Source organism: Ursus arctos, unplaced genomic scaffold, assembly GCF_023065955.2.
Source record: "Ursus arctos isolate Adak ecotype North America unplaced genomic scaffold, UrsArc2.0 scaffold_33, whole genome shotgun sequence".
Lineage (NCBI taxonomy): Eukaryota > Metazoa > Chordata > Mammalia > Carnivora > Ursidae > Ursus > Ursus arctos.
In genome coordinates this window covers 2,855,551-2,981,528 of record NW_026623019.1, presented here as the reverse complement: position 1 = coordinate 2,981,528, position 125,978 = coordinate 2,855,551, and the positions used below count along the sequence as shown (strand labels likewise).

At 52.2% G+C, this 125,978-nt stretch overlaps 1 protein-coding gene and 1 long non-coding RNA gene across 3 annotated transcripts; one reads left to right on the top strand and one right to left on the bottom strand.

The window, feature by feature from the left end:
• Positions 1 to 7,463: 7,463 nt before the first annotated feature.
• On the bottom strand, positions 7,464 to 82,992 carry SYK (spleen associated tyrosine kinase). 2 transcript variants are annotated; one of them, XM_026519200.4, is made up of 14 exons: positions 82,887 to 82,992; positions 49,472 to 49,929; positions 47,644 to 47,804; positions 35,114 to 35,252; positions 32,808 to 32,889; positions 32,413 to 32,462; positions 30,769 to 30,837; positions 23,911 to 23,998; positions 22,468 to 22,645; positions 19,802 to 20,011; positions 18,684 to 18,873; positions 15,223 to 15,363; positions 14,455 to 14,567; positions 7,464 to 9,664 (listed from the first exon to the last, which is right to left on the bottom strand). In XM_026519200.4, the coding sequence occupies exons 2-14, from the start codon at positions 49,883 to 49,885 to the stop codon at positions 9,592 to 9,594; spliced, it is 1,908 nt and encodes a 635-aa protein (XP_026374985.1). In that variant the 5' UTR covers positions 49,886 to 49,929; positions 82,887 to 82,992; the 3' UTR covers positions 7,464 to 9,591. The 2 variants fall into 2 exon arrangements, with proteins under 2 accessions (XP_026374985.1, XP_044247159.1); XM_044391224.3 differs by lacking the exon at positions 30,769 to 30,837 and having other exon boundaries at positions 82,887 to 82,979.
• Positions 18,858 to 20,273, top strand: LOC130542359 (uncharacterized). The gene is made up of 2 exons (XR_008956855.1): positions 18,858 to 18,946; positions 19,510 to 20,273. It is a non-coding gene; the product is annotated as an uncharacterized LOC130542359 (long non-coding RNA).
• Positions 82,993 to 125,978: the final 42,986 nt, after the last annotated feature.

The window sequence follows — 125,978 nt, the reverse complement described above, 5'->3', positions numbered from 1 at the left end:
AGGAAGGTGTGAGGAAGGTCCCCGGGGGCCACTGGGCCTCGTCTCCTGCGTCTCCCTGACCCCTCACCGCCACTGCCACAGAGAGGGGAGCATGCGGCCGAGGTGCAGGGCTGCCTGAGTCCCCGGCTTCCCCTCTGACATTTGTGTTGCTTTCCTGGCGCACAGACTGGGCGGGGAGGCAATGAAATGCACCATGTCCTGGTCCTGGGGCCGGAGGTCGGAGAGTCTGGTGCGAGCAGCGCTGGGGCCATTCCGGCTGTGCGGGAGGCTCTGGGTCTGTGAATGTCCGTCCGCCTGTGTGCCTGCCTCTATGTCCAAATTTCCCCTTTTATAGGGGCAAAGGCATGCTGGATGAGGGCCCCCTCCGACCTCTGCAGAGACCCTCTGTGCGCGTGAGGTCACGCTCTGGGTGCCGGGCCAGGCCTCCGACACCGTGCGGGGGTGCAGGTCAACAGCGCATTGCTCAGAGTGTTTCGGGGGGAGGCGGGTGCTGTAGCCACCCACTGCCAGGGACCATGCGGCGAGTCCCCCAGCGGGCTGTGGCCCGGCTCCCGCTGTGCCCCCCGGCCTCTGGAAGGCGTCCTTCCAACTCGGGGCCCAGCCTCAACCATCCGGCCTTGGGGGAGCCAGCGGCTAGAACCTGTCTGAGCTGGGTGCAAGGCTCCAGTTAGACCCTAGTGGGTGCCCAGCCGTTTCTGGGCACTGGAGATGAGCCAGTGAACGGAGTGATCAAGAGTCCATCTGTCCTTCTGCACCGTGTTATGGGCTGGGTCGTGTCCCCAAATCTGTATGTCGAAGTCCTAACCCCCAGCCCCGAGGGAGGAGGCCTTAGTTAGAAAGAAGGTCACTACGGGTGTAATTCGTCATAGGGGAGTAGTGTGGCCCCTTATAAAAAAAGGGACATTTGGGCTCAGAGACAGACACAGAAGGTTGAGCACGTGAGGACACAGCGAGAGGATGGCGGTCTGCACACCAGGGAGAGAGGCCTCAGGGGAAGCCAGCCCTGCCCATGCCTGGATCCCAGACTTCTGCCTCCAGGACCGAGAGACCACAGATGTGTGCTGTTTAAGCCGCCAGTGATGTTGACTCCAGCAGGCCTGGGGCAATACCACACACGGGGCTGCTGACTGGGAGGGGCCTGGGTGCTCCTGAGCTCAGGGCACGGCTGGCGGGGTCTCAGGGCCGCACCGGACTACCACAGCCGGTGCCAGACACACACACGGGCTTGTGTGGCAGACGCACTCTGAAGGACCTGACGTGGGCAGGCCTGTGTGTCGCGGCTGGTGGCCGTGGCCTCCGTGTGGACTCCGGGGCAGGCTGTACCCCACAGCCCGTCAGCATCTCTGGCCTTGGGGGACAGGAAGCCTGTTGGAGCCACACGTGAGACCAGGGGACACTCAGAAGCAGGCCAGGGCGTCTCTAGATGACGAGGAGCCAGGGACATTTCCATCCTCTGGAATGTGAATCTGTGTGAATCTGTCCCTGGTTCCATGCACAGGCGAGGGGCCTGGAGGGAAGGAGGGTGGAGAATGTGTGCAGCTGGAGAGACCTTCTCAGACCCTGACCACGATGTACTGACCAGGGCCCAGCCCCAGGGAGCGGACGGAGTGGGCAGGACACAGGCAAAACTCACACCAGAGTGTGGCCCCAGCAGGTGACTTCTTTTTTTTTTTTTAAGATTTTATTTATTTATTTGACAGAGAGACAGCCAGAGAGAGAGGAACACAAGCAGGGGGAGTGGGAGAGGAAGAAGCAGGCTCATAGCGGAGGAGCCCGATGTGGGGCTCGATCCCAGAACTCCGGGATCACGCCCTGAGCCGAAGGCAGACACTTAACGACTGCGCCACCCAGGTGCCCCCAGCAGGTGACTTCTGTTCCTCTTTGGGCACCACCCATCTGCCTCTGCCCACACCACCTGCACCTAATTCCACCCTTCTCCTCCTCCCCTCCTCAGCCCTCCTGCTCCCCTCCTCACCCCTCCTTCTCCCTTGCCTGCCTGCCTCTCTCTCTGTCAATACTCAGGTCCTCACTATCCCGTTGGCCGTTGGCAGAGACGATTCACCAGGAAGCTAATACAGTACGGTCCTCAGTGCCCAGGGTTTGAGTGACCTCCTCCAAGGTCTGGGGAGAGGACCTAACAATGTAGTCACGCCGCTAAAGAAAATTTCCCAGAGGAAGAAATTGTATTTACAATCTCTCAAGACAGCTGCCTCCTTCCCCTCCATGTTCGCCGGGCAGCCCTGCTAAAATTTGGGGAAGGAAAGACGTGCTGGGGGTGAGGACCCCCTCGGTCCTGGGGACGCGTGTACCCGGCCTCCTGTGTCTCCCAAGCTGGGCCACCGCCTACTTTCCTGAGCACCTGGCTTGAGATGGGAAGGTGGCAGGAGGTGATAGACAGAAGGTGGCGTGTCCCCCTGTGGACGTGCAGGAGGAACGTGGTTGCTATGTGCAGAGCTGGAAGTGTGATTATGGCTGCTCCTCCCTCACGGTGGGAGCAGGGACGGTTCTTGCATGGAAGCGAGACCCCCGGCGGCCACACACTTGGCCCAGCAAAAGTTATACACTCGTAGGTGCACGGTGCTCTCTTTTTCCATGGAAGTCACCTAGAGTGGAATTTACCAGCATTTGCATTCTCGTGAGCCAAACCCGTAGCCGTCGCACACTCAGGACGGTGTGTCGGTGCAGGCACACGGTCTGAACCTCCCAGAGGGCAGACCCAGTGCTGGGCCCAGCCCCAGCACCGTGCACACCCGGAGCCTGCTCTGGGGTGTCCAGAAGTGCGCTTTCTCCGAGCTACCCTACGTGTGAGTGAGTTCAGACCCCGCAGCTGACTCTGCCCTGGGAAAGCCTTCAAAGCTACTTAGCGCCCTGCTCAGGGCTCACTCATTCGAGGCTTCTCCATCAGCCAGATGATGTTCGTAACGCATGGCTTCAGGTACAAATTACCTTGGGCTTTGTTCCCTGCCGGGCATCCCCCCACCGTCCGGGGCCACAGGTGCTGGTGTGGCACTCGAGGCTGGGGTCTCCCGGATTCCTCTCCCGAGCAAAGCCTGGGTCGCACAGGTTCCTCTGTGTCATTCTGGGCTGAGCACGGCTCCTGACGCCTACTCCGCACCCCCGAGAACTCAGCCCCTCTTTGTCAGACTCTGCAGACAGAATGGGATTGAAGGATGCGGTCCGTTTCCAGTCTGTTCCCTCCCCTGCCGAGCCAGCATGGACAGGCTGGTCATGACATGGCGCTTTCCATGCTGTAGGTTTCCTTGTTCTTCCATGAAGTGTTGGAACCCTAATCAGACTGTGATGAGGTTTAGCCGTGAAAGCTGGCACGTCAGATTCCCATCCGCCAGGAGAGCACACGACCCTGCCTCATCACTGAGCCGTCGTGGAACGGCTGGGGCCCTCACTCGACCACCCAGCATTAAAACCTTGCGTCAATGCTACTCGGCCTCCAGCAGAGAAACCCAACCTGCTGGAACTCAGGTCTGGCCGGGGCCCTCACCTTCCTGTCCCAGATCCCCAGCGGCTCCGCGCGCCCCAGGTCAGAGCCCCGAGGAGCAGGGTGGCGAGTCGTAAACCTGCCTCCTGGCGCCCCTGGGGAGACTGAATGCTCCCCCCAACCGCCCCCGGGACCAGTGAGGCTGTGCTCCGGGAACAGAGCCCGGGCCCCTGCAGTTTGGAGGCTCCTTTTAAGATTCTACTCTTCAGGCCTAAGAGCCAGGGGTGTGAGATAAGAAATGGGGCTCAGCCTCTTGTTTGGTGCTCTTTTCTGAATCACAGCCTTTCATTTATAAAATGAGGAATTAATAATGACAGCTGTCTCAGAAGTTGGTTGTTCTTAGACTTAAAACAGTGTCTTACACCTGAAAACACTTTGCGAGCTCTGAAACGTATAAATGCAAGATCTGTGACCGTGCCCTCAACGCCACGTCCCATGGGTCTGGTGTCCAAGCCAGCTCACCGTTTGCATGTGTGGGCAACGCTCTGGCGTCCACACCTTGTCCGCTGGTTGAAGCATGAAGCCCTCTGCACGCAGGTCTGCCTGGGGAAATGGTGACCACGTGGGTTAATGACAGAATGTGATTTTCACGTTGAAAGGAGTATATTAGGACCACACAAGGCTCAGGAACAAAAATCAGATTCCTGTTTAACATGGTCACACGCACGTGTGCACACACACACACACACACACGGGCCTCTGGGGGCTCACTGCAGGACAGGGGCCCCACTGGCCAACTTTGCAGGCAGTGATATGCAGCCGTAGGACTTGGAACAGAGCGAGCAGGCGGGTGCTCAGAGGCCACGCAGGGAAGCAGCCGGGGGAGACCAGCACTCGTGCCCAAGACAACCTGCAGGAAAGAGCTCACGGCCGCACATGAAGGAACGCGTACCGTCTTCACTTTTAGCCGAGGAGCGTTCCAGAGTGAACAAATGTGTACGTGTTTGGGGGACAGAAATAAGTTGGCTAAAACGGCTACGTGTTCACTGCCTGCCTTTAGCTGGGCCGTGCTTCCCTCTGGAGGAGTCTCCCCGGCGTAATCCTGCCCACCCCGGAGGCCGGCCTGGATGCTGGTGGGCTGCTAGCCCGAGTGTGTGCGTGTGTGTGTGTGTGTGCGTGTGTGCAAGCTCAGTGTTGTTTGGACCCTCCTGCCGTGTGCATTGTTGCATACGTACAGAGTTGAAGAGCGAGCATCTCGTTTCTTCCTTCGACGGGGTGGAGGTGGTCGACTTTGTTTACGGGGTGGCGCGTGTTCCGCGGCTGTGACAGCGAGCGGGGACGGTGTGCTGCTGTGCGAGCCTGTGCACCCGGCAGCTCCGGGAACACTCCTGCTGTGCAGCAGTGGGCCCCCCCCGGGCCACTGTGGAGCCCCAGGTGCACATATGCCGGGAAGCTCACGCCCTGCGGTCTGGGTGCCCGCGGCTCGCCGCCTCTGAAAATCTGGCACAGCCATGTGGTGAGGGCCTGAACGTAGCAAAACGGTTCTCCTCCCGTCCCCGCGTGCGTGGCCTCCGCTGCACCACGGGTCAGGAGGGAAGGCTCGGGCAGGGACGGGTCACAGCCCCAGAGCCCAGCACACTCGGGCATCCCCAGCGGCTCATGGGAATTCACGACGGCACCTGCTAGCAGCCGTGGACGGTACCCAGTACCAGATGCTGGCACGTTATTTTTATGAACGAGCAAGAGCTGTTGATGAACAGTACGCATTTCTCACTCATCGTTCCACACTTTCATGACACGCATGGAAAACTGAGTCATCCCAATACCACAAGGACGGTGGGGCACAGCGTCCTGTGACTCACAGCTTTGGTCAAATAACGCCTCGCTAAACAAATAGCTCCTGGAACGTCCCCGGCCGAGCAGCGTGTGGGCAGAGCATGTCACTCGGTCAGCTGACACCCTGCAAGGGGGCTGTGACCGGCAGCCCCCGGCCAGAGAGACGGACGGACGGACGGCCAACAAGCACGGACGCGTGCGATCACTCAGGCTGTGCTGGGTGTCCAGGCGGATGTCACCGGATTGCACGGCGGCTGCTCCAGAGAAGTGCACATTTTTCCTTCTAGGCTAATTCTGCAAAACTCCAAAATCATCAGTGGCTTTCAAAAGAGCTCTAGGTGGCGAATCACTGAGTTATGTGCCCTGGACAGCCCAGGGGTAGCAAGATGCTACCATTTCTTTTTTTCTTTGAAGGAGTGATTGCTTGTATGTGTCCTGTGTGTGTGCGTGTGTGCATGTGTGTCTGAGGGAGAGAGAGACAGAGAACATGGTGTGTAAGCACCTGACATTTGAGATCAGGACAGAGCTGGTTCTTCCATAACAGCACAGCCAACGGCCTCCCGGCTGATGTCAGGGACAGAGCTCCCCACATGCGCCCCGTGTCCCCAGTAGAGCCGCCACCCCCGTGTGCCGTTTCCCTGCCCATGTGAGGACCACCAGGTCCATCTTGCTAACAGGCACTGAGCACAATCGTGGGTCTTTGGCCAGAGAAGTCGGAGAAACGTTGAGTTGGCAAGAAGACGTGAGAAGGTCCTTGTTGCCAAACTCTGAAAACTCCAAGTGGGCTGCCAGGCACCGGGGCCCATCCCGGGCAGGGCTGAGCTGAGCTGCCCCGGCCGATTCGTTGGGGAATGTGCCAGCTGTGCCGCTCAGACTCACAGGTGTGGGAAGCCCCCAGAGGTGCCATCTCGGCTTCTCGGGGTGCATGCAGGGGGAAGGAACAGAAGCAGCACTGGGGCTCCGCCTCTGCCTGGCTCCCATCACCCGAGAAAATGCAGGGACTCAGAAGGACCCGCTGTCCCTGGCCACCATTCCCGAGGCCACGAGCAGTGTCCAGGACGTGTCCAGACACCAGCACTGTCTATCCCTACCCTAACATAGCATGCAGAAAAGCAAACTCGTTCTGGCTCTTGGAAAAAAGGCTTCCTCCTTCCCTGAACCGAGGTGTTTATCCACTAGTTCTGAAGTCCGTCCACACCCTGGAATGACAAACACGGATCTCAAACCCCTCTGCCTGAGCTCACTTCGTGACAGAGCTGTCTCACGTCCCTGCCTCTGTGGCACTGTGGTTCCTGTGCCTTCCCGGGGTTGAAGGCTCGGAGTCAAGGTCCCTGCCTTCCTGGGTCACCACCCAGCTGGCCCGCGGGTCCCCATGAGGTGGGGCTCCCCTGACATTTTCAGAGCCAGGGCCCACAGGCATCAGCACAGGTCGGTGGGCGAGCCTCCCCCAGGTGTAGGGGACCCACCACGGTTGGCGCTGGGGACCAGCTCACCGTATTATTACCACTGCCACTTGACGCGCCCGTACCTTGTCTGGAGCCACAGGCCTGCTCTGTGTCGTCCCCATCTCGTGCTGTCCGGATCTCAGGGCCACCGGGGGAGCGGCCCACGCAGGCCTCCGAACGTCTGCCTGCCAGCAGCCGCTGACCCTCCAGTGGGACCCCCAGGGAGGCTGGTGGCCAGGAGAGGCACTGACGCTCAGCCCTGGGCCCGAGGAGGCGGCAGAGACGAAAACAGTCCTCAGCACATCCCGGTGGCAGGACGACTGCCCCGCCCTGGGGTCGCTGGGAATAAGGTTCAGTGTGGTGTGCGCGTGTACCTGTGAGTGATACGTAGGCATGTGTGTGCACACGTGGATGGCAGCGCGTGAGTGTGCGTGCGCGACCCCCTTTAAAACAGGTGGTGATGGGGCTCTGGAATGCCTCCGGGCCCCAATGCCCCATAAGCTGTCTTCACGCTGAAAGGGAAAGCCCACAACCCCCAGCCGGGCTCTGGCACCTGGGGAGTTCTGGGACCATCACCCCCCCTTCCCTGAGGGTACGAGGCGGGCTGTCAGGCCCTCCGTGGGCAGACCCCAGCAGGCCTTTGCCCAACAGAAGCTCCCGGACCTGCTCCCAGGGATCTGCGTGCACCCATCTTTTTAGGACTCAGCTGGGCACTTAGCATTTAAAAAAAACAACCACATTTCACATTTAACGATGCTGTTTAACACTGTTTATTTGACGGTGCGACCTACAACATTCCAATAATATCCATGAACATCATCACAAAGCTAATTTAAAATTTTTATTAAAAAGTCACATTAAAAAAAAAAAGTCCAGTGACAAGAAGTCATTCTTCTGAAATGGTGGCATGTGCTGTGTGGGGGGTGCCTGCAGGACCCGGCAGTCACCTCTGCGCGTGGACATCCAGGCGGGGCGGCGGTCACTGGGCTGGGGGAACCGTGAGGCCGCCATCCAGCAGGAAGACCACGGCCGGCCACAGCCCGCATGGGGACACGCTCCCATGAGACCCACAAGCAGTCCCTGTCACTACAGAATGGATTACTGTGTGTGATGGGAACGTCCATTCCCACAGTGGGGACACGGTGTGCATGGCACTGGCAGTGACTGGTGCTGGCCAGAGCAGGGTGTCTGTCCGGGAGGCCGTCTTGTTCGTGCTGAGCAAGGAGCAGAGGGGAAGGCCCGGGGAGAGAGCGCGGTCAGGAGGGCGGCGTGCCCGTGAGTCCAGCCCTGGCCGGTGCTCGGGGAGGGTCCTCACCTCCCAGACTGCTCGCGTTCGCATCACCGAGCCTTCCCCGTGCGGCCCTGCCAGAGACGCAGACTCTCGCTCAGAGGTCCCTGGCGCTCCGTCCAGCCCTTGCAGGCACGACTCCAAATCTACGGACGGCCCCACCGCAGAGATCCTGTCGCTCAGCTTTCTAATTTCAGGGACTCTGATGTGTGTGGCCACGGTTTTGCGTATCCACTCAGGACGCCGGGACCCTCTCTTTAACAACATGATCAATCCACCAGCTAGCGCGATTCCAAAAAAGCACGGGTGGGTTCTACACGCTTCTTCCCAGCAGTTCCATGAGTGAATCATGTCTCCTTCTGGCTGAGCAAGGGTGCCCGCTGCGGCCTCTCTCCGTGCCTGGCTCCCCTGTTACGAGAAGGGACAACTCCCAACAACAGGCCGGACGTACGCTTTGAAATGTCTCAGGTAGGACCTAAGACGGCCCGAGTTTACGGGGCTCAGCTGACCTAAGAATGACAGCTCACTCCCTCTGACTTTCAAACTGGCCCAGGTGGGCTGATGACTGGTGTAGCTCACACATGACTCAGGGGTTCATGAGACTAGGGAGCAGGGAATCCCCGGTCTCGTATCTTCACCCCAAAGTCACACTCAGCCATACTTGTGGCGAGGCTCAGGGTCTGTGGCTTTATTATGGGTTAACACAAACTTCAAAAAACTCATTGTAGATGACCTTGGCCTCCAGGTTGTCGTCCCCCCCCCCCCCCCCACCGTGACCACAGGAAAAGTCAGGGATTCTGGCCACACCGTCTCTTTAGGGGAGGGGAGCTCGGACCTCCCTGAGGAGAGGACAGCCTGCTGCACCCACTGTCTGTCCTCGCTCAGGCCCGAGGGGACAGACACCCTCCCCCTCCACACCTCCATGCAAGGACTGTCCCAGGAGGGTGTGTGGGCTCTCGGGGGGGAAGGCACGCCAAGCCAGTTCATGCCCACAGCCCCGTCGTTCCCGTGGATCTGTGTCTCAGAATGCACAGAGCAAATGCAGTATCCAGACATTTCCCCCCTTAACTGGGCACACGCTTAGAAACTGTACTGGTCCAGCTTGATTTTTTTTTTTTTTTTTCTTTTTCGAAGCCTCAAAGCACTTTCATTGCCAGGAAAGCTTTCGGTGGCAGAGCTCAGTCTTTGGACCGGTCGGAACCAACATCCGGAGGCAGCCAAACCCCCTCCGCTCACCATCCCTGCACGGCAGGCGGGGCAGGGGCCCCCGGGACGCCTCCGGGCTGCTGGATATTCAGATGCCGACGCGGATCCTGAACGGAACCTGCCATGCAAACTGCACAGATGAGAAACACAAAGGAATCACGGTCGGATCCTGTTGTCGTTCTTCCCAGGCCCCTCGGGGACGGTGCGCTCTGCGGAGGGCGTGTTCCGGGACAGGCTCTGGGGACCACAGTCACGGGCATGACCCGCACGGGGCTGGCTCTCCTGATGGCACAGAGAGGTGGCCACGCTCAAAATCCTGGCGCTGGCCGGGCTTTGCTCTGAGGGCTCCCAGCCCCGGGGCAGCCGCGGGAGGGCGGCCGTTAGTTCACCACGTCATAGTAGTAATTGCGCAGACGCAGCTCCACGTTTTCGAAGCCGGGCCTCTTCTCCACCCTGGAAAGGGAAGACCCGCGTTACTGTCTGTCCCCGCTGTGATCCAGCCCCCGCGACAGGTGCTGTGGCCACGGCCCCTGGGGGCCCCTGCAGAGCCCTGCTCCCTGCACCGGGCCACCAGAAGCCCCAGAGCCCGCCCGACCCGCAGCGCCCCACCCCGCGTGACTCATGTCCACCCTTAAGGTGGACACGTTCTGCTCTCAGAGCCGGGATCTTGGAGCCCCGGGTCGGAGACCGCCCTTGTGACCTAGCAAAACAGAACGTGCCTGAAAATACTTAGTGGGTCGATGGGTCCCCGGCCTGTATTTCAAGTTGGACTCCGAATCTTGTTAAAAATAGATGGACACAATTGAACCCCCCTCCCCCCCCAATCAGATAGCTCTGGATTTTCCGAAAACGTGCTGTCGATTCAGGTTCGCATTAAACTCAAAACGTGGCGTGACGAGGCGGAGACGCAGGCCCTAGTACAAACCCCGGCACGGCAACGCCATCCTTTGTGTCGCTGGTGGGGGTGAGTGAGGACGTGAGTAACGATGGGGGCACGTCTCTAACAGTGTGTAACTTGCGCATGAACTTCTATAGACGTCTCTGCTTTCTCCCACACGATGGCATCCACTGGAAGTGTTTCTTGAAACTGGGGGAGCCTGCCCCGGCGTGGAAGTTATTTTGCTTATGTGGCGGGATCTGGAGTGATACTGCCCACGGGTAAAGTTGTCCAGAAAGTGAAAGAGAACTTGAGGTTACATTGGGAGAAGACTGGAATTTCTAGAGGTTCCGTGCGGGTCTGTTAGGGCACCAGGGGGCAGGCTCACCGGGACCCAGAATCACTCACCACTGCAGGGGAGAGTGGTTTCCACAGAACCCACATGGGTTTTGTCAAATGGCATCAAAATAAATGGTCTCACCTACAGCTTCCAAGAGAAGGAAAAGCCATAATGGACTGCTGTAATTTATCAGCCGTCTGCGGTCATGGCTGGGGACACAGGCCACCTCGGGCATCGTGGTGGGGGCCATGCCTCTGGCCACCAAGCTGTGGTCAAGGAGGGCTGGTGGCCAAGCCCGGGTGCAGGAGCGTGGGTGGAACCCGTGTCTACACAGATGGACAGCCTCCCTCCTTCTACAGTCAAAGAACGTCATCATCTTTGCAAAACCGGACGTTCCCCTCCAGCTCTGGGGACCCAAGTGCACGGAGCTCCTGAGTCTCCATCCACCCGGCAGCCAGGGACCAAGCAAAAAAACCGATGTAGGGGTACAGAGAGGCCCTCGGCAAGGACACCGGGTCCGGCTTCCTAGGGGATCTCTCCTCCACACTTGAGCGCAATGCTGACCTTCAGCCGGTGTGGCCAAGCGTCCTACACGTGTGCGAGCTTCTTGCCTGTCCCCACCTGCCTGCATCGGCCTCCCCAGGCCTTGGGGGGCTTCCTGCACTCCACTCCAGTGGCCCCTCTTTCCTCGTTGCCTGTACCCCTGCCCCTCATCCTGCAGTCCTCAGGTGGAACTCCACTCCCCAACGGAGGCCGATGTGAACCGCTAAGGAAAAGATGGCGCCCGTGATGCCCTACACCCATCCAGCACGTCATCACGGCTTACGTGGGGCTGATTTGTGGCGTGTTCGCCCCAACACCCAGTCCTCCAGCCAGCCCGGGGTCGTGACCTCCACCAGAAAAGTGTCCGCCGCTGCACGCGTGGGGGGCGGCCGGTAGCGTGTGTCAGTGACCAATCTCGAAGTGTGTCTATGTCTAACCATCTGCCTGCCTACCTACCTGTCCATCATCTGTCTGTCCATCTATCACGTATCTAGCTGGCTGCTTAGAACGGAGGAAACAACAACAACAGAAGCCTCAGAGCTTGCTGAACACACAGGGCTCGTTTGTATTCACTTCGTTGAACCCGCCAGGTTCTGGAAACTCCATGTGCTTCTGCGCCCCGGGAAGGTGCTACGTCTCCTTGAGTGAGAAAGCACTTGCACCCCGGAGGTATTCTAAGACCCCCTCACATGTGCGACCCCCTCCTGGGCCGTGTCCTCAGCACTGAAAGGCCATCGGACTCATCACCTTGGAGCACACGGACTCTTAGCTTGTCTACTGCCTGGCGGCCCCTCCCTTCGACTGTAGGCTCCAGCAGGGCGGGGCCTGGGCCTTCGGTGAGGCTGGCTGACCCCGCCCCGGGTGATGGGACAGGGCTTGCACACAGCACCTGCAGTGGTCAGCGCGGGCCACGTGAACGCTGGGGCGCTCAGGGGATGGGGCGCTCGGGGATGGGGCGCTCACGGGGAACAGACTTGGCGCTGAGCAGGGCAGGGAGCCAGGGGCAGGCCTTGAGATGGTCCAGGCAATGTCACCCCGTTGCTCGGGTTTACTGATCTTTAAGCAGCACTTTGAGCTCCCTCTAGGTCATTCCCGACCTCAGAGATCCTCAAGGTCCCGAAATTTTCTCCATCGAGCAGAAGCCCATTTTTCAGGGAGAAGAGACCCAACTTCTCCCGATTTGCAAGGGCTTTTCCCACTGGCATCCCTAATTACAGGCATGCACTGACTCTGCAAAACACAACTGAAGCCCCCAGCCCCACTGCTCCCTATTTTCCTTGGGGCGCATCTCCCCTTCCGGGCCCTGACATGCCCCCCTGCCCTCAGCGTGACCTCTGCAGGTGCTGCTCGGAATGCCCTGTTCCCCTCTGCAAAGCGAGAGTGCCAGGAGGGACGTCAGCCTGCACGGGGTTCCGGCCCCCACCCTGGAAAATCCTCGGAACGTCGCTCCGGGACACACTGTGGGACTGCAGAGATGGCTGAGTGAACGCAGCCGCCACGGCCACCCTGGCCAGGAATCACCGAGGGCCCTGGGCACGGACCCGGCTGCCAGACAATCTCCTGGTGCCTGAGCGCTCCTTGGTGGCCGTGTCCAAGAAAACGGTGCTTTGCCATTTAAGGGCACATCGTCTAACTACTTACACTGAGACTGAGTCTCAGAACCCCTCTTCCTGCCCCCCCCCCCCCATGTCGGGTCACTACCGGAGCCGAGCGGGAGCTGCGGCAGGAGGTGGCATCCCTCGCACCCGCCCCCTCCCTGGGCCCCCTCCCGCCCACCCTTGCCCTCCTCATTGGCAAACACAAAGGAGAGCAGACAGAAGTAAATGTGTCAGTCTTAGCATTAAATGCCAAAACACTAATTTTAACTATCTCCCTGAGAGATGATTTTAATTTCAGGTTTTTAAAACGTGTTTCAGGGGGCGTCTGGGTGGCACAGCGGTTAAGCGTCTGCCTTCGGCTCAGGGCGTGATCCCGGCGTTCTGGGATCGAGCCCCACATCAGGCTCCTCCGCTATGAGCCTGCTTCTTCCTCTCCCACTCCCCCTGCTTCTGTTCCCTCTCTCGCTGGCCGTCTCTCTCTCTGTCGAATAAATAAAATCTTTTAAAAAAAATTTGTTTCAGAATGATTTCAAGTGTATTCTTCCCCAAGGAAGTGAAACCTTCCACAGGAAAAGGTTACTTCTTCTAGAAGTTTACTTACTTCTAGTAAGTGCCCTCCCCAGGGCTGCGCCTGACCCGTGGCCTCGCCCTGCTGCTGGGTTCACCTGACCCAGTGTCCTTGGGAAGGAGAGGTCATTTAGGCCAGAGGCTGGGACCCAAGTGCATGGCGGGAAGGCTTTGTGAGCTCATTTCCAACCTGAGCGTTAGCTCCCAGCGAATCCTCAAGTCTGCAGGGTCTCCAAAGCCGCGTAGGGTGCACGGTGCCTGCTGGATGCCCGGACAAGCCTGCGCTGTCCCCAGCGGCTCTCTCAGACCCCCGCCAAGGGCCCTCTCCCTGGACCATGTCCACAGCATCAGCCAGGGAAACATCTGCTCTCTCCCCTGGGGGCTGACCCCGGGTCCCTTCTAGATAATGACGGCATTCCTTACTTCCTCTCCTAACTGTGGTGGATGATGGTCCTCGGGGAGTTACAGAATCCCGGGCGGCATCTGAAAGCACCTGGAATATTCCTCCCCCTCCAGACGCTCCTGCTCCATCAGCCCAAGTCTCCGACAGCAAACCTGACCTGATGTATTAAAGCCACGGGAGGGCAAGAACACGGCTCTTCCAGATCACAGACCCGCAGCCCCTCAGAGCTCCGAGGGTGCAGAGGCACACACCGGGGTCAGAGACACGGACACCAGGCTCGGGGGTTCCCCACGGCCCACTCACAGGCTGCCGATCCGGCCAAGGTCAAAGGCCACGCCCCCGACTGTCGGCTCTGATGCGTGTCTTTGGCTGAGCTGCCCCGAACACCACCTGCCTACAACATCACGTGTGTTCCCCCAGGCAGGACGCAGGACGGCGCTGGGCAGACGCTGAGGGCCACCGCCCGTCTGAGTCACTTCTGGTGAAGTGCTCCCCTGGCCGATCCCCCCGCGACCGGGACAACACCCAGGTTCTTGCGTGGAAAGGTGGTCAGGAATCAGGCAAGTGTAAGGCTCATTCCCCTGCTGAGTACCTTCTCCACCCGCTACTGCCCAAAGCGGACACGGCACCCGCCCAGACTCCCCGCAACGTCTTTCTACGTTGGCCGCCCTCACCCCCAGCTCGTACCACCTACACTTAAATTTTGACACCCTGGATTAGAGTTCATTGTCTAAACTTATTCTGTAGACCGAAGGATAGGAGTGCCTGGTCTGGGAAGCAAGGCACCCCATCCCTCTTTGTTTAGCAGGGAGCACAGCCCTGGCTCATGAAAAGGCAGAGGTGGTGCTTCTTTCCAGGGCCTTCCCATCTGCCCCAGGGCCTTTGCATACACTGCAGGGCATGCTGGGTACTCACTCATATGTCCAGCACAGCTTCATCAGCTCGTACATCTCCCTCGGACATCCCGCGGGGCACCCCATCCTCTCCCCTTTCTCCAGCATAGCCGAAACTTCACTTCCTTTCATGCCCTAAAATGCAAAACATCCCCGAGCTTGTTAAAGGCAGCATTCAGCAAAACAACCCTACACAACTTAACAACAGATGAGTCCTACCCCCGCCCCAAAGAGGCAAAAGTACACACTGCACGATTTTACTTATAAAAATACACAAGCAGGAGCCCCTAACGCATGATCTAGGAGTCAGACGCGGTTACCCTTGGGGGACAGCTTGTGAGTGCAGGGGGCATGGGGGCCTCTGTCTCATTATCTGGGGGCTGGTTTCCCGGGCACACCCGCTTGTGGAAATTCACAAGCTGTATTCTAGCACATGCGCACTGTTTGGTATGCATGTTTTGATTTAAAAAATCTAAAATATTTAACTGAACTGCCAGTTCAATCCTGGAAGTAGCCAGGATTAAATATCTCTATCTCCACTCTAATTATAATGCCGACTTGGGTGCCTTTTATGCCTATTTATATGGGTAATAACAACGAAACTAAGTACGCTGTTCAGCTAACATCATGTATTTTTTTCAGTTTAGAGTAAACTGAGGTCATAACCACTCACTGTCAAAAGACAGTGAAAGAGTCAGGGAGCCCGGGCTTTATGACTTTGTGACTTTCAGCGTCCTGTAACAATCATCGGAGCTTCCCTGCTGCTCGAACCGAAAGAGCAGGGGCTCACCCGGTAGGGCTTCTGGCCGTAGGAGAACGCCTCCCACATCAGCACGCCAAAGCTCCAGACGTCGCTCTTGCTGGAGAACTTGTAGTAGTTAATGCACTCCGGAGCGTACCACTTCACCGGCCACTTCCCGTGGGTCTGGGCCTGAAAGCAGAGCGGACAGACACTCTCGTGACAACAGGACTGTGGACGCCAGGTTCACAGCAGCAAAAGGTGCGCGCCACCCCCGCAGCGTCCGTGGCCGGAGGACGGGATGAACGACAGGTCGCTATCCACACAATGGAGTATCACCGGGCCTCAAATGAAGGGGACGCTGACGCACGGACGGCACGGACGCAGCCCGAGGACCTCAGGCTCGGTGACAGAAGCCGGCCAAGTCCCTACAGGACCAGCACTGCATGAAAGCACTCGCCTGATGCCCCTGGCGGGTCCAAGTCACAGAGACGACGACTGCCAGGGACCGGGGCTCGAGGGGGGCAGGGGGAGGAGCTGTCTAATGAGGACAGAGTGACAGAGAATTCTGGAAGGTGGTTGTAACATGACTGAACTGCACACTTAAAAACAGTGCAAATGGTAGAATTTATGTCAACAAATTAACAACAAATAAAATTAATGTTTGTTAACCACAATAATTAAAAAAAAAAACAAACCAGGAATTAAATGGCTCACAAAATGCCCTGTGCACGTGTGCATGTGGGTGTTTGGTCCGAATCTTAAAAATAGGTATTTAAATCTTAAAAAATGTAAAATTTTAAGATTTAATCATATTTTTAGAATTCAGGCTGTATTTCCTGTGTGTTTTTGTCTTTTTCTACTCACGGCTTCATGGAGCTTGTTGTGACAATGCAAGAGTCCGGCGTGAATGTTACCTTCATGGTTGTGCTCCAAGAAATACTAGGCTGTTCCCAAGAAGGGTTAACTATCACGAGGTGCTTGTCTACGGTCTTAAACCAATGTTAATTAGTTTGTCGCAGACTGCTAGTATCGCTGTAAAAATGTTTTAAACTTTTCTTTTTTTACAAAGATTTTATTTTTTAGTGATCTCTACACCCAGTGTGAGGCTCGAACTCACAACCCTGAGATCAAGGGTCACATGCGCCACCAACTGAGACAGCCAAGAGCTCCAAACATGTTTTAAACTTTCTAATTTAAAAAAGCAAGGGGTAGTAAAGAGATCTAAATTGTGCCCAGCAGAAACCCCTTCCTCGGGGCCTTGGAGCTCAGTGCGTAAGTCAGTCCTGTTGCCCCCTGTGCAGGTCAGGCTGACAAGCACCCTCGGGGGGAGGGAGGGAGGGAGGTGGGCTGCCCTACGGTAGGTCAGCAGGGGGCCAGCCAGGGACATTGCTCTGAGACCGCAGGCACCATGGGTGTCTCTAAATGACACTCTGATTACACTTCTGTTTCAGTCACGCGATGCATTATTTTTAGATTCTGATTTGCAAACTTGCGAACAATATAGTCACAGGTGTTATTTCAATTTTAATTTGAATTTTGAGGTGATACAAAGATAATCCTTTGACAATCCCAAGTATGTCAAAAAGCGAAGTCTCTCTCCAGCAACTTCAAATCTTCACCCATAGAGATGGGCATGTTTGATCGTTTTTTCTGAATCTTTCCAGAAAAATCTATATCCAAGTACAGATAGGTAATGTATACCTTTTGGGAGTTAGGAAAGCTCGGGACATGTGTTTCGTACTTTACTTTTTAATGCTTCCTCTTAACCACATGTTATGGACATTGCTGCTGTAAACACTGGGTGCAGGTGCCCCTTTGAATCATTATGTTTGTACCCTTCGGATAAATACCTACTAGTGCAATTGCTGGGTCGTCGGGTAGCTCTTTTAACTTTCCGAGGAACCTCCATACTGTAGGCGTGGTATGAGTGGACATCCTTCCCTTGTTCCTGATCTTAGAGGAAGAGCTTTCAGTCTTCCTCTGCTGAGTCTGATGTGAGCAGCGGGCTTGTCATATATGCCTTTATTGACGCATGTTCCTTCTAGTCCCACTTTGTTCAAAGTATTCATCATGAAAGGACACTGAATTTTGTCAAATGCTTTTCGTGCATCTATTGAGATGAGCGTAATATTTTTATCTTCCCTTCTGTTAAGGTGGGGTACCACATTTATTGTCTCGCAGATGCTGAACCATCCTTGCATCCCAGGACAAATCCCACTGGATCGTGGCGTATGATCCTTTTAACGTGTTGTTGAATGCAGCTGGCCGGTATTTTATGGAGAAATTTTGCATCTATGTCATCAGGGATTTTGGCCTGTAGTTTTCTTTTGTGGTGCTGTCCTTATCTGGCCTTGGGATCCGGGTAATGCTGGCTTTATAAAATGAGTTCACGCCCTGCCCACACTGCAGAACTGTGAGTAAATTAACACTTGGTGTTGTGTTAATGCACTAAGTTTGGGGACGATTTGTTATCTCAACTTCTCTTTGTCCTCTTTGAGTCACTGATTCAGTCTAGATTTTCTTCTCTCTTTAATTATCGCGATGAAGCGTGTGTTCTCAGGCGCCTCCAGACGGAACGCCTACTTTTCTCCGGCGTGTGCGGTGGCTGTCCCTCTAGGCTGCCGTTTCCTCTGTGTCACTTCCCAGCAGTGTCTCTAAAGGGCTCGCTCGGTGCTTTTCTAATGGTGGCTCATCTCTGAAGGGGCTCTGCTCTGGGGCCAGCTTCTCCATGGGGAGTGGAGTACTCCTGCACAGCTCCGCTCCTGGTGTTCATCCTCGATGCCAACCCCTGCTGACCAAGACCGCCGCCCCCATCTGCCACACGCATGGCGGCCGTCTCAGAGAGAAGCGAGCGGGTGGTGAGTGGGGGACCAGGCACTCCAGGCGGTGGAGCTCAGGGCAATCCCACGGCCCTATCCTGCCATCCACGGGTGAGAGCTTCAGGGTTTGCTGTCTATTTCGGAGAATGCTGGATACTCCCAGGGACCTGGAGAGTTGGAAATCTGTTCTTGGCCCCCTCTTTCACTATCTGGGCTCCATTCCCATTACATTTTCCAGTTGATCAACACAGACTCTACATACACCCTGTGACTGAGCTCCTATGAGGTTTCTTACGTTTTTCCCTTCTTTCAGTTGCTATCAGTTCATCTGGGGGTCAGGGAGGGGCTCTGAGAAATCCTGCAAGAATCAACCTGTTCAACACATTTTTCCAAAGTAATTTAAGGAAGGAATTCTCTTCTTCTTCTTCTTCTTTTTTTTAAATGAGTTATCAATTAATATCTTGATTCCTTTTTGTTCCCAGGAATATAGTTTGGAAGATACTATTCGGAGGAAACCCAAGTTGTGATATATTAGAGTATTTTCATTTTTTAAAACAATATAATCAAAGAACATTATTTGACAGGTAAATTGCTTCCTGAAAACCTATCACAATCAAATAAAGAACACAAACACTTGCATTTCAGACTCTCGCCACCTGCTGCTCTGCGTGCCGGCGAAGTGATCCCTACCTTATAGTAGCTTTCGTCAGCACGGAGTGCTTTGGAAAGTCCGAAATCACTAATCTTGGCATAATGTTGAGTAACCAGCAATACGTTTCTTGCAGCCAGATCTCTGTGCACAAAATTGCACTCCTCCAGATATTTCATTCCCATAGAAACCTGATGAACCAGCTCTATGATGTTCTTATCCTTGACGTGCCTGGAAGTTACAGATGTGTCATTAGTGATGGTGGACAGCAGTCCATTTGGGACCAACCAACCATGCTCTTCATGTAAGTGGAGGGATCCCCTCATTTTCTATTCTTCTTAAGAGTAACAAGTGGTGAGAAACAACTTTGCTACCTTACAGCTGCTCAAAACTGAGCACCATTGTCTTGGCATTCAACTGGTACGATTTTCAAGGTGTGCTTTGAATTGAAAAGCACATGAAAAGCAGTATAACGGGGTGGACAGACCTGACTCATGGAGAGCCAGGCTTTGGTTGGAATCCTTGTTCCAACATTGGACAGGTAACAAAATCAACTCTGAGTCTCAGTTTCTTACCTGTGAAGTGGGGCTAATGGCACCTCCCTCCTGTGCTGATTAGAGACACAATCTAAGTAGAGTACAACGTAATCAGTGGCTATTATTAAGACTTATTCCATGTGAGTTCCTCCATCTCAACAATGGCTGTAGATGATTCACAGCGTGAATCGCCCACCAATGGTTGTAACCCATTAACAGCCACAGATATTTTCAGATTTACTCCTGGGAACGTAGAGGTCAGACAGACACGTAAGACCTCAATCGCTGTTACCCTCTTTAAAAATGTTTATTCTAATATTTCTCTCACTAGGTAAGGCATGTTCTGCCTCGTGAGGAGAGACTGACGGCCAAGATATTCTAAGGCTGATTCTATCACTGGGCAATACAGAGTGAGCGAAGGAGACTAAGACCAAATTGTTGGATTGGAGTTTTTCTGAGCACAGTAGGAGCTAAAAGAGCATTTGATCCAAAGACTAGAACTCTCTTCCCTCCTCCCTCAAGGTCCCTGAGTGTGGGCCAACATAGCCATCAGGCGAGGACATACCCCGGGCAGGGGGGCCCTGTATTATCACAGCATCGGCTTCTGCGGGACCTAAGCACACCTGTTCTGCTGTAAGTATTTATTGAGTGGCCCCAGTTCCGCCATCTCCATGACCAGCATCCAGGACTCGGCTTCACATATCCCGATCATGCGCACGATGTAAGGGTTATCGAGCTGCTGCATGACGTTCGCCTCTGCTAATAACTCGTCTTTAAGAGCAGGGTCATTGGCCTCGTTCTTCAGAATCTTCACAGCCACTGTCTTCACGACTCTGCGTAAGAAATCATAACACGTCAGAAACTTTTCAGAGTGGCTAAGTTCTAGGGAATTACCTTCCGTGACGCATAATGGCTGCGCTAGCAATGGTGTTATGGAGATAGCTTGGCCGTGCGCTCTCGTTTCATAGACAAAGAGAGGAACGCGGCATTAGTTACAAATAATGAGGACGTGCTGAAAAATGCTCCAAGCAAGCAGAGCCTAAATAGTACGATATGTAAATAATTTTCGAATAAACCTCCCAAATTGTGACATCACAGATTCCTGCAACATCTTCAGCTTTGCCGTCTCAGATTATCTGTAATGTGTGTGAATATAGCGTTCCTTTGATATATGTTACAAGTGAACGTCTGGATGCAGAATTAAAAAGCGTACGCTGCTAAAGCTCGCAGTTTACAAAACACTTTTTAAAACTGAGCGTTGACAATTTTAAGCAAGCTTCCACAAGTTTGCAAAAATTTGTTTTTCACTTTCTCATAAAAACATCCCAGAGGTCATGTTTGACCTCCTGAAAATATTCCGATATAGTGGGACTTAAATAGATGAATGGACCTTAACTCTGTATGATTTGAAAAAAGTGCATTTCTCTGCGATAGGATTCCCACACGCGCAGGAAGTACATCTCCTTTGTTGAACTCCGAGATGGGAGAATAAAAGCACAACTGTCCAATAAGACAGGTAAAAGAAGAGCCCAATGGAGTAAGTCTAACATACGTTTACAAAAACCCAGACTGCTTCAGTGTGGAGTTTAACAAGTGTTTCCACACTGAATGCAAGCTGTAACTCTCACACGAGCACCCCAGGAGCCTCCCTCACCCTCCTGCAATCATGGAAGTACTCCCTATGCTCTGTCTAGACAGTGCATCATGCTACCCTTCCACAGTTCCACCTACCATCCACCTGCTACTGGGTCTGTGTACGGTGTGAGGTAGGGGTCAAAAGGAACAAGAGAGACCTCTCAATTCTTCCCAGTAGTTAAGGAAGAAAAAACACCTACAACCTCTTCCAGAAAAGAAAAGAGGAAGGAAACCTCCCAATTCACTTTGACCTTTGGCAGCAGCATTACCCTGATGCGGAAGTCAGACAGAGGAACTTCCAAGAAAATAATTTACTGATCTCTCTCGTGAACATAAATGCAAGTATTCTAAGAGAAATATTAGTAAATTCAGTTCAGTGATTTACAAAAAAGAATGGGTATCTAACGCACAAACAAGATGGGTTTATTCCAGGAAGGCGAAATGGCTTTAACATCTGAAAATCAGTCTCCTTCACCACATAAACACAATAATGGAGAAAAACCATAAGGTCATCTCAGCAGAAGGGAATGAGTACTCGATAAACTGTAATACACATTCATGGTTAAAAACATCTCCTCTCCTCTCCCCAAACCCTCTAGTTGAAATGACGTATCCGTAGTTATGTCTGTGTTAATATATATTCAATTAAGCAAGGAATTTAAGTGTCACAAACTATTTGAGGAAGTTTACGCCTTAATGCAGAGTAATTTATATTCATTTCACAAATGACTGTGATGTGCATGCGTAGATTTTCGAATGAGGCTATCTATCAATTACACGCATCCAGAAAAACGGGATGGAAAGCACGAGTTTCTGGGCGTGCTTTGCCTACGTTCCTGACACTTGTAAATTTACCTACTCAAGAAAAAACCTGTGTGAAATGTTATAATTCAAAATAACATCCAAGAACTAAGCCCAACTATATTCGTATCAGTAACATAGTCATTCGAGCGTACACACTCAGAGATAGGGTCTGCTTCGCAGGACCGTAGCGTCCGGCACTCTCACTGACCACTCCGCGGGACGCCTTCTAAACAGCAAATGAGGTACAGAGATTCAGTGACACGCAATTCTAACTATTGTATGGTACATGTCGTTTTCTGAAATTGTAGGAAAAAGCAAATAAATAATTACACTAATGAGGTCCGTGATCAGGAATTTTCTGGGTAAGAGAAATGAGACACGATTCAAAAAATAACATAAAATACCTGAAAATGCTGTGTCGTTGTCACTGAGTAATTTAACTAAATTTTAACTAAGTAGCAGATGCGTGTAATGTGTGTATGTGTGTGCACAGAAAGACCCAAATAATATACAGACGCTACTGTCAGTTAACAGGAGGGGTATCCGGGTGGTACAAACAGGTGTTCTCATTTTATTACGTTTTGCTTGTTTCTACTTTCTAATGCTCTAGGGGGTACACTTCCTATGTGCAAACTAATATATATAATTGTATATACAAAGCTAATACAATGAATGCTTTCATTGTACCTGTACCGGAAATGAACGACCCTACACCGTTAACACAGGATTCAGCCGTGCAGGGTTAGGTTTTGTGTTTGGGACTAAATGCCCAGGATGCATGTAGTGTGGTGGTTTCTAGAACGTCAGCTCGAGCGAGAATGAGCCGTGAGGCGGTGCAGCCACGACTTACTTTTTCATCTGGTAGTAGCCCTTCTTCACGGTCCCGAAGTTCCCAGAGCCCAGCTCACTGTCCTCCAGGGTCAGCAGCTTGCGGTCCAGGTAGACCTCCTTGGGCCTGATCTCCTCGGGGTCGGCGTAGGGGCTTTCGTACACCTCGGTGTCCATGGGCATGGCTTCTCTCTGCGCGTCTGCAGTGCGGTCAAGAAACACAGACCCTGGGGCTGGGTCCCTGCTGAAAATCCCTTCGTCTCCCGCTCCTGCTCCTATGTCACACCTCACCTTTCCAGACCTTGGTCACCCTGGACAGTCACCGTGCCAGTGAGCACTCAGGGCACGGTCTCTTCCGGTTTGTTAGGGGGCAGCAAAAAGCCCCTCATCCCCAAGGGACTCGACCCCGTCCTTGCACGAATGTGCACAGAGGTGAGGATGGGGAAGGCCTCCCTACTGGATGGCTTTACACTGTCTGAAAATTCTGACGCTCCTTCTATTGAGGGGCGAAGTCTATGCCACCATCCCCCCCCCCCGGTGGCTTCTGTCACTGTGTCAACCAACAGAACACATTGGAAGTGACACTGGTGACAGAGTCACCGAGGTTATAAAGGACTGTGCACCCTCTCCACACCGTGGGCTGGAAAGCTGGCTGTGGAGCGTCAGACACCTGCTGCCTGGACGCCTTCCATGCTGTGAGAAAGCCCGAGCCAGCCTCGAGGGGAGACCGATGGAGAGGCCCGTGGACGTGGAGACAGAGATGCTGGCCAGCCCTGTGCTCCGGCCTCCCTGCGGCCTCCCCCGCGGCCCAGCCTGGCCCAAACTCCCGACCCGTAGGACGTAACTGAATGTCAGCTGTCATTTTAAGCGACTACATTTGGGGGTCGTTTTTGTAGCAATAAACAGACCAAGTTCACCAATAAAAATATAACCCGGAGTCACACGGAGAACCCCAGGAGGCCCTGCCGAGGTCCCGCTGCTGACAAGTCTGGTCGAGGGCTACGGGCTTCGTGGACGGTGTATCTCCCTGAAACGCACACTCTCGTGGTTCCAGAGTCATTGCGATTCTCTAAGCACATCTAGAATCCCAGGGACCCAGCCATTGATTCAGTCCTGCCCAGCCACGCGCTCCCGCCCGCTCCGCTGAAACGTCCTGCACGCACACGCACACGCACACCTCCGCAAAGACCCGATCTCAGACACGCGCACGTGGTGTGCCATCAGCGCGATGATGAGCCATCGTGAGGCTGCAACACGGACGCTCACTTGCAGTGGCCTCGGAGACCACGTCAGGCACCAGAGCGCCGCGGGGCACAGACAGGGGACCTCTGCTACCCGTCCCCCAGCTGCACCTGCTAAGCCGCCGTGCGGGGCTGAGTCAGCGAGCCCGCTCGGTAGCTCGCGTGACCGCCAGGCGGCGCTGCTGTGCCGAGAATGGCCGGGGACGTAACCGTGCGTGTCTCACCTCTGTCCGTGGCCCAGGGCCCCCGGTCTGGCTCATAAGGATTGAAGGTCACGGAGCTCTCGGGCCGGTTCCCTGTGGACGAGGAGGCCTGAAGCACACAGAGGACAGAGGGTCACTTTCCTTCGTCGATGCACCGTGGAACCGATCTGCACAATGACTTTTGTTTTCAATAATCACATTTCGACTTATGCGGAGAAGACAAGGAAAGCATGATGGAGAGAGACAGAAAAAACCACCATGGCTTATCTCATTCTTCGGGCGACTGCTTGGACCCCGTGGGGGCTAGACGGAGCTCTGGTCCCTGCGGTTCAAGGGGCTGCAAGGTCTCAGAGGGGCCCTGCTCACAGGCCCTTTCAAATCCCATTTCCACCTACACACGCCCCCTGGGATTCCTTTTCCTCTGTCAACCCTTTCCGTTCAATTTTATGTCATGTGAAGTTACGTAAGAGGAAACACAGTATCCACCAGCTGCCTGCCCCACTCCCTGACTCCAAAGTGTCGACGGGGTCCTGGTTCCCTCCGAACTTCCATGGAGATCTAGCTCCACGGACAGGACGCCGGAGGGCACCTTCCTGATGAATGATCTGATCTCCATTCGTATGCATGATGAAGTAACGGGGTGGGGAGGCTCTCCTCCCTACAGCCCTACCACCTTTCCCTTTTGAAAGTCTCTCTCGAGTCTTCCTGGCCTGCCTTCGCCCCCTCCACTTAACACAGGGTATTCCTACTACGTTTGGTTTGTGGGGAAAAAAATCACAACTCAGACCTTTGTTTGTTTTGGTGTAGCTGACTAGAAGGGTCACCCAGCCGTCCGCCTTAGCAGGGCCCAAACACTGGCCACGAAGACATGAGACGCTGCCCGGGTTTGGAGCAACATAAAGACACAGAGACGTCAAGCTTCACTGGACATGGTGACATGTTCGCAGCACACACAGGGTCCTCGTCTGCCTTCCTGACGTCCCAGGCCCAGGAACCAGAAGGACAATAATGGAGTCACAAGGCACCTCGGCCACCACCTGTCTCCAAAACCTGGACCTCCTTCTTCTGCCGAGTGCCACCAAGCATCTGCTCACAGCACAAAGTCCCTGATGACTGGGCTACGGGACGTCCGCTCTTCCGTCAGCACATGGCGCTCGCTGCACGTTCTCCGCCTCTCTCTGCGGTCCTACCACGTTCCTGCCACAGCCACAGGAGGGGCTGTGACGTAGCAGGAGTAAAAACAGCCTAAGGCCCATGGGCGCAGTCGTGCCCTCACTGCATCTGAACGTTTCCTTGTCCGCCAGAGCTCAAAAAAAATGTGGCAAGCACACACTGACATGTGAGTGAATGAATGAATGAATGTGAATGTATGAATGGGGTTAGTGTCTTGGAACTGGGAGATGGGAAGTGTAAGTCAGTGTAATTTAGAAATGAGTGATCTCTCCAGTCTTTGCACTAACGGAGGGAAATAGGCGTGGATAATCCCACATGACGACCCACCTCTTTCAAAAACTGGCCTGTGATTACAGGACGATTGGATGTCCTGTGAGCCCACTTCTCATTTAGGAGATAATTACCCTGGCTCGACAGAACGGTCCTCGGAGAGACTGGGAATCCCAAGGCCTCCCATCAACCCTCTGTTCAGCTACAATCAAACTCCAAGGTGGAAATAGTATCCAATTTTTTAAAAGCCTTTTTTAAGGTTCAGATACACAATCGTTTCAAGGTCTCTGATCTTCCCTGCAAGCAGGAATCTCTGAGATCCAAAGACACGACCTCAGGACGCCAGGGCTGGCTGTCACGGGCAAGAAGAGACACCAGCACCCTCCTGCGGACCCTGAGACCTGCCCTGTGCCCACCGAGGACAGGCTACCCCAGGGCTGCTGCTCTGCCCTGAGCGAATGCTCTGCCGAAGCAGCAGGACTTCACCAATGGAGCCAGAATGCGATGACCTGCCATTGGAAGCCCGTGGGGAGACTTCTCAGGCAGAGGTGGGAGTGCACAAAAGAGTGACAAAGACACCAGGGCCTCAAGAGTGAGTGAGAGCTGCTGGTGCTGGATACGCGGAGCCGTAGTGCACTCCGGTGGGCCGCGCGGTGCTCACCCCTCGTCGGCCGGGCCTACGGATAAGGAGACGGGCTGGGGTCTCCCTCGGAAGGTCACGCCGACCCCATGCCATTACGAGCCTTCCCAGCCTGGCCGAGTCCCTCAGTAACCACATCTGCTCCCTGTCCGGGCCCCTGGGTCACCTCGCTGGGACAGAGGTTGGCACGACCCTCGGGAGAATGGGAGATTTTCTGTTGTGCCAGTCAACAGGGCGGGGGTGACACTATGATGACGGTGAAGTTACGAAGCACAATTCCGTCTCTCCTAGAGTGTTCGATGGATGTGCCGCTTAGCAGAACCACACCGAACACCCTCTGGGATCCAATGCTCAGTTGAAGAGAATTTGGAGACTTTGCAAAGAATGATGCTAAATTACAAACGTACTGATTAGCGTTAAAACTTAATGAAAAACACATTGCTGGCCTATTATAGCATCTGCCGTTATTTTGCTTTATATTGGATGATTTATTCTGCCCTAATCAATACCATCACCTTTTCCGCCTAGAGAATAAAGCGTCAATGGAATGTGAGCAGCTGCATTTTTTTCCCATTTTCGTGGCTTGTCAAACCCGCAGGCCACCACTAGATGGCACTAGCTCCCTTCCTGGGCTCCCTCCCCAAGACCAGGTGGTCCTTGTTAAGTTCTATAAATTGAGGTAAAAACAGGGCACTCCACAGTCATTAAAAATAAGACCAAATTAGGTCTTAAACTGTGATCCCTGATCTCTCACTGGCCAGGCTTAACTGCAAACTGAAATGTGTTCCTAATATCGAAGGAAAACTTTAAAATAGACCCGCCCTTGAGTTTTTATTATGGAGGGCAGGGAAGAGTAACATTCGCTACTTGACTTCATTTATACTTTTAAGGACGGAAGTATTCCCAGCCTCTAAGGAAAATTTTAAAATAGACCTGCCCTTAAGTTTTTATTATGAAATCTCTAATATCTAATTAGCAATCCTCTTCAAGTCAAAACATACTTTTCAGTAACTACCCACGTGCTAGAATTAATTCAAGTTCTGACATGTCGTTTTTGTGTCTGAATTATTAAAAAAAAAAACAACTATGTATGTATGCTGATCGAATTAACAAACTCAAGAAAGTCATTTGCACCTTATCTAAACAGATGGGATATCTGACATAATTCCTGTAACTCCTTTCTCGTGACTGCTTAATTAATACATAATTCCTCTGCTATTTGTGAAAACATAAACACCAGCTCTCCTAAAGTATTTCTGATGAGCAATTAAACTAAATTTAATCCATAACTTAAATCACGCAATCCTTCTTTGTTGATTTTTTTGGTACGTGTGAAAATTCAACACATATTTCAAAGTTGTTATAATTTTAAATAGGCAACAGCTTTTTTTTTTTGCCAGAAAAGTATATTCATAGTATTAATCAGATTCATTACTTTCTAATATGTAATTCTCTTTTTAAAAAATTGATGAAATTTGAGAGGTACGAATTTAAAAAGGCACATCGGGGTTTATGGTGGAATGTGAGTCTCCTTGACACCCCTGTTTCGTGCTCCCACAGTAAGTACTGTTACCGCTGTGGTTCTGTATTTCCTCCAGAGTATTTTACATTCTATCAGCATACATCCGTTATTTGTAAATAACACTGGGCTTTGGAAATAATCCTAGACCTCAGCTGCCTCTCACCCGATGAATTTTATTGTAACTGGTTTGTTTCCCAATGACAGACTTCTCATTTGTTTCCAGACATTGTCAGTTACACAGTGCCGGAATAAACACTTTCGTAGACACAGACACGCAGGAATACCACACACCTAGAGACAAAATTGCAGTTAAGGAGCCGTATGTGGTTTTACACTGGACGGGTGCTGTGCGCTTCCCTTCCTTGGAGGCCGCATCATATCACACTTCTCCAGCCAAGTGTGGGAGGGCTTACTCACCACACCCTCACTGCACATCCTGTCGCTTTTTATTTGGGTCCATTTCACAGATGGACGTAACAGGGCACCTAGTTTTCACTTGCATTTCTCTTATTATGAAATGGAACAGATTTTCCTATGTTTACGTTTTCCTACATTTTTTTCCTATTTATTTCTGTTCTACTACAAACTACCTACTGACATCCTCTGCCATTTGCCTGTTAGTTTAAACTTTTATTGACTTACGGAATTTCTTTATATATTCAGGATCTTAACCTTGCATGTGTATCATCATGACTGATACTTACTCCCAGTTTATTATCTCCTTTGATGATAGTTCTTTATCTTTAGGTAGTCTTGCTGGTATACTGGTAGCGTAGGAAAAAGAGACATGCTCTCCTTTAGTGTAAGCATCGACTACGTGTTTTCTGGGTGTTTCCTTAGTCACTGCGAGTGATGCAAGCTGGCTTCAGCCTGCTTGGGACAGTGATGGGGTGGTGGCGAGCCTTGTCTCCTCGCCAGGCGGGGTTACTGTTTCCTGGCATTTTGATGTGTTCACGTGGCTAGCCTGAGCGCTGGTCCTCCATGATGGAGTCAAATTGTCATCTCGCTACTGCTGTGGAGGGATTCTGCAGATATAACTAAAATCCTAATTAGTCGGTTTAAATTAGGGGATTATCCTGGGTGGGCCTGGCTTAATCAGTCGAGAGTCCTTTGGGGAGAGCTGTGGCTTTCCCAAGAGAGAGAAAGAGAGAAAGGTGGAGGGTGTATTGACCCCTGGCTGTGGACAACAACCTCAGCCATGCCCGAGAGGTTCCACCCTGCTCCGATCTGCCCTTCCTGACGGTCTGCCCCACAGAGACGGGATTTGCTTAGTCGGCCCCTATAAATGCTTAAGGCAAGTCCTTGTGATCAACCTGTATGCGTGTGTGGGTGCGTGCGTGTAGAGACGTGTGTGTGTAGAAATAGGCAGGTGTACGTGTGGCATATATGTACCTAGATCAGCGTGTGTGTGTGTCTGTTTGCACACAAATCTCTAAGTGGTCGTGCTCCCTGAAGGAGCCCTGCATGCTGCACTTAGAGCCACAGAACTAAGACGCGCAGGACGTGGTCGCACACGGTGAGCCCGCCCATCTCTGGGACTGCACGTGGGTGGGGGGCTGCGTGCTGGCACATCACAAAGGGAATAATGAAAACGTAAGCGGTGTGGCCCACTCTACAGGGCTTCCTCCGCGGCTGCCGCGCAGGCCCTGGGCATGGAGGGGCCACGGAAGCTGGCGAGTGAGGGGTTCTAGGCACCGTGGAGGCCGCACGTCCTGCCCTGAGATGTTCTATGAAACGCTTGATGCCGCGTTCAGTTAAACACTCCTGCATCTTGTGTTTGACGGCCAAACCACGGTCGCGAAGTCACTAATTTGAACTAAATTTGTAATTACAGCCTCGAAAAGGTGACTCTTGATTGAAATGCACCCAGAATCAGACAATGCTTTGTATCACCGCGGCCTATGGGCGCCATCTGCCCTATTTTCTGTGGGGCTACGGGCCTGTGAGACACGGTCCTGGCGGCCACGTGGAGCCCTCTCCCAAGGGAAGGGGCACATGCCGACGGGGGTCCTGGGCCACGCGGGCCGGAGAGTTTTGTCTTGGACATTGACCTCCTCAGGGCCACGGCCTCAATCACCTACTGGTCCTGGTGGCTTCAAGCAAACACCAAGTGGTGGGACAAAGGGGCACCGGACATAGAGAATGTGTCACCTTGACAATCTGGTCACTGACTCCTAACACGCCAGCCCTGGCGCGGGCAGCCCTGACTTCAGCTCCCCCAAAGCCCTGCCACATACTAGCTGAGGTTCCACGAGCTGGTCCACACCGCCTGGCCACGTGACATTCAAACAGTCTGCCACTCCGTTCCGTCTACCAGAGAACTTGCCCTTCGACCATCACATTCAACTCTCTTCTCTGATCTATGGCCAACAAGACTGGGGGAACCCAGCGTGTGACTGCCCACCTGGAAAATTCTTCCTAAATAAAATCTCAGGGATCTATGCTTTTGATTTCTGTTGTTCCTAGCAAGTACTTTCGGCAACGTGCATCATGAGTTGATGCCCAACTGTGTGGTTGAAATGTTGGGAAAAAAATACCAACTGGTATGAAAATGGAAAGACTTATGAACAAAAGAATCAACTCTCTACCACCAATGAAAACAGTACAAAGGAAAAAAAAGCAACCACACATATATGTGTGTGTGTGTATGTACAGAGATGGTTCATTAGAAGTAAAAATCATTAAAAACTCTTTGATTTTCCCCTTACAATTCAATCAACGCCAAAGACAAAAATGCATCCCTGGCCAACGTGAACGGCTCCTGAAGAGACAAGGCACGTCTAACCCTCGAATTCCACGCCTGTCTTTGTACGAGTGGCATTCAAGATGGTGCTGGCCATCTACAGCCTCGATGCGGGTGTCGTGGGCCTCGGTCGCCACGCGATAAACAGCCTGAGGAGCCCCTTGTGCAGCCCCCACAACACCTCAGCACCCCTCCCATCAGCACGAACTTCACAGAATCAACCACCATGCTCTGCAACCTGTGATTTTGGCAACAAACCACTTGGCCGGCTCGCGGAAGATTCTCGGCTGTGAGGCTCCCACCTCCCACGCCGACCCGGGGACGTCCAAGCGCACACGGAGCAGGGAGCGCAGGCTGGCGGGGGCAGACCGGGCTGCGGGGACCAGCACCCACACGGAAAGCGCGGCGAGCACCCGGGCGCGGGCTGCCCCCGGGGCCACGCACGGCAGGCGGAGAGCACAGCAGCGCGGGGGCGGGGGTTGCGGGTCAGCCCCACCACTTAGGGGCAGCAAGCGGGGGACCCTCGAGCACCTTTCTGTGGCCGGGCTTTGGGAAGGAGTAGGATTTGATTCTGGAGATTATCGCGCCCGCTGACCACGTCTAGAAACCATAACGGCAAAGAGGGAGAGTCAGTGTCTCAGAAAGCAACACACGGCCCGCTATTTCACGTTGCTCTGCGGTTACACTGCCGACCCCACCACGCTCGGCTGCAGGGACGCCGCTGGCAACGCTTGAACGTTAGGGACGCTTCAGGGTAAGCCCGCCACCTGAGCAGAAGGAGCTGGAAAAATACTTCGGTTAATACTTTCCGTGGAAAGCTACAGAATCAGGGCTGTCCCGTTAAGTAGCTCGTCTCATACAGATTACTAAGTCACCAACACCGCAAATCACTCTAAAGACACTCGAAGTAAGCCTGCGCCCAGTTGTGTTACTTCTTCCGGGTGCTGGTTCCCTGGCGTTTGTGCAAATTCCTTGATTCGGACACGTAGGGCATGCGCATTTTTCCTGTATGCATTGAGATACGGTCCATAAAAGCATTTTCCGAAATATCTCATTTTGGAAGCTCCTGGGTGAGGCACGGCTGCGGCTGGGTCTTGGCACCCCGTAAGAGTTCTCAGCCCTAAGCCCTCACCCACCTGGGAGGGGGAGCTCTCCGCCTCATGGGGCATCTACGGGCCAGCAGACCCCCAGGCCTCGGAGCCACATAAAGGCTAAAATAGAGTGATGACTCCACACACGGGCTGTATTTTAGACGATGGCACCGAAGTTCACTGGTATTTTAGCAAATTCCGAAGCCCCTCCCCCCATCTGCTGACAGGGTCACCCTCCCCCGCCCGAGCCTCCCTGCTCGAATGTGGGTGCAGCTCGTGGGCTGCCAGCCCGCCTTCCTGTGGGCAGAAAGGACACTCCGCTTTCTGCTGATTCTGTGTTTTAAGGGTTAATAGACAATGAGGGAGACACGGAGCACACAGCTCAGGACGGGGCTTTTTACACTTTATAGATGGCATTCAAGGACACCAAAGTCCACGCCGAGATCCCGAAAAGGAGCAGGACCCAATTCCTCCCGTGAATATTGATCTGTGTGTCCGTTTGGAATAGTCTGGAGAGAGGAGAGAGGCGGACTTCTCCCTTTAGGGGCGTGTGTCGGGCAAGCCCACCTGGAGACGTGGGACAGGTCCCGTTCTCACCTCTTGCTGACGCGGAGGGAAGAGTGCGTTCTGGCCTTCTCTAGAGGCTTCCCTCATCTGATGCTGCTGAGTTTCCCATCCCCACCCCAGCCTCCGCTGAGCTACCGTCAAACCAGCTCTCCAGAAAGGTCTCGACTTCTGGGAACGATGATCTAACCGAGAGAGCCGGGCGGGCAAGCTCAGTGAGACACCTTGCACCACAGACTCACTCCAGCGACCGTGCGCACGGGCTCCTGGGTCCCGCACATCCCTTCCCAAAGCCTCCGGGAGGCATATTTCTGATTTAGCCCCAGGCGTCCCAGTCTAACCTACGAGGAAATGAACTCAGCTGGCCTGGACCGGGAAGGAGGCCGATTCCAGTGGGCGCTCCCCGGGCCCCGGTTATCAAGCACCACAGGAGCAACAATTCTGCCCCCCGTGCGCTCCCCCCATGCTTCTCCTGGTGCTGGCTGCAGCCGCTCCACCGCGCCCAGCTCTCGGCACTTACCGCAGGGTGGGCACCTGGCAGGGGCGCGCGGGCTCCAAAGTTGATGTTTCCTGGGTGGGAAGAGTGTGGACAGTGATGGCTGAATCTCGACACCCAGAGGCCCCCTCCTCCCCGGTGCAGACCTCTCAGCCTGACCGTCAGCCGGCCCTGCCCAGTAAGCAGTTTCTCCTTCTCCTCCTCCACTCCGCGTCCTCACCCGCGCGATTAGAACTAACCCGCTTTCTCCAGTTAAGGCTATCGGCTACAGTGTGACTAACGGAGTGACCCGAACCCATCTTTTGTCAACCGGTAAAAACAAGGCCTCATCCCACCCGGATCCAGGACAGGCGGACTGTAAGGCCAGGCTGATCACCGTCAAGGTCCCGGACACGGAGGCTCCAAGGTCAGGGGCTCACCTGTCTGCCCGCCAATTTTCTGGCACGGAACCGTAAGAACTCTCAACAGCCCGTCCGGTTTGTAAGAGTAATGCTCCACGAGCTGAAAGGGAAGAAGGAAAGGGCCGTAAACCAGAGGCAGGAAATGGGGAAATCCTGCCTGGAGTGGGCACCTGAAGTGTGACCCGAGGCCGCCCCGAAACGACAAAACGTGCTTCCTCGGGAGGCCATCCTGGTCCCTCCTCACGTCTCTCCCACCCCACACTCACATCCTGGACTGGCGTCCACTCACTGCCTCTGCTCTGGACGTTGCCCTACTCTCCCAGCACCCCTCCATCCGTCCGTCCACCCCTCCCTCTGTCCATCCACCTCTCCATCCTTCCACCCCTCCCTCCTTCCCTTCTTCCCTCCCTCCCTTCCTTTTTTGGTATCAAATTCCATTTATTTGTTTATTTCTCCTACATCTGTGTGATGTACGCCAATACTTATTCCTTCACATAGTCATTCAACAAACACACTGGGCCCCAAGACAGGACCAAAGGCAAACAAAGGTGAATGAGACACATTTCCTACCCCTGAGGCGCTTCCCTTCCTGATGGAGGGGCAAGTAAAGAAATACCAATATGCTATTAATTACTAATTCCTGCTGTACGGGGGTTGTGGGCAACGGCTTCGGAGGGACCAAGTCACTCAGCCCAAGACTTTCAGGGAGAAGTCAGCAGAGCTGGGACAGGGGGAAGGGGGCCTTCTGTTGACAGATTGTGGCCATCCTTGGCTAAGGGCTCCCAGAATATTGTGACCCATGATGTCCAATTGGTCCATTAAAAATTAATTAATGGCAAGTAGATTTATTTATACGTCATCAAAACTGCACAGTAAGAAGACAGTCTTGCTATTTCACATTTTCTTACAGACATTTCCTCTTCGGATGACCTAGAATCTTCATAACTCATATCTGGTATCTCTTCCTTGTCTGTTTATTGGTACATCTGCAGTTAAGGACCCTGCTCCTGAATCTTCTCTCCTCTCAACACTTACTTGCTTGGGTGAATCTTTGTTGAATGAAAAAAAATATATCTATTATTATTTTTTTAAGTGGGCCCCACACCCAAGGTGGGCTTGAACTCATGACCCTGAGATCGAGAGTCACCTGCTGTACCCACTGAGCCAGCCAGGCGCCCCTGCATGAATACACTATCTTTCCAGGAAGCATGGTCTTCGTTAAGTTGTCTTCTGTTGTGGTGAGATCTACCCTCCAAGCCGACGTTGCAGGGTGACCAGCCCTGACACGCTTTTGGACTAGACACGGGGCTCTGCCTGCTCCGATGGGTCCAATAACGTGCTCTCGGGCTGGCGCGATCGGGGTCCCTAAGGCAGGGAGGCATCCCGTCCAGCTCTCCAGTGTCACTCGAATATCCTGCGGTTGCCGACAACCTGCCGGACGAGGGTGCCCGGAGGTGGGCATACCTATGAGGATACCCTCTCCAGCAGGGGGTAGCAAACTTTTTCTGGAATGGGCCAGACGGCGATATTTTAGGCTTGGATACCCAGTTGCACAATCCCTTACTTTTTTTTTTTTTTTAAAGACTCCTTCGAAGTGAAAAAAACACTTTTTCAAGAACTACACAAACACAGGCCGGGGGCCAGGCTGGGTTCGGGGTTTGCTGACCCTCCAAAGTCAGGAATTCCACCGAGGGCAGCAAGGCCCGACTCTCAGAGAAACAGCAAAACTGCACTGCTGAGCCCAGCTGTTTGTAGGATGAGGTAGTGCGCACAGCACGGCCACGGCCACGGCCACGTGCGGCTGTGACGCACGTGACATAAGCAGCGTGGGCCCACCTCGGCCCAGAGGAAAGTGTGGCGGCGTCCGTTCCCTGTTCTTCATTCCCTACGTGCCTCCCGAATTAGGGGCTCTTTGGGGGGTTTCCTAACAGCGGGGTCAAGAATAAACCCTTTTTCAGACCAGAGCTGAAAAAACCCTGAGCACGCGCAGGCCGTGCTGACCTACTTTCTAAGTCGCCTTAATTTCACAGAGATTCCTCCTGCAGCGAGCAAGGCACCTGGCCCCGGATACGCAGTTTGGAACACAGGCAGGAATGCTTCCAGCCCCGCGGCCGGGCCTCCCGTGCACCTGGGAGCACAGCTCTCCGTGGGCACCTCCGTGGTGTGCCCAGCTGAGTGGCCTGGGCCTTCTGAGCCTTGTCCACCTGCCACCCTGTCCCCCCCGCCGGGGCTTCAAGGCACCTGAGGGTTGAAAGGAGCCCTGACTGGGCGGGTCGGGGGCAGGGACCCAGGTGGGCTTTCTCCTTCGTGACGACGGCCCCTACCTGCCAGAGCGTGTCGAACTTCTTCCCGTCGGGGATGGAGAGCTTCCCGGTTTTGTCCTTGTCGATGCGATAGTGCAGCACCTTCCCCTCGTGCAGCAGGCACAGGGCGTAAGACCCGTTGTCGTTCCTGTCCCTGATCCTACGAGACAGGAGACCGCGCCTGACACCCACGCCTGCCCCGCGCGCAGCAGCGGCCCTTCCCCACCCGCGGTCAAGGGCTTTGCCTGCCTGTCCACACAGGCCCAGCTGGCAGGTCCGCGACCCTGGCCGCTCACGACGAGGAAATGCTGCGGTGGCAGGTGGGTCACTGCCGCGGCCCAGCTGGACCCCTGGGTGAAGAGCGGGCGAATCTCACTGGAGCGGCCACGCAGTCAGGCCACCAGCACAGGGGACCCACAGGACACGGAGAGTCTCTGCACGCACCTCTCTTCCCGAGGTCACCGTCCCAGAAGCTGCCGCCCCACCGGCTGCCCGGGGTGCGGACTGGGGTGTCTGGTAAGCTTTTTACTTAGGCACTTCCAGACCACAGATGGAGGGGGTGAGGGTCCCCAGTCCCCAGGGCACTTCTGCACCCCCTCACGCTCTCCCGGTGCATGGAGCGCAGGACAGAGCTGGGATTTAGAATGCTGTCCCATAGGACAGTGTCACCTGATGTCACAGGGAGAGGAAAGTACCATGTACAGTGGGGTACAGAGCAGGAAGCAAGGCCAGGGTGGCCCTGGGCTGTGCTGACCCCCAGGCTGCATGGCATTTCCACGTTTTGGGAACATTCCTGATGCCTCCTCCAGGTGGCAAGAGATCACACCCCTGAGACGGACTTTGGAAACAGATGTATCCACGCTGTCCTCGCCTGTGGATTCATCTCCAAAGGCTGCCTGAGACTGAGGGCTGAGCTCGCTTGTGTGGGACTGGAACTCTGTTTTAAGCATAAATTTCCCAGGACGTCTGGGCGGCTCAGTCAGTGAAGCGTCTGCCTTTGGCTCAGGTCATGATCCCAGGGTCCTGGGATCGAGTCCCCGCTCAGCGGGGAGCCTTCTTCTCCCTCTCCCTCTGCCTGCCTCTCCCTCTCCCTCTGCCTGCCGCTCCCCCTGCTTGTGCTCGCTCGCTCTCTGTCAAATAAATAAGTAAAATTTAAAAAAAAAATAAGAATAAATTTCCCGTGGGGTCGTGCTCGGCTGTGCACGGTGGACGGGTTCCCTCCACAGCCCACTGCTCCGGCAGCTGGTGCGGTTGGACGGACACGCCCAGACCCTCCGCGTCCTCGGCACGGCCGCTTCTGAAACCTTCTGCACTATGAAAACAGCTCCTTCCTCCCAACCCAACCAAGCCGCCAGCACCCCAGGCGTGAACCCATCTTCACAGTCCCACGGCCGGTGAAGGCCTGTTGCCTGCTGTCAAAATAAAAAACAACCATGCGGAAAAGGTAAAACCTATTTTCACAGGGGAGGAGAGCTCAGTCTATTTATAGGACGCTGTCATAATGTGGAATGTGGGACTATTCATGTTTCGTTTACTTCCTAAGTGTAGTGCCCCCCACAAAGGATAGTTCGGAGGGACAGAGAACCACGTAAAAGGAATACGGGGCATTAAGCATTTACGCCCATGCGTATGATAGGTGACCACGGGAGAATGTTATCCACGGGCCATTCCAAAATATCATTCTCCTTGATTTACAGTCTTTCCCCTCTTTGATCTCAGGGTCTTGGAAACAAGGAAAGGGGTCCAACTCTGAGAAACAAACTGAGGGCTTCGGAGGGGAGGGGGGTGGGGGAATGGGATAGGCTGGTGATGGGTAGTAAGGAGGGCACGTATTGCAGGTGCACTGGGTGTTATACGCAACTAATGAATCATGGAACTTTACATCAGAAACCGGGGATGTACTGTATGGTGACTAACATAATATAATAAAAAATCATTAAAAAAAAAAAAAGGGGGGGTCCAAACTCTGGTTTTCTGAATTCATGCCTACATCCCACCACTCCATCTCACCTTAGCCTTCATCGACCTTGTCTTGTTAAAACTGAGACCGAGGATTACAGATTGCCCAGTAAGCTCACACAATCACCTCCTCAGAAATCTGAAAAAAGGGCCAAGTAAGACCACAGTGGAAATACCCTTGCACGCCCTTCACACCAGTGAAAATTGAAAAGGCTGCTAATACTAAGTGTTGCCGGAGAGCAGGGCGACCGGTCCCTCTGCTCTGCTGCTGGGAGTGTGAGTCTGACCGTTTCGGGGGACGGGTTGGAACTCTCTACGGAGATCACAGCTGTTCAGTCCTGGTGAGGCAGAAAGCCACTCGATATCTACATCTTTTTCCGCATCTTTTGTAAGATGCACAACATTTACATCCTCCGTACCCTGAAAGTATGCTGGCGTGTTCACCAGCAGCTTTATCTGTGATCGCCGGAACCCTGACACAACCTACCAGCTCCCCGCCAGCAGAACGCGTGCATAAATGCTGGGGCATCCGTGGGACGGAATATCACAGGACACCCAGACGGACAAACAGCAGCGGCACAAAACACAGGCCACTCTCACGGGCGTCGAACGCAGGCCACGATTCCATCTGCACAGGTTCCCAAACAGGCGAAAGCAAATGGTTTGTGTAGAGACGTACACCTAGGTCCTAGGTGATAAAACCAAAAAAGAAGAAAAAAACCCGAAGGGTCCGCGGACATGAGAATCCAGGAAGTGGTGTCCTGGAGGTGTGAGTGGGGCGGGCGTCCCGCGAGGGGGCCTCTTGCTGCCTCCACCCTGTGGCCGTTCGCCTTGTGAGGGGTCCGGAATCCACACCCTATGGAGTGACGCACTCCTTCACACGTGTTAGACTTCACGGCAAAAAGGGATAAAAAGAGATCTGGTGCACAGCGGACAGAGAGCGTGTCTTGCTTCTGGACAAGTGATGTCTGCAAAGGCGCACCCCTCCTTCGGGCCCTCCCAGCCCGGACACGGGTCCTGGAGGGGAGTCTGGTATCCCCACGCCGGGTCCATACTGCACGAAGGCCACAGGGCTCTTCATCGGGCTGGACTGACAGCCACTGTCAGTGAACCTTCCAGTCGTGGGATGCCGGCAGCGACCGGGGAGCGCGCTCCGCGGACAACAGGTCTGCTGCCTTGCAGCCCCCACCAGCTGGCAGGAAACGAGGGCAGAGAAGGGAAACCCACAGGCCCAGCCTCTGTGGGTGGCAAAGACCAGAGCCCTGGTGACATTAACGGCCAGCCACTGTGAAGTGTCTGCTGGCTTCAGGCGGCTCCCGGCTGGGCTGTTTTTAGTCCAACGCACTTGGAAGACAGCCGGACAAGCCGAGTGAGCCCCTCCTTCTGGCCCCTCCTGCTTCTCCGAGAGCTCCGTGCGCCCCGGCACAGCCACCACACAGATCCCCGCGAGGGCAAGGTATAATAATCTTCCAGCTCCTCTCTCCTCCCTCCTCGCTCGGCTCAGCTGGCCTCAGGGATGTTCACGGAAGCCCTCGGGTACTTCCTCCCCGTGAGTCTCTTGGAAGAAACCAGCTCACAACACATTTGTGTTTTGCTATCACGGAGTGAGGGATTTCCGTGCTGTAGACGGTGGCTAGGCTGTGACGTCGTGCCAACTGGCCGTCAGGCCCCCTCGATGCTGAAAGCACGGCAACTCTCCCGGGTCAGAAGGCAGGGGAGCCCCCCTGCTGCCCTGGGTGGAGGCCTCGGGCTCATGCCTTGCACCTCACAGTTGCCAAAGCACTTGGGCCAGTGGGGTGGGGGAGCGTTCGTCCTGCCAGCCCCAGCCTGGAGGAGCTGAACCCCTTGTCCACGCCCCCATGGTCTTCTAGGTCGGAGAGACTGTGTGCTGGTGAGGCCCGGGCCCTGGCGGAGAAGGGAGGACCTGGGTGGTGGAGGGACTCTTGAGCCCCCGCCCCCCATGTCCTGGGACACTGGGTTGCATCTGCTGCAGACAGAACACAAGAGCAGGGCACAGCCCCACCACGCTGGCGTTCTCACTGTCCTGTGTGTTGTTTCCATGGCAGCACAGCGCGTGGCTGGCTGGAGGGGAAGGAGGGCTGGGATGGTGGGGACAATCACTGTGGCTGGGGTGGGCCGTATGGATAGATGGCGAGGGTTTCCCCCGGGCCTGCCCCTCCTGTCCAGGGTGCACGCTGTCCTGCGTGGGGCGTCGGGCCAGGTCTTGGCCAACCATCTGCGGAACGGTGGCTTCTGGAGAGCAGAGCTGGAGGGCCTGGAGGGAGTTCTGTGAGTGGCAACCCGATGCAGGAGGCCTACTGAATCACGAAAGACAAAAGAAAACACACCTTCTAGGCACCGTTGCCTTGCACCACAGCAAAAGGAGGCACGTGCACATTCCATGCAAAGTGGAATCAGCACAGAACACGGGTCCCCACCTGAGGTCTTTGTCTCTCCCTTTGCTCTAGTCCATGAGGCAGAACTCGGTCATACTCCCCTTCGTCCAGCTTCACAGGGGGCCTCGGTCAGATCGACGAGCTGACACTGACATCAGTCCACGACCCCCTTGAACTCTTTTCAGACAGGCCGTGCCTCGACACTGACTGGACCCACAGAACCACACACGTCAGAAACATGGCGTCCTCCGAGCGGTGATGGCGCCGACGGCCCTGGGCGTTCATCGTGGCACGTGAGACTCAGGGCTGCCACGTGCAATCTCACGCATCAGTGAACAAGGTAAGGGCTTTTCTAAACCCACGCTTTGCTTTTGAAATTTAAGTATATAACAAAAAGGGACTTGAAACTTGAGCAGGGGAAAGTGAAGAGTAAATAAGAAAAAAAAAATGTGAGTTTGGTCTCAGGGAAACACCAACATCAGTGCTACAGTGGACAGGGGCGGCGTCCTGGCCAGCAGGTGGGCCCCAGGACCTGAGCCCCTGAGAGTCCTGCCTAAAGCAGGACGTGGAGAAGTTCTCTCCGACTCTGGAAGATCACGTTCCCAACATCGGACACTCAGGATTCCCATGGGCACATGCCAATCAAACATGAGCCCGAAAAGCTCACGAAGACCTAAGCAAGCATGAGTCATGAGAACGAGGGGAGGGAGGGAAAGTGCGAAGGAGACAGGGGTTTGTGCCCCTGAGGACTTTCCAGTCATCAATCGCTGGAAGCCCAGTTGACCACATGGAAGTGTTCAAGGAAACAGAAGCTGGCGTCACGTATGCGACTGGGTGGTAAGATACTCTCAGCGTGCCCAGGAATCTCTGAGAATATCTCTAACAAACACCACCACAAACTGAACAGCTAGACGTTAAAAAGGAGATGTCATTGGTGGGGAAGAAAATCAGTGCTTGAGCTTAAAAGCAGATTAGACACAGATGGAGGGACATTTAGTGAACCGGAAGACAGCTCCGAAGACATCACGCAGTCCAGCACGCAGAGAAAATACGGGACGACATACGGGATGGATTAGGAAGGCCTACTACGTGTTTAATAGGAGCCTCTGAAGGAATACACGGTAAGAAAGAAAGAGAGTAATGTTTGAGGAAAAATCGTGAATACTCTCCAGAAATGATGAAAGAAACCAACCCACCGTCGCAGGGAATACGGACCCATCGCCTGGGCCATCTCCGGAACAACTCAGGTGAAACATCAGCTTCCTTCCCCATCCCACACTGCGTGGTCTGAGCTCAGAGAGGCACACGGAATCGTCTAAATCACATTTGCTCCTTGTTCACAGGGAACATGAGCATGTCTCCTGACAAGCTATCCCCGTGTCTCTGACGAATGTACCGTACCGTGAATATGTATTTTCTCAATGGCAATGAACTGTACTTGCATTGAAGAACATTACCGATACCTACCTCCAAAGCGAGGCCTCCACCGGCCATGCAGTCTACCTGGGGGGCGGGAGCGGGGAAGGAGCAGAGCCCTGGGGAAAGGTACTAATATTCAAGGGTGACAGGCAGGACGTCTGGTATCCCCACACCGGGTCCATACAACATGAAGGCCACGGGGCTCTGATGGGCGCACCCCTGATTCTGCCTGGACTGACAGCCACCGTCACTGAACATTCTCGTCCCCAGTTGTGCACAGAATCCTATACACCTTCCCTGGGCCCTCCACGCATGCTGTTCACTGCCCGGCCCCCACGGAGCCAGGAACGGGAGAGGCATGAGTGCGCGTGTGCACGGGTATGTAGGGGAGGGAGAGCAAGGGAAGGGTGTAGTACGATGGAGAAGGGCAGGGGAGGGGCGGGAAGAGAAAGGAGAAAGGCAGAAATAACAGAAGCGTCACACTCTACCTGGAAATGCTAATAAAGTGGGATGATTCCAATGAAAGTGTTTGTTTCTCCCAGAAAGGGACAGGGGAGGAATGTCAGGGGCACCTGAATTTCGCATGCAAGTCACTTAAGAGCATGTCACATGGCGATTCGCTGTTCCAGGGCGGCTGGAAAGGGGTCTGGAGGGCAAGCTGCTCTCCTACTTGGCACCTGCTCAGAGGCCGCCGTTCGGATGAGGAGGGGCTTCCTGTCCCGTCTGCCTGCTTGTCACTCCAGCGTCCGCTCCTGGCCAGCCCACGCTCGGGTCATGGTGTTGGCCCCCAAGACTCCGCACCGACACTTCCAGCTGCCCCTTTGCACTTTTTTCCTTCTGCATTAAGTCTCTTCTCCTCACCGCTCAGGGCACATTTAAATGTCCCTTTCCCCGCCGAGACCCTGCTGTGAGCACTGGGGTTCCACCGTGAAGAGGTGGCCAGCATCCCTGCACTAATGGCATTCAGAACAAGTGGGACTGAGGGACAGAAATAAAATCAAGAGCATCCTGGGTGTCGACAGTGTCATGAGCTTTCATGGGATGACCATGATGGGTGGACACTTAGCAGTACGTACGTCTGACCCGGATATCCGCCCCAGCCTGCAAGCATGGTGAGCTGGGGGCCAGAGTCTGTCCTGTTTGTCACAGTCCCCCGGCCCCTCTCACAATGCCTGGCACATATCTGGCAGAATGCAAGATTATTTTGCCGAATGAATGACAATTTTCTCGGCTTCTCTCTTTAAACAGCATGCCTCTAAATTCAGTGAACATGGCGTTGGTGACTTACTAGTGTAATGAGTCTTTTGACAAATCTGAAATACTATCTTTTCTTTGTAACCTTAATTCAGGGAACCCCCATCTGTGTCCTATAAAGGTCACCCTGAAGTTTCTCTTGGCTCTGTAAGAATTGCAAGGACTTTAAGCCACACACGAGCAAATATTTATCTGGGGACCAAACGCAAAGAAAGTGATAATTCCACTATTTTTTTTTCTTTTGCAGGATATGGAACTTTCGGAGTGTTTTCGTTCTAAGATATGTTATGTGACAAAGCAAAGGGCACCGCACAGGGCACACCAGGAGCCGCGATGTGCACTTGGAGACGCGTGCATGCACGCGGGCTGACCTGCCCCATCTGCAGCACAGCCCGTCCTGCCCACGCGGGGCCCAGCACTGCGGTCGCACAGCCTCAGGGATCTGTACGGTCCGTAAGTGATACTTAATCACAGCCAAAGACCACTCTCTCCTCTGCTCCAACTTCCTTTCCCAAAGTCGACAATGATCCTGAAAATGTGTGTGCGTCCCTACCAACGAGTGGTGAACCCGGAGGAAGGACTGTGTTTTCTTTTCTCCATACACAGGGAATAATATCACTACATTATTGGCCATGGAAGAGGCAAATGTTATAGTCGGAAAATGTAGAAAATAAAAGATACTATTGAGAAGGGAAAAGATTACATTACTGTCTTCTAAATTTTTATGTTTGCCCTATTTCCCAGCTTAAAAAAAATTGTAATATATTGCAATTCTTTTCTTATTCCAAAAAATACATTTTGTACCTAACTTTACATTTTTTAAAAAGAGGGTCTCCAAACTGTGCATGCTTTGGACTCCACCAATCCTGGGTCCTTCCTTTGGGGGAGGGGAATACGTAAATTTTGGAAAATAAGTTGTTCACCTCTTCTAACAAATTGATTTTTCAGTTACACCTGAGCTGTGACTAATTTCTCCAAGTGGCTAACCGTGTCACCGTGGGAGGCTTCAGAGAGCCGGGGGGCTGCCCCCCCAGCAGAGCCCTGGTCCCTGGGGTCATCAGGAAGACAGAGCTTGACTCCTACCTGCAGGACCACGGCTGGAGGGGCACCGGGGGGAGGGGGGCCCTGTCCTCACGTGTGGCCGGCCAGACCCCAGACACGCACAGGTGTCTTAGTCAAAATACCAGCTTATGCGCTGACATCTCTTTCTCACGGCCTAGAGGCCAGAGTCCGAGATGAAAGTCCAGTTGATTCTGTGTCTGGTGAGAGCCCGATCCTGGCCGGTTGGTGCCACCGTCCGGCTGCACGCTCACAGGGCCAGGCCCCGGTGCGTGCACACACGGAGACCCCCAGCCTCTTCCTCCCCAGAGGGCACTAACCCGTCATGGCCCACCCTCACGACCTCCTCTAACCCCACCCACCTTCAGAGGCCCACGTCCAAACACTGCTGCACTGGCTAGGGTTCACCATATGAATTTGGGGAGCACATAAACATTCAGCCCGAGACAGCAGGTGATGAATAATCATCTCTAGAAACACGGCAGATGATGGCCCACCAGGGTGTCTGTAGACCCACACTGTCCGTCTCTGCCGTAAAGAGCTTTTACGCTCACACCCTTTATTCTTCAAGCGTAGTTCGAAGACCAGGCTCTCATCTCCTACTTACCTGACAACCTCGGGCAGCCTCCCTTGTGCCTAAGTCCCCCTTTAGAAAATCAAGGATTTACACCCACGAGCACTAAGGTCCCTACTGGCCCAAGTGTTCTGCCTTCGCACACGGATGTCACACTGTGATTCATGAGGAGAGAAAACTGGCCGGGAGTTGGCCGGCGTCCCCCAGACGCGCCCCGGCATGGTGGCTGGAGTGTCTGGGATTTTCTCCTGCATCTTGAGCTGTACTGGTGAAGATTCATAACCTCACGCACGCCTCACACGTTTCGAAACATGCTGATTTCTCATCCGTGTGTCTACCGGCAGCAGGAGCCTGTGTTTTCCCAAGAGGGGTCTTGCCACACTGAACCGTAATGTAAATCAGAGGTTCCAGAATGAACTCTTGCACTTCCCCATTTGACCCTCCATGTTGTCCTTCCTTGGCCTCTGCTGCCTGTTGCTTCAACCCCGACCCAGCTCGTACACAGAGTCCCCAATTCACGATCCGTGTCCTCTTGTGATTTTTCAAGATTTTTCACAACTTTATGGCAGTGGAGAGAAAGTGGTATGAATTCAGTAGAAACCATACGTTAGACTCTGAACGTGGATCTTCTCCTGGGCCGGCGATGTGCGTAGACACGGTCCTCTCCGCGATGCTGGGCAGGGCAGCCGCAGCCCCAGGCAGCCACGCCATCGGGAGGGTGGGCGACGCACCACTCCGTCACTTTGCGCACAGCATTTCATACATCACAGGAGACGGTCAACACCTGGCTATCAGATAAGCTTCGCGTCGATGATTCAGCCCAACCGTAGGCTCACGGTAAGTGTCCGAGCGCATTCACGGTGGGCTAGGCTCAGCCGTGCTATCTGTTCAGTAGCCTAGGGGTATCGAATACATTTTTGACTTAAAACGGTATTTTCCACTACTCGGGGTTTATCAGGACATAACCCCGTCACACGGCGAGGAGGGTCTGTATTTACTGTCTACAAAGTGCTAGACATATCGCAGAGCACACTGCCGTGCATTAAATTATCTGAAATCCAGTCCGTGGCGCCCGGCATTCAGAGCCACGAAAATGAGGTTCTGTTTCTGTACCTGGGAGCCTCCTTGGCTCTTAGCATTCTGCCAGGTGCTCTGGGGGGCCCCAGGGAGGGCAGGCTGGCCTTGGCGGGTCTCAGATGGGATTGTGCCATGAACAAGTCCTGATCCAGGCAGTGGGGACGGATCGGGGGGTGGGGAGCAAGCAGCACGATGCTGACTGCAGCCAGACCGTGTCCTAGACCAGCTGGGAAGAGACCAGTGTAGGAAACCAGCAACGCAGACCGAGAAGCTCAGCCCCACATGGGGCAAATCAAGCCGCCCGAAATCCTGAAGCACGTGCCAGGGACAGCAGAGGACGCGGAGGAGCTGTGCACACAACGAGGGCACGTCTGCAGGGAAGAGACCCAGAGCCCTGGTCTCGACCAGAGCCAGGTGCACAGAGCACTGTGCAGGGCCACACGGCACAGGGTCATGGAGCAGGGCCACACGGTAGGGCCACAGAGCAGGGCCACAGCACAGGGCCACGCAGAGAGCCACGCACCAGCCCCCACACCACTCTGTCTTCCAACAAGCATCACGCACAGCTCCTGCGCTTAGGCACGAGAAGGCGGAGGCCCTGAAATCTGCAGAAAAACGAACATCTCACTTTGGTGCAAGTGAGTCTGAACACACACCGTGTGGCCTCCGAGCACACTCACTCTGGCACCTTTGCACGGACTCTCCCACACCCAGCAGACGGGTCCCACTGAACTGCAGCCAACTCTGCCCTAACCCTTTGCTGAGGGTGCACGGACTGGCCGCTGTGCCCACCAGCCCTCCGAGGCCTGCTCCGCCCACGGCGCACACTGTTCCCGCCGGCGGCTCCCCACGGCTTCAGGTCTCTGCTCGAGCGTCTCCCTGAAGCAAGGCCCCTCGTCTCAGCACCAAACAGACCCAAATGCCCCCCCACCCCAGAGTATGCTCCATCCCTTTGCTTCTGCGCACCAGCCTCCTGTACGGTGTCTGTTCAGTTCCTCAGCGTCCGTTCCTCCCGCTGGGATATGCCAGCTCAGAGTCACATGGTCATGCAGCTCCGTCTCTCACGCGCGGATGGTGCCAGCACTCACCACAACTGCGGGTTCCGCTGGACGCTGGCTCACGGACGGGTAAGCCGGCCCCCATGACTGGGAAATAGGCAGGAAGGACATTCTGCAGGAAAGCATGCATGAGGCGTGAGAACGCTCCGGGGAAGGAGCCCGCAGCTGAGCCCTTGGCCATCCCGGGGTGCCTCGTGTGAGCGGGGAGCAGGCAGCCGGCTCTGGCTGTTCCCCACAGCTGTTCCCCAGCAGGCCTGGGAGCAGGCGTCTGAACCAGCCAGCAGGCGAGGCCTCACTCACTCTTCGGATGAGACCACTTGGGGCTGACTTCACGCACCAAGATGCTAAGAGCACGGTCCCGTGACATTTGTGTGGCAGTTATTCCTGAGAAGACGGTAAAAGTCCGAACCTCAGGGAAATGCACAGACAGGTGCCACACACGGAAAAACAGTCTCCCCTGCAGGATTTCTGCCAGAAGCTGCCACCGTGTGCACTGAAGCCCCACCCCAGTGCCCACTGCGTGCCAACCCGGCTACTCCGTTCTTATTTTCAGAGTCACTTTTAAAAGAAGAGCTCGTGTTTAAGATCATTTTTCTTTTTTTTTTTTTTTTTTTTTAAAGATTTTATTTATTTATTTGACAGAGAGATAGACAGCCAGCAAGACAGGGAACACAGCAGGGGGAGTGGGAGAGGAAGAAGCAGGCTCATAGCGGAGAAGCCTGATGTGGGGCTCGATCCCATAACGCCGGGATCACGCCCTGAGCCGAAGGCAGACGCTTAACCGCTGTGCCACCCAGGCGCCCCTAAGATCATTTTTCAAACAAAAGATATGATGGTAAAATCTGAAAGAAATTCTTTTAATAGAGGATACTCAGCAAAAACATTCTATTTCCAAAAGAGTTTACAAAGTCCACTGGTGTGACTCCACGTGTCTGACCGTGGGGCTAAGTGCCGTTTGTAAGTGTCCAAGGTGACAGTGGAATGACTGTCCCCTGAGGCACCCAGCTCACACCTCTGGAGGGTCACTGAGCACTGACAAAATGAGCGTGCCCCCACCAGCCGCCCCCGGGTGTTGGGTCGGCCCCAGCACCCGGGGGGATACGGCTGACACCCGCCTAAGACAGCCGTGTGCTGTCTGCAACCGCTGAGCCCACCCCAAGGTGGCCTGCGTCCCCAGGATCTCGAGCACTGAGGTCTAGCGGTCGCTCGGTGACACCGAACAGAACTGAGGGTGCACACGTCATTTCTGAGTTTGTAAGGCTGACGTCCCCAACCCTGCTTGTGACCAAACCCATCACAGGAAACCGCTCCAATGCCAGCACATTTTCTTTGATATCTGCCCTCCTGGTGTTTAGTTCCTAGTGACACAAGAGAAGTAAAGCCCGAGACCTTGGGGGCTGTGAGTGAACACGCCGCAGTGTTTCCACTTCCCGAGGGGAGCCCCAGATAACATTAGGCATCTTGTCTTTGCCACGAAAAGCAAAACAGGTGGCGAAGTAACATATCTTTAAATGTTATGTCCCTCAGCACCCAACACGAGTGTTCGCTTTGGGGTCAGACTGGGCAGAACTCACACTGAGATACAAGGGATGGCTCCGGGAACATTTCTACGGCTGGCCCACGTGCGTGTTGTCACATGACGGCACGTGAGCCTTCCCCGGGCCACGTGGGCTCCCGTAACGGGGAAGCTGAGTTACCTGCACTGTCCCAATGGGCCCGGCAGCAGGATGTGAGGGGAAAAGACACCGTACTTACAAAAATTTTCCATTTGTCTTGGATCCTATCATGACAATTTGCTCAGATTCAACCCGTGAGATTTTCCCGTGGAACCAGGGCATTTTCTCGTGGGCCGTGGTGGCGATCAGCTTCTCCAGCTGAGGCTTCTGGCTGATGATGGCCTGCTCCAGAGCCTGACCCTGCACGAGAAGGGAGCAGAGCGGTACTAAGTAAAAATGAGAAAAAGACACAGAAGTCACTTCTAATCTGTCCCAAGTCCTGACGTGATTCATTCACTATAAATAAAACCATAAGATCCTTATATATGATTTAAGCACCTTCGAGTATATATATATATATATATATATATATATATATATATAACAATGCAGATTTTAGAGGTTGGCCTTTTGAAGCCAGACGGGGCTTTAGAAACCATATGGCACCATTCCCGACGTCCAGAGACCAGGCCTCCTGCCCCCCCATGGATCGATGGCTCTGCATCAGACCCCGAACCCCCTGCCCCCGACAGCGCAGAAGCCCCAGGGGCACCACAACGGAGACACGGTTTTCCCGACTGCCCCGCGAGGCCTCCTCCCAGCTCTCACCCTCTGCTGCCTGTACCTGCAGGAGATGTGGCCACAGGGCACAGAGGACTCGACCTGTGACAACGTGGAAAACAAAACTGGGAGGGGCTGACAGCCGGGGGAGTTCCCTTCCCGACCGCGCTTCGTGGGAGAGACAAAGGTATTCTCCGCAGCGGTAAATGAAGACCCCAACCCCACTCTGGGTCATTGGAAGTTATAAAGAGGACAAGAAGGAAAAATAAAAATATAATGAATCCAAACAAGGGAAGGGTGTGTCCGTTCCTACACAACATTCTGGAAAAGGCAACACTGTAGGGACAGAAAGCAGGAGGGGGGCTCCTGGGGGCTGCGGTGGGGGCAACATATCTTGATTGCAAAATCATAGAACTTTATGCCTAAAAAGCTTAAGTTTACCATGTATAAATTACAACTCCAAAAATCTGACTTGTCTGACTTTAAAAACGCAACAAGATGGTCTAAGCATATCTAATACTGCTGGTGACAACTGTTGATGAGAGTATTGGTGTCTGTCTGCAAGGGTGAGTTCACGTAGACCCCATCCGAGGAGGGAAAGCAGTCACTGTACAAAAACCTCAAAGAGCGAGTCCTGTCATACGTCCGTGTGCATCGGAGGTCACCGCTAGCCCACAGTGCCTGCATCCGGGAAACCCAAGAGTGATGTCTGAGCACACGGGTCCGCACAGGACACCCTCGAGCAGCCTGGTGGCTCCTGACCTCAGGCGCTGTTAAGACTGTGGGGACTGAGCTGCCCCCCCCACCCTGCCCCAGGGCCTCTCCGGATGACGGCTTGTTACTCTGTACTCATTGAATACACGCACTTCCTGTGGCCAGGCCAGCCTGCTCGGGGTCATCCCGCCCAGAGGCTGAGAACAACGGGCAGAGGGAGGTCCCCAGCAGCAGTGAGGGTCCATCACTGGGTACCAGGCAGGTGCGGTACGGGGCGCGGGAGGGCATGGCAGGCGGCCAGCCAGGGGCGCTGCAGCCATGGGCACGCTCACCAGAACGCCCTGCCGGACACACGTCAGGAAGCTACAGCATCAAGAGCCCTTCAGCCCCTACAGAGCGACCCCCCTGGGTGCACCTGGGAGGCCTGTCCGGGGGGCCCCATGTGAGTTGGGCGGCTGGCTGACCCGCCTCGCTGGCAGGCAGGGCCGCCCTCTCCGCGGTGGCCCCAGAGAGGGGAGCTGCCCCCGCAGCCGGGCACCCGTGGCCCGGGGCTGAGCGCGGAGACGGCCGCAGGCCCGGGATCGGGGGCGCACCTGCAGGTTCCAGGTCTGCTTCACGTACTCCCTGATGAGGCTCTCCTTCAGGTCCTCGAACGGGCCAGTCTTGGGCTGCACCCCGGGCGGCCGGTGGAGGGGCTTCTTGAGGACGCAGACGAGGCCGTCGGACTCCTGGGAGTGGTAGAGGCACAGCTCGGCCGGGCTGCTGTGCGTCCTGCCGCCCGCGATGGCGTAGGTGCCGTTCATCTCGCGCTCGATGGTGTAGTGGTGCGCCTTCCTCCCGTGCGCCACCGACAGCGCGAAGCCGCCCAGGTAATTGCGGCTCTGACGCAGCAGGTACAGCCCGTCGCTCATGCCCCCCTGCACCAGGTAGTCCTCCGCCTCCTCCCGCGTGATGTTGCCGAAGAAGAATGGCAGGTGGTTGGCGCTGTCGGCCGTGTTTCCCGCCATGCCTGCGCCTCCCCGTCACAGCCGAGGGCTCACACGGGGCCTTCCTGCCAAGAAAAAAGATGGGACGTCGGTCAGGCCCCGAGCAGCACGGACGGTCGCTAAACCACTGACCCTCGGAAACCCGGACCAGGTCCTCCCGACAGGCTCTTCCCTCTGGGGACCTGGGGGTGGAGCCCCCGCTACCGGCACTCGTCCATCCCGTGCTTCCGCCCTTTCCACAGAATCAGTTTCCGAACACACCGTCCCAGGAGTGAGCCCAAACAGAGCACTGGACAGATGTGACCAAATTAACTTCTTTTTTCTTGTTAGGGACAGAGAACTCTAAGAGACACAGAGCAAAGAGAAGTCCCATTGCAAGACGGCTTAGGCGCGGGCCCGGCGGCCGGCAGGTGCACAGGGCGGGACCCTGCAGAACCTGGCCCAGCTCCCTCTGGACATGGACACACGCTGCTGGTCATGTGTGGTGAAGACATTCCCCAACACTCTTGTACCTGGACACGGCGGTTCTAGAGGGTCTAGTCTGGTAGACAGACACCAGACAGCCGAAGTACGAGCCACGTTCACGTGCCACGTAAGACGGGGGTGGTGCGCACCACAGCTCATGCACCTTCGGGGGTAGGACCAACAGCGGCTGCCCTGAGGCATGAAGAGGGAGGGCCTCCCAGTGCCCCTGTCCCCGGGTGGCCGGCAGTCCCATCCCTGTCCTTCTCCAGACCACTTTGTGGCACCCACCACACACTGTCTGTGTGGCGGATATCAAAGGAATAGTGCAATTCCACATGTGATGAGGACATGCGACACAAAGAAGACCCCTCCTGCACTACGCAGACACACGCACTTCAGAAGGGAAGCACGGAGGCCGAGGACGCCGCTTAAACCGCAGAGTGTTTTAGGCTTTGTTCCGAGCCGTCCACAGCTGCACCTGAAACGGGGACCCTGCTAACAAAGGACAGCTCTGGGAAGCAGCGGTGTTCGCCTTCCGATTCTCTCTCCCTCTAGGCTCATCCTGGGACACTCGTGTTCCAACTTGGGCCACTGCCTGCCATCATCGAGGACCCTGAGCGCACCTTCCTTGCACTGGGCCGTGTCCCCGCCGTGGAGCTTCCGAGGCCCCCACTACCCACGTGCACGCCCAGCTTGTCTGCCCTGCAGCCCAGTGCTGCCCACTGCCACACGTGACGGGTCATCTGGGCTCTGTCGAAACGAGGCGCCCCAATCAGTGCCAACGATCTCGGTGGTGCGGGTGGTGTGCCCCTCACTGCGCCCGAGGCCCACACCCCCACACTCTGCCCGTCGGCCTTCCCCGGCCTGGCTGCCGCCCCAGCCGGGAGCCCGCAGTCCTTGCGTTCTCTCAGGCTTGTTTTCTGAGTGGCTTTGCCGGGTGCTCCTTTCTCTCCGTTCCTGCCGTCTGGCCTCACGCACCCGCCCCAGGGGCATGGTGAGCACACTGGCCTGCATCCTGCGGCCCCCTACTCCCCTCCACCCACCTGTCCAGGAGCCCCACGGTCCTTCTAGCACGCCCCGTCCCCCCCAGCCTGAAAGCCTCGTCCCCCGACGCCCGGGCCACGGGCCGTAGCTGCCCCCACCCCTGCCCTGTCCTGTTTTGCACACCTGCTTCCCATGCAGCCCGGCTCCGTGGCTGTCCCACCATTAGCCTCGCTGAGACCTGTGTCCTCGAGAACACTACTTTAAAGGTGCACACATACTTTCAATTTGGGTAAATCCCAACAACACAACTGTCCTTGTCAAAATTCGTCGGTTTGTGACTGTGCGTCGGGGCCGGCGCTCCGGCGTGAACAGCGCGTGGAAGCATGTCATGTAAGACAGGACGGGGCCCATCCTCCAGGCGCGGGTAGGGGTGCTCCCTCATGACCCCGACGGCACGGAGCTCAGACTCGTCCCCTAGCAGGTGGCACCTGCCAGCTTTCTGGGGCAGGGAGGGGTGGCGTGAGTCCCCCCGTCAGCAACTGTCATGGCTGAGCAGCCCTTTCCTGAGGGTGTCACGTGCCACAGGGACACGGGCACAGGCCTGCGGGTGGACGCGTGTGTCCGGTGGGGTTGCTTCTGACAGGAGGCATGGCTCCGGCAAGAGCAGTTCGGGCACAGGCTTGTGCTACTTAGTCCGGGGCATGAATACCGTCCGGATGCCCGTCCGTGCTCCCTGCAGCACCCACCCGGTCTCCAGCCTCCTCGGCACAGCACAGGCCTCCTTGCTCCAGCCGGCGTGTCCCGGGCTCGCCCCCACACTGCTGTCCCCACCTACGTTCCGGACCCCAGCGCTGGCTCGCCACGGCAGCCCCCAGGGCTGTGCCCTGCTCCAGGCCGTCGTCTGGGCCACTGGGCGGCCGAGCCAGGGACCCGCGGCGGGGCTTCCCCGCCGTGCACCTTCCTGCCCGTGCCCATGACTCAGCCCCATCCCCGTCCCCGCCTGGGACTTGCTTTCGGGACAAATCTGCCTTTTCCTCCGACCCCAGCGAAAGTCTGCGGCTCAGACAGCGTTTAACACCCACGGGGATAATTTTCTCAACAGCACCGAGAACTTGCTGCCTGACTTTTGTCTATTTTAACATTCCCACTTATTTCTCTCCATGTGTGAAACTGCTTTACTCAAAAGCTCAAAACTGAGAAACAGAGGGGTTCTGTGGACCCCACAGAACAGACCCCGGCGCCCCCCATTCCTCAGCGGTGTACACGTGTGCAGCCAGGTCTCAATGAGGTGAAGCTGCAGGGTATTTCGGGGTGAGCGCCTCAAAGCATGGCAGCCTCACTTACTCCTCGGGGGCCTTTGTATGACCCAGGTTCAACGTGCAGTTTGCAACAGAAAAATGTTTATGACCTGAAATAATGTTTCGTGATGCCTGGGGCAGCTTCGTCCCCCCCGCCAGCTCGTCTCCACAGGCCACAATCCCTTCCCACACCCTAACTTCCCGGGGGTGTGATTCCCGTCTCCGCCCCCCCCCCACCAGCGTGCGGGCTGTGGGACCAACACGGATGCCCGCGCTCGCTGCCCCATCTGGGCGCCCGGAATAGTTCCTGGCCCGTGGCAGGTGGCCACAAATATTCCCTGATTAATAAAAGCAGATTTCAAAATAACGCGTACAGAGTAATCTAGTTCTGTGTTCAGAAGCTGATACCCACACACATAGGTAAACACGCGCACGTCAGGAGTGGTAGAGAGAGACGGGCTAGGAGGTCCGTGGGTGGCCTTACCCACCTCTGCTCTGTAACTGTGGAAACCCCGCGCCGGCCCTCTGCTCTCCCGCCAACGTCCTCTGCCTGGCCTTCACTCTCATGCCCTTGCCAACATCACCAAGGGGCCAAACCCAAGGTCACCCCCTGCCCTATCTGGCTCGACCTTCGGGAGCACTGGACGGAGCCCAGCGGCCCTGCCTCAGTGGGTCTGTCTCTCTTCCTTGCTGACCCTTTTGGCATGGCTCCTTCCTTCACTTATTCTATAAGCCGGTGCTGGGCCTGGGTCTCCTGCCTCATCTTCTCTCTGCACATGGCGCCCACTACTAGTAACGCTCTCCGATCCCTCACCCACCTGTGCGCCCCGAGCTCCTGACCTGAACGCTGCTCACCCGGCGTTTCCACCGGACTGTCCAACAGGCAACTCAATTTCATGTGTCCGCAGGGGGGCTTTGGTTGCTCAGGCCCCTCCCTCCCTCCGCCTGTCCTTTTTTTTTTTTTTAAGATTTTATTTATTTATTTGACAGAGAGAGAGACAGCCAGCAAGAAAGGGAACACAGCAGGGGGAGTGGGAGAAGAAGAAGCAGGCTCCCAGCGGAGCAGGGACCTGATGTGGGGCTCGATCCCAGGACTCCAGGATCATGCCCTGAGCTGAAGGCAGACGCTTAACAACTGAGCCGCCCAGGCGGCCCTCCCTCAGCCTGTCCTAACCAGGGGAAGGACCCTGGCCCTATGCAGCTGCTGGGGACGAGACCCTGGAGTTTGCAGACCCCTCCCTGTCACAGTGCACTAACCCACGGAGCCAGAAGACGGCATGCTCGCTCTCGGGTGAGTCTGAGATCCGTGCAGGAGGCTGGACCAGGAGCTCTCCAGGCATCTCTCATCAGTTTCCCTCTAAGCATATCCCAAAGCCATGGCTTCTCACCATGTCCCCCGACGCCACCACCTCTTGCACACATCAACGGGTCTTACCTAGTTCTCCCCACCACCTGCCCTCCTCGTGGTCTGCTCACTACACAAGCAGGCAGGGTGATGTTGGCAAGCCACCTCGCTGTCCCCGTCACATCCCAAATCCTACCTGGTTTGGCCTGAGCCGCTCCTCATCTTGCCCACTCACACCTGTGCTCGCCATGTCCAGCCACGCCACCCTCCTTCCTGTCCCCGTGTGCCAGGACCTTTCCTGTCCCTGACCCCTTCGCGTCCCACTGGCTGGTCTTCTATCTCAGGCCTGTGGTCTCAGCTCATGCCACCTCCCCTGAGAGGCATAAGCTGACGACATGCCCCCACTCATCTCTATCTTGTAAAAGGGTTTATTTCCATCATCACCTTCACCAAGAACCAGCTCTTCCCGCCCTAAAACCAGAGCTCCAAAGTCTGGAAGTGTTGACGTGCACCCCAGGTGCTCTTAAAATGCCTGTTGGATGGAAACATGCTCATCTCTCCTTTTTAGAGTTTTGGCGGTGAATGCACGCTGTTGTTGCAATACGATGACAGCCCAGCACCGGGGCCAGAGCACCCAGAGGACGCGTCCAGCCTCCTTCTGGTTCACTGCTCCCTGAGGGCACCCGCTCCCACGTGGGATGCACCTGTCTGCCTGACTCCCTGCCTCTCCTCTTGCAGCCCGGCCCCCCTTCTGCCCACAGGACACGCAGAATGCTTCTGCTTCCCCAGAAGATCTTCCCATGCTTGCTCACAGCTGTGTCCGAGTCAGCCTCCTCCCTCACTTGGCCTTACTTCTGGAGTGTTCACCATCCTGGGCACTTTGCCCACACTGTTCCATTTCACCCAAGACCCTCTTCAAAGTGTGGCCAGCCTCAATGCCATCACCGCGGGGACCTAAACAAGCAGGGCACAGGCCACTCCTGGGTCCGCACTTGGTGTCCCACCGTCATGACTGTGGGTGGCCTCAGCACCCCAGTGTTCACGTTGGGCTTCGAGCTAATGAACGCTGCCCTTTCCACAGCGGCCAAAGCCTGTCCCCACGCTTGACGTGCGTGCTAACGCTGCGCCTTATCCCTCACACTCCTTCTGTTGGTTCCCCCGTCTGTCACCCAAAGTTATCTTAGCTCAGGGTTTCCCAACATTTGGGCTGGATCGTTCTGAGGTGGAGGCTGTCTTGTCCATGACCAGTTGGCCTCCACTGACTAATGCCAGTAGCACACCCCCAATTCCCCCGCTGTGACAACCCAAACCATCTCCAGATGTTTCCAAACGTTCCCTGGGGGCGACGGCCCCCAGGCCCCCTGACTGGAAACCACTGTGTTCGCAGTTTGGGCTGCCCGCAAATCTGACACGTTCCTTCCAGTGCATCAGCATTCTCACCACTAAATTAGAAGCTCAAATATCCCCTGGTGAAATTCAGCTCCAACAGGCGAGCAAAAGACAGGGAAGGTTGGAAACGAGCAGAGTCCCGTGGGGGGAACTGTGCCCCAGCACCACGGCTGGCTGGCACGGAGGACCACGACATGGCATGCAGCCCTGAGCCTGGGGGCATTCTCAACACAATCACCAGCCAACAGCACAAGGAAGTGCAGAAAACACGGCAGGAAATGGACCACGGAAAGGACACCTGTTGGCAGTGTGAGGCCGGACCAGAGAAGGAGACAGAGTGCAGCCCTACTGGACCTCGGCTGGGACCGGGCACGGGAGGAGACTCCCGTTTCGCTGCTCTGTGCCTGTCCACAAATGTCCACGCGGACGAGGTGAGTACGGACTGGGGGCTGCAAAAACATTTCGGCAAAAAAGGTGAATTTATAACCGTGGAATCTGTGAATAATGAGGATCGACTACCCAATTTTGCTCACTCTCCCGGGCAAAGACCCATCCTCGTGCATAGAGATGTGCAGTGCTGCCCTGGGATAAGCCTACGCTCTTAAACGTCGAATTCTGTCCCCTACATCCATGTTTGTTTCAGTGCTTTTCCCCTTAGCCTGTGAAGAGGTGGGCTGTGTCTTCGTACTTCTGTTTTTTCTTAAGCGCTATCCGACCCGGTTATCAGAGGCCCAGCGCAGGGCTCGAAGACGTCTGCTTTTCTGAAGACCCGCTGAACCGTGGTTCCTGCAGGTGCTGGCTCGCTACTTCCTGCCGAGAACACCTCCAACAGCGCTTAGCAGGCTAAGGTGGCTGACTTCGCATCCCTGTCCCCTCAGAATATGGACTGAGATGACAGCGGCAGAAATGAATGCCATTCTGGGGAAAATCCGGGAACAATTTCTGCCATAGCCCTGTCATGGAGGGAAATAAAAGATACCCTGGCTAATGACCCTTAGAGCCACACAGCCACCTCAATGCAAAGCAGCCCTGATCAAAATTTGCCTGGGAATTCCCTCTGCAGCTTGAAGCTGAGAAAATTCAGTGTGGGGCTTGTGTAAAAGGAACAACCGCATCTGTGGGTTTGATTCATTTTCATAAGAAAGAGGAAAGAGCCCAGTCTACAAGGGCAATAGCACTTCCTGGGCCGGGCAGGGGCTGGCTGACTGGTTACGACAGATGACCGGGTCAGAGCAGGTGCAGGGGGGGCCGCCCCAAGGAGCCCCCCGGTTAGATGACCCCCTTGGGCCGCTCTGCAGAGGGCGGCGGGCACTGCCTCCCGCAGCAGGATCTGGCCACACGGGAGATAACATGTGGACACAGACGCTGTGGCCGCCCACGGAGACACAAAACCCGCGGTGCCCGGCCTGAGTCAGCCCCATGTCCACCGGCTTCCTGAGTGATAGGGGCTCGCCGTCCGGAGACTGCCCAGCAGCGCTGTCCCCAGCCTCCCCGAGGCCGCCAGCTGGACACGCCACGGAGCACCCGGTCCCCCCGGCGGAGCCACGCAACGCCGTCTCTGCCCACGCCCCCGTTCTGCACGTGGGGGGAAGCACAGCTGCTCAGAATACAGGGACACACATTTCAGAAACAAAACGTAAATCTAAGGCTGGAGAAAGTGATTTTTTACTAACATTTAGAAGTAGAGAAGTTTCAATACTTGAAAATACCATCCAAACTCTCAAACCTGAGTTCTTCCACGATGCCTCCTGAGCTTAAGGGCACGAACAACGCGCCGAGGAAAGACGGACGCCTCTCGGCCGATGTCTGGATTTTCAGGCTGCACGAGAGAACCTGCTTCTGTGCCCACCTGCTGCTTCTCCCTCGACGTATGGGCGCACATCACAGAGAGGATGCTTCAGGGTCAACATAACTGTTCGCAAATAAGCAGCCAGCCACCACAGGGGAATGTAACATCAAAATAGTAATCGTCCATGTGTTCCTCGTGTTTGTTGCTCACCTACTATGTGCAAGTGATTTTTCTGGGTGCCGTGTGGGAAAGAAAGTGAGTCTCTTTGCCTCCAGAAAAGCAGCCGACGTGGCTCGGGGAGCGGAGGTCCTCTCCAGAGGCCCAGCGCTTACCCCAGGGCATCCGCGGTCTCCACCTCTCCTGCCCCCCGCTGTGACTGGCCAGAGCCGCCGCAGGTTCAGCTTCTCGGCGGGAGCTCTTGCTCACCTACACCCTCAGGCCCGGCCCAGACTGAGCCTTGGAACAGGGCGGCGGGGGGGGGGGGGGGGTCCCCCCCCAGCGCAGGCGCAGCAGGCTTAGCACAGAGAGGGTGAGTCTGGATTGCAAACAGCTTCCCTGGGCACTGGGAGCTCCCTCACTGTTGACAGCCTTTACTACAAGCCAGCATCTCACACTCTGCGTGAGGTGAGCAGAGAGATGAGCTGGCCACGTCCACCCCCAGAGGCCAGGGAGGAAAGCAGGCGCAGGTGGGCCGAGACTGGACTGGGGACACAGGGCTGCGTCTGCACGGCCTCTCCACCGGGGCTCCCGACACACGCAAACGTGCACAGCACAGGCGGGGCTTAGGCGGGAGGACGTGCTTGTTGGCAGAAGACTCCGTGAGCATGGGATGACACAAGGCGTCATCAGGTCACGTCTCACTCCGGCTCTCCTGTGAAGGGAGGGGGTGGGGTTGCAGCCAGCGGGTCCCTGGACGCCCAGCCACAGTGTCCAGAAAGCAGGAGAAATAAAAACAATGAAGTAACAGACAGAACACACACTGAACGTGACTGGTCGCTCTCATGTGGCCTCTTCACGTGGCAAACCATACAGGGAAGCAGGACGTGCAACAGAACACCTCCAGGGGCCGCTCCAGGGAAGCCCTGGTCACCCCACAGACTTGGCTTCTCCTGTCCCATCCAGAGGTGCCTGGCTGAAGGTTTCAGCTTCCGGACACTACTTTGGGGGTTCCCATTCCTGCACTTCATTCACACAAACCACAGGGGCCCCGCGGTGGCGGGAGAAACCAAACCATCTGATTTAAAGCCGTAAGGATGTGCTCACGCGGGCTAAGTCATCTACAGTAAGTGTTGCTCAATATATATTAGAAGTCACCATCACCGTTTCCTAGTCCGTGGAAGCATATTTGTGGGATGCACCACATTGCAGAAGCTTAGGGTGATGCTCTTGGATGTCATAAACCCGTGACACAAGCACACCCTGTGCTTGAGTAGGTGGCCAAGGCTATATGACGGGAAGAAGGGTGGTTTGGCCACATGACGACCACAGGAAAGGACTGGAATGGCACTCACGCATGCTCGGCGGGAGCTCGGGCTGCAGTGGGGAGAAACACAGGCACAGACGTGGACTTGCTGAAACCTGGGTGCAGCCCCCTTCCTGCAGACACCCCAGGAGGGTGGAAAGTGGGAGGCCGGCGTTCTGGATGTGCTTGACTCCCACACGTTCGACCCACCATCCTTTCCTGGATTCAAGTGCAGGTCTGGAATCAGGAGCCCGGACAGTGAGGGGAACCCACAAGGATGGAGAGAAGCTTTCAAAGGGAGAACAGCGGAAATGAGACAAAGCAGAAGACAAGCCCCTATAAGCCTGAGTCCTTCCTGCTGCTGCACACTGCCTGTAATTAGGGAAGTGGGCCTACGCCTCCAGCCTCAGCACAAAACCAACCGGAAAGCAGAAGTGCCAATGCCCCGTGCCACGGGCTTCCTTTAATGGTGCATTCAGAAGAAGCCAACCCCGAGGACACGGATCCCACTGGAACCGACCTGTGTCTAAGGGCAGTGCAAGCAGACACCGCTGAGCCCGTTGTGCTGAGTCCCCAGGGACATGCACAGCCCCGAGAGTTCTTACTAAATGAACTTTGTGTTACTAAAGAAACCTAAGGGCTAAGTAGGGTATGCCAAAATTTTCGTGGGTATTATATATATTTTTTTAAAAGGCTCTACAACATGCAAGTATCAAATTCCCCTATAAAACTGGATCAAATAGGAGAGAAATTCTAGAAGAGAAATCTTATCAGGATGCCAACTCCTGGCGGGGGGCTGGCGAGGCTGAGCAGACATGGTCTTCACATCAGGAGGGCCCATGTGCAGAGTCAGAGGAAGTACCAGCTCTCCCTGACCCCATCCCAGATCTCTGGGAGGTGCCACTCGTGGTACCAGCAGGACACACAGCCACGACTTTGAAGCTCACACTCCAGGCTGTGCTGTCTCCCACACTTGGGAAGAGAGCTGGGAGAGGCCAGCCTCCACTCCAAAACATCACAGGAGGTGCATCACGGAGAGACACCCTCTCCACATGCCTGAAGCTGCCAGAAGGAGTCCGGTGGAGGGTCTACTTTGGTGTGTCCAGGAGACTCGCAAGGATGTGTTCGGAAAAGTAACAGAAGCCAACCTGTACCTCAGGCCTACCGAAGTGACAGCTCCATGCAAGCAGCATGACCATCTTACAGATGACAAACTCGAGCCGCAGAGAGGCCAGGTATGCACCTTCAGGGCTAGCCTGGCCGGTGAGAACCGTGAGAGCGACGGCGGATGGTGGCCCAGATGACAGGATGGCAAAGGGAAGCTCACAAGTGTTGGCTCACAGGGCATCAGCCGACTTGCCCGCATCCCTAAAGGTAGTGGTAGCCAGGTTCATCAGGCCTGGCATCGAGCCCAGGAGGTCAGTTACCTCCCAACGGACAAACAGGTAGTCGTGGGAGAGCCAGTGCCGGAGGCCAGTGCTTCCCTAGCTACAGCCTTCGGAGACCCTCGGGAGCGTGTGAACAGGCCCCTCGGCCAGCACATCCTAATGCAAGCGCAGGCCTTTCTGGCCAAACTCGGAGCTCTTTCCTTGTCAACTCACAGCACAGGTTCTCCACGTGCAGCCCCGAGACCAGCAACGCCAGCGTCATGGGGAGCTTGCAAGGAATGCAAACAGAAACGTCCAGGCCCCACGTGGCTTGCAGAATCAGAAGCCGTGGGGGTGGGGCCCAGCCACCTGTGATTTCACTTGCGTCCCACAACACTGTCCATGTCGCTGCTCAAGACAAAAGTCTAGGTCCTCTTCAGGAGCTTCTTGTCCATGTCACTGGGTCACCAATCCTACCCATTTTACCTTCTACCTTTCCAAACACACCCACCCTTCAAGCAAAAACTGGTCACACCACTCCTCTGTTAACGGACCAGTCTACACCATCTGCCCTCTGATCTCAGGGTCAATGGGCTCCCCCCGCCCCATCGCTCCCCCGGGCTCTCTCAGTACAGCACCTTCGGATGCTCCCAGACCACCCAGTGCCCCTCAAGGCCACCTTCCTTTTGCAGTACGGACCACAGTTCTGACTTACTTTTAATATATCTTCACTTAAATGAGTGTATTTGATGAATGCCTGTCTCCCCAAGGAAGGCAGAGACAGTATCGATCCAGCTCTCTCTCTCTCTAACTTTTTAAATGAATTTTAAATTTTAGGATGTATTTAGATGTATAGAAAAATTGCAAAGATAGTACAGGGTCCATACACCCCACACCTGTTTTCCCTGTTGTTAACATCCTACAGGACTACCGGACATCCCGCACAACTAGTGAACCAACAGTGACACATTATTGTTATAAAGCCCATACTTTGTTACTTTCTTTGGATTTCCTTCGTTTTTTACCCAATGTCTTCTGTTTATGTTCCTGGACCCCGCCCAAGATTCCACACTGTATTAAGTTCTTCTGCCTCCTTAGGCACCTGTTGGCCAGGACAGGTTCTCAGGCTTCCCTTGTTTTGGATGACCTTGACGGCTTTGAGGAAGACTGCTCAGGGAGTTTGTAGAAGGTCCCTCAACTGGGTTGTCTGATGTTCTTCCCGTGGTTAGACAGGAGTTATGTGATTCGGGGAGAAAGACCACACAGGGAAGTGCCATCCTCCTCACATCAGATCAAGGGTGCAAGCATGCTATCGATGTGTCTTATCACCGGTAGTGTTCATCTTTGACACCTGCCAGAGCTGGTGCTTGTCGGGATTCTCCACTGTGAAGGTGGTCACTCATCTCCTCCTCTTCCCATCCCACCCCGTTTGGAAGGAAGAAACTCTGTGCAGTCTACACACCAGGAGAGGGGAGGTATGTTCCACCTCCTTGAGGGCAGAGTATCTCCATAAACTGTTCGGAATTCTGCAGAGTAGGTTTGTCTATTCTCCCCTCTCATTTATTCAATCAATCATTTGTTTATGTAAGTATGGATTCAAGGATACTTACTTTACGCAGCTGGCTTTAATCCAATACTACTTTATTCTGTTGCTCTGATGGTTCCAGTGTAGCCACTGAGAACCTTTCCAGCTGGGTCCTGTGCCCTGCTCAAAAGGCTCTATCATTGTGGTTTTGTTTTGTTTTGTTTGGGGGGGGGCACTTCCTTATTTCTGGCACTAAAGATATGGCAGGTGGCTCAGGTATGCTTCTTCTCCACTCCTACACTCTCTCATTTCTCTATTCCTTGTGATTGACAGTGGTCTTAGAGACCACAATCTGGGCACAAGGTGTGCTCACTGCTACTAGGATGTCACTGCCTCTAGACCCTCTCCAATGACAGAGGAAGAAAGTACACACACCAGTACGTATGCACCATCTGAAGTATTTTGCTGTCTCTATCCATCTGGATCTGTATTAACCTAAACGTGAGGTCACACTGATGTCTCCATCCCTCTGCTTCTATTCTCCAGAAGAGAAAATCGTTAAACATTGGTAGAATTCCCTCCTTCAGTGTATGGTATAAGTCATCAATGAAACCATTTGAGCAGGGAACTTTTTTCTTCTTTTTCAGACAGGGAGGAGGTTATTAAATTATTGACTTAAATTGAAGAGATGGGGGCTATTCAGGCTAATTTTCCTTCTGTGAGTCCTGGTAGTTTGTGCCTTTCAGGAATTAGTCTGTTTCACGTATGTCATCACATTTGTGAGATCAGAATCTTCCATACTCTTGGGTCACTGTTTTTCTGATGTCCGTGAAATCAGTACTGATGACATCTCTTTTATTTCTGATACTGGTAATTTGTCTCTTCTCTATTGTGTCCCTGTTTTCAATTTCAAGGATTTCTGCTCTCATTTTAATTATTTCTTTTCTTCTCACTTTAAGCTTTACTTGCTCTTTTATTTTGCAGTTTTCTTAGGTAGAAGCACAGCTTATGGATTTTATATATTCCTTTTATCTATTATTTGCACTTAACTCCATAATTTTCCTTCTAAGCACTATTTTTGCTAAATCCCACAAATTTTAAGCTGTATTTTTATTTTTATTCTGTTCAAAATACTTTTACATTTCTCGTCACACTTGTTCTTTGACTCACAAAGTATTTAGAAATCTGTTGTTCAATTTAAAAATATTTGGGGGTTTTACACCTATCTTTCTGTTACTGATTTCTAAGCTAATTCCATTGTATTCTGAGAACATAATTTATATTAATTTTTATTCATTTATGTTTACATATGTTTTCCAAGAATGTGCTCTGTCTTGGTGAATGTTCCATGTAAGTTTGAGAAGAATGTGTATTTTTCTGTTGTTGGATTGAAAATTTTATGAGGGTCAAGTAGATCAATGGGATTGAAGGTGCTGTTCACGTCATCTGTACCCTTACTGATTCTCTGTCTACTTAGTCTACCAGTTACTGACAGAAGGTGATGGAGATCTCCAATTACAATAGTGGATTTGCCTGTTTTCCTTTCCGTTCCATCTGTCTTTGCCTTGCGTATTTTGATATCGTTTGTTATGTGCATACATGTTGAGGATTGTTTTATCTCCTTGGATAACTAACTGATCCCTTTATTGTTATGTAACACTCCTCTTTATCTGATAGTCTTCCATTTTCTCATGTCTGTTTCAGCTAAAATTAATGTAGCTATTCCATCTTTATTTTGATCAGTGTTTGCAGGAAATATCTTTCTCCGTTCCTTTATTAATCCATATCTGTCTTTACATTTAAGATTTTTTTGTAGACAACATATGGTTGGGTGTGGTTTTTGATCCACTTTTGTAAACTCTGTACTCTAACTGCTGTACTTAGACCGTCTGTATTGAAAGTGATTATTGATTTAGTTGGACTGATATCTAACGCATTTGTAACTTTTTTACTCAGGCCTTTTTTCTTTGTCTTTTTGTTCTCCTCTTTTTCTGCTTTCTCTGGTTTTAATCAAGCATTTTATGTGATCCCAGCATTTTAAAATTGTTTAGTGGTTGCCCTGGAGTTTACGATATACACTTAAAACCGAAATTTTAAATATAACTTTCAAATGACACTATCTGCTTCACATACAGTACAGTTGTGTCCTAACAGTATTCTTATTCTTCCCTCCCAACATCTGTGACAATGCTGCCATTCTGTCCAGAATCACTAGTACACTGTTACTTCCATTGCTTTAAAAAAGCAACCTGCCTTTTAGATCAATTAAGAATAAGAAAAGTAAGATATTTTATTTTACCTTCACTTTTTCCCCTCTCTGATGCTTTTCCTTTCTTCAGGCAGATCTAAGTTTCAGATCTCTCTCTTTTTCCTTTTGTCTGAAAAACTTCTTTTAATATTTTTTATTGGGCCAGTCAGCTAGTGGGAAATTTTCTTAGTGTTTGTCCGAGAGTCTTGATTTCTCTTTCCTAGTTGAAGGATGCTTGAGCTAGATACGGGAGTCTAGGTTGGTGCTTGCATCTTCTCCTTCAACACTTCAAATATTTCGCAACACCAGTTCTGGTTTGCACAGTTTATGGTGGGAAGTCTGCCATAAATAACTCTTCTCCTGTTCCTCTGTGAGTAGGGTCTCCATCTCTCTCTGGCTTTTTTCAAGATTTTCTCTCTGTCTTTAGTTTCTTTCTGTGGGTTTCCTGGATCCTTGTTGTGGTGACTGTATTTTCGCTTCCCCTTTAGCATGCCTTGTAATTCTTCTTATTGAAACCTGGAAGTGTTTGGTTTTTCTGTTTTGTTTTTGTTTTGTTGTTGTTGTTGGAAACCTGGCAGTGTTGAATCAGGTCACAGGAACTGAGGTGTGAGGATTTACCTTACTATACTAAGATTTCATGTTTTCTGTAGCTACAGGTGCAAGACTTCTTCTGTGTCTTGTTTCTGTGCCCTCTACCATCTTCGGGTTTCCCCAACTACTCCTTCTCAGGGGAGTGTTTGCCCTTTGTTCTTTCAGCGGCCATCCAGTGCTACACTATGCCCTGTCGGTGTGGGGGTAAGGCACGCAGGCAGGGGAGCTTCCCATAACTGCCATTAACTCTCAGGCTCTCAGTGAGTCAGAGCCACAAGGCTGTCACCTTCCCAAGTGTTTCTCCAGGGGTCTAGCTTCTTTTTCTCTGAGCCTCACACTCCCTTTCTTGTCTACTATGTTCTGATCAATTTACTTGAAGCCTTACCCCCATTAACTATGGGTGTGTGGGTTTTTGTCCTTCCGGTGACACAAGGAGGGGGTGGAGTATGAGGAATCCCTTTGCTTCAGCTGGGACACAGTGGTGACAAGCTCTTCTCCCCAGAGAGGAGCCTCTTGTGGAGAAGGCTCTGGGTACTTTTCTTTTCTTTCTTTTTTTTATTTAAAGATTTTATTTATTTATTTGACAGAGATAGAGACAGCCAGCGAGAGAGGGAACACAAGCAGGGGAGTGGGAGAGGAAGAAGCAGGCTCATAGTGGAGGAGCCTGATATGGGGCTCAATCCCAGAACACCGGGATCACGCCCTGAGCCGAAGGCAGATGCTTAACTGCTGTGCCACCCAGGCGCCCCCCTGGGTACTTTTCATAATGATTCTTCTCCTTCCCCTACCAGTCATGAGGGGCTCTTTCTCAGTGGTGACTGTATTTTCGCTTCCCCTTGCTCCATGGAGCACCATGAGAACTTCATGAAGCTTGTATCAATCGTTTTTCTCGTTATTTTCTTATTTGCTATATTTCTGATGTTTCAATGTCTGGGTCTTGCCGATCCCAGAGACAGACTGCCCCTCACAGGGTTGGACAATTTGTGCAGACAGTTAAGGCCTCTCCTACAAGTGAGCCTTTCTTATTCCAACCAACCAATCCCCCATCCACCTCCCTCCCTGGGCTCTCACACCCTAGGGCAACTATGGGCAGCCCTTACACCTGAGAACCCAATGAAATTATTCAGAGGAACCGATCTCAAGCCTGCTTACCTTGCCTCGCCTTTCCTGCAGAAACCACAACAAGCGCTCTTGCCCACCTTGCCCCATTTCCCTCTGCCTCCTGACCAACCCTGGTGCTTCCTCGTGTGATGGTTCATGTGGTACATCCTGTTTCTAGGGATCTGTGAGCATAACACTTCTTTCTTCATGACAATCACTTCCGTATCAGTGTGTCTTACCACACCTGAGTAAAACATTTTCCAGGGATCTTTAAAATGAGACTGGTAGAGATGAAACCAAGCAAGTGGAGGTCTTCCTAAGACTGCAACCCATAGGAGCTTCTCTCTCTCAAATTAGTCCACATTCAGCCCCAGAAACTCACCAGAATGGCCATTTAAGGGCTCCTGTCCTATCCCCTAATTTAGAAATTGCAGGTGCATTGGAGGAACTCAAACTACCTGATAAAGACAGAGCTCTGGGTCAGTTTCTGGTGGGGCCCTGGGCGCACTGCACGTGTGGACCCGTCTCCTTGCATCAGATCTGTAGGAGGCAGTACAGAGCCCCTAAAGGAAAACACCACTGCCGCCCTATGTGCCCCCGGGATTTCTGCCTCCCTCCTTGTCAGTCAGCCTGTGCCGAACGTGACCTCCCATGACCTGGGGGTCTGGACAGTGTGAGCCGCAGGGACCCCCCCAGTGAGTGTGCATGTGACTACACCACCGTCAGTCGCTAGCTTGTGCAGTTGGAAGTAAACAATCACTCCCTGGTCATGAGAAAAATATTTACTTAGAAATACTGGCTACGGGGCGCCTGGGGGGCACAGCGGTGAAGCGCCTGCCTTCGGCTCAGGGCATGATCCCGGCGTTACGGGTTCGAGCCCCACATCAGGCTCTTCCGCTATGAGCCTGCTTCTTCCTCTCCCACTCCCCCTGCTTGTGTTCCCTCTCTCGCTGGCTGTCTCTATCTCTGTCGAATAAATAAATAAAATCTTTAAAAAATAAAAAAAAAGAAATTAAAAAAAAAAAAAAGAAATACTGGCTATGAGGGCGCCTGGGTGGCTCAGTCGGTGAAGCGTCCCAGGGTCCTGGGATCGAGCCCCACGTGGGGCTCCCTGCTCACCGGAGTGTCTGCTTCTCCCTCTTCTCCCTCTCCTCCCCAGCTCTCTCTCTGTCTCTCTCTCTAGCTCAAATAAATAAGAGCTTTAAAAAAATTATTTCCCTGTTTTGTACAAAATACAATCAATTCTCCTTTTGTGTGGTAATTAGTTCTAAAAAGTTGCCCTGAATACCGAGTTAGTGAATAAGGAACCACTGCTTCGAGGGGAAACACAGGCTTGTTCCCGGGGCTCCGAGGTCACACACTCCCATCAACCAATCAAGGCGCAGTCTTGCTCTTGGTGTGTTTCTGTGTAAAGACACCCGATTGAATATACATTGTTGATTGATTAACACCGAGCCCATGGCCAGCAACACCGCAACTCCTGCCCAAAGGAAGCCCACCTAACAGGTATTTTCTCCAGAAGGCACATCACAGCCTTGTGCATGCGGGACACCACACAGCCCTCTAGCCCTAGGGTCACAGGCAGGTTTAAACTGCAAAGTCACCAACAAAAACAGAAACACTTTTTTAAACATGTGGGACTTGATTGACACAAAGATGACGTGTGGGCAGTGTGTTTCATTCACCTCGACTGGGCGCGTGCACGGCCGGTGAGTCCTCGCCTGCTGCTCTCTGCACGTCCCCAAAGGACGGCGAGGGTGCCGTGAGCTCTGGCTTTGCGGTCTCCAGCACATTGCAGCGAGTAGGTGAATTCGCAGACACAGCACCTGCGAGTCACGGGGACCGAATGCACATTGTCGTATAGAAGATGCTAAATGTAAGCCATAGATTCATCCCTCACCCGTTCTGAGTCACTTCCGACTATTCACAAGGGCATCCATGGTCACACACAAATGAGATGGAAAAGCAGTTTTTGTAAAACTCATACAATGGTAAATAGACAGTAATATGTGCAAAATTTAAACCCTGATCAGTCTTAGCTCCTGACAAGCCCATCTTGCTGTCCTTGCCGGCTCTGCAAAATTTCCTGGCATCCTCGAAAACATCAGTCCACCATGAGACAAGCCAGTCGGGTGCGCTCTTACAGGTGTTGATGTTTGCTGTAGGCGAGGCGATCAATGCCGTGTACGTAAGTAAAACAACACGACAACGTGCAAAGTAAACGAGAGAATGAGCAGCCTTCGCCCCCGGAGGGACCTGAGCTTCACATCAGTCCTGCTGCTCACCGGCTCTCCGGTGTTGGGCAAATTACTCTCCATAAAAAGGGTGCAGCTTTCACTATATTGGGAAGGAATGTTCTTTTAGGAGAAAAAAGGACCAAAAAAAGGAAAAAAGGTAAAATGGCAACATTTGTTAATTCTGAGTATGGTTGCACTTTTCTGTATTTTTAAGACTTCCCCCAAGAAGATGGCTGTCGTGAGGAATACATGAGGTCATGTCTGATCAAGGCCTGGGGCTGGGCTCCTGCTCTTTCCTTCAGTCTGACCGGAAACAGACTGAGTGCAGGGAAGGATCTTGGCTACTGCTAAAGCCCCAGCACCTAGCACTGTTCCTGGCTCATGGAACTTGGCCAATAAATCAATGTGCTGAAGAGATCAAAGACCCAGCCAACGAAATGCCCTGCTTGGCCGCGCAGATCAGAGAGGCCAGCCCAAGCAAAGAGTGCCACACGAACCTTTTGGTCATTCTGAATGTATTTTCTATTTATTCTTAACTGTTCCTGCAGAAACTTAGTTGTTTAATGAAAATGACAAACGCTCCCCAAGATAAATACCAAAGCATCAGCTAGCTCGCGTGATGGCAGAGTAAAGATGTCACGACCGCCCCCTCTCTGAAATAACCCCACAACAAGAAGCAGAGAGAGAAATGCCAGGGAGTCAGTAGGAGACACCTCTAACCCCAAACTGCAGATTGTGGGAGCAGGACCCAGCACAGCAAAGGCTCACGCTGGGAGCATGAAGACCCTCAGGGCACATGGCCGGCAGGGGGCAGCTGCAGACCTCAGACAAAGCCCGTAGAGCAGGGCTCCCACAGAGCAGTGGGGGATCAACCATGTCTTGAGAGTGGAGAAGAGATTCTGAATGGCGGGCTGCCTCCTTGGGAAGAAATAAATATTAAGCCAATCGTCTCTCTCTCTCTCTCTCTCTCTCTCTCTCTCTCACACACACACACAGCATTACTGAGAACGAGGAAAACACTCTGCTAGCCTGGAACCCATCCTGGGCCACTCCCTAACATGACTCACTTCCAAGCGAGGAACCATATTCCTGGGTCTACAGAGTGACACTAACAGAATCCAAGGAAAAAGGCAGTAAGAGAGGCAGGCAGAGCATAAGGAACATTCACCAGAAGACTGTCCCAAAAGGCAGATGAAGTCATGGCCACACACACGGCCATGGGAGCAAAGCACTTACCGGAATAATCGCTTGGTTAAAACAGCAGCTCAAACCAGAGATGCGAAAGTTAGCGGAGGGGATGGGGAGGCAAGGAGGGTCACGAGAAGTCAGCGGCAGAGGTCGGGGAAGGTGGGGAAGCAGATGGAGAACAGGTGCTCACTTATGAAGAGCATGAAAGACAGAGGGGAGCTTGAGAAAGATGAAAGGGAAATCCAACAAGAATTCAGCACAAAACACCGAAAGGACAAAGGAGACCCCAAATATGCAAGATCCATGTCCCTAAAGCACAGAAGTTCAATGAAGGAGTCGAACAGACATTTCGAGCTTTAATTAACTTTTGAGAAACCAGAGGACTTCTCCCCTGGATTCTGTAGCCCGGGAGCCTATCAGGGAGCTTGAATAACTGACCTTAGACTTGTCCCCGGCCACCCTCAAGGCTGGAGGACAGGAGCCCGTCCCAAGGGGCCGGTGTGTCCGGCCCACGAGCCAGACGGTCCAGCGGGCTCGGGGCGGGGGGGGGGGGGGGCTGCAATTTCAGCAGGGGGACCACAGTGCTATGGAAGGTAGGAAGGCTCTGATGGTCTGCCCAGAATCGGAAGGCCCAAGCAGGGCCGTCCCCCCTTCCAGACACTTGCTTCAAAACCACTGCAGACGTTTGTCAGTGATGCCTCCGCCGTGCCTGCCACCGCCACCGTGTCAGAGCCCCAGGACACCTGCTGTCCGAGGCATTCACGCAGGAATCCTGAGGTCTACGTTCCTGACCAAGCTCGACTAACAAAACCAAGAAAGTTCTAGACCACAACAGTGCTTCTCCACCCCACCTACCGCTTAGAATAGCCTGGGTGATTCACTGTTTAAAGTGCTTGGAGATGGAGCTCCAGCCCCAAATGGCTCAGGGCCTCCAGGGGCAGAGCCAGCCCTCATGGGGTCTGGAAGCTCTCCAGCTGTGGGAAGACCCGCTGCTCCAGGCCGGCCGCCTCTGCACCGAAGGTTCTCGGGCTCCACACCAACCCAGACAGAGCCAGCCCCAGGCGGTGAGCGGTAACGTGGCTGGGGAAGTAGCAGCGATGTGCCGGAAGCATTCCGGCAAACCCTGGCCCTGATGGGGATCCTCACCCCGAATCCTCAGACACAGCAGCACCGTGGACACAGTCCCGCAGGTGAGAGCGCCTCGCCCCTGGGTGCAGGGCGCTGAGCTAAGTTTAGGAAGCCCGTGTTGCTACACTTCCTGACGACAGGCTGAATCATGAGAGAAAGTTCTAGAATTCCCAAACCCTTCAGAACTGCTGGTCCTATGGTGCTTTATCTCTCACCCAAATAAGCAGACAGGAATTCCAGAAACAGTCAAACTGCGCAGATGGAGGGCGAGGCAGGGCTGGAGCCCAGGGCCCAGGGCCAGGAGCCTGGGTGCGGCGGTCCCACCTGGCGGGACGGGCAGCTGTGCCGTCACAGGCTCCTGCAGACCCTGAGTCCCCAGGACGCCTGCCGCCCTGCTCGCCACACAGAAGCACAGGGTGCACGCGCCGGGGAATGCAGACCTCGCTTTCTTGCACAGCAAAGAATACAACACGTCGTGAGATCTGGCGATTTTCTTCCTTTAAGAGCGTCTGCACACGTCCCTTCCTAAACGGACAGAAATTCGGATTCCAAATATTTTGAGAAAATGATGTTGGATTTTTTTTTTTTTTTTTTACTGCAGAGAAATGAACAAGTACTAAGGTTTTCTCCATTACTTCAAAAGCCTCTACGAGAAACTAGTGGGTTCTTCCAGAAACTATACTGAACCAAGTGTGCTTAACCCAAAGGCGCATCAGTGAGTAGCTCTCTCCAAGGCTGCGTTCCCACGGGATCGCTCCAGGGCACCAGCTGGAAACCATTCTAGTCTCTGCATGACTCATTACTGACCTGTCACTAAGCCAGACTATACTGGGGTGTGTGTGTGTGTGCACGCCTGCATGCGTGTGATAGGTGTGCTCTGTGTGCCGTGTGCACGTGTGTGCATGCTGCATGCATGTGGGCCTGTGGGTGTGCACGGACACATGCGTGTGTGTTCTCCGTGTATGTGTGCACAGGTGTGCATGCACCTGTGTGTTGTGTGCATGTGTGTATGCCCGTGTGTGGTGTGCACACATGTGAGTGACATGTGTGGGCATGCGTGTGTCGGGGAAGGCTGCAGTGCTGAGTAGATAGATGGCACTACTGCAGATGAAAGGGCCAGGCCAGATCCTGTGGACAAGACTCTGGGTCTCATCAGAAGTACGTGGGTACTCTGGGTTCAGAGCCCTTTAAGGAAACGGGGGGGGGGGGCATCCAGGTCCACATGGGGAAAAGTGGCAAGTGTTACAATCTACTTTCCACGGGCAGTATTTTTGGGGGCAGGGGGTTGAAGCGTGTGTTCCCTGACTCTGGGAAGCAGCGGCGTAGGGCTAGACCGTGCTGCCGTGAGGGAAAGACTGTTTCACTCTCTGCCCCACACGGAGTGACGAGCCACAGGTGGCTCCTGCCCTTGAATGTGTGGCTTGAAGCGTGGCCAAGGACTGATTTTAAAATTGTATTTCCCTTTAAGTACCTGAAATGTAAGTGACCACACGTGGCAGGCGGAGCTGTGCGGAACCACACGGTTCTCAGTCCCCAGCAGGGAAGCCGGGGAAAGGCTTCTGTCCTCGACCAGGTCCGGTGTCCGCCTCGGAGCTGTGGGCAGCGCCCCTGCGACCTATGTGATGGGACTGTCGGGGGTCTTCTAGCAAAGTCACCTCGAGACACCTCTCCCTTCCAGACATTTCTCTTCCCTACGTTTCTTTTTACTAAGGAGAGACATGTTTTGCTCCAAATACTTACACTAAATATCAAATATTCACTGTATCCAAAGCACACGTGATACCCTGAAATGTATCCGTACAAAGCGACCATGCCGGAGCACAGAGAGCACAACCATGTCTGCAGCAGCTCCCAACGGACGCTGTGAAAGTGCATGCCAAGGCCCCAAACAATGCCACGGAGTGTTTCGGGCTTCAGAGTGGGAGGGAGGCCACGACCCGGTGGGGAGGGGTGAACTGTTCAATGACTGGGCACAGGAGAGCAAGCACAGCCCTGCTTGCTGCCCGGTGAAACCCAGCAGGCTTCCCAAAGGCATCGCTAGAGAACGGCCAGACTCCTTCAGAGCCAAAGTGACACTGTCGAGTAAGGGCCACTGTTTCTGAGACCCTCCCAAGGTCTTCTAAAATCATTCTTCCCCTAAAGACCCCTTTTTTTCCCTCCCTGTGCTAACAGAGGCTACTCTGTAAGCTCCTGGCCTTCCCAGCACCGAGCCACGACCATCCTGCAGGCAGCCTCTTCTCTGCAAGCTGGACCGCTGGTGCTCTGGGCTGTGCATCTGGGGGCCCCGGAATCCTGCACCTGGAGCAGGCACCTCCAGCCTCGTTTTGGAGATGAGCTAGCTAGAAAGAGCCTAAGAAGTTTCAGCGAATGATGGAATCCAGACCCACGTGCCTGGTCTGCCTCTGCCAACCGTGCTGCCCCCTGAAAGGGGCTGTAGGACCACTTCCGGGACCTGGGCATTTATGGGTGAAAGCTGTGGTTCTAAAAGTTCTGTTACGAAGTGCAAGCATGGGCACGCGGGATGAGTCCTGGGGGCTCCCCGTGTGAGTACAACACTGTGCCCCATGGGGGTGCGTGGATGGACAGAGTCAGCACCGGGAAGGGCACAGCCACAGACTGTCCCCAAACGGCCCACAGCGACAGCAGCCCCCACGTCACCATCCGCTGCAGCCGGCGAGGCCCCGAAGCCAAGCCACAGACACCAAGAAACCATGGCCCAGCTCTCAACCCGGAGCGAAACTGTTCGTGTCCTTCTCATGAGAAAAAAACATCTCAAGTAAGTACAGGGGAGCCGGAGACATGCTGAAGTGTTACCTTACAAATGGAAACCATGCAATGCCCTCGGGTAGAAGACGCGACAGGCCAGTGCGTCTGTCAGCCCCGGGCGCACATTCCTTCTCAGAGAACCATTCTGGGTGCTTGTACCTCCTGCCAGGCTTGTGCAGAGAACGCGCTGACGTTCGGGCTCACACCCCTTCTTCCCCAACTTCAGACATCCAGACCTCGTGATGCAAGTGCAAAAGGAAGGGGGTGTCCACAGTGTGAAGATGTGTGAGCTCTCTCTCTTTCTCACGTACGTGCATGCGTGCACGCACAGCCATGCACTAGTGTGGACGGAGCAGCCTTTGCAATCAAGGGCGCACAGCTGCCATTACGCCCAGCACACCGACACATTCAAACTCGATGGCAACTTTGCTAGGCTTTAAAGATGTGCCCGTGTGCTCTAAAGCCCTGCTCACCTGTTCTCAAGTTCGGCTGCTGCACTTGGTGGGGGAAGGGGCGGGAGCCTTCACGAACGTCCAAGGGCGAGCCACCTGCCAGACCACGTCCGAGTGAGTACCCGCGGGCGCGCCAAGCTGGGCGATGGCCAGGGGGACACGCAGCAGGGCCCCAGCTGCACCACCCTGAGCAAGCCAACCAACCTCTGGAGGCCCCCCTCCATGTTCGGGGACCGACGTCCTGTCACAGGGGCCACTCTGTCCTGCATCAGCTCTCTTCCAGGCTCAGCCCACGCAAACCTCCTCATTTTATCATGATCACTGTAAATACCAAAACTTCTGTGCGCAGAATCAAAAGGTGCATTTCACGTTTTCTCTGAACTGATGTTACTGCCTCCCCAGGTGACTGCTGCTCACAGTTGCTGCCTTTGCTTCCGGAACGAGCTGCGTATTTGTGCGCGTGTGCCGCGCACACCGGAACGGGCAGACCTCCATCTAAGTGTGGCCTCCGTGGGCATATGTGTGACTGTGTTTTAGAAAATACATACAGATAGACCACATCTTGTTCTTTCACCGACCATAACTTGGACAACTTTATATTTTGACCTATAAAGATTCCACGTTTTTAAAAAGACCACCACGTGGGGTTATGATGCACGGACAGAGCACAGTTGTTTCAACCAGTCTCTCTCCTGATATGCATTTCTTTTTTCCTTTCCTTTCCTGTTTTCTTTCCTCTTGCTATTACAAAATGAAATGTTGCAATGAATTACTGTATGCATATACATTGCTTCACGTTCGTAAATTTATATGTGCAATAAGTTCCTAAAAGTGAAACTATTTAGTCAAAGCACATGTGTGTTTTTAATTTAGAAGACAACCCTGCCAGCACCCACCTGTGCGAGCGTCTCCCTTCGCCACCATTGTCACAGGGCAGACCCTTAAATCAACGCTCATCGCAGAGGGGCAGGGGATAGCCATGCACTTTTGGCTCATCTGCCCTCTTAACTGCGTGTTGTATCCTTGGTGGGGGTTTCTACTGGACTGCACTCATTTTTCTCGCTGAGCTGACGGAACTCACTGAAAATAAATATCTTCTGCAGGGTTTTTGCCACTTGTTTATACATTCTTTAGCATTTGTATGGAGACTTGCTTAAAACGTTAGGAAATGATACTCATCAATCTTTTTTTTTTTTTGGTTTTGTATTTTCTATCATATTTAGAAAGGCCTTCTTCACACCATATGTATTTTAAAACTTGCCCAAGTTTTTCTTTTGAGATGTTGCTGTTATATTTTTATTTTCTGGTTAGCCTGGAACTTATTTTGGTGTAAGAAGTGAAGCTTTTCCAAAGCCACGAATTAATAGCCCCGCTCCCTTCCCTGACCGTTGGGAGATGCCCTGCCTGCCTTGCGCGAACATACATACTTCGGGCCTGTTTCTCCACGATCCACTGCGCCTGTGCCTTAAGACTGTGCGGATCCTATCTCCCCTCACCCACCCTGTGTTCACTGTGTCCCTAGGTCTTCTCGAGGCGGGGCCTGGAGAGTCCCCTCGTGCTCTTGGCAGCACAGAAGGCCACCGTGAGGAGTGGCTTTTCGTAACCACCCGTGATGCCTGACCCATCACATCCCACGGATTTGTGCGTTGAAGTCCTAACTTCCCAGGACCTCAGAATATGATTTTATTTGGAAAGAGTTTTTACACAGGTGATTAAGTTCAAATGAGGCCGTTACGGTGAGCCATAATCCAATATGACTGCTGTCCACACAAAAAGGGGAAGTTAAGACACAGAGACACACACAGAGGGAAGAAGGTGTGAGGACACAGGGAGGAGACGGCATCCACAAGCCGGAGAGAGAGGCCTCTCTGCTGACACCTGACCTCAGATCTCCAGCCTCCAGAACGGTTAGACAACCCCCCTTGTCTTTGGCAACCCTAGCCAATAAATACCATTCCTCTATCGATGGACACGCAGGCAGTTTCCAGGGTTTTCCTAGAAGAGAGCTGCTGGAAGGATTAACAGGCACGTGTGTCTTTGTGGACACTGGCGGCTCGTTGGCGGGAACCCCACACGGCTTTCTGCCTTCCTTCCAGAGCATGTCCTTCCCGGCACCTCTCAAGCCGCCTTCGTCTCACGGAACCCTTGAAGCCCCGCCTGCGTCACAAATGTTTCCACAGTCGGACGCCACTGAGTTGGAAAATGTCCCTTCTCCATGCTCCATTCCGTGGGTCAGGACACGTCGTACTTCCCCTCCCAGCCCTGGCAGCAGAAACGCATGCAGGGAGCAGCGATTCTCCCTCTTGTGGGGCGGCCTGTGGTGTAGACGGCACCTTGGTGCACCCTTTCAAACTAGCTTCCACGTGGCTCCGGTTCACTCTGGTGGTGAATTTGGGAGTAAGTTTAACGTGTGTTGAAAGGAGACAAAACCTAAAAGCATCCGATGTTCTCACATTAACCTCGCATTGATTCAAGACTTTTTGTCCAATTCCTAGTGAATCAGCTTAATTCCCCAACACAAAGCTGTAGAGATAGTAACGACATGGCGCCCTGAGCTCATGACCCACCCCACCCCACCCCCGCTTGCTTTCCTTGTGTCCACAGACAGGCTCTCCACCTCCTCTCTGAGCACGACGGCAGATCCCCCTACACTCCTTATCAGAGCAGCAGGTAAGAGTCACGGCCCTGGATGAGCAACACGTAGGTTTGATGCTTTGAAATCCAGCAACACCCCTTAGCAGTTGGACAAGTCACTTCACCTTCTCAGCAGGTAAACCAGATGGCCCCCAAGTCCCTTCCACCGTCACACCCTGTGCAACCCTACACGTGCTTCCCAGTGAGTTATGCTTCTGGCCCGGCCACGTCCTAACCGTCAGCACGGACACGAAGGGGCAGCCCTCTCCTTGGACACACTTCCTACCTGAGCTCCAGCGTGGCTGGCACAGCTCCCGGGACCACAGCGAACCCCAAAGCCGTCCCAGGCCTGTAATCCAGCCTGCTCTAGTGAGCTCCCCTCCTTCCTCCTCGCTGTCACATCCTCACACAGCTATGACCACCAGCTGATCAGGGTTGCTAAGAAAAGGAAGTGGTGGAGTTCCTCTCCAAGCCTATGCAGCAGCTATAAATGCAGAGAAAGGAAAGAAACAGTGTTATAACCGTAACACAAAATAGGAGTCCGTAACCACGATGGGAAGCGAAGGAGGCGTACCGCCAGTGGCCTGCAAACTGCTGGCAACCCCAAAAGACAAAGCAAGATGGGCTCAGCCCGGCGAGGGAGACCACAGTCCACAGGCGGGGGTGGGGGGGTGGGGAGGGCAGCTGTGAGGTGGGAGTGGGCCCCAGGGTGTGGTGCCCTGGCAATGGCAGAGCCCTGGGGGGCGGGGGCGGGAGGCACAGAGCAGCCAGGCAGCCCAAACCTCTCCAGCCCCCCCGGCTGCTGCCCCCCTTCCCTGCTAAGCAGTCCCTCTGCAGGAAAGACACACATCTGGAGAGGCAGGGCATGGCCACATCCACAAAGAGCAGAGAGCCCCTGCAGCCCACACACTGGTTCCTGGTTCCTCCTGCCCCATGCATACCTCACCCCTCCTATCTCATGGGCCACAGGCTCGGAGAGCCACAGAACAGAACAATTGCAGACTCAGAAAATGAACTCCTAGGGCACCTCAAAAAAAAAAAAAAAAAAAAAAAGACCAGCACACATCCTAGAAACACCAAGCACGGCAGGAAAGCTTGCCCCATAAAGGAAAGGCACCGAATGAGCCAACAGATGAGCCAATGCCAGAGGAAGACAGAAGCCGTGGAGAAAGAAGACAATGTCCTCGCTGGAACCACTAAGAAGAACCACAAAAGCCGAATGCATCATTCACAAAAATAAAGGATTAACTCATTCCTTGGAATTTAACCACCTGCTTGCTTGAATATAACAGCTCCCGCAGGTGGACTTGATAACAGGATGGCAAGGGCTAAGATCTTTCTGGATGAAGAGTAACCAGTGGGTTTTGTGAAACATAATGCAAACGGCAAAAGAGGGAAGAGATGAAAGAAAAAAGTGCATTCACTACAGCTTTGTTCATAAAAATTAGGTGTCCAGTTAGCTCAGTTGGTGAGAGGCATGGTGTTAATATAAAATCAAAAATTGGTGGTGGGGGACCCTAAATATCTGTCAGTAAATGAGCTTGTTTTCTAGTCTGTGGAATAAAATGCAGTAATCACCGATAGGAAGACCTCCTCACCCCCAGGCATGTGGTTGATTAGACAAAGAAAGTTGCAAATGATACTGGTGTTAAGAACACACACACACACACACACACACACACACACACATGCGTGGAAACAAAGGCTGGAGAAAACACACCTCCCTCCCACAGAGGGTGGGCTGGGGCAGAGGGTGCTGGTCAAGGAGGGTGTGAGTGGTGCCCCTCAAATCTGAATTCTTCCCTGATGGACACGTACTGGGGCATGTCATGCATTTAATACATTTTAAAAAATGCTAGAAGGTTCTCCCAACTAGGTCAGAGAAACTCACTTTAGAAATAGTACTTATTCATCTGTGACCTGTTTAGGGGTGCTATTATTAGCCTCCCCCCAAGATTGCAGGAGCAGATTCCCAGAGCCACTCATGTGGGAGACGCGTTGATGGCCATGTCCGTCCTACCCACAGGCCAGGGATGGGCACCGCATGCTGGGTCCCCTGGGGCGTCACCATGAAACCCCCTGTGATCTTTCCATTCCCAAAGGCCCAAACAGTAGCTTAAACACAGAATGGGACTTGAGCCCAAAGGAGCTTTGGACCCCTACTCTCAACCACTGTTGATAAAGATCTTCAGGAAGACATACAGCAATCAAATGATTCAAATTTTCTTAGCATTTAAAATGAAAATAACCACAGCATTCTCCCTCCACGCAAGCAGCACCCGAGGATCTTGTAAACGGGCAACAGGAGGTCACCAATCATTTCACAAGGTGGACTTCCAGAGCCTCAATCCCCGAGATGCTCCAGGAACCAACGCATCCCACAGCCACGGAGGTGTGAGTGTGATGACAGGTGCCCTCCCCGTGCGTGTCACCTGCACCATGGCTCCCCTCCCCCCAAAAGCTACCTGCTCACACAACCTGATTCCATCCAACACTCATGACTTGGGCAAGGAAAGCTTCCCCGGGAATATCACTGAAAAATCACCCAGCACACACTTCAGGACCAAGGGAGCCAGGCCAGACATCTGAAGAAAAGCACTGTGGGTTCCCCATTCCTGGGAAAATACATATTCCCATTAACTGAAAAAAAAAAAACCACCAGTGTCAGAGCAAATACAGGGGTAACACTGAGACTAATTTAAAATGCAGATGCCCAAACTGGCAATTACTGTATATCATATATAACATACGTATCATATATATCATATATTTGTATATATATTTACACCTAATAGAAATAAAACGTTTTGAGGAAATGTTTTCAACAATTATTACCATAGATTTACAATGGGTACGCTGATAAAAGGTATGTCAAGACCTCAAACGGTAGAGCAAAGGTCTGACAGGCACTTTTCAAAAAAATGTCTTTATTGAAGCAATTCTCCAGTCCAGGCTTCCCCTGTTAATATGTGTACAGCGAGACAAGGGAAACCATCGGACTCAAGCAAGAAGATGAAGGGTTTAGAAAAAAGGAGAAAAATGGAACAGATCGATCATTGGTGTGTTTGGCATGGTAGGAAAGTGAGTGGGGGGTTGTTTCTGTATCAGAGAGCGGGGGTGGAGGGGGAGACGTTGTCAGAGGTGCAGAGCCTACTGGGAAGACACAGAAGCAAGAGTTTACGCAGGAAAAACAACAAAGGGCTCCAAGAAATTAAGTGGAACTATATTATACACTCGCTCTAGCAAGCAATATAATCACAATTAAGACCGAAGAGGCTTCTTAGCGTCCCATTACAGCATGATTACCATGGGTGGTGGTGGTCTGGGACTGCCGGGTGCTCCTTTCTCAGACCAGGAAGTTGACACACACTGCCTAACACGGATACATCGAAAACAAGAACAAATGAGCATATTATCAGGAAATAACATGGTGAATTCTAGAAGAAACAGCTAAAAAGAGGAAAAGCCTGCTTTGGGGAGCAGCACTGGAGGATAGGAAGGTATTGTTATAAATCAGAATTTCATAAAAGCCAAACTCAACTCTGGCCACATCAAAACATCTCCACGGCAAGTCGGCAGAAAGGGACAGCTTCAAGAAATTATCAGACTGACCAGAACGGAATGAAGATTTATCAATTAAGACAAACAGCTGTAGTGGGAAAGCAGAAGGTCACATGTTGGACATTTAAATGCTCTTTGTAGCCACACACAGCATAGATAAGCCAATATCTAAGTTGTGGCTTTTCCTCAAACTGGGCCCTGGGCCCTCCGCCATCCTTCCCCACTCCCCCAGCTCACTGCCTTGACCATCCCTGGGCCTGTGCCTCACTTACCCTCCTGCCCTGGGCCCCCTCCAGGGCTGCAGCACAGCCCAGAGGGGTAGTGCCTTCTCGAGGCTCAGGAGCCAGGACCCCAGTGTCAGATAGACCCCAGGACAGAGGATGCTGCTGACCAGATACCATCCATCATAAAAGCTGCCTGTCCACCCCCCTTAGTAATAGCGGTGTCACTGATATTTGTTCAATACTCACTTCCTCCCCCTACCATCAGCCTTCGGCAGCCTCCAAAACCCATTTCTTGTGGTTTCCAGAAACGGACAGATCAACAGAGAGCCATTTTTGATTCGTTAAACCTACTGTAATACAACCTCTATATTCTTGGCTGTACCAGTATCTTTGGCTGTAGCTTAATGTGACCACATTTAAGATTCCAGTTCAACCACCTTCCAAGATCCGTAGGGCAAAATTACATAATTAATTTCTAAAGGCAAACAATTTTCAAATGGATGCAAGGTAACATTTTGTCAGACAGAACTATAAGCTCCTAGAAAATCCCCCTGCTACCGTAACACCCAAGTGAATGAGTGAACTTCTCCTTTCAAATCCGCTCCGTCGAGTTTCATACTAATCTTCCCACAATTCCTGAGCCAAAAACAAAACAAAACAAAAAGCTGCCTTTCTAATGAAAAAGAACCAACCTGTTGAAACGCAAGCCAGAAGAGCAAGAGATGAGACACAGTTAATTCAGGCAATGTAATTCCAGTCTCTCAAGAAGACTCCGCCTTTTGATTTCAATTGCTTTACAAGAAAAAAAAAAATGTCCAGTGCATGAACATTTAAAAAATAATTCTCCCCAAGGGCCTGAAGAGCTCCTCGTTTCTCCTCTCATTTACACTGACGCCCATCCAGAATGGGAAGAGAATGCTAAAACTTGCAAACGGGGATCAAGGGGGAGAAGGGGTGAGGATAAAGCAAAAACCAGCTTGGGTTGTACAAAGCTCTCTGCCATTCCTTGGGCACAGGTAACAGACCGCGAGCCAGGCGTGGAGGAAACCGGAAGCAGTACTTCTTCCAAAGACAGAGTGCAGCTGTAAAGGACGGCAGTACCTCCCTGTGCCCTTGCTCTAAAATCATCGACCTGGGAACCCTTGCTGCTTGAGAGCACTGTTCATCAGGAAGGGTGATACGCCCCATTCTCACTGGGATCTGTATTGTGATTGCTGTCACTGAAATGTCAGGGAAGTCTTCCTGTTTCAGACTCCCCGAAAAGGGGCAATTGCCCATTTAAGGTGCGAGCTACTGGGCAGTAGAAATGCGATTTATTTCTGAAAGTAAATAGCCCTTAGGAGTCTTAAAGGGTCCCTTAAGTCCTAATGCTCAAAAAGTCTGAGAAACAAGGTTTTGAGGTAAGTTTTAGGGAACTCACTTGGTGACAACATCTGCCCTAAACGGACACACAGCTATTTATAGGCTGTTTATTCCACTGAGCGAGACAAGTCACACTGTCAGTGCAGACATATGAACGGGTGGGATTATAGGAGGCTGCCCAGGGAGCTGTATCCTTCTAAATTCTGAGAAATGTTTTTCTCGGTGCTGAAATTTAGATTCTCAATTTGAATTCTAAATTGTGGAAAACCCACGATTCCAAAACATATCAGAATCTAATTATGGGTATGCTATGGGCTCCATAAGTGATACTGTACGGAGAAGTCTTTGGTGTAAAAATAGAGAAATCAAAGAAAAAGGGGAAATAAAATAAAATAAAAACAGAAATCAGACCTGTGCTTAGAATATTAAATACGAACCTAAGGAAGGCTAAGTGAGTTATTTCTTAAATACAGATCTAGCAATAAAATTATCTGTCAATTTCATCCCTTGGGAAGGATTAAGACCTAAAGTAGATACCTCATTTTTATCTAGCTTAAAACATTAAAAACATTCTAGTTATTAAGCCTATTTATAAAATCCTACATATGAAAGCACTCCACATACAGAGAATCCAAATCCATTTCTATTTTACTGCAAAATTTCTCTAAACGCAGCCAAACAAAAGTATAATGGAGATGAGACAAAATGGTTTGATAAAATAATTTTAACAGACAAGATTTCTCATTTAAAACACCTAATACTCTACAAGTTTTTCAACATTTTAGCTCAAGGATAAATATATTCGTGCACTATATGGACTTTGCGGGCGGGGGGGGGACAGATCAATGAATTTAGTTGCATTTAACTAAAATGCTGACTTCCGAGCAGCAATGAATTTGTTACTAAAACAAAGACTTGAGACGCTAGAATCATTTCCACTTCTTCCAGGAATTCCAAGTCATCGCAAGATGAACTTCCTTTTCACTAGAAAATTTAGACGTGGGGCATCTCGAACTCTAACTACATGCTGACATGCTTGCAGGGTTTAAGGAAAGGAACCGTCTGCTAGTCAAGGTTGGTTAGGGGTCAAAGGAATCTTTGGGGATTCAGGCAAACTGATAAAAATAACCTGCAACACTGTTTCCAACGTAAAAAGATCCAAACTGTAACTTCTCCAATGATGGTGTTTCGAGTTCTCGAACATTCGAATAAACCAAAAACTGAACCGCCTTTGTACAGTTATGTAGGTGGGCTTAAAGTTTTGGAGCCATATTGCCAAAACAAAATTTAACTCAAACTTACACGGTACTGCGCTTGGCTCTCCAAGTCCCTTACTGGCTAATTAAGTTACTTTACCATGAAAACGTGCCACAAAGAGCAATTTCTGCTTCATTTTTAGCGGTGGCTCAGAAAGTTTGCTGTTCCTATGCAACTGCTCTCTCTTTCTGTGGGAAAAGGCGTGGATATATTAAACCCTCCGTTTAATATAGGAGCATCTGCACCTTGAGTCACTCCGATATACACGGTGGAATTTTCCAGGCGAACTATAAAATGGCCAAACGAAAATGAGCGCGTTCTGGCGCCCGCGGACTCTGTCTGGCCTGAGCTGCTAGAGGCTTCCGCACACCGGCGCCGGGCCCCGCGCTGCCCGGACAGGCCCGACCCCGAGACGCGCTCGGTTTAGGGCTAAAGCGGGCCGCACCTACCCATTTTGATTCAGTAGAGTCAGGTTGTCCCTCCTTTGTCAAAGGCCGGAGGCCCCGAGCGCACCTGCCCCGCCGGGGAGCCCGGCGCAGAGCGGGCCGGGGGCCAACGGCCGCATGTTCCCCGCCACCTCCCCCCGCGAGAGGGTGCCTGCGGGCTCCGGGTCCCCTCGGAGGGCGGAGGGCGCGCGCGGCACACCTACCTGTGCCAGGTGAGCCGAGGGCGGGGCGCGGGGCGCGGGGCGCCGGGCCGGGACAGCTCGGGGCGCAGCGCGGGACCGCCCGCTCCTCCTCGCTCCTCCTCGCTCCTCCTCGCTCCTCCTCGCTCCTCCTCGCTCCTCCTCGCTCCTCCTCGCTCCTCCTCGCTCCTCCTCGCTCCTCCCGCCGCTGGAGTCGCCTCAACCGCCCAGCGCGAGGCGCTTCCTCATTTTGGGCAACTTCCTTAGCGCGCCCGGGCAGGCCCCGCACTTCCTCCCGACCGCCGCGCCCCAGCGCCCCGGGCCCGCCCCGAGCGCCCCCGCGCCCCCGCGCCCCGGCCCGCCCTGCCGCCGTTGCACCCGAGTGCCCCAGCGCCCGGGACAGGCTCCCAGCGCCCCTAGAGCCCCTGCGCCCTGCCTCCCAGGCGCCGCGGGCCCGCGCCGGGGGCCTTCTTATACAGACAGGGGGCGCCACCGACAGCAGGAACCTCTGGCCACCTTGCCAGCCTGCCACCTGGTCCTTTGAAGCACCCACAGCACTAAGGGGCGCGCCCATTTCGCGGAGCCGCGGCTCGGCAAGGGCACCTCGCTCGCTGTGTGGTGTATTCCCCGTCACCAACCCAAGACGCGCCTGCTGCCCTGTGACCACAAGGCCCTAAGCAACCCGCCTGAGGCCCCAGGTGAACCCCAGACTTCACCGCGCGCCTTGGATGGGCCCGGCTCCTCCAACGCGGTGTTTTCGGAGGGCTCGCGTTATTTCAGGGTTTGTCACAGTGAGTTCAACTCGCTTCCTTCGACCCGCAACCGGTCCTCATAACTGGAGCTAAATAAATGAAGTTTAATATTTACTGTAGTTTAAAAAAATTTTTTTTTAAAAACACCTACCTAGGCTCCTGCCCCCATCCCCTCTCCTCATTATTCTGTTGAACAGCCCTCTTTAAAATGTTCCCATAAAACGGTGCCTGGACCCTCGGATTCTTGGTAGCCACCGTTAGCAGTAGGTGTTTTAAAAGGCTGTACTCTGAGCCAAAAAAAAAAAAAAAAAAAGTCAAATAAAATATATAGTGTGTTAGATTATAATTGCCATGGAGAAATACAAGGCGATAGTATGGACACTCATCGGCGCCCCTCTGTCTTTCCCACCTGGACTTCTCTGCCATTCAGTTTTAACTCAAGTGAGGGATTTTTATTATGGCTGTTTGTTAAGCTTTGGGCTTAATTTTGCTTCGAACAGGCAACGAAAGAGCCAGGGTTCTCTCAACAGAGGCTGCAGAACCTGGATACAGGAGGTTTCCAGAGCAGGCGATATTGGAATTGGACAAAAAGGACCTGTTTTGAGTTTGCATGAGAAGCGCAAGCCGGTTGTGGATGAAGATGGTGTGTTTCCCTAGGGGCGGCTCGTGGTGAGAGGTTCTAGATCCGTTCTCACGCAGCTGTTCTGCACAGCTGCGGGCCCTCTCACCTTTGAGGCGTTTTAAAGTCACTTTGCATGGTTATGATGATTTTGGAAAAAGAGTGTTAAAACCATCACACAAATACCTAGGGAAAAAACCTAAAAGACAACATAAAAATAAAATCTTTTTTAGAAAAGAAATTTATTTATTTATTTGCCAGGGAGAGAGAGACAGAGAGTGAGAGAGAGAGCACAAGCAGGGGGAGCAGCAGAGGGAAGGAGAAGCAGACTCCCCGCTGAGCAGGGTGCCCGATGGGGACTTGATCCCAGGACCCAGAGATCCTGACTTGAGCCAAAGGCAGCCACTTCCCCGACTGAGCCACCCAGGCGCTGCAAAACTAAAATCTTAAAAAATAAGTAAATAAAGTCAACACATTTCTGCCAGCCTTTCTTCCGTGTCCCGGCTGGTCTTCTCCCTCCGCCCACTTTGCTGTTAACCTTTCACCTAGAAAATCTCAGCTGTGACTATCTTCTGAGTCCTGGAGGGGCCCCCTAGTGAAGCCTTGTACCCTGATGGTCTAGGGGACTCCCCACACTGTCACTTGTTAAAGTCTCCTGTTCCTGCAGATTTTTTATTTTTCTTCTTTAAGAATAGTAAATACATCTGTTTTCTGGTGTGGCCGTGTTCAGTGGCACCGGAGTCTCCGTGTCTGTTTGTGTGTTTCTGCTGGTCCTCACTCATAGTGCCAGGCTTCCTTGTGCGTTTGGCTGCGCTCACCGCAAGCCACTCACCGTCTTGGAAAAATTATTTGCAGAGATTCAGTGAGGCCTAGGAAGAAGACGTTTTCTTTCAGAGACAATTTGCCTTTGCTTCCATTAGAAGCCTAGGGTACAACTAGTCTTTGGACAATTGAAGGTAAATTCTCAACTTCTGGTTTCTTTGGCCCACCAAGCTGATAGGAATTTGGGCTGGAAATTTGGGCACAATTTTGGTCAATTTGTGGTTAGGGTTTTTCAAGGATTCATTTCTTCTGTTTCTGCTCTCTGCTTCCTTTCCTTTTTCTTGTATCTTGGAGCCCGTGTTTCTCGTATTCCGTGCCTTTCTCTTCTTTACGAGTTTATTCCATCACTTTGGAGGAACACGCTCTCCGTTTGTTTCCCGAGACATGGAAGTAGGTATTTTAAAGAGCTTTCATATCTATCCAGAAAAGTTCTACCCTCGAGTTCAATGGTTTGGATTGTAAAGAATTCTAGTTCAGAAATTATTTTCTTTACAATGTTTAAGTCACTATTCTATCGGTTTCTTGCTTCAAGTGTTGATGTCAAGAGATCCCAACCATTCTTTTTTTTTTTTTAAAGATTTTATTTATTTATTTGACAGAGAGATAGCCAGTAAGAGAGGGAACACAGGAGGGGGAGTGGGAGAGGAAGAAGCAGGCTCCTAGCGGAGGAGCCTGTTGTGGGGCTCGATCCCAGAACACCGGGATCACGCCCTGAGCTGAAGGCAGATGCTTAACAACTGCGCCACCCAGGCGCCCCGAGATCCCAGCCATTCTGATTCTTTGTCCTTTATTCTTTGTCTTTTCATTCTGATTCTTTGTCCTTTATTCTTTGTCTTTTCATTCTGATTCTTTGTCCTCGTTAGCATAGTGACTGCTTCACTGTCTCAGCCTTGCCCTGGCTTGGCAGCATTTTCCCAGAATTCTTTTAGCTCTGCTCCTCTGAGGGTGACAACTCCTTAATCCTTACGGCAGATCCTTTCTCTCTCGGGACGACAGTAAGGGCTTCATATTCCTTTAATGCCTAATTTTCTAGAGCCTTTGAGTGTGGGGGGATGGGCTCAGCTGAGGATGAGGTGCACCGACGGGGGTCCCCCCTGCCCACAGGACCCTGGGTTGGAGACAGGAGGGTCTGCTCCTCTCTGGCAGAGGGAAAGGGAGGAGCTCGCCCCCTCCTTTGGAGGCTTCCTTGGGCGTCAGCTCAGTTCCCCAATTCCTGTGGGGCCCGGTGTCTTCACACTTGCAACAAAGCCATGCCCGAGTGCTGACATCTCTCTTTTCCCGCTCATCCCCACTGCGGCCATTTTCACTACCCCATAGTCAAAAATAGGAAGAACTAAGAATATGCAATTACTCCTCCTTACCCCCTCAAGATTTGGGTGAGAACTGTCAGGATTCTGTAGACCCGCAAGATAGGGTTTCAGGGAGGCGGGAGGGTGACCTCACCGCGGCTCCCTCCAACTTCCGTTTTTCATATGAGCCAGCACCTTTCCAAGTTCGTCTCGCTGACTGCTTCTCCTTTTCTTGTTTGGTGACTCTTGGTAACTGTTACATTTTTGTTTTCTGCCCCTCCTTTTCTTCCTGGGGAGACGGGGGAGGGGAAGGAAGGACTCTTTTCTTCTTGTTTCTGGGTAGTTGGGCCCTGAAGATTTTACCACCTTTATCCAGAATTTAATGGCACGCAGGCTGAAACTGTAGACGTCTAGAAGGTGCAGATTCCGCAGTGTGCACTTTAATATCAGAATGCAAGCTCCACGTTTTTCCTCCCTCCCGGATTAAAAAACACAAGTTACACGTGATCTGTTAAGATGCTTCGGGCTGCAAATAAAGGACTCGTCAGCTCCAGGTATCGAAGTAGTTAAATTTTATTGGTGCAGAAAAGGGCAAACTCCAGAGGCAGGACGGCGTGAGGTGTACTTTAATACAAATTGTTTTAAGTTGAAAGAAAAATCACACCACACAAGCTTCACCATTTTAACTGTTTTAGGGAGTAGGTAATAACTCAACCTTATCTTCTCTTAGGAAGCAAGTTCGTTTCGACAGACCCGCGTTGCTGAATCTCAGTGATTCCCACCTCTGGCCACATCAAAAATCCTACAGCACGTGGCAGGACGAAAAACCTCCTGCTGCTGGGTCTCCTTCCCCAATTCAACTGGGACTTACAAGTGACCTTTCAGCTGCAAATGGTGGGTTTCCTTCCTTTTCTGTTGTCAGGGAGGTTTTGAGCAGAAAAAGAGAAAAGGTAACTGAAGGACTAAGGATAGAGCTTGAACTTGAATTGTGAGGGTTTACACTCAGCGCTGATGACCCGGGTGGGGGCCGAGAAACCTCGGGCTACCGTCCAGACGCTTTCCTAGGCATATGTTCTCCTCTGTACGCCTCTGATTTCTTACTTTCAGTGAAATTCAAATCAACAAACCATTACTTTGCATCTTTTATTACCAGGCATGATCCTAAGCACTGGAGATGAAAAAGAGTCAAATATCTTAACAGGTGACCATGTATTTGCCTAAAAGGTTACTCCCCAAAATATAATTACTTAATTGGAATTCAGTTGTGATTTATAGTTAAGTTTAAAGTAACTAACTTGGTGAGCAATATAACATTGTTTGAGGACAGTCGTCTAACGTAAAGCATTGAGTGTGTTGGTGTGTAGTTCTATTAAATATTACTATCTTGGGAGTCCTAATCGATGTTAAGTGTACCCAGAAAAAAATATGCCTAGAAGCAAAGAACAGAAATGATGTTTTCTGATTCAAAATAGGTTTCTTTTCCATGAATGGGCATTTCCTGCTTGTCCGTGCATCTGTTCTATTGATAATGTTTGAAAACCTGACTGATTTGAATGTTTAGGCTTGATCCAGGGTGGAGGTCGCTACCTTGAAACTCAGCTAAGAATGAGAAATTTTCATTCTTTTCATTTGTACAGATGGCCAACAGGTACATGAAAAGATGCTCACCACCGCTCGGCATCAGGGACAGGCAGATCCAAACCACGATGAGATGTCACCTCACACCTGTCAGAATGGCTAGAATCATAAGGACAAGAAACAACAAGTGTTGGCGAGGGCGTGCAGGAAAGGGAAGCTCGTGCACTGTTGCTGGGAATGCAAACTGGGGCAGCCGCTGTGGGAAATGGTATAAAGGTTCCTCAACAAGTTAAAAATAGAACTACCCTATGATCTTGAAATTGTACTTCTGGGTACTACCCGAAGAAAACAAAAACACGAACTCAAAAAGATACATGCGCCCCTAAGTTTATGGGAGCATTATTTACCGGAGCCAGGACAGAGACACAACCGGAGTGTCCTTTGATGAATGATCGGATGAAGAACACGTGAGCTCTATACACGGAGGAGTATTATTCAGCCGTAAAAATGTAATGAAACCTTGCCATTCACGACAAGATGGATGGACCTCCAGGACATTAAGTGAAATGAGTTAGAGAAAGACAAATACCATGTGTATCAGATACCAAATTGCATCGACGTTTGGGTCTATTTCTGGCCTTTCTGGTCTGTTGCCCTCATCTGTCTAATAAGCTAGGACGTTCCTGCTTTCACTGAGGGAGCTCTGCAGTTTTGCTTCTTTACGCATGATGTGTTTTCAGGGTTGGAAAAACCCTGCTTGGGGAACAGCAGCCCTCCCTCGGCATGAGGGGGTCCTCACTTCTATCATCAGTAGATTCTGAGCAAGCTCATTTGTGTGCGGAATCTCCAAGCACAGATTCTCGAATTCGGTTTGGAGGAGAGAACGGAGGGAGTCAGGGGACGTTGTCCTCCAGTTCCCGGCTGTCGAGGAGAAAAGGGAGTCCGGAGATGCATCGCAGTTCTCTAATGGTGATGGACTTCGAGTGTCAGATCTTTCCGCTGTTCCTGGTGACCCGCCTTAGGGTGACCAGCTAAAAAACAGGCACAGACCACCCTACACGCCACCGTCTGCATGGATGCAGCAGGGCACGTGCACATTTATTATGAGTTTGTTAAACTAGAATTGGTGACACAGAACGTGTTTAGGTCAGTTCACTTCGTAATCCAGGGGCCAATGGCCGTTGTCATTTTGAGTAACGTATTTAACTATCTTTCCCCCTTTCGGTGTGTGTTTGACATGACAGAGACTCCTTGACAGGAAATAGAGACCTGAGCAACCTTTCTGTTAAATCAAACAGATGCACCAGCCACAGAGAACCCGAACACGTAAAGGTCGCCGTTTGTCTTGCCGGCAGTTGAGGGGACTCAGCCTGCAAGGTAACATACCCGTACGTTCTCCACTCTAACCTTCCGTATTAGAGAAGGCACATTTTGGAGCGTGGTTAGAGCCTTGAGGATTTAGAAGGGTTAGTGCCTGTGGTCACAGTCCGAGGATGGGCAGCTTCAAGCAGCGGGAGGCGGGAGGTGCCCCGTACCCCCATTCTTGCCCTGGGCCTTGGAGCTGCCCTGTAAGGGGTGCTTTGGGACATCCCAAACACATCCGTCACTCTGCACTCTCCTTACTCATCAGAGGCTGTGCCGAGGGCTGAAAACATCCTGGGCATCAGAATAACTCACCATCAGGCATCGGGGACAAGGGACAACGGTTCTCTCGGGACAGAACGGTCCTGTGCTGTCCACCCAGTCTCGGCATCCTCGCTGTCCGGGGAGTGTTCAGCAGAGAAGCAGTGAGGAGAGCTCTGAGGGTCCTTCCTGGGTGTGCTGCAGCTGAGGGGGGCTGGCAAGACCGGCGGGGAGCGCAGGCAGGGGAGGCAGCTGGCCCTGGGGCTCGGGCTTGGGAGCCTGCGGTGGACAAGTTCAGACTCCCAGCGGCGCCGGAGACGGCCGAGGCAGCGGGGCCTGCGGCCTGAAAGCCGGGGAGCGCTCGGGTCCCTCTGGCCTCGATGAAAGCCCTTGACCAGCGGCTGTGTGAGCCTCTGGCTGTCTGCACAAACCTCCCAAATCCACAGCCTTCCTGCCCCAGAACTCAGAGGCCCGGGTCAGAAGAAGGCCTGCCCCGTGCAACGGCCCTGCGGATCTAGGAATGCTCTGTCCTCTCGCAGAAAGGTTTTTAACAGGGACTTGTATTTCGCTTTTTCCTTTGAGATGCTGTAATAAAACATAAAAATTAAAGATGGTGTCCGCAGGCATCAGGGATTGGCAGTCGAGAACGACAGGCCAAATCTGGCCCGTGGCCTCCTGCACATGCCCTCCCAGGGCAAGAACGGTTTGGGCATTTTTAAAGAGTTGTTAAAACCACACACGGACACCGAGCAAAGGAAACCAGGCTCCAGAGATTCCACACAGCCCTCAGAGCCTCACCTTTTTACTCTCTGGCTCCCTACGGAGCAAGTGTGCTGACCTCTGAGGGAGAAGATCGGCAGTGTTCAAGGACCTGATTCCTTACACACAGTCCAAGGCAGGGGGGCAGTGCCATGTCCGTGTCGCCGGGAGGCAGGTCTACTTTGACAAGCACATTCAAGTCACTTGGGACTGAGCAGCTATTCTGAGATGCCTTGGCTGACAGCTCTTCAGCAGGGAGAAGAAACACGGGTCTCACGACCCTCAGAGCCCACTGTGGCTGCCTGTGGTCAGACACCTGCCACCCTCTGCCACCTCCTGCCACCCTCTGCCACCCCCTGCCACTCCCTGCCCTCCCTGCCACCCCCCACCCCTAGAAGACAGAGAGTCTATCTGGGCCAACATGAAATCTTATGTTAAGTATAAGATATTTGCCACAGGCTTGCCCACTCTCCCTTTTTCCTGTAGAATAACGAAAGGAAGGAAACAAAAACGTAAAAGGCAAACAGAAAGCTCTGGTTTCCTTCCCTGGAGGGTCTGCTACTACACACCCTTCTTAAAAGGATGGTTCTGTTCAAAAAATTATGGTACATACTTACGTAGCAGAATCAGGTTCAAACATTATTTTTTTGTTTCAAGGTGTGGTGCTCACTTTACGTTCTCCTTACCCTATATTAAGATTTTAAGTGTTTTGAATGTTCTCATTCTATGTCACGGATGACAATGAGGAAGACGTCTGTTCATTTGTGTAACCTTTGGAGATCTTGGCTGGGGGTCCTGATTTACATAGACATTAAGGGATTAAAAATGTACTATCGCTCAATACAGAAAATAAGTTTGACTCAGAAATCTGCAAATAAATGGAAATCTGTCCTTTACTTTCTTAAAAGGTTTTATTTTTAAGTTATTTCTACGTCCAACGTGGGGCTCGAACTCACAACCCCAAGATCAAGAGTCGCATGTTCTAATGACTGAGCCAGCCAGGCGCCCCATCTGTCCTTTATTTTTAATAAATTTTTAGTTTTGGAATAATTTCACTTATAGAAAAGTTGCAGCGATGGCTCGGACTGTGGCCGTGCCTCCCTTGCCCAGCTTCCCCAATGTTCGCTGGCCTCTGATGACCACGGTGCGTTTGTCAGCACTGAAGGCTGTCGTCAGCACAGTGCTGTGACTTGCACGGTGGGCTTTGTTCACACGGCACCGGCTTTTCCAGCATGTTCTCCTTCCATTCTCCGCAGCCCTACCCAGACCGCACTCCCACTCAGCGTCCCTCTGTGTTGAAACTGCATGACTGACAATTCTGCCATCACCTTGGGTTTTGAAGCAGGAGGACTGACCTTCTGCCTTTGAAGCCCTCTCTCAGATCTGATTTTGATTCTAATACACAAAAAAAATGCATGAGAGAAGGAGACGAAAAATTCCCCTGCTAATGTTGAAGCCACCAGGGATCCTTGGACAGACGTCCCGCCCATACGGACAGAAGGAAACCCTCAGTTATCTTTCTTAGAGACACAAAACTCCCATCACTGCAAAGTTCTTCCTGAATTCCAAATTAAATCCCTTCTGTGGGATAAGCAAAGAGCTTATTATCATAATGATTAAAAATGGAATCACGGGTTTGGTTTGACCGTCCTGAAGATCAGGGACTGGTGATGAGCTTGGTGGCTGTTGGAGGCAAGAGCAAGGACCTCAGGCAGGCAGTCTCCGGGCTGCAGCGGGAGAGAGACAGGCGCTGGCTTCCCCAGGGCACCCCTTCTTCTCACCCAGAGAGTAGGGGTGGGGCCCCGTGTCTCTGCTTCAGATCAGCCTCAGGCAGGGAGTAAAGCTTCAGCTCTGGTTTAGTTGCCGATGCCTGGAAATTGAAGTCAGGAGGCTGCAACCTAAAAACTTGCCCAAAATCCCCCCCAAAAAGACTTCTCAGAAAAAGCGGCCGTTACACCACAGGGAATACGTCGGCTTCCTTGAGCCACTGAGCCTTCAGGCTTGCACGTGCTTCTAGATGTGAAATTGTTTCCCTTTTTCTATCGGTGGAGGAAGCTGGGTTTGAAGAAAGCACACGGTTTCCGGACAGCATTACCGGGTTCATGACCTTGGGGACAGCCCGCTGGCAGCACCCACAGGCCTGCAGGGTCCAGGGAAACGCCAGCGTGCCGGGTCGGGGAGCCCGCGCGGCCCCGTCGCTGTCTTCACAGTGCGCTCCCCTCCTGGGCCCGCCTGGGCTCACCTGGGGACCCCTCCCGAGTCTGCTCTGGGCGGCTTGCTCCCTGCTCGGAGACACACGTGCACTCAGCACTTTCCTTCCCAGGGGGCTGCGTGGAGACTCTGAGAAGGCCTAGTATCTCTGTTCCATTCTGGGGGGAACTCCAATTTTTATAGAGTTCTTTCCTCCACTGATCAACATTTTCACTTCCTAAGACTTCTCAGACTAACGCTCTATTGTCACGACACGGGAGCGTGGACGCGGCTGCATGGACACGGCCGCCCCCCGCCCCCCGCGCTGTTTGCTGGACTCTCTCACAGTCTCTTCCCTCTCATTCCTTGCCTCCCTCTCTCCCTCCCTCTCTAACCCTTCCCCCCTCTCCTCCTCCCTCCCTCCCTACTCTTGAACTTTATTTAAATAAAATCATACATTTGTATACTCTTGTGTGTCTGGCTTCATTTTGCCAATGCCAGGTTCTTAAAATTCACCCATGGTGGTTTTCCATTTATTTTTATCAAATATATATCTATTTGTCCATTTTTAATTGGTGGATATTTGAGTCGTGTCCAGTTTTTGGCTCCTCTGAATAAAGCTGCTACAAACATTCCTGTGCGAGTCTTTTTTATGGACTTACACGTACGAGGTTTGTGCAGAGTTTTGGTTTTTTTTTTAAGATTTTATTTATTTATGTGACAGAGATAGAGACAGCCAGGGAGAGAGGGAACACCAGCAGGGGGAGTGGGAGAGGAAGAAGCAGGCTCCCAGAGGAGGAGCCTGATGTGGGGCTCGATCCCAGAACGCCGGGATCACGCCCTGAGCCGAAGGCAGACGCTTAACTACTGCGCCACCCAGGCGCCCCTGGAGTTCTAGTTGCTTCCGTCCTTGCCCACAGGGATGTGGCCTGGCGATCTCTCAGTTATCCTGGCGGGGGCGCAGCGGCATCTCGCAGTGATTTCAGTTACTTTGATCACCAATGACCATTGAACATGCTTGTAAGTGCTTATCGGCGCTTCTGTTATTTTTCTGATAAGGTCCTTGTCCAAAATTTTGCCCCTTAAAAATATTAGCAAATTCATCTTTCGATTATTGATTGGTGAGACTTTTTAAAAATATATTCTGGATTCAAGTCCCTTGTCAGATATACGTGTGGCAACAATTTTCTCTCATTTTATTTTCTTATTGTTGTCTTTTAAAAGACCGGACTTTGTTAATTTTAAGTCAAATTGATCAATTTTTTAACTTTAAGATTAGTGCTATCTTTGGTCTAAGGACTCTGCAACCTCAGGAGCTGTTGTCTTAGATTTCTTTTGAAACTTTATAGCTATGCGTTTAATGAAATGCGGATCCATCTGGAAATATTTTTTGTGTATGCTGTAAGATAGAAGTTAATTTTGGTTTTCCTACACAAATACCCACTTTCAGCATCATTTCTCGAAAGGACTTTCTTTTCCCCCTTTGAATTGCTTCGATGCCTCTGTCAAAAATTACTTCACCGTATACACTTAGACTTTCTATTTGGTTTTAATGATCTCTTTAACCTTAGAGACCATGCTACGTGTTTTCAACACAACGGCAAGAAAAAGCACGGACTGTCACTCCTTCATTTTCATCATCTTTTTTGAGATTGTCTGCGTTATTCCAGATCATTCTCCTTCCCATATGAATATAAACACTAAGCTTATTTTTCCCTCCATGGATTTTGACTGGTATCGAATTGACTCTACAGATCAATATGGGGAGAAATGGCAGCTTCACGAAGCCGAGTCTCCCAGCCCATCAGCTCGCGTATCTCTCCACTAACTCGCTCCTCTTTTATCCCCCTCAGCAGCGTTGTACAGTTTTCAGTGAACAGGTCTTACGCAACGTTATGTATTTCTAAGCATTTAATGGTCTTGTAAAACGGTATAGGTTTTTGTGAGTTTATTGTCCCATTTTTGTTAATGGTAGGCAGGTGTACCATAGCAAGCTGGGCATTTACTTTGTGTCCTGAAACCTCAGTAAATTCATGTGTGTCATGACAGTTTCTTTGTAGGTCCCTTAAGATTTTTGATGTGAACAATTATATCACCTGCAAGCAGAGACAGTTACATTTTTTCCTTTCCTATCCTAATGCTTTTTAGAAATATCTCTTAGTCCCTTTTTCCTGCCGTATTGCAATCCTTAGGACCCCTAATACAACAGTGAGTAGAATCGGCGAGTGTGACCATTCCCATCTCCTTCCCAGCGTCAGGGAGAAGCATTCCTTATGTCTGCATTGGCTGTTGGCTACGTGTTTTCAATGTTCTGGATTGAGAGAGTTTCCTCATTATTGTCAAGAGTAACTTCTCCAAGACAAGAGGCCTTGGCATCTATTTTGAGTTGAAGGGGTTTTAAAATATCAGTAAAGTCAAAGGCGTTATTTCACAAACAGTAGTAACGATGTGCTATTGTCTAGGTATTAACTGATTTAATCTTAAAATAAGTTAGGGGTGTTATCATCTCCATTTTACAGTAGAGGAAACTGAGGCACAGCTTGGTGGGGAGTGTGTCTGAGGTCAGACAGCTGGGAAGTGATAGAACCATACAGTCTGGCCCCTGACGTCACAGGCTGGCTGTCCCTGAGACCTCATGCATGAGGGTGCTGTCATCGTAACTCCCTCCTGCCTTTACTTGCCTGAAAGTACCAGGTGCTCCGGCACAACACCTTCCCTTGGGGGTGGGGGGGCAACGGCCGCTGAGTGTGTCAGGAGCAGTGCCTTTCTACCGCACGATTATAACTCCCTGCGCTGCAGAAACATCAGTCATTCAACCCAGAATACATCCCCATAGATGAGAGCTCTCTTTGAGTTCCTCAGGATACTTAAGAAGACAAATGAGGGAAACACCGATTTCATTCCTTAAAACAAGTTTAAATCTCATTTTTACTTAGTGGAGATCCCCACAGCTTTCCATAAAAGATATTTCCTTTGCCTCAAGAGACGGAGAAAGTAGCTGTCTTCACGCCCCAAAGCAGTGTCTTTTCAATTTTTCATTGGCTAAGTAAACGTATTTACCCCTTATAATTTCAAGAGTGCATATTCTCTCCTCTTCTCCGTGTCAGTAAATATTATATAAAAGTATCAGAAATCAGCGTGCATGTTTTTGTCTGTACCGGCGTGTACGTGACCTTGCCCTCCACGGTCCCCACGTGTGTTTTGTCCGGGTAAGAAGTGATAGCAGGAGGCTACCATTCGCTTCGTGCCCATTCTAAGTATGCGACCCGGGACTTGACACTTACTGTCTCTATTTCTTACCACTGTTTTGCGAGACAAAAATGATCATTCTCATGATCTGATGAAAAGCTGGAGACAAGAAATATCAAACTCAGCGGAAGGTGGCCGCGCTGGGATTATTTCCAGAATTCCAGTCCAAACGGTGAGCGGGGGTGCTTAGAGCCGTCCTCGCACAATGCCCGGCGGTGAAGTTCGGGCGCACAGTGGTCGCTGGGCCCCTGGGATCTACTAAAAGCACAAACCTGGTGTTGGGACGATGCCTGCATGGCCCCGGCTGGCACACACGCGGCTTTGGTGACATAAGGCTTAAGTCAACACCAGCCCTCAGCTGCTTCCCTTGTTTACGGAGGGACTGTTCACTTTGCGGGATCTTCTGAGCATGCCCCGGTCGGGGTTTCAGACAGTCCTGGGGGTGTGACAAACCACATGAAAGGGGAACCAGTCCACCCACCAGGTGTGCGAGGGTGTGGCGGAGGCCATCTGGAGCCCCACCGACATCAGTGCCAAGATGATTTCCTTGGTAAGTGGTGCTAATAAATACTGTGACTCAATGAGTATAAAGTGAATGAGTGAACTTCTCTATGGTTCAGTAAGTTCAGTCGGTGATGGTGCCCGCTCTCGGACCCCGCAGCCCCAACCCAACTGCGCGCGGCGCACGGGAATGCCTGCCCACCTTGAGAGTTGTGCTATCTTCACGTTCGTCTCTGCAGAACAGAGCCTGTAGTGGTCACCAGCACGCTGCTCTGCCCAGGAGAGGCAACAGGTCCTTGTTGGGGTGACGGGGCTGCTCGGGCGGAGGGAGAAGGCCAGGTGTCCACTGAGGCAGCAAGTGGGGAGCACAAGGAGCTCACTGGAGCCCAGGACTGGAGACCAGGGGAAGGTCGAAGGTTCTGGCCTGGACCTCCCCCTCCTCTGTCCCTAAGCAGACAGATGACCTTGGGACCTTTGGCCAAGTCCTCCGAGTTTCTGCCTTTTTAAGGAGGAGGTTGGAGGAATGATAACCAACGTTTATTGAAAAGCACTCTGTCAAAGAACGACTCCGCATACATTTTTCTCTGCAGTCCTGGGGCACCCTTATGGGTTATCCCATTTCCAAGATCAGAAGCTGAGGCTTAGAGCGGTTGACTGATGTGCCCAAGATGGCACTGCTGGGACGGGCCCATGTGGAACCCAGCTGTCCTTGCAACCGTGACGGTCCCTTCAGCTCCAGATGCACCATCGACCTCCTACATTTGCCTCTCAAGAGTGAGAGACTTTGCAACTGTAACAGCCTCACTTTGCTCTCCGTGCAAAGCTCCTGTATCATTTTCATAAACTTAGCGAAAATGAGGAATTTCCCTGCCTGACTTGGCCTCTGGCGTCCAGCAGAGGGCACTGCAGGCTCACACCTGCGCTCCGTCTTCCCCTAGGTGGACCGCCCAACATCTAACAACTTCCAGCAAAAACCAGTCTCTCCTGAAAAGGGCCGAACGTGGAGAGGATTCCGGAGAGGGCCCCGCAGTAGATTCAGATGAAATCGTATCTTGTCAGGAGGCACAATTTGAACACCGTTCCTTGGAAGGCATGAGGACGACAGTTAAAAAAAAAACCCAGAGATTTCTTGTTTTATTCCTTGCATGAAGAGAAGTGATGCAGGTTCTGTGCTTTCTCTCGGGCTATTTATAGAAGTTGTTAACGTGCCTGTAACAGAAGCAGCATGGCCTTCGCGGGAGCGGCTGGCGCACGACAGAGCATAGCAGAGCCTTCTCCAAGCATTACAGATGGTCAACGGCCCGAAAGCCGATATAAAGAATGGATGCGCGTCACAGGCCATCTTGTGCAACCTTACTTTCTTTCTGGGTGGTTTTCATGTATATCTACAAGCTATTAGGATTCAGAACCGAAGGTCAGATGGTCCTAATAAAGTAGGAGGGGGCTCTTTGGGTGACCGGTGGCCTACAAGGCCAGCTCACTGGCCACACGCACATACCCACATGCGAACACGCAGGCACACACGCACACACGCCCACGCGCACACACGCCCCTGGCTCTTTGCAGACGAGCTCATGGCAGAACGGATGCCTCGTTTTCATTGGCGCACCCGTGCTATCAGAGCATTTATAAACACAAGCAACTCACAAAAGGGAATGAGAACTGTGCTGGGCACTCTTTAAGGGTTTTATGTATGTGAGCGCGTGAGACGCTCACAAGGACTTTACCAGGGACGTAGGGGCATCATGCCCATGTTACAGAGCGGGAAAGTGAGGCACAGGGACGCTGCGCCACTTGCTGGAGATCACAGAGCTCCTGGGGGCAGAGCAGGGGCTCGTCCCAGACAGTCGGCCAGCAGGGCCTGGCTCTTGGCCCCTTGTTCCCGCCGCCCTCGATGTCAGCAACTGTGAGTCCTCTGAGCCGTGGTTTGTCCAGGCCACCTACTGGAAAGGATGGTCTTTACCTGGATCTGCCTTTGGTGGGTTCCGGAAGCTTCTCCCTAAATGTAAATGTCGTAGGGGCTGTTGATGAGTCACCAACACAGCTATCTGGCCTGTGGGCTCTGCCCCGATTCTGCCTGCATTTCCTCTTTGCCCAGAATCACCTCCCGACCCTCGGGAGACCTCTCTGTCCACGTCCATGCCGATATGGGAATTCACAGCCTGGCAGTGCCTCCCCGCCGACTGGCTGCTTGGAGAATAAACGCTCATCCCCCTGGCCCCACTGAGGGAAGGACTCCATTTGCGGGTGGGACGTCGCTCCAAGGCCCCACAGGGCTGCCAGCCTGGTCATGCCCCTCCGTACAGCCTTCTGTTCCCTTTCCTTCTCTGCCATGCCCCTGCTGGGTGCCCTGCACCTGCCGGATGACCTCCTTCCCTGGGGTCTCATCTCTGGGTGTGCTCCTGGGGGATGGACGATGGCAAACCGTGGGTCTCCACATCTAACCGGTGCTTGGGACTTACTGCAGCTCTCAGAGGACTTGTCGGGAATGACTTAACTCACATTCTGGGAGGAGAGAAGTGGAATAAACACTAATAAAGGTAACAGTCTAAGAAGATGGACAGGATCTCTGGATCCTCCCACGGGAAGCCTTGCTTTCCCCTTGAGGTGAGTTGTTAGGAGTGTGGGGTCCGAGTCCCTTCACTCGGGACTCTCTTCCTCATAATCTAAGGACCCTGGGGTCATCTGCTGCCTGATTCTGGATCCTGGAGGCACCTTTGTCTGCTTGTGGCCCCGGGAAGGGCGGCTGCGTCGAGGCCCTGCTCCCACACGTGGTCCCCGTTCTCTTCTCTGTGGCCCAGCTTCCCAGCCCGGGGCACAGTTTGCAGAAGTATCTGGAGGGAAGAATCTCTCCTGCTTGGATGCAGAACTGGAAAGTGTGTCCCCTCTGAGGACCGCTCTTCTGCCCCGGGCTGGGCTCGTTATTTCTGGTGAGACTAAACTCGTGGACTCTGAACCGTGGTCCCTCCGATAACACGGGTTGCTTATCTGCCACGTGCTGGGCATCATCATAAGCGCTGGGCTCACGTTAATTAAGGTGTGTGCGTGGCACCTCCTGGGCTTTTTTTTTTTTTTTTTTGCATAGTCTGCACGTTTAATCACTTTAAAACCTCTAACATTATCTCGTGTCCATTAAATAGAACCAACAATGCTGGGCCTGTTTAAATTACAAGAAAAAAAAATCACTGGGCACCAACCCAATATCTTACAAAATCAGCCAGGCTGGCCACAAGGGTGGGGGGATGGGAGAGGAGGGGACACCCCTGGGCAGGTGGCTGGGTGCCAGGAAGGGCTAAGGGAGAGAAAGAAAAGAGGACTCCCAGATGGGAGAGGACTGATTGTCCTAATGGGAGGGGTGCGAAAGGCATGTCAGAAGAGGGGGACTTAAGGGGGCAGAACAGGTCAGTGCTTTCTCCATAAGGGCACAGTGTTGGAGGGGGCTCAGCGCCACCGCCTGTCCACCCCTGGCACTTGGAGAACCAGTGACCCATGAGCCCTTGGCACGATGAGCCCCATCTGAAACACGGATGACAGCCTGCCCCTCCCACCACGATCCCCTTTCCTAGGGCCCACCTGGCTTGCCCGCCTGCCTCTTCAGGACTTGGGGCTCAACTCCTCCTCACTCCTCAGCAATCTGCTGCAGCCCCGCACACCTCAGGGCCAGGGTAGCTGGGAGAACAGCAGAGTGGACAGTGGGTCTGGGAAGGTGGGTGGTCCAGCTGCTACCCCCATTAAAAATACAAAAAAAAAAAAATCAGCATCTAAAGTGAAATAATCACAAAGTGAAACCATATCCTCAAACAGCCCCTGCTGTGTGAGACACCGAGTGTGCAAGGGCTCCCACACCACCTCCCCTGCCTCCGTGTCCAAGCACTGGATACAACAAAAGGCAGAAGAGGTTCCTCTGGTTCATGCTTGACCCCCTTCCAGGAACACCCCCGGCGATGTCTTTTACGCACTTCTTTCTCCAGTAAGACATCTGTGCCTCACAGTTGTAAAAAAGGAAGTCGATGCATATGATGCTAGAACATTCTTTGAAGTACAGCCTCAGGGGCTCCCTGAGCTGGGCTCCAGGGCACCCCAGGAGTACAAGGCTTGAAGGTGTCAGGGACAGCTGCTGTCACAAGGTTGACGCCTTTGGTTTCAGGAAAGCAGAACAGGCCTGAGCAGATGCACCCCCAGAACTTCTGGTTCACTGCCGTTGTCTGAGCGCACGCGCCCTGCCCCACTGAGGGGGGGCTTGAAGAGCGGACTGAACGTCACAGCAGGGAGCGTGCACGACCGTCACCTGCCTGCAGACTGGAGCATCCTGGGTTTCCGGAAGACGCAACCTTGCTCTGGGAGAGACAAACAAAGGGGGTTTGCAATAAGCAGGGACCCCAAAAGATGCTGTCTGTGCCTAGATGTTTTCTCCCCGTGAAATGGATGTGCCAGCCAGCAAGCAAACAGCAGGAGAGCAAGGGAGGCAGGGAGGGGATTCTGTGACGCAAGGGCGCATTTTTAATTCCGCCGGGTTATTTCCATATCTCCAGACAGGTGTCTGTCCCATTTCTCGAGCCGCGTTCCTCCGACTTCATGCCTTGACCGTATGTTCGTCCTTCCACTTTTGGCATCTCCTTCCACTTTTGGCAGAAATTGTTCAGTTTCTCTACAGGTTTCCTAGTCACCGTTCCAGACCCTATTTCTCATTTGGTCGGTCTTGATGTCGCAGCAGACGCCCCTCCCGGGCCCCCTGCGGCCCCCATGTCAGAGCAGAGGCTTGCCCCTCAATCTCACCTCAGTTCTGCCCAGCCAGACCTTTGCTCGCATTTCGTTTCCACACTCGCTGAAGACAGAATAACGGCCCCAAGGGTGTCCCCATGAGTTCTCAGAAGCTGTGCAGGGTTCACGATGGGCCCAGAGCCGGCCGAGAGTCCTTATGAGGGAGGGAGGCGACGGGGGCGTCGGAAGCAGGGAAGGGAGCAGCCGGGAGTGGAGGTCGGTGATGGGGGGACAGGGCTCAGGGTGGCAGGCGCCTTCTGAAGCTGGAAAGGCACGGGAAAGGCTCTCCCCTCAAGCCTCAGAAGGGCATAGCCATGCCAATACCTTGATTTTTGACCCAGGCAGACCCGTGCCAGACTTCTAACCTCCAGAACTATAACATGGGACACTCCGTGTGGTTTTAAGCCCCTTGGTATGTGAGAGTATGTTACAGCAACTCTAAGAAACTCATACAGAGCCGTAGCTAAGCCTCTTAGGGCTTTGTCTACAGGTCATAGGCTCTGTGTCCCGGGCGGGGGAGGGTCCCTCATTTAAACCACTTCTAAACCCCCATGACTCCCCTTTTGTAGGTGAGTAAGGAACAGGTGGGGCTAGGTAGGGAGAGACAGATAGGGGGCTCTGTGATCAGGCTCAGAAAATTCAGAAATGTGGGAGATGGAAGGAAACCAGAGATCAGGGAACAAACCAGACCCTCCAGTCTCAGGTGTAAGAGGTGGGGTCTTGTTATAACAGCTACTGGTGACCAACAAAGAATTACCCCACCCTAAAATGGAAGTAAGCCATTGAAGGCGTTTTGGGGAAAAGTCCCTGAATTTCTCAGGTAAACTACTTTTCTTATAAGAAGCTATTTCTTGGCTCTCCCCCCTTGAAGTCCGCCGAGTTCCCGAGTTAAGTGAGTGGGAAAGCGGCCCTTTCCGACTGACAGGACTGCTTCCTCGCCACTCCACTGGTATCCGTAGAGCCATAGCACGGTCCCAGCAAGGCTGCCACCCTCCCCCCCATGATGCGGCATTTTCCTATGTTCAGCAGAGCAGGAGTAAATGCCTCTTCTCTGTCCACTGGAATATTTGAATAACAAAGATGAGGGAGGGGGGAGCAAGTGCTTCCCCCCTTTACCTGATGACTTCTCACCAAGTGGTTTTCAGAATACAATGGTAATCCTCCCCCGGGGCGGCGGGGGCGGGGGCTCAGCAGCTGTCCCTGGGGCAACAGGTCCCGCAGTTCTGGCTTTCCGCAGGAACAGGAAACCTGTGTTCTCGGGACTTTGCCTCTAAACTCATTCTATTTTTTTCAAGCTTACTTAAAAAGACATTTCAACCACCCCAACATAAGTGCGTGCGTGTGTTGGAAACCAGAAGCCAAAGTGGCACCAGGGAGCCCGTTCCCATCTCCATTGTGTGCGGGCGGCTTCCGGACAGGCAGAGACCAGGAGGCCCTTCGGAGCGCTCTCCGTTCTGCCAACAGGCCGTCTGCGATCCCTTAACCCCGCGAAGATGCCTGTGGCTGTCTCCTGCGGCAGCCCGTCAAACTGCCCCAAACAAGGTGGGTCCCACGGGCACGCGTTTCTTGTCTGACGGTTCTGAGCTCCGGAGACCGGATGCGAGTCTCACAGAAGCTGAAAGCAAAGTGTCGGCAAGACGGCACTGCTCTCCCGAGTCTGGGGCAAATCCGCTCCACGGTAGAAGCTGCCCGAGTCCTGGGCTTTTTTTTTTTTTTTTTTAAGATTTTATTTATTTATTCGACAGAGAGAGAGACAGCCAGCGAGAGAGGGAACACAAGCAGGGGGAGTGGGAGAGGAAGAAGCAGGCTCTCAGCGGAGGAGCCTGATGTGGGGCCCGATCCCAGAACGCCGGGATCACGCCCTGAGCCGAAGGCAGACGCTTAACCGCTGTGCCACCCAGGCGCCCCCCGAGTCCTGGGCTTTGGTCCCTGCCCTCTCTCTTCGAGGGCAGCCGCGGCTGGTGGAACCCTCCTTACCTGGCTTCGTGGACTCAGTGATGCGCTCGGGGCGGCGAGTGGAGGGAACGGCCCGCGTGGCTCTCTGGGGAGAGAAATCTGCAGGGTCCTCGGGGTCTCAGGCACCAGACCCGAGGGGCCTGCACCCGCCAGCGCTGTGTGGATGTCTACACCGGCCACTAGTGCCCTCGCAGGCGTTAGTGGGACGCCCACCACACAGACATGGCCTGGGAGAGTTCTAACCACTAACAAACAGCATTCAACCAAGTAGACTTGAAGATGGAAGCGGCTTTATGGAATGATGCATGAATCGGACGGCGTCCCTTCTTGGCAAGCAGACAGGAGCTCCATCTAGCTGCACAAAAAAATGGTCTGTAAAGGTGGAGAGGGCGCGGAGAAAAGGAAACTATGAGCAAAGCACATATTGCTCTGGGCAAGGTTGCTCCGCTATGGGGACTAGAAGGGGTGTATCAGGGGATCACCTCCCAGTGCTGACCAGACAATTTCAGATTGGCAGGTTAAAGGTCACATTTCGGGGGGGGGGGGTTCAACTGCCCCGGGTGTGAGCGACTGTATTCTGGTCCCACAGTTTGCTTTTTATTAATCCCTCCTTTTGATCAGACTGTCCGCTTACCTGAGAGATATGATCAAAATTAAGGCATTGGTGCCCCCGTCCGCTTCGCTCCGTGGTTCTTACCCCTTCTGTCGCTCCCCGAGCACGTGGCGTTCATAGGACAGGACGTTTTATTCCCGCGCCGTGATAGTCACAACTCACGACTGTCGGTTGTCCTCTTTCTTCTTTTCCTGAGGTTTCAGACGCAGGGGGATCATGTGCTTGGTGGTGAGTGGTCAGGAACACGCATTTAAAGCTTGTGAGAGAATACAAAGCGCCAGGCGGACTATTATGATTCTTCCAGGTAGGATAATTCCCAGTCTCTGGGGTGCACTTTGGAGCCATGGTCCCCAAGTCCCAAACCAATCACGGTCATGTCAAAGAAAGACCTTGCTGAGGGAGTCACTTTTTAAGGCCAGGTGATTTGCTCAGTGACTTCATGTCTCTGAGATGCACCTTTCCCAGAAGGGTTCATCCAGGTGCGGTTTGGCCACAGCACAGACCCCTCCTTGCTGGGCTCAAAGATAATCGGGAGCTGTCCCGTTATCAAGAATAACTTTGGCCAGGGTCTAAGGGTCTTTGCCAGGCAGCTATAGTCTTCCCTTGTGGATTCTGCAATCTCTTCGAGTTAGGGAGACGTTTCTGGTCACCTTGTTTCTATCTATTTCTAACCAGGGAAGTGAATCCTGAGTCATGAATGCCTTCCGGTAGGTTTTTTTCTAACTCGGTGCTGTAAATCCAGGGGGATCGACCAGTGGGATGTCTTAGCACACTTGTGTGGTTAGCGGCATGGCTGGACAACGGAAGAGGCATTGCCTGGCCGTGTGCCCGACTGGTAGATGTTGCAGTGTGCAAGGGGGATGACCACCTGCAGCCAGAAGATCCCATCAGGGCCACTAGGTGGCGCTGTTAACGGATAGGTGAGCTTTCTGGAGGACACATCCAGGAGTCCGAAAGGTGACATTACCCCCTTAGCAATGGTCTAGGGGATACAGACGATAGGATCATCTTTCCAGGTCAGCATCTGCGTAGAGGAAAGAAAGAGAAGGGGAAAGCGTGCCATGCTTGACCCAGTGTCTTGGGAGGCAGCCATCGACCTCGATGTGGGTTATTTCTCTTCCTCGTCAGTTTGACCTGGAGGCCTCCAGCGTCCGCAGATGGCAGGAGGAGCCTTCTTCCTCTGTCAGATTCAAGGCTGGGCCCCGAAGTGTGGCTGCTGTCTGGTTAGTGAGGAGGACCTGGCAGAGTCCTTCAAGGACACACAGGGCAGTCTTTGCTCTTCCCCAGCTCAGCTGTGCCGTCTGGCAGTTATCAGACGTGTGTGTTCGGACTACCTGCCAGATTCCCTCCCACGGTGGCTCTGAAGATGAGACACGTTTGCAGGGAGCTTCTGTGAATGCATCGGAGTAAACATGTGTCTGCAAATGACGAAGGACCGGAAGATGGGCACAGTTAGAGATCTGATGAGAGGTCACTGTAATGCCATTGACAAGGGCATCTGGTCCTATGGGGGGACACACGTTTGAAGATACTAACTAGAATTATAAGGGTTAACGGTGTGTGTGGACATACCGGATTTCCAGGAATGCTGCATGCTTTCTGGAACATCTATCCAGACACAATATAAAGAGGGCTTAGTATTATTTCTTACCCGACCGCGCGTCCCGTGTAATTCAGTGTATCAAATGAGCCTACCTTGTTGAATAGTTTCCTTTTTATAAGGAGCCAAAACAAATCGTGGAGCTGTTGCAGGAAATCCCTGGAAAAACTCAGAGTTAAAGGTCAACAAGGCTTTATTTAGAATTTGAGTTTTGGAAAGTCAAAAATATCAATAAGGTTTTAAAAACACATGGTCAAAGAGGATCATAGGTCACAGAATTTGCAGCACAGATAACACGAACTCATTTGGCTAATAAACCAGGTAGAACAAAACAGGTGTGTGTCTGTATCTACCCAAAGTTGGTGACTCTATGTTCCCGCTTTAATCAAACCAGCAACCTTAAATGAGCTTTAATACCAACTATTTCCTAGATCGTGGGAACCGGAAATTCATTGGGATTAAATTCCTATTTTACTTTTGAGAATTTTTATGAATACCAAATTTGCATAAACACTTGATTGTCTTTAAGCCAGTGAACTAGAGCTCTTCCCCACGGTAATCTTGGTAACACCATCAGGAGGTAGAAAACGTCACACGTTACAATAAACATGCAAAAAACATACAATCAGACTTATTGTTTTTAAAATATTAGCATTGAGATGGGTGAGAGAATGCAAAACCCAGTAGCTTATAAAGAGCAGTTGGCTCCAAAGTGCTTTTCCAGCAGGTGGAGTAAGCTAAGGATATCTGCTGAGGGGGCTACATTTTTCTACTAATACTTGGGGAGAAGCCGCGGGGTTCTGCATTTGTCTAAATTTCAAATCACCTCTCCCCCTTTTGTTCTACTTCTGATAAGAATCACCTCCCTGGGGTTTGTGCTTTTAATATTTTTATCTCAAAGTCACAGGGAAAGAATGTACCTTCCTCCAAGAAGGACTCTGGTTTCCCAAGGCTGAGAATTTACAAGCTTTTTGAGATAAATAGGAGAGGTTTGGGGAATGGGTGAAAGGAACGGGGGAACTCTGAATGCCCCCCCCCCCAGCTGCCTTTCTAGTTCGGTAAAGATTTGTAAGATACTATGCTTTCATTTCCTTGAAGAATTAGGGTCTAGTCTAAACGTTAAAGGACTGATATACCCCCCCACCTATGTTGGAATATATATATTTTTTTAAATTTCAGCTTTCCCTTGGCTGTCTAAGGGAATAAATAGTAGTTTACTAGAGAATCCCCCAGAGTCCTGTTGACTCCGGGAGGGGCTCACGGGGGCCTCCTTTCAAGGTAGACATGGGGGTATGCATGTACAAGGTCATGAACTTGGAGGGCTGCTGTTTATGGTCGTGTAAAGGTGGTTTAGACAGCGGGTAAGTACACCGAGTGCTCACACGTAGAGGGCGGGGGAAGCAGTGAGAATGACAGCAGTCCTATCGTCTTCTGTATCAGGGACCTGTTGTGTCTCTCTACTTTCATTTTATTTTATTTTATTTTTTTACCAGCTTTTGGAAGAGAAACTTTCAGTGCAGCTGTTTTTGGAATTTTGAAGATTTTGTTTTTCAGTACATTCTTAAATACTCTTAGCTCCTCCGGAACGCTCCTCGTAACAGTCATCGTGATTCTGGGTTGTCATTCCCCTGAGGAACGGCGGCCGTGTGGGGTGGGGTGGGACCCCGGCCACAAATGGAGCAAATCCGCACATCTGTCCAGACCCACGTATCGGCAAAATGGGGTGCAGCTCAGACTTCTGTCTGGCCTCAGCCTTTGAGGCCCCAAACGTGACAGTTACCAAGCTGAGTTATTTAGGGCAAAAGACAAATTTAGGAAGATTTTTCCGTTTTGGCAGATATTTACAAATTGCTTCCAGGACCATAGCTCTTAGATCTAAAATAAGCAGGTGTGGACGAAGGTGGCACGCCTCACTCAGTGTTTTAAGGATCTTATTTATTTATTCATTCATTCATTCCTCTATTTATCCAATCATTTATTTATTGTTTTTCTTATAGCTAAGCCTTCGGGTTTTTTGGAGCCAGATTCATACCCTAGGAGAGATGCACCCCAGGGTTGAGGTCCCGGCAATTCCGTGCATGAAACCAGCACACCCCATTGCTGGGGACTGTGTGTGGACTGGGAATGGGGCAGCGATTCCAACGTGGAATTGCAGACCAAACCCTGTCAGTCCCGACTGGTCTGGTAGCCCGGTACTGGAAGCCCATGGGATGGGAGCTCCAAGCACAGTCAGGAGTGCTCAACCTTGAGGGAACCTGACAGCAGCCCCAGAAATGGTGAGAAACGCAGCCGACTCCGAAGGGTGTATGGGGCACCATGCCTGCATTTCTCCTGGTCCCAAATGCTGTCAAAAGTTCACTTCCTGGGGCACCTGGGTGGCTCCGTTGTTAAGCGTCTGCCTTCGGCCCAGGTCATGATCTCAGGGTGCTGGGATCGAGTCCCGCTTCGGGCTCCCTGCTCAGAGGGGAGCCTGCTTCTCCCTCTGCCTGCCGCTCCCCCTGCTTGTGCTGTCTCTGTCTGTCAAATAAATAAATAAATAAATAAATAAATAAAATCTTTAAAAAAAAAAAGTTCGCTTCCTGTCCTGATGCTGCTACCAAAATGTGTTAAAAAACTAAATTCAATCAAGTAAATTTGGAGATCTAATTGGCTCTATTAAGCAGTTAATGAATCGGGCAACGTCCCACCTGGCAAGCAGAGGGGAACTCAGCGGGGCTGCAGAAAAGGAGAAGCTTTTACAGGCAGAGAGGGAGTGGAAAGGGGGAGATTACTGGCAATCACACCTTGTTCTAGACAAGCGTGCCTCCTAAGAACAGAAGGGATGACCCCACTAGTGCTGACCAGGTGACTCCCCTTCGGCTGGTGGAAGGGCACGTTTCTGGAGGGGCGAAACTGCGGTCAGGTTACATAGCAACTCCCAGTTTGCTGACGTGGGACCCTAACATTTTGAGTCTGTGGTTTTCTTTTTAACACAGCCTTGATGTCTAAGCATGGGACATCACAGGGGTCTGGAACAACAATGACCCCAGGGCCATGAGCAAGTGTTGCGGGTCTGTGCGTGGCCAGCCGTTTGCAGGGACAGAAGCTGCAGACATGGTAGGTGGGGTGCACGTTTAGTTCTCCCCCCAAACTTGGAATTGGAGGCGGGTCTCTCGTCTCTTTGGACTGAGAATGTCCAAACCCAACCTAACCTTGGGATTTTGGACTAGTGGGGAAGGCCCAGGAGGGAGGCTCAAAAGGGAGCTACTGAGTTTCTTGCTAATAGCAACATACGGATGTTACACACGATCGCATCATCAATGAGAAATCCTTCTGTTTGTGCTCCAGGCCTGTGAGGCCAACCGTACCAATTGTGCACGTGCGTGATACCCTTCTCCAAGAAACCTGTTATCACACCAACTGTGGCTGAGATCAGCTCCCAAGAATCAGATCAGTTCAGCTATTTACTGCTAACACCCTCTGGCTATCGTTGAGCATTTGCTATGAAAAGAACTCATCCCTGGTTTCCATGACTCCTGTGGACCATGGCCTTGCTCCTAAAACCGCTATTACAACGCTAAATGCGAGGGTGATTCAGAACCCAGACCTCAGCCTATGCTTCCCGCCCTCGGCAGCGCTCCTACACCCCCATGATGGCAACTGGCGCGTGTACAATGTTGACTTCCAAATGTGGCCTTCAGCCCTGACCTCTCTCCTGAGCATCTCTTCTGGATCGCAGATCCCTGCTTAGAATTTCCGTCAGGACATCCCGTGACCTTTAGGACACAGGAAGTGTGAAAGACCCACCTCCACAAAGACAAGCCGAGCTAGTGGTTGACAGACCGCAGTGGAAGTCAGAGCTCCAAGGGAAGCTCCCTGGGGACTTGGGGAAACGGATTCTTCCCTGGGGAATGGGAAGACTGCCGTGGATTTGTGGCTCTCGAGCACTGTAGGAGGACAGGTGCTCTGTGAGAACCCCCCGGGGCTGTCGGGGCAGGGCACACCGTGTGGACAGCCACACCCACTTGCACCAGAGCAGCTCCGGAGTCGTCCGTCTTCCTTATTGGACTTCCCCAAACATTTTCCGTGAACGAGCACTCCTGTATTTGACATGTACACGTGTATGGAAAGCTCCCACCTTTGGAATGCAGATTTTCTGGAAACGTTCTGCCTTTGAAATACCTATGTCCCCTCAAGAGCATAGATGTTTGAGATCAAGATGTGTATTGGAAATTGACAATTTATGAACTGTGGAATATTGAAGTAATCTTTTTCTTTGGCTGACACAACAGACATTTGTTTTCCCAAGACTGGAGGCTGGAGGTTTGAGATTATGGTGTCGGCAGGGCTGGTTTTTCCTGACTGGCCTGCTCAGCTTGGTTTGCAGATGGCCGTCTTCTCTCCGTGTCTTCGTGTGGTCTCCCTCGGTCTGCGTCCTGATCTTTTCTTATCAGGACGCCAGCCGTGTTAGATTAAGGTGCGCACATATAAGCTTCTTTTAACTGAATCACATCTTCAAAGGCCCCGTGTTCAAGCAATCGCTTCAAACAATCCCCTACTAGGGGTTGGGACTTCAATATAATTCAGCCCATAATATCTGCCCAGCTACTTGGGTTGTGGGGTAGACAGGTAGTTGAACTGAATTACATGTGGCAAAGAGTCAGTTAACACGTATTCCTTCCGTTCCCAAGGAATCAGAGATGATTTGTGTTTTGTCACTGAAGTACAGTTGACATACGTTATGTTAGTTTCAGGTGTACAATAGAGTGACCCAACATTTCTATACGTACAAAATGGTGATCACAATAATTCTACTTACCACCCGTCACCACACAAAGTTGTCACGATGTTTTTGACCGCCTTCCCCATGCCGTACTTTTTTTTTTTTTAAAGATTTTATTTATTTATCTAACAAAGATAGCCAGCGAGAGAGGGAACACAAGCAGGGGGAGTGGGAGAGGAAGAAGCAGGCTCCTAGTGGAGGAGCCTGATGTGGGGCTTGATCCCATAACGCCAGGATCACACCCTGAGCCGAAGGCAGACGCTTAACTGCTGTGCCACCCAGGCGCCCCTCCCCATGCCGTACTTTACGGCCCGTGACTTACAGATTTTATGCTTTGGACTTTGTACTTGTTAATCTCCTTCACCTTTTTCACTCATCCGCCCACCCCCCTCGCCTCTGACGAGTGCTAGCTTGTTCTCTGTATCTATGACTCTGCTTCCGATTTGTTTTTTTAGATTCACATATTAGCAAAACCACACAATATTGTCTTTCTCTACCTGACTTATTTCACGTAGCACAATCCCCTCTAGGTCCGTCCATGTTATCACAAGTGGCGAGATCTCATTCTTTATTCTGGTTGAGTAATATTCCATCGCGTATATTTGCATATATACCACTTTTCATTATCCATTCATCCAATGATGAATACTTAAGTTTGTTCTATATCTTGGCTATTGCAAATAATGCTGCCAAAAACATGGAGTACATATATCTTTTGAGTTACTGTTTTCATTTTCTTCGGGTAAATACCCCGGAGTAAAATTGCTAGATTATACAGTAGTTCTATTTTTATGTTTTCGAGGAGCCTCCATGTTTTTTTTCCACTGTGGCCGCACCAATTACATTCCCACCAACAGCGCACGAGGGTTGCTTTTTCTCCACATCCTCGCCAGCACTCGTTACTTCTGGTCTTTGTGATGACAGCCATTCTGACAGATGTGATTTGCATTTCCCTGATGATGGGCGATGTTGAACACATGTTCGTGTACCTGTTGGCCATCCGGAGGTCTTCTCTGGAAAAATGTCTATTCAGATCTTCTACCATATTTTAATTCTTTTTGTTGTTGTTGTTGCTATTGAGTTGTAGGAGTTCTTTATATATTTGGATATAAACTCCTCCTTATTAGCTATAAAGTTGGCAAATATTTTCTCTTTCATTTTGTTGATGATTTTTAGTTTGATGTAGTCCATTTATTTAATTTTGTTTTTGTTGCTTTTGTATTTGGTGTCAAATCAAAAATTCATCACCAAGACCGAAGTTGAGGAGCTTACCCCCTATATTTTCTTCCAGAAGTTATCTGGTTTGAGGTCTTACATTCGAGTCCTTAATCCATTTTGTGTATAGTGTAAGACAAGGATATAATTTCATTCTGTTGCATATAGCAGTCCAATTTTCTCAGCACCGTTTATCGAAAAGAATTTCTTTTCTCCTTGTATATTCTTGGCTTCTTTTCACAAATTAATTGATCATATATTCATGGGCATACCTGTGGATGGCTCCCTATTCTGTTTCATTGATCTCTGTGCTTGTTTTTATGACAATACCATATTGGTTTGTTTATTATGGCTTTGTGATATAATTTAAAATTAGAGAGCTTAATGTCTCCAGCTTTATTTTTCTTTCCAGATATTGTGTTTTAAATTTCCAATGCCAATTGTTCATTGCTGGTATAAAAGGAAGAAATTGACATTTGTAGCTTAACCTTGTAATCTGCAACCTTTCTCTAATTGCTTATTTGTTCTAGGAGTTTTTAAAAGATTTTCTACATAAACGATCATGTCACCTGTGAACAAAGACAGTTTTATTTCTACCTTCCAGGTCAGTATGCCTTTTATTTCCTTTTCTTCTCTTATTGCAGTAGCTAGAGCTATTAGCAGTGTTGAAAAGGAGTGACGAGAGAGAACACCCTTGCCTGACACCTGTTCTTAGTGGGACAGCTTTAAGTTTCCCACCATTCAGTATGACATTCGCTGCAGGTTTTTTTTTTTTTTGTAAATGTGCTTTATCAGGTTGAGGAAATTCTCCTAACTTTCTAACATTAAGGACTTTTTAAAAACCTAATTAGGCAGATAAGTAAGTACAGAAGCAAGTAAGCAGAATCAGAAACATAGAAGATGCTGGGAGTAAGAACTCTAATTCTGGTAGCTGGGCTCAGAGGGCACTAAAGGGCTCTCCCTGACAGCCTCTGTCCTCCAAGCGGACAGCATTCCCAAGATTGCATAGCACTGGTTTGACAGCAAAACTTAACATAAGTAGCTACTTATTTATGGCTACTTGGGATCAAGATTAGTTTTCCTTACAAAATGGTCTGAATATATTTTTCCTGAATCACATTTTGGGAATTGGGAAGAGGAATCTCAGCCATTGTGACAGTGTCCAAACACATCACATATTCAATTTAGCATCAACTTTAAAACGAGTTCTAGAATTCAAGTGCTATCTTCATGACCATGCTTAGAAAAATGGGAACGTAACCTGAACTGCTAGCTCTACGTTGCGTGACCCCAGGGCCTGTATCAGTTGCTGAAGTCAATGTTCAGGGGTTCTCTGAGTATCTGGACATGCAGGTCGTGTCCATCATTTGACCGGGCTGCCAAAGTTTATTCTGAAGTGGGCGACGCCCCAGTCCAACTTGTCAACATGCACCTGAGCAAGAGCTCGGACAGGCTAACGTATTTTATATAAGGAGCTAACATAACAGTAACGACGCTCATCAGGCTATGTCTAAGTGATGACGCATCCAGAGTTCTAGCATAGGATTCCACAGAAAGGGTGCTTTGAAGACCATATGTGATTAAATAATTCGAATTTGTGCTATTGTTGGAATCATCTTCCCCAGCTTTGGGAGGAAGAAGCCCTGGGAGAAAAATGGACCCTCTTCCATCGGGTCCTCAGTGACGTGGGCTTGAGAACACGGGGGGGCTGTGCTGGTGCACATGGGGGAAGGTTGGGCGGAAGGTCTTCTCTGCAGGACCAGCCCTTTCTCCACCTGAGAACGTCCCCTTCCAGATTTAGCTTCTTCTGCCACTGACAGCTCCGCTCCGCACTGGAGTGGACTCAGAAAAGCAGGACGGGATGTGGGCAGCACGGGATCTGCTACTACGGGAGGGAAGGAGAAGGAGGAGAGAGGACACCGTGGTGACAGTGATCGGGAAGATGTCCTGAAAGTCCTCGGAGCCCCCATGTATGTAGTGCGCACTCACGTTCTGTCGGTTTTCTTTCTCTTGCCACTGAAAGCATGCCTGTAGACAGAAGAGTGTAAGCACGGAGGACAGGCGAAGGGACACCGACACGAGTGTAACAGGTGTCCTAGGAGAATTGAACAGAAAGCAGCACCTATTAAAGATGTCATGAAAACGATCTTCTCCGAAATAAGGGGTCTAAAGCAAGGGCGTGTGCTAGGAGAACTGGACACGGAAGGGCTAACCCAGAACAAGACTGTTAATATTAATAGCCTTCTAAATACGAGGCAAGAGTGTGATGACCTGATTAGCACCCAGCCCTCCTCCCTCCCGGGAGAACCGCATTATCTGGAGGAAAGAGGCCCAGCCGACTGCACAGTGATGTTCACTAAGGAGGCAGAAGCGCTATTGGAATATTTTAGGAAAAGAAAAATTTGACCCAGAATATTACCCCAGATTCCCCACTGTTAACTCACACACACACACAAATGACCCAAACCAACTTTTTACACAGAGTGCAATTCAAATACTAGCTAGCATGAAATCTTGAGGTGGGGGGCAGACTGGGGGACCCCAAGGGGAGCTCCAGAAAACCAGGGGATAAGCAGGACAACTCGGTATGAAGCCTGGGGCGACAGACGCAAGCTACCCTGTGTGGCAACTATGGTTACAGAATGAAAAGTAAATGTTACAAAAGAGCAGAGTGTACAGTCATCACACAATTAATGAAAATGCAGAAGCGAGGGGGAGGGAAATGGCAGGGTTCGCGGATACGTTCATCTTTCATAGAGTCGGGAGACGTTTCAGACATACCCTGTGCGAGCACTCAAGAGACCGAGACGTCGGTTTTATGAAGAGAGGTAACCAAGAGAAAGACTCACGGCAGAAAGACGACTCCCCAGTTCTCAGAAAATCAGGCCCCGGCAGGCATCTACACAGAAACGCCAAACACAGATCGAACAGCAAACACAGGAGAATGGAAGCTTTAAGACAGAAATCATATCGTGAAATGGTGGAACTTAGGCTAAGCATACTTGTCATGCCAATAAATATAAGGAGATGTAATAAAATATAAAGATAAGAAATGTACCCATTCCCTTTTATACATTGCTCACACTGAATAAGGAAGACAAACCAACCGTGCGCTGTCCACAGCCTGGGCAGCTAAGAGCTCGGGGGGAGCCGAGACGTGCAAGCTAGCCATGCTCGGGCTCGCGGGTGGGCACCGAGGATGCCAGCAAGGTGGCCATGGCGGCAGCACCACAAGGAGGAAGGGGGAGGGCGCATCGCTCAGCGGATCTTCGTGGTCAAAATGCAGAGCGCGGGATCTGAGGCAGGACGCACCAAGGGCAAGACTAAGGCTGATGAGGAGACTTGAGTCCCCTCTCTGGGCCTCGGGGGGCTGGACGGGAGCTGCTGGGTCACGATGGAGGAAAGCAAGGAGGTGGCTTGATGAAGGAATTCGGTTTGGTGTGCAGGACCCCGGGGGAATCTTCCTTATCTATGCTGGCTTGGGGGCAGGTCTGATTTATCGGGTGGCTTTTTATCAGGGGAGCAAGACTGATGGATGTCTCACCAGACACGAAGCATGCATGCATGGTCCCCAGGCCACAACCTGTCCCAGAGCAGAGACGTCCAGCGGACTGGCCCATGTCAGGGGACCGCACCTCTACCTTTCCCGGGGGAGAAAACAGAGGCCAGGTGCAGGGTGCCGGGCCCCCCCTTAAAACGGCCACGTGTGAATTTGAGTCACAGGATGCTCCCTTATCCGGGCTCTTGCTTCCGCCACTTTTGCTTGTCACGTTCTCTCCTTACTGAGACCTCCGTGATGGGATCCTTTTTAAATGACAGGAACACTAGTTTCAATTTGGGTGGGAAATGGGTTAAGGCTATGATTTTGATATAGAAGCCCTTGCCGTTCCAGGCAGGTGTAGGACAGGGCTGCTCTCCCCAGTGACTGGTCTCAGCTCCCGTGGGACGCGTGGGCAGGCAGGACAGCCTGCAAGGCCGGGCTCGCGGGCTCCATGGGCCTTAGAATCCACCTGGTTCTTACTCTGCAAGTGGAAAACTGAGCCCAGAGGAGGGGAAGTGCTTGCCCGAAGGCTGGATCAGGCGCTGCAGTTCGGGCGTGCAAGGACCCACATACAGACACCGGTGGTAGAGAACCACGTTACAGCGGACACACACACACACACACACACACACACACACACAAGCACAGTGCTGCAAAGGGCATACAAATGATCATGTGCACACGTGCAAAACAGGTTGCTTTTGCCTTAGTTATTTCTAATGGGCCACGACTCACATCCCTATTTCCTCCTCGAATTTCTTCACAGAGAACACGCGGGGCAGTTGCCCTGCTCTCTGCAGCAGTAACTGCACCTCGGAGTCGCACGGCCACTTCCACGGAACGGCCAACGTAAGTGTAAGTAAGACCTCGTTTGTCGCAGGGAGACCCACCTTGGTGGGCGAGCAGCAATCACGGTAACCTCTGCTACTGCGTTCACGGTCGGAGATGGGAAACAAAAAACGTCAGCCTGCGGAGGCAGCTGGGACAGGATGGGGGGGGCAGTGGCACGTTGGCTGGCTTGAAGTGTGCGGCTCACGGGAGCCAGGCTCCCCTTTCCCTGCCCGCAACACAGCCACAGCCCGCTTGGGTTCGCTGTCCACACCGCTGCCCTGTCCCCTCTGCCGTGAGCCCCACCCGCTGTGCTATTTCTCCGTTAAAAATTCGTCAATGGTTTTGCATAAGTAAGGAGTGCTTCATCGCCATCCTATTAATAGCCCAGATTTCACACTTTTTTTCAAGTCTGCTTTGAAAAACAAGATTTTTTAAAAATCTGATTAGCATCGAGACTCCACCTTACTGGAAAGAACTTGCATGACAGAACTGACAGCCATCTGGGACCTGCTCGGTCCCACGAGTGAGCCGGTTGGTCACCTTGGCAGAGAGACTGTGGTTGGTTAACGGCACCTGGGAGCAGTCCTAGGACCTGGACAGGTGGCCAGACACTGGGTTCCTTGCACGTGGGCCTGTGCCTGTGGTTCACTTGTGAAAACGGGCATTTGGCATTTCCTCGTAGTTAACGTTTTATGTTGTGAAGCTTTTTATATCCCAGGATTTCTCCTTGTTGCAGGTGCCGTTGAGAGCCGTCGCTGACAGAGTGAGGGCACAATCGGGAGGTGCTGTTGATGCCCTCAGTGTTCACGGAGAGAGCAGAGCCTGACAGCGCCATGGCCTCCCTCCTGCCTGCACCCCGCGGCCTCTGGCTGCCTCGTTTGCCATCTCCGAAAGTGCGCTGCACCCCGATCAGTAAATGAGGAGCCCGGAGAGAGGGCGCGTGCCAACTGCGCCTGCTTCAGAAAATCCTTCCTGGCAGCCACGGAGGGGGATGGAAAGAGAAGAGCGCTCTTTCTAGCTCTTCTAGTGTGTGTGCCTTGTTCCAAGCCTTTGTGCTCCCTCAGTTAAGTTTCACACGGCTCTGTAGGAAGCTGCTATTACCATCCCCTCTTACTGATGAGGGAGCTGGGTACAGAGAGGTTAGGTAAGTTGCCCAGAGCCACCCAGCTCTCAAGACGCAGAGCCTACTCAACATGCAGAAATGTCCTCGAAGCACGGCTGATCTTACCTCGGCACCCCTGGCGTTCAAAAACCTCAATTCCTCTCATCTCCTCAGTCACCTGCGAGCTGCAAGGCAGGTGAAGAGACCCGGAAAATGCGTGCAGTTCAAAGGGTCCAGAAGCAGAACCGAGAATCTTAGGGAGGCCTGATAAGATTAACAAGAGGATTAAGAAGTATCTAGAAGACTCCAGAAATGCAGGGATTTCTCTCTCAATTTTTATGACTTTCTTGTTAGGGCCACGTCCCCTGGGCAGGGGTTTGGAGGGAAGAAACACAGAGCGTGATGGAGCAGTCATCTGTGTAAAGCTGAAGCTACTTTTGTTTATAATTAGTGTCCCTCTTGTCCCTCTAGGAGAAGGAGTCTCCTAGACACACCGACGTTAGATGTCCTTAACTTGAAAAGCTCAGGCCACAATTCCCTATTTCTTTTTTTTTTTTTAAAGATCTTATTTATTTATTTAGAGAGCGAGAGAGAACGAGCAGGGGGGAGAGGGGCAGAGGGAGAGAAAGAATCTCCAGCAGACTCCATGCTGAGCGTGGAGCTTGACGTGGGGCTTGATCTTATAGGCCTGAGATCATGATCTGAGCTGAAATCAAGAGTCGGATGCTTACCTGACTGAGCCACCCAGGAGTCCCTGCAATTGCCTATTTCTACTTCCCTCGCTTTGCAGAGAAAATCGATTAGCTAGAAGGTAGGACAGTGCTGATTGTTGAAAATGAAAATGTGACTTGACGTTTAAAGCTGCAACATGTCCCAGACCCAAGGTGAGGGCAGCAGCTCGTCTTCCTGGGCTCCCTGACTCTGTGAAGTCAGCTGAAACTCAGGACAGGTGCAGACGTGATCCTTTCTAGTCACTGCAACTGCAAACCAATAAGGCACACAGAGCACCTGCTGGTCCCCTATTCTCCTAACAACTAGGAAAATGCAATGGTTGTTTTTTAAAAAGATATCATAAAAGCGTTTGATTAAGGATGAAGGGAGACCGATCTCAGGTGTAAAACCATTGTTGGAATGGAAATAGATTTTCTAGATCTGTCCAGCTACCCATTGTGGGAGAGCTGAAGCAACAAAAATATATTTTGTGTGTGTGTGAGTCAAAATACCCATGTTTTGGTTTCTTTGGTTTCTCTCACAGACCAAAAGCTGTGATATTTTTTTACTAGCCTCCAAACTACTGATAAAATTAACCATTTTCATACTGAAATAACCTAATTTGGTAAAAGTGAGAATTAAATCGATTAATTTATATCAGTCGAATATTTTCAAATCAAATGATGATGCTAAAAAAATTAAAGTGAGCAGTCACCTGGGGTGATACTGTTTTTGGGTGTGTGTGTGTGTGTGTGTGTGCACATTTCATTCTAGGAGAATTCTGCACACGCGCACATCGCACGGTCTTTCTTCGGAAAACAATCTTTCCAAGTCTCCTTTAGAAGTTACCAGTAAATTACTTTACGTGTGGGATATAAAAACCCTTTCTGAATAGTAGCTTATTCCTTGGGGTTATGCTGCTACTCTAAGATTTATAATCTAACTCATTTTAAATATTTATTATATTAAATCCATCCACTTCAACTTCTTACTAGTAGTTGTTATTCTTTAAATAAGAGAAAATTCTCCCTCTGTTCAAGGTAATGTGATGGGGTGTAAAACTTGGGTCATCTGCTCAGAGAAACATCTTCTAAAGTCTGTGACCCCACGATTTCTCCAGAATAATTAGATGACAGCCGTCACTCAGGTTATTTTTGTTAAGGAAGCAAAGTCTCCATTTCTTCAGACGACACTTGCCAACTCAGAACTTCAGTGACACAAATCGGGGAGTTTCGTAAATTCCCTCCACTCTCAAGACTCGTTTCCTCTATCGTGGAGCGCTGACGGGCTGGGCAGGCGGAAATGTGTGGGTCTTCCCCACAAATGTTTTCCAAGATGGGGTAACTGAGCATAGTTTATACAGAGTACGTGTAAACTAGAGCACAGTGTGTGCATGTGTGTGTGTGTGTGTATGGTGACTTTGTCTCCAACTATGGACACAGACGGACACGGGTGGAGGAGGGAAGACAATTTATAAAGATTTTCTTGCAACAGCAGCACAGCAGACCGCAGCCAGAGTCTGTGAAAACTGGACAGGTTCTCGGATTTCCCCAGGACTGTGGGCGAGCAGGAGTCGGAGCCGGGAGGGAGGTCCCTGCGTACCCTGCCCTTACGACAGATGAGGCCGCCACGGGGGAGGGAGGGGGAGGAACTTGCCCCTGGTCACCCTGTGGACATGGGCAGGGCTGGGCTGTCAACCCGAGGCCATCTACCGGATAGAACCTTGTGTGACCTTCACCAAGCGACCGAAAGGCTCCCTGCCTGGGTGTCCTCGCCTGAAAGGACAATAATAATATCACTGCACAAGTAGGGTCGTTACAGGATTGCATGGGTCAAAGTGAGTGACCACCAGCAAAGTACCGAGACCCGAGCCTGGTGCCTCGGAAGCACCTTTCCCAGGCAGGCCCGTGGAGAGCTAGTGTGGGCTGCTCTCCGGGTCCCGGCCTCTGGGGGTGCCCAGTGTTTGGGAGGCAGGGCGGCAGGTGGCCAGAGACGAAGGGAAATCAGTTCTATCCCTTCTGTTAACCTCTTGATCCTGCCCAGAGACTTCTGGAAACACATGCAGGTACAGGGGGTGATCACAGCAAATTTCATGTCGGCCCAGCAGCCGAGGGGTCGCACAAAAATGCTCTTGGGTTTTCCCCTGTGAGCGCCCGGCTTCACGCGGACTCGGCCTCCCCTGGGCCCTGGGCTGCCCGGGCCCGGCTCTCTCCTTCCGCTCTGCGTCCCTGCCGTCAGCCCACATCATGCTCCCAGTCTAGCACATGCACCACAGTCACCTGGGAGACCTGCTCGAACCCCAAGCGAGCCCTGAGTTTCCGATTCGGGACGTGTGCGTAGGCCCCGAGAACAGGCATTCCCACCATGTCCCAGGTGAGGCTGGCGCTGGCTGTGTGCGCGCCCCACGCCCAGACCAGGGGTCCCTGCCACAGAGGAGTCCGGGATGGGCCCTGTGCAGACAAGAGGTGGGTCCTCCGTTGGACTCTGCAAGGAAAAGGCCCCCAAGCCCCACACCTCCTCCTGCCGCACCGAGGACTCCCTCCGGGCATCCTAGGGCTTTGATGGTGCCCGGAGAGCCCTGCCAGCAGGGGCAAGGGCACATCCTGCAGCAGGTGGGCCAGAGCCCCTGTCCTGCGCGGGTAGAGCCCCGCCGAGTCAGAAAGCAGGAAGCCTTCTCCAGGGCCTGGCTACGAGCCGCTACCTCCCCGTAGACCTTCTCCCAGGAACATCGGGGGAATTGAGGCCAACGAGAGGCTGACTCCATTATCTCTTCCCCCGCGGCATCCCGAGAACCAGAGTCTGAAGCTTCACATCACAGCTGACCTGCTTTTCAGCCCTCGTCCTGCTCTTGAGAAGCAGAAAAGCGTATAAATCCCGACTCTACAGCAGGGCCAGCGGGAGAATGCTTCCCACTGAACTCTGTGGCCTGGGGACACCCGGCATGTCTCTTCAGGAGGGGTCCCGCTCTGGCCAGGGCCCCCCAGGGCAAGGACACACGGGGGCAGAGCCACTCCCTGCAGGTGGTCCTCTCCTGACCTTGTGCCACTTATGTGACTCTCAGAGCCTCGATTCGCTGAGCTGTAAATGGGAACAATGCCGGGGCTCGCGGTGAGGACGAGTGACTGGGCCCCACCGCCGGATAAGGGCGGTACGGGAGGCGCCCACAGGTCCACGGCCCCTGCAGAGTTTGCTGGGTCGGCGAGCAGTCTGGGACAAGCAGGCGCGGTTCTGGGGTGAGCCTCACGTGGCCCAGCTCAGCTCTCCTGACAATGCCGAGCTTCCCGTCCTGGCTGAGTTCCTGCCTCCCTCCGGTCCCCCCACACCCCCATCCTGTCCATTCGCCCAGGGGCACCACACAGCAGTTGGGGGTCATCTCGATGTTTCTCCCCTCACTGGGCCCCATCAGGTCCCACAGGCTACACAATGTACCCTGAACATGTCCACCTCCCCTTCTCTGCGGCCGCACCCCTACTCCTCCCCCCAGCCTCTTTCTTCTCTTGGTCCTGCAAGATTCCCCTGTCAGCGGTCACATTCACGCCTCTCTCATCCATTATTTCCTCAGCATTCCGGGGAACCTGTAAACGCGCACGTGGGACCCTTCTCTTTGCCACGCGTGCAAACTGCCTTAGGCTCTGTACCTTCCCTCCCAGCTTCTGGTTCGTCTCCAGGGACGAAGCCCAGCTCATCCAGCTACATGACCTCGGCAAATGGCTTAACCTCTGTGAGCCTCAGTGTTTTCATCTGTAGAATGGGAATAATTTTGTGACGATTCCAAGAGGTAACGTTAGTAAGAGATCAGCAAAAGAGCCAGCGTGAGATCTCTGCGGGCCTCCCTGCTCAGCACGCCCCGCGGAGACAGATCAGAGACCCAGGGCCGGCTCAGACACTCCTGGCGCTGTGACGAATGCAGGTGTCTACCTACCTGAGGCTTTTCCTGTTTTATCTTTTAAATGCAAACAAAAAGCCCAGCACTCAAGCTTCGGTGGAAGAACAAATGCTTCCACGTCATCAAAGCACATTAGACCGTGAGTGTGTAGTGGTAGGTATGCAGACGTGCAAATTCTTTAACCGTCAAGACTGCCCTGTGGAAAAGAGGGCTCGCTACCCTCAGAAATAGACTTTTCTCACATCCCCTCTATACACGAAACTTCCTTTTTATCTACACCCTTAATACTGCAAGAAATACATGTACGTATGTACAATTTCATATACGGAAATGTAATCAGACAGCCTACCACGATCTACTGAACCCCGAAAAGGGTTTTGTTCGTGGCAGGTGAACAAATGGGGTAGTCTCATCAGGGCCCGAAGGGGCCCGCTTGTGGCTGCTCCAGGGCCGGGCTGACGGTGGCTGCTGTCAAGATGGCTGCAGGTGCGGGGAACTGGGGAGGTCACCGGACACTGGGGAGACTCTCCTCCACTTGGGTCCCCCGCTGCCCTGCACTGGCTCTGCACGTACCCCCGGCCCGCTGGGTCGGGCTGCGGCCGGGAAACAGGATCCCAGGCACAGAAGGAGCTGTGCGGCTTTCTGATCCTTGACATCCTGCCTGGGCTCCCTCAGTACCATGTGGACGCAGCACCCACCCTGCACTCCCGATGTTTGGGGCCCCTCCCTCTAGGTTTCCTGGGCTGTATCCTCGGGCCTCCTGTCACTCTCAGCAGCAGTGACAACTGGCTGGGGCCACACCTGACCTCCTCTGTACTACCCCAGGGCTCTCTTTCAGAGAAGACAGCCCACTTTTTCTCCTTGAACTCACAAACCCACCACAAGCCCACCCAGACAGAAACTGGTGCATTTCGAAGCACTTTTTGAACCCCGCATCTGGGCTCGGTGGGTCACCTGGGATGTGGTGGCAGGGCTGGCACGTATCAGCATCCTCATGCAGGCGTGAGACGGGCACGCGCTGTTCTTTCAGATCACGCTCGTTTAAGAGCTGAGCTCAACCTAGACCACAGTTTAATTTCTGTCTTTGGGACCTTTGATAGCTTTTCAAAGTAATTAACTCCAGACCTCCATTCCCCTGTGCATAGAACAGAGCCCTGGAGCAAAATCCCCGCTGCCCAAGCCAGCTGCTCCCAACGAGATCCATCTTTAGAAAAGGGGTGCCCCTTGACTTGCAAGGTTTCCCACATGTACCCTCTCTGTCTCTTTTTTTTTTTTCTGTTAATGAAAGTATTGATTTAATTATTTAAGCATTTAAATTTCCTTTACAAGATACGTGATTTAGGGAAAACAGAACAGGTTGGAATCGAAATGATGGCATTGGCTTGGCTTCTAGCGCTGATCACCTGGAAAAAGTCATTTATTTTTTTCTGCTCCCCAAATTGTTCGCATGTAATGACAGAATTAAAGTTTATTATCTAATCAAATTCTGTGAGTGTGTACATATGCACATGGAAAGTGTGAAAAGAGTGTGAACTTGTGTGTATCTGGGTGTATTTATCTGCATCTGCACACCCACATTCACACCCGAACAGGCCTCCCAGCTTCTTACAACAAGGCAGCTTGTAAACAAGGAGGCTGGAGGAGGTGAGAGTGAGGTCCGGTCCTGGGTGGACGTCATCTGGTTCTAGCCCTTAAAATGCCCATTCTCTTCATCCCTCCATCCAAGGCCACTGACCCGCGGGAACTTGTGAGAAATGCAGATTCTCAGGGACTGTGGGGGAGACGCTCTGCCCTCTTAGCTGCGGTCTGCCCTCCTTGTGATTCCGAAATGCACTAAAATGTGTGAGCCCCTGGGTCTGAACGTTCCCAGGGAAGAGCTGTGGGCTCGAGCCGTAGGCAGAAGCGGAGAAGGTAATCAGGGGGAAAGGCGGCATATTCTGCAGAGAACTCGGGTCACAGGTGGTAGGGACAGAGTCTGGGGGCGCAGCAGCAGCGGGCACGGGGCAGTGCCATTTAGGGTCGTGGGGAACTGGTGTGGGTGTGAGAATACAGAGCAGAAGCCCGAGCAGCAATAAGAAAGCCGTAGCCCTGTGCTCTGTGTGAGCTCGTTGTTCTCATGCCAGGAGCTGCTGGCTTGAGATCCTTCCTCCTGCGGTGGGTCCCGAGGGGGCTCCGCTCCGTCTGTCCTCGGCCGCAGTGGTCTCTGACCCCCACAGCTACCTGCGGCACAAACCCCGAGGCCGGGAGAGCTACGGCTTCTCAGGCTGATCTTGCACGTCCTTTCCAAGATTCTTCTAATTTCAGTCTTAGTTTTCCCCGCAGTGGCAGTGAAGGAGCATATCTACGTTCAGAAGAAGGAAGAAAAGTCCTGGAGTGTCCATGGGCTCGAGATGAACTTGGCCAGAGACAGTTGTCGGGGTGAGAATTAACCTATGGAAAGGACAAGGCGGGAACACAGCACGGAGCAGAGCCTCTGTCTTCAGGATGCCATGCTGTCATCCCGACAGCGCCCTGATGGGGGCATCCCACCTTCCCGACTTCCCGGCCAGGGCCAGCCATGCTAGCCAGCTGTAACGTTTGCTGCCTGCGCCACGGCACATGGTGGCAAACTCATCGTGATAGACCAAGACGCCGGGGTTCCCAAACCGGCTGACAGCCACTCTGAGCAGACCGTGGCTGCCCCAGTGTGCGGTGGGCTGGGCATAGGGGAAGGCAGGCTTTGCAAAGCGCAGGAGGAAACTTTTGAGGGTGATGAATATGTTCATTTTCTTGGTTATGCTGATGGTTTTACAGTTCATTCGTAGGCCAAACTCAGCAAACTGTATACTTTAAAGGTACCCAGGTTATTACATCTCGGTCACACATAAAGCTCTTAAAAATTGTATTACACTTACACCTTACTTTATGGAATAAATGCATTCCTACGAATCAAGTAAAATACATCCAACCAAAGAGAAAAACAGGTAGGAGCTCGAATAAGCACTGCGCAAGAGAGAGTATCCAGATGTCCTGTAATTGTATCTCCTTCGTAAACTGCAAGTCAGGATTACACTTACGACATGTTTCCACGGTCTGCCTGCCTGCCCCACTGGCTCTAGAAGTCTAAGGATGACGTTTGTTGGTGAAGCGTGCAGTACTGGGAGCTCCTGGGCACACTTGTGGGGAACGCAAACTGCTGTAAACCCTTCTACACTGGCAAGACCAGCTGAAGTCCAGCATAGACCCACCCAAGCCCCAGCAGTCCCCTTTCTAGGTATGCACCCAGCAAAACTGCACCATACATGCACAAAACAACGTGTATGCGGTGCTTCTACTCCTTGTAAGAGGCACTCTTCGTGAAAGCCGAAATCTGGAATCCGTTTAAATGTTGCCGGCAGCAAAAGGAAAGGTGCACCCTGGTTCATTCACCAGCAATTGGTTTCTTGTAACAAGTAACAGGTCCTTTCTCTTTAAAGTGGATGAGAAAACTAAAGGTCACAGGCACAAAGAAACTTGCCCTCGGTCACAAGATAACAAGTGGTCAGGTTACAATACAAACTCCGACAGTCTGGCTGCAAACATAGTTCACGTTTCCAACACACTGCCTAAAAAAGAGAGGGCATGTCAAGTGTTTGCAGGAAGCGGAATGTTGAAATTGACAAAGTCTGTCCCTTTCTGTTGCAACTTTTGCTGTTTCATCATGTACGTTTCCACCCCAAACCTAGCAGATAGCAAACAGTACGAGAACCATTGTCCAGCCTTATGGAAAAAATATGCATTTGAATCCAAACTTGTCTTGCCGTAAAAACATATAAAAATAAACTCCACAGGGATTACCAACTGAAATGTGGAATGCACGACTTTCAATCACTTACCAGAATATTAGGAGAATGACAGAGTAATGTGGAACTTCATTAAAAAGACACAGAAAGGGAAGAAAAATAAAGGAAACAATTGATGCAAGTACATTAAATTTTAAAATTGCTGTTTGTTAAAACAACATAAAAATAAAGACAGCCCGGAAGAAAGTATTTTCCCTGCACTCAGCAAAAGTTCAACAGTGAATACATAATTTCAAAAAATAAGTAAGATCTTTTTTTTATATATTTAAATTCAGTTTAATTCACATTGGTTTTTAACTTTCTTTTTTTTTATATTTTTTATTATAATGTTAGTCACCATACAGTACATCCCTGGTTTTTAATAAGTAAGATTTTTTTAAAAAGAAGCAACATGTGCAAATAACCTGAGTCAATTCACAAGGCAAAAGACTCGTCAACATATTTTTGAAACGTTCAGCCTCATTGGTAATTGATGAAATGAGCATTTAAATAATCAGATGCCATTTCTCATTCATCTTACTGAAAACAATGAAAAATCAGAGAATCCTAGGTGTCAGAGAGGGTGGGGAACGGCCCGAACTCCTACACACCCCACGCAGGCCTGTGACTCGGTGCCACTATGGAGGCAAAGCTCCTGGCCCCCGCGGGCATAGCTGAGGACTTGCAGCCTGGCAATGTCACTCCTGCCGTGTACCTGGACGCCCGCACTCGTTGACGGGGTGCCACATGAACATAAAACACGCTCGTGCAGCCATTGTTTGAAATAGCAAAGAGTAATAATAAATACGCACAATCCGAGTACGAAGGGAGGAGGACTACTCAGAAGTACGAGTGACTGTCCACTCCTCGCTGCAGGGGGTCCCACAGGTGCAGCCGGAAGTGAGCAAAGAAAGTCACAGAGGAATGTACACTGTATGGTGTCATGTCTCCCTGGG

What these genes read in the sequence shown, in the direction of transcription:
- SYK (XM_026519200.4), bottom strand. Translation starts at nt 49,885, where the DNA reads ATGGCGGGAAACACGGCCGACAGCGCCAACCACCTGCCATTCTTCTTC. An exon ending in AGCAGACCTGGAACCTGCAG is followed by an intron (nt 47,805 to 49,471) that starts GTGCGCCCCCGA and finishes CTTCTCGTGCAG; the next exon opens with GGTCAGGCTCTGGAGCAGGC. An exon ending in TGCCAGGTGCCCACCCTGCG is followed by an intron (nt 30,838 to 32,412) that starts GTAAGTGCCGAG and finishes TATGGTTTCTAG; the next exon opens with ACGTGGTCAGCGGGCGCGAT.